General features: G+C 49.7%; 2 protein-coding genes across 2 annotated transcripts; one reads left to right on the top strand and one right to left on the bottom strand.

Moving 5' to 3' along the window:
* Positions 1-20,138: 20,138 nt before the first annotated feature.
* On the bottom strand, positions 20,139-61,229 carry UBE2QL1 (ubiquitin conjugating enzyme E2 Q family like 1). The gene is given in 3 exon segments (XM_055307680.1): positions 20,139-21,481; positions 60,307-60,747; positions 60,750-61,229. Coding segments are annotated over 3 exon segments (975 nt in total). The 5' UTR covers positions 61,152-61,229; the 3' UTR covers positions 20,139-21,349.
* Positions 61,230-111,374: 50,145 nt separating this feature from the next.
* Positions 111,375-118,379, top strand: MED10 (mediator complex subunit 10). Its single transcript, XM_055307670.1, has 4 exons — positions 111,375-111,556; positions 112,772-112,855; positions 115,517-115,619; positions 117,733-118,379. Exons 1-4 carry the CDS (start codon positions 111,435-111,437, stop codon positions 117,829-117,831), a joined length of 408 nt encoding a protein of 135 aa, XP_055163645.1. The 5' UTR covers positions 111,375-111,434; the 3' UTR covers positions 117,832-118,379.
* The last annotated feature ends 25,105 nt before the right edge of the window (positions 118,380-143,484 follow it).

The following is a 143,484-nucleotide window of genomic DNA, read 5'->3' on the forward strand; positions in this document are numbered from 1 at the left end:
CTCGGGAACCTGGGCTCTGGGGATGTCTTCAGATGGTAGCAGGACCCACTCAGCACGGTGTCTACGCTACTTGCCCGGAGAACTGAAACCCAGCCTGGCTAATCCAAGGACCAGAGACCAGAGGGTCTTGTGAACCCCTGTGGGGTGGGGGTGGAGGGCTGTTATTCATCGTCCGTGGCTGCAAAACAAATTACCTTCAAACTTGGTGGCTTCAAGCAACACCTGCTAGCTCCATGCCAGTCTCCGGGGGCCGGGAATTAGGGCCCTGCCTTGCTGGGTCCTCTGCTGCCATCAAGGTGTTGACAAGGCCCCAATCATGTTGGGCTTCCCAGAAGGATTGGCCCCCAACTGTCTCGGTGGTTGTTGGCAGGACCCCGTTCTCTGTGGGCTACTGGCAGGGGGTGGCCTCAGGGTCCTGCCCTGTGAGTCCCTCCAACATGGCACTTTGCTGCATCAGAGAGAGGTTGCCAGCAACACGAAGTCACGAGCCTTTGTAATCGAATCACAGAAGCTTACTGCCCTCAACGTTGCAGTGTTCTTGTGGCTTGAGGCCGTCCCTCCAGGGGCAGCATCCCTCCAGTGGCGGGGACGACAGGTGGCCGTGGCTGCCAGGAGGCGAGTATCCTCGAGGCATCCTTGAGGCTGCAGCCCTAGGCCTGGAGCAACGCCATTCAACAGAAATATGATGCAGGCTGCGTATGTTTAAAAAGTAAACACCCAGTTTTCTCTTTAACTACTGGAGTCCAAGAAAATGGCTCAGTGGACCCCTGCCCCCAAACGCACGCCCCACCAGCTACAGGAGTGGCCAGCTGACAGCGCTGCCTCTCCTGCGTCCTCCCCTGGCTGTCCCCCAGCCTGGTGCTTGCTCCCTCCCTGAGCAGAGATGCCAGGCTGGCGACAGAACATGGCAGGATTGCTCCAGCATGTTCTCTTCCTAAAACCTTCCATTGCGGTGATGCAATGTGGGGATTTTCATTCACCACTTAAAACCGCGTCTGAGTGGCAATTACAGAACAATGAAGACAGATCAAAACCTGTCAGTAGATGTACATTTTAGTGGGAAAAGAATCCCATTCAGTATTTTGAAATAATGATAAACAAGACTGGAACCAACATGCGCCCACACAGAGCGCCACCCACACCCCTGCACTACCACTGGGTTGAGGGAGAGCTTACGGTCGAGTCCCAAGCCGGGATGCTCCCAGTGAAAGCAGGGACGCTACGGGCGGGGTGAGGCCCTGCTTGGTGACCTCATGCCAGCAGCCTGACAGGGTCCCGAGGCTCGTTACCATCTCTGTCCTTGAAGTCTCAGGCCAAGGTTGTGGGGTGCTTGGGAAAGCCTCCCATGCCACCCATATATAGGTGGGTGTCTGGTCAGCGTGTTGCAGAGAAACAGAACCTGCAGGATATAGACACGGAGGAGTCAATGTTGGGGTCTTGAGTGAATCCCGCAGGGCAGCTAGCGGGAAAGTCAGGCAGGTTTTCTCTAGTCAGTCTTGAGGCCGAATTGCTTCTCCTTTGGAAAACCTCAGTGTTTGCTCTTGAGGCCTTAACTGATTGGATGAGGCCCACCCATGCCGTGGAGGGTCATCTGCTTTACTCAAAATCAACCGACGTAAATGGTTATCGCATCTAAAAAAGGGCCTTCAGAGCAACATCTAGCTTGGTGTTGGGCTGCACAGGTGAGCACCATGTCCCGGGCCAGCTGACACAAAGATAGCCGTCACACTGGAGGGCCTGCCTCTGTGGACCACAGCCCGGTAGGTGAGGCTTCTGATTTCATGTTCTCTGCTGCGAAGCCTTGGGCAAGTCTCTTAGCACAGCCACACATCACTTTCCCGTCCTCAAATGGATTAATAATCAGACCCTTCTCGGGGGGATGTGTAAGGGCTGGTGAGGTGAGGATGAACAGTACGTGTCTGTGGCCTCAGGCAGGGAGGGGTGCATAACCTCACGTGGTCAACAGCAGAGGCTGTCTGCAAGGATCTTCCCTCCCTGAATTTGGAGCAAGCTGAGGCCAAGGGTGCTCAGAGGAGTGAGTCTTGAAGACAGAGGGCCCAGGCACAGGGACTTGGGGTCCCTGGGGAGAGGGCTGGATGGCAGAGGGAAGAGCTGTGGACCCTCAGGGGGACCTGCCCCAACCAGGGCTGCTGGGTCCCTGTCCGGGGGCAGCACAGTCCAAGGCCCACAGGGACCAGTTTGGGGGGATGCTGAACAAGGCCTCCAGGGCCTTGGCTCTGTGAGGACCCCCATATTCTCACACCCTTGGCTGAGACTCCGGGTCCCACCCTCACCGCAGACTGGAGACCCAAGTCAGAATGAAATGGTGTTAAAGAAGTTTCTGGAAAGGAAGGGCTCGGTCTTCTGCACCCGGGTTCACGGCCTACAGTCTGCCTGCCTTCACTCAAATGTCACCATCACAGTGGTTTGCAGAATCCTGCAGACGGTCCTCCTGCCTGACCCTGCGGTCCTGTGGGGGCCGAGTGGGGCCTCTGCCCTTGGCAAGACTGTGTGGCCCCGTCTCCCTGGGGTGGCTTCCTGGGAGACCCTGTGTCATGGAGACGGGCCTCGGCCAAACCCCGATGGGAGGCGGCCGTGCTCCCCCTACCCCTGCCTCGGGCTCCCACGTGAGGGCCTGCACCTGCTTGGTGCCGCAGACAAGGCTGACGGGGACCGGGGTGCCAGCCTGGGAGGCGAGGTGGCGAGCCCTGAGAGGGCATGTGCCCTGGGCTGCACGCCTGCCTGCGCTCGGTGGGGAGCTGGCAACGCTCCAGCCCTGGCCCCGCGCGGCTCCTGTCTCCTCCAAGGACCAGGCTCCCTTGCACGAGCTCCACCTTCCCCTGCGCCGCAGCAGCTCCCGCTTCTTCCCCCGACCATGAAGCTGTTTTCACCCTGCTGCGGCGTGGAGGCCGAGGCCTGTCTTGTCACCGGTCCTGGAGGTGGGAAAGGACCTTCATTCCCCAGCCTCCTCACTCACAGACCTCTTTACCACCTCCTCCCTCCCTCCTGGTTTGCTAACCATTGAATGCTCCCCAAGATGGGGAGCTTACTACTCCCTGAGGGTGATTTCTCCCTGTGTAACCGCTCCCTGCCTCAGAAAATTCTGCGTCACGTCGCCGGGGGTTGTAACATGGCTCAGTTCAGACACACGAAAGGTCAACCCGTCTTTCAGGGGCCACTCCTCCGGTGTTGAGATGTTGAGGGTCTGCAGGGAGGAGGCCTCTGGACCACGGCCCAGAGCTCCCTGGGGACAAGACCAGCTGTGGAGCGAGGAGCCGGAGGCCACAGTGTCGACGCCAGCGAGCTGGGGACGCGCTGTTATTTCACCATCTAGACAGACACCTTGTGATTTTTGTCTCTGCCTGAGCACACAGCGTAGCAGGGAGCAGAGCTGGGACACACATGGCTGTCCCCGTGACAAGGGCGTGCAGCCCTGGGTAAGGCGTCTTCACGTGCTCTGGGCGGAGAAAGCAACCCAAGTGTCCACGGATGGATGAACGGATCAACAGTGCTCATCCATACAGGGGATTTTATTCAGCCTTACAAAGGAGAAATCTGGACTTCTGCTGCAACATGGATGAAGCTCGAGGGCATCCCGCCGAGTGAAGTAGGCCAGTCACAAAGGGACGGATCTCAGTGCTTCGGCTCACATGAAGTCCCCAGAGTGCACAGAATCAGACGCGGAAAGTAGATGGTGGCCGCCTGGGCCCGGGGAATGGGAGTGTGGGGCTGGTGTTCATGGGCTCAGACTTGGGGTGCAAGAAGAGGGAGCAGCTCGGGGGTGGTGGTGATGGTGGGATGGTGGTGATGGTGGGGATGGTGGGGATGGGGGGATGGAGGGATAGAGGGGACAGTGGGGATGGAGGGGATTATTGGGATGGAAGGGATGGATGGATGGAGGGGATGAGGGGATGGAGGGGAGACAGGGGATGCCCCCCCCCCTGCTAGAGGCGGATGAGGGCACACATCCCCTGGGGCTCATGGAGCCAGGCCACGAGCAACAGGGGGCAGCAGCGCAGTGCAGGGGCCATGGCTCAGTGGATGGTGAGGGGGCAGAGTGTCCGGCCCAGGACAGCCTGGGGGGGGCGCCATCCTGGGACGGGCTGGTCAGCTCCACTCAGGGCTTCGTCAGGGAGCCATGAGCTTCTGGGGTCCTGGAGGGCCGTGCTCTGCTGGGCCCCATCAACTCCCTTGGCGCCAGACACTCCCAGGGCCCACCCTGACCTCGCAGCCTCTGTGTGCAGACAGGACCGTGGGCTCACTGGCTCCCAGGGCGACTGTCGCTGGAGATGGGTCCTGCTGGGACGCAGTTAGGGCTGCAGTGACCCTGAGGCTAGGGGGTGCCTAGGAAGAGGAAGTCCTCCTAGGAAGAGGAAGCGACAGCCATGTGAAGACAGGCCCCATCCTGTGAAGGGGACAGGCCATGTGAAGACACGAGAAGACTGTCACCTGGGGCCCAGGAACCAAGCTGGACCTGGATCCCAGACGTCCAGTCTCCAGGCGATGAGAAAATTAAAGTTGTCTGCAGCTTATGTCTCCTGGTCCGTGATGATTGTTGTGGGGACCCGAGAAGTCTTCCTGTGACAGCCACCCCTGTCATCTTCCTGCTGGGACCAGCCCTGTCCTACGCTGGCCTGGAGCCAAGCATGTGCAGCCCCTAGAGCCTCAGACACCTGCTTGGTTCCATTCAGGCACATCAGGTTCTCAGCTCTGCGTCCCACTCAGGGCCCCACTGGGACCAGGCCGGTGTCGCTGCTGCCTGGGTCCCCCCGTGTGCCCCCCGGGCCCTCTCCCCGTGTCCTCCGTCAGCCTTGCCCAGGGACTGGCTCCTGTCACCACCATCCCCCCCCCCCCCCGGGTCTGCAGCACCTGAGTTAGAAGCTGGGCCTCCTGCCCTAGCCCCGGCCCCAGGCTGAGCCTCACGTTCTCCTGAGACTGGATGCAAAGCTGCGAGCTCTAGCTTGGACAGCACCCCTGTCCTCCTCCATGCCCCCTCGCGGCCGAGCTTGTGGCCCCCACCCCCGCCCACAGCCTGTGTCCTGCCTGTTGGTGATGGAGCCCTCGGGCCATGACCCCAGGCCAGCAGGTGCTGGGATTCCTCGCTGGGTGACCGGCACCAGGGGTCCCGGGCTCCGCGCTGCTGCCGACGGCCACCGTGCCCAGGTGTCCCCTGGTGGCTCTGTGCCCACTCCCTTCCCTGCATCACCTTTAGTGAGGGGAGGCCTCTAGGGGTCCCGGCTCTGTGGGATGTGTCTCCTCAAGGGCTTGCATCCTGTCCCCACGTATCCAGACAAATGGACACCCCCGGGGACAGGAATCACCAGGGCTTCTGGCTCAGGGCCTCCTAACTTCTCTGGATCTGGGCTTGAGCCTTCAGATCTCTGGATCTGAGATTTGCCTCATTGTCCTGTAAGCTCCACCATGTGTCGAAAAACCAGGCGCCACCCAGGCTCGTCAGGTGCGCTGGGGCGGGAGAGGTTCTGGAATCTTTCCCCGCCTGGACAGGGCGAGCAGGGAGGCATGGAGTCTAGACTAAAACAATTCACTTCGCGTGGCTCCAGCGAGGCAGACACGGTGGCTGCTCCTCCTGGATCCACGAGGACCCGTCTACACCACGGCGGCTGGCATTGGCCCCGCAGCCCAGAGCCTGTCGCCCTGTTGGATGCCAGGTCCTAATGCTGAGTTACAGGCAGCGCCTCGACCCGTGTGGCCGCCCCCAGGAGTTCCCACCAGTGCCAGCCCAGCTCCCCCCAGCCCGCTCTGCAGCCCCCGGCCCCCAGGCTCCAGGCCTTCCCTCTGCCCCGCGTGGATCTGGATCTCCCTCCCGACACCGCACCCCTGGCGCTGGACCTCCTGCATCCCCAGCCATGTCCCCATCGCTGGGCAGGCATCCTTGGGGAGAAACTCCATGAGGAGCCAGGGAGCACGGGGGACACTCCGGCATGACATCAAACAGGTAATGGCACTCCCGGGGGTCTCCTGCTCAGACGCCACTGATGACACCGTGACTCACTCTGCTGACTATGGGGTGTGGAGGCCCAGGGGAGGGGATGACACTCTGGGCATGGGGCATGGAGACCCAGGGAGGGGGACACGCTGGGCATGGGGTGTGGAGGCCCAGGGAGGGGGACCCACTGGGCATGGGGTGTGGAGACCCAGGGAGGGGGACTCGCTGGGCATGGGGTATGGAGACCCAGGGAGGGGGACCCTCTGGGCATAGGGTGTGGATCCCTGGGGAGGGGGACACGCTGGGCATGGGGTGTGGATCCCTGGGGAGGGGGACACGCTGGGCATGGAGTGTGGAGACCCAGGGAAGGGGACCCGCTGGGCATGGGGTGTGGATCCCTGGGGAGGGGGCCCGCTGGGCATGGGGTGTAGAGGCCCGGGGTCAGGCTGCCTGAGCTCAGGGACTGTGGGGCCAGCATGTTGTTCCTGAGCAAGAAGAAAGAGGCTCAAGCTTCTAACTCATCACATGGCTGAGGATTTGGGGTCTGCCTTCTGGCAGCTTCCAGGGCCAGGTCTCAGGGTCCCCTGCTTGAGGAGCACGGGGTGACCAGGAATCAAGGCTCATGCTCACTTTCCTTGCTCTGCCAGGCACTGGGCTCCCAGCTTCGCTCTCACCTGCTCCCAGGTCATTCCACCGCCTGCTGGAGGCACTTCTGTGGGCTGCGTGTGGTTTTTTTTATTTTTATTTTTATTTATTTATTTTTTGGCTGCGTGGTTTTTAAAGGCAGTTAGGGGTTTGCCCCTGGTGCCCCATCCCCACCAGGGAGCAGGACCGTAGAGGGCAGCCAGGGGGCTGAGGTGGGCAGAAGGGGCCGCCAGCCGATGGGTGCCCTCAAAGCCAGCACTGGGACCTCTCCCGGGGGGGCCACCCCCTCCCTACTGTGCTAGGAGCCAGGGTCTGGGCTGGGGCGGGCAGTGAGGTGGAGCAGAATGGGGGAGCGGGGGGACTGTCCCAGCGGGGCCCAAGCTCCACTGCTGTTAGACCCATGCTGCCTCCAAGCCTCCCCAGAGTCTCGCTTCTGCACATCATCTGGGATGTCCGGGGGCAACAGGTGAAATAAATTGCCAGATAACATAGGGGACACCCAATTGAATTTAGATTTCAGATTAAAAAAAGTTTTCGGGCTCACTATTCCCCATACTATATGTGGTGCATACTTGATTTATCCATTGTCACCTGAAGTTGAACTTTAACTGGTTTCCTGTGGGGCTCTTTTTTGCTGGATCTGGCCACCCTCCTGGAGTGGCAAGTCCGTCCCTGCGGGAAGGGACATGGCTCAATAATCCAGGAGCCCTTTCTTCTTCCTCACTCGCATAGGGCCGGGCCCCGCGTGGCCCCACCAGAACCCCTGGGAACTTCACTCTGCTAACAGACACATATCGAGCACCTGCTGTGTGTCGGCAGAGGGCCCAGGGCCCCTGCCGGGGTGGATGCTACAGCCTCCAGGTCAGGTGCGATAGTGGGCTGGGTGCCGGGGGCGCGGGGGCTGCAGGGCCCCGGGCGTGGGGAGGACGACGAGGGGTAGAAGGGCAGGACCAAGGCCTACAGGGAGGGTCCTCGGGGCTGGGGCAACCCACACACAGGTGCGGCCCCCATGGTGGCCTCCTCTGTCTGCCCTGCTCCCCCAGGTTTGGATCTGAGGGCTAATGGCTCAGGTGTTCCTTGACCCAGGTCCCAGAACTGTCCTTGGGCCCCCCTGCCCCCCACTTTCGTCCACCTTTTCCTGGGATCAGTCCCCCTGCACATCCTGTTTCCTGGGAGCCCGCCTGGATGATGGAAAGGATCACTGACACACCCGGCCCTGGGGGACGCTCCTCACCTGGGCCGGGCTTGCGACCAACCGTCTGGGCCTCCCCACCCGCCGCCATGCCACCCCGGGACGCTTGTGGGGACCTGCAGCCGAGCCAGCTGGCTCTGGCATACCCGGGGGTGTGGACTTCCTGAGGCTGCTGTCGCAGTGCCACGACCAGTGGCTTCAAACAACACACATCTGTTACCTCACAGCTCTGAGAATCAGAAATCCCCAAGTCAAGACGTTGGCAGGACCATGACTTCTAGAGGCTAAGGGAGAATGCCTGTCTTGCTTTTTCTGAGTTCTAGGGGTCGCCTGCCCCCCTTGGCCAGCATCACTTCTGCTTCTGTCATCACATGTCTGACTGTGATGCTCCTTACCCCCTCTTATAAAATCACACTTTGGTCACCCTGGACCCACCCAGATAATCCAGGACAATCTCTCCATCTGAGGGTCCTCAACTTGATCACACCTGAAAAGTTGCTTTTGCCATGGAAGGTCACAATGGAACAGGTCCTGAGGTTAGGATCCCTCTAGCATGCCTGCAGTCACATTCGCTGGGGCTCCCGCCATGGGCAGGGGTGCCGGCCCGTAGTATGGGTGTCCGCTGCCCTGGCACCGACCAGTCTGCAAGCCGCCTTCTCACACGCTTAGACTTCCACTTGTGGGGCAGCTGACGTATGTCTACCGGGGGTAAAAGGGCCTTGTGACCACTGACCCCAGGCTGGTCTGGGCATCCCCCACCCCCCACCCCATACCCCCTCGAGGCGTGCAGAGCTGCTGCATTCTTGCAGAGGCCGCTGGGGAGCGAGAGGAAGCACTGTCTTGCCACAGCCTTGCTTTATTCCTTTATTTACCCCTTACCAGCCCCCGGGGTAAATCAGGAGCCTCCCATCCTTGCTCCCCTTTATTTGCCTGGTTTGGGGACAGCACCCTAACTATACCGGCTTTCTTCCCTACCCGTCTGGCTCGAACAGACGCCCTCTGGGTGTCCTGACATGTTGTTTCTTGTCCCTGTCTCTTCTCTCATTGCTCTGGCACATTTCTTTTTTCTTTTCTTTTCTTTTCTTTTTTTTTTTTTTTTTTTTTGCTTTTAGTAAAAAATTAGAGGAAATATACAGCTTTCTCCCCCACTGAAATGGAACAAATGAAAAAGAAAAAAGGGCCCACACGGAAGCTCCCTTGGGCAGTGTGGACCTGCTCTGTGCGAATTCTATGGCTTGCAGGCCCACGCGGCCTCGCTCCCTGCCACGGCTCGTTCTGACGGCCCCGCTGGGTCCAGGCACCCCCTGCGGGACAGGAAGCCTTTGGTGGGGCATCTCCTACTTCTGTCTGATGTTTGGCATCATGGGGAAGGAGAGGAAGCTTTTGAAAGAAAGAAAATACAGTTCTCTGTACAAGAGAGGAAGGAATTACAGGGCGAACTCTAGACGGGTATTTCCGCATCGCTCCCGTTTCTGTGCCTGCTTGCTGTCGTGTTCGTGGTTGGGAAATGCCAGTCTTCTGCTCAGGCTTGGAAGGGAAAGGCAGGTGCCCTCCCACGCCCGTCTCACCAGCAGACCCCGCGGGGCCATGTGGCCCTGGCGCCAAGCGCACCCTCACCCCGGGGTCCCCGGTGGGCATGGTCGCTGGGACCCTGGGCTCCGGTGGAACCGTCAGAACCAGCTCCAAGCTCCCTCCTTATCTCGGTGAGAGGATCTGATCCGACCGCAGTGTGATTACTCCACATAGACTTGGTACTTCATTTAGCCTGGGTGAGGATCAGCTTTGGGGGGATGAGTAATTAGCATCGCCTAGAAACACCCACAGTCCCCACATGGCGTTGAGGAGCTGCCAGCCACAGAGGAAGGGGGATGCCCAGCCTCTCTCTCTCCCTTGTCCCTATTCCTGACCTCCAGCTGATTAGAACCTTCTCTCTTCCTACTGAACTCCTCCCCAGGCCTCCCAGCCTGGACTGTGCACACTGGGGCCCAGCCAACAGTGTGCAGTGCTGAATTCTGGCCACAGGTGACAAGGACGATGGCTATGAGGGCCACCAGTATGGGGGGCACTGCCCCTGTGGATTCATCCTGGGAGGAGTTGGGACTTCCTGGGGTGGAGAGAGAGGAGCAGGTAGTGAAGGTGACCAGGAGGGCAAGAGGGGAATGGGGGTGGGGGGTGGGCTTTCTCCCTTGGGGGTCCCGGGCGGTGGGGGGGCCTGCCGTGCGCTCCAGGGGCACCCAGGCAGGTGTACTTCTCCGAGGGCAGCCGTGTCTCCTAGCAGTTTTTGGTGATGAATTTGTAGGGCTGGGGGGTTTTCTTCCTGGAGGAGATTGACCTTTTTATAGCAAAATTAATCTCCTTTTCTCTTTCTTCTGATGTTGTAACTGAGATGTCATCAGTTGACAGCCAGATGGGTGGCAGGCAGTGGAGGTGTCGAGCCAGGACTGTGGGAAGGCGTCTGCAGGGCCACAGGGCGGGATGATTGCCCTCAGCTGGTGACCCAGTGAACACCTCCCTGTGGACACGTGGCAGATCAATGGCATCACTTGGAGCCATTTGATTTGGTAAAATCAAATCCAGCACAAGGAAGGTGCACTTGGGCATTTGGTGATCCACTCCCCCAAAGGAGTCACCGTGGGGTTTCCTAGTGAAATAAGCTCACCTGGAGTTGCTTCGGTGGATGTTTATTCAGATCGAGCTGACCCGGGTAGGCCTCTCCTCCTGCTTCCTCCCCAAAGTGTCCACTATAGAAGCTATGGCCCATGAGTCCCTCCTGTGGTAGGGACTTGGGTGACCTGATGTGCTGAATGTGGCAAGACATGGCCCAGCCTGCACCCCAGCTCCCACCAGCACCCAGATGCCATGAAAATGACTTGAGCTTGGGCTTCCACTGTGAAGGCATGATGCCTATGGGGATGCAAGCACGGTCAGCGGTACCTAGAGAGTGTGATCTGTAGATCACGGAGGAGGGAGGGCTTTGCCCCAGAGCCAAAGGCCTGCCAAGCTGGGATATGCATATGGGTGCAAATTTCCACGCTGAAAAAGACATCTGGGGTGGGTTGAATGGTGCCCCCTCAAAAAAGAAAGGTCTAAGGCCTAACCTCCCCATACCTGGGAATGTGACCTTATTTGGAAAAAGAGTCTTTTCAGTTGTTGTTATATGAAGGGTCCTGAGATGAGGAGATCATCTTGGATTATCAAGGTGGGCCCTATATCCAACAACAAGTGTTCTTCTAAGAAAAGCCAGGAGAAACCTCAACACAGACGAGGCAGGGATGGGAGGGACAAATCTATGAGCCAAGGAATGCCAGGAGCCACCGTCTTGCTGGACGAGGCAAGAGAAATCTGCCCCCAAAGCCCTCAGAGTGAGCATGGCCCTACCTGCACCATGATCTTGGACTTCAGGCCTCTAGAAACTGTGGTTTTAATCCACCTAGTACATGGTGATCTGTTCTGTTGTGGCGGTCCCAGGAAATAAATACAATGGCCAAGGATCCCAAAGAAACAAGCCACAACTAAACATCTGGGCAAGGTCCACCCTCCTCTACCAGAACCTTCTCTTCCCCATGGAATTCCACGTCTCCGGGTAGGGGCAGAGCAGGGCAAAAATATGAGGTTTGACTGGCATATTCTTTTTTATTGCTGTGTAAGTTTCAGCAGTTAAAGTAACACACATGTGCTATCTCACGATTCCCGTGGGCCGGGAGCCCAGGTCTGGCTCTGCAGGTCCCTGGCTCGGGGTCACACCAGTTGGCAATCCCACTCTTGGCAGAGTGTAGTCCCTTCCACCATTGGACTGGGACCCCTGGTTCTTGTTGGTGTCAGCTGGAGCCTCCCTCAACTCCCAGAGACCCTGGCGTCAACACCACATGGCCCCTTGTGACATGGCAGCTTACTTCTTCAAGGCCGACAGGAGAATATCTTGTTTCAGGGAAGGTCTAGACTCCTCCCGTCCTTCTTGCCATATAGCATGACGTAATCATAGGTGCAATCCCATTAGCATTACATGTTCTACTGGCTTGCCCCCACCATGGAAAGGGGACTGTACAACAGTGTGACTCATCCAGGGGTGGCCTCCAGGGGTGGCTGATGCAGCTGGGGCATCTTTGTTCCTGGCTCTGCAGTCCAGCAGCCTTCAATTTCTTCCAGCTTTATTCTTCCCACAGCTGGAGCCCACCATCACACCGTCATGACCCTTTCTCCTTCCTTAAGAAAATACCAATGCCCCTAAAATCTTGGTATTTAACTAGAGGGTATTGTGCTGAGTGAAATAAGTCAACTGGAGAAAGACAATTATCGTATGGTTTCACTCATATGAGGAATTTAAGGAACAGCACAGAGGATTGTAGGGGAAGGGAGGGAAAACTGAACGGGAAGAAATCAGAGAGGGAGACAAACCATGAGAAACTCTCAACTCTGGGAAACACACTGAGGGTCGCTGGAGGGGTGGTGGGTGGGGCACGGGGTCACTAGGTGACGGGCTTGAAGGAGGGCATGTGGTGGGAAGAGCACTGGGTGTTCCATGCAACTGATAAATCACTGACTTCTACCTCTGAAACCAATGATACACTATATGTTGGCTAATGGAATTTAAATTTAAAAAAATTAAAAAAGAAAGATCTTGGTACTTAAACGTTTTTGGAGATTTAAAGAGAGAAGCTCAAGAGGGATAGCTTTTGGTGAGGGAGCACCGAATCATCTGCCAATCCATGAAGGAGGGCCACAAGTCTCAAATCAGGCATAGTTCCTTTTGGAGGTTCAGAGGGCAAATCCATCCAATGTCTCGCTCCTAGATGTCTCCCTCTTCTCTGGCGTTTCTGTCCACCTTTGGTGTTCCTTGGCGTTGACTCATCCCTCCCATCTCTGCTTCCCTATTCATACCACCTTCCCTGTGTCTCTGTCTCAAGCTTCCCCGTGCCTTTCTCCCGTAAGGATACCTGTTATTGGATTTGGGGCCCAGCCTGAATCCAGAGGGGTCTCATCTTGGGATCCTTACCTTCAGTGCATCTGCAAAGACTTTTTTTTTTACCCAAATACAGTTGAGTCCACAGGCTCCGGGGCTTAGGACTTGGCCATATTGTTTTGGGGACCACTATTCAACCCACTCCTGTATGTGTATGCATTTTTTCCTTCATGCTCTAAGATAGTACCTAGTTCTTGGATGCACCACGTGTGTGTGTGTTTAGACATATTTTACATTTGTAAGGCAACACAACTAGAAGGCCCCCATATCTGATCCTATCTTTATAATGCATTAGATGAAGACCCTGGACTCTGAATGTAACTTCCTGCACCTTAAAACACCTTCAGAAAAGTGAGATCTCTGGGTTATAAAGAATCCGTTCACTATTAGAAGTTACTGGCATAGCCTCATTTTAAACCCTCTGTGTGCTAGGAAAGAAATGTTTGAACAGCTCTGAGCTGAGGGCTCAGCCGAGGGCAGACGGAACCAAAGTAAATGACAGAGTTATTTCCAGTGCTCTCTGAGGCCCTTTCCAGTTCATTTGTTAAATAAATCATTGGCATGAAGATCAGGAGTGGGAGTCTTTGCTTTTATTTCCAACACTTTCTAGCGTAAATTTAGCAAGGTCCAAGCCATCATTTACTAAAAACAACTTTTAACGCCCCCCCCCCCCATTTGAATGTGGTAGAAAGATCTGACACTGGATGCCATGGAATGCCATGGAGTCCAGAGCTCTGGGGACCACAGACAGAGGACATGAGCTTCCCAGCAGGTGACACAGGTACCCCCAGGGAGGCTCTAGTGGCAGGAATATGAAGGAGACAGCCTGCATGGGATTGTATCTTGTTTGGGAAGGTAATACGTTTTGTGGAAAAACAACATCGAGAAATGTTGAAACCAGAGTCAAGTGGAAAGAGAAACCTGGAAACAATGAGAATGAGATTTCATAAATCAGGTGGGCACACGCGCGTGTGGATTTGGTAGAGGTAAGAAGTACTGTCACGTGAAGAGTGATCCGTATCACTTACGAGGAATAAACTCTGGAATGTTGTAGCTAGAAATATTCCCTGAGGGTAGAGACTTAACAATTGTCTTAGGATTGACTTAAAGTAATATTTTAGTGACACAGGAAATCAATTGACCATGTTTAAGTAAAATCAGATTAGAAAAATCAATTCACACTTTTCATGCCTGTTTCCTGTCTCGAAGCTTGGCCAGCACTGCCTGCACAATCTACCTCGCAGCCTTGCCTACGGAGAGGATATGAGGAGAGAGTTCTAAAAGGTCTTTGAGAAATTATAAGCTTTGTAAATGTAGAAACAGAAAAAAAAAAAAGGAATGCTTCCTACGGGAAAGTTTATTCATATTGTTTAGAATTATTTGATTGGATTTAACCTTCAAAATGATTTATTAGAAAATCTTTCATGACCCTCCCAAAAATCTTTTTAAAAAATGCTCTGGGATAAATTTAAACAACAACAACAACAAAAAAAAAAAAAGTTGTATTTCCAAAACACACTGTATCCTGACCCTGTTGCCTCTGTGCTGGCCAATCCTGCATGGTTGTCCAGGACCCTACACTTGTAGGCTGAGCAGACTAAGCACCACCTGTTTGATAAATAAAACACTCCATTTTGGTAAATAGATTGTGTGTATCTCCACCTCAGTATCTCACCATTTCCTCATGTCTAAGGAAAAATAACTTGTCCTCATTAGCATGTTGCCTTTATTTTGGCAGGAATAGAATTCTTTAAGAGAGAGAGAGAGGGTGTGGCAAGTAAGAGTGGGGGTGGCGGGAGAGGGGGAGAAGGAGACTCCTCACTGAGCATGGAGCAAGGAGCCCAATGTGGGGCTCGATCCCAGGACTCTGAGATCATGACCTGAGCTGAAATCAAGAGTTGGATTCTTAACCAACTGAGCCACTCAGGTGCCCCCATTTTGTCCTTTTAGATCAGGCCCTACCTATTGACTCAGAAACCACACCTTAAATTCTTAGTGTCAAGGTCTGAGTGCAATCCTGTCGGGTCTCTAACTTCTGCCTTAAGAAAATTATGTCTCTGGACAGAGACTACCCAAGCCACTGCCATCAATCCGGGACCCAGCGGAGCTGAGTCTGCTCTGGGGAGAGTATGTGATGGGTCCCATACTCATTTCCATTGCCCAAGAGAAATTCAGAGCCAATGCCTTCCTGAGGGTGGATGTAACATGCCTTCGCTCCAAAGAGATGAAACCAACAACCTCAAGTGGATTCCTACGTGCAACTCAAGCTGTAGACTGGATCATTCCAGGTCAATCTCACTGTTATTTCTAAAGTGATGTATTGAGTATCTGTTTCAGGCCAGGCATGGGCTTCATGCTTCCCATATACTGTCTGCCTTGCCACAGCCACCCTCAAGAGCAGATATCCACTTCCAAGTTTAGGTAAGAAAGTGGCAGGTAAGAAAGATTAAGTGAGTGTCTGGGAGGCTAACTTCCTTATCCGAGTGCGACAAGAGGCAGAGGGTGGGTTCAAGGCTGTGATCCCAGAGCCCTCACCTACTCAATACTAAAACAGTTTCAGATTTTAAGAGAAAAATGTACTCTTGATTGGAAAATGATTTAAAATATTCACACAAAGACTGGGCAATTCCTCTGATAAACAGTTTAAAATAAAAACTAGAAACCAACTTCTAGTGTGAAAAATTAGCTGTAGTACCTTTTAAATAGATTGAATTTAGGGTGTGTGAAAACTGTCATGTTCTAGAATTACTACTCTATAACAGTTTTTCAGAGAAGTCTCTCTGTAATTCAGTATTAGTTTAGGCTAGAGTAGCGAGCTAAGCACACAATTTCAACCTTAATGGGACTCTTTGGCAAACATGTTCGACAATCTTTATAATGCAAATGGAAGCTGAAGGAGAAATCTAAATCACAGTGATGCCCAATGAGATGTGGTACAGTTACATTTCATTGATTTTTATAGAGAACACTAGTGACACACTTCAAAGTTCTGATTTAGCAAACCACAAACAAATTAAAGCACAAAAGATCAGAGGGCAGCACATAAGTGAAGCACCTTCCCCCCAACTGCAGTGGACTACACTGGATAATGCATATGGAGACCCAGAGAAATTCCAACAAATACTGAACATAGACCATGGAAGGACTCAACAAACATCCCATGGAAAGACATTTTAGTTTTAAAGTCTTGCTTTTCTGAATCGTTGTTTTTCCCATGAGGACAGTGCCTCTAGATTATTTGACTCATGCATTCACCCTCTTCTGAAAGTCAACATTTCTTTCCTATTTCCTCCCGCTTCTTTTGAGGACAACAGAATTGGGCGACTTTAGAAAAAGTATACTCCAGGGGATCCCTGGGTGCCTCAGCGGTTTAGCGCCTGCCTTTGGCCCAGGGTGCGATCCTGGAGTCCCGGGATCGAGTCCTGCGTCGGGCTCCCGGCATTCCCGGCATGGAGCCTGCTTCTCCCTCCTCCTGTGTCTGCCTCTCTCTCTCTCTAGGTCTATCATGAATAAATAAATAAATAAATCTAAAAAAGAAAAAGTATACTCCAAAGGCTCCGTCTGGAAGTCTGAGGCAGCGCAAGATGTGTAGATCAGCATCCTACTATGGTCATAATGGGGACAATGTACATGAATGAAGTCATGTTGGTGGAGCAGGTGAGCAGAAATAAAACCAAGCACACTCAGCTGCAGTGGCTCTATTGTTGCTCAGTTATTGACATCACCAGATCTAGTGATACAAAGTGATTGCATGTCTACAAAACAGACAGCCACTTAATTTCCTTCAGTAGAAGAAATGAGGAAGCATCCTCTTTTTTTTTCCTTTCTTTTTAATTCTGTAGGAGAAACAAGGTCAGTCTGCAGGGGGAAGCTGTGCAGGTATTTATCCCCTCAACACATACTGCCTTACTGACCCAAGAGGATGACCTTGGAACCTGACTCCCCCCAGTGCACTCTGTCATTTGTCCAGCCATGCTATGACCTTGAAATTAAACCTTGCCTCCCTTTGTACCTACACTCTATTCAAGTGCTCTGCCTTGATTATGTCTCTTTGCCCAGCATACTTTTTTTTTTTTTCTGGAACCAAAGAAACATTGCTTATAGCCTTCTTGGATGTGAACAGTGTTTGTCTAGCCTTTCCAGGCCATTGGCCACATCCTGTGGGTCAGATGGATCCTAGGGTTGAGTGAGACTCTGTACTATGTAAACTGGAGGTGGCAAAAATCAGAAAGAGAGGATAGAACATAACATAAAGCTAAGGAATGGAGCTGTATGTTACATTAATGTCTTTGGAGGGAAAGACTATGGTCGCATGGGCTGAGCTCCAAGCCATAGCTCCCCAGAGCACTTGGGAGAGCAAACTGCCTTCTCACCAACTTGCTTCTCTTGTGTAATGGATCACTCTGGGTGTTTCTCAACCAGCTGGGAAGGCCAGTGGCTCACAGGCAACCCAATGGTGAGCTCAAAAGTGAGTGCTTGAATGTGGGCTAAGTGAACTGCCTCAAGGTCCATGGGAAGCATCATGGAGGATTGGAAAGCACCAGCAAGATGGTGGTGGCCTTGGCCTCATCCCTCCGGTTGACTTTGGAAAAGCCACTCAATCCATCTGGGTTTGTTTCCTCCCCTGCAGAGTGTCTGAAGGTAGACTAAGTTGACCTCCAAGATTCAGTGGTCAACCCTCAGTGCAGTTGGGAAGGAAGTATTTTGCCCCTTTAGAAAGCATAGTCCATTGAAATTTTGCATGCTGTTAGAAGGGTTCAGATAAAACACAGACATCTAATTTAGAGAAGGGGCCAGCCCCACACGCCCTGTTAGGCTCTAAGTTTAGCCCGTGTCTTGCCTACTGAAAGATCTATAGAGAGGGCTCCTGCAGGTGAGAGAGGCAAGGAACTGCCTGGGTGTCCTCTCTAGGGGAACATCCTGTCCTCTACAAGGGCATCCCTGGCCCTCCCCCACTTCTATACCTGCCCCTCTTCCCTCTTGCTCAGCCATCGCTCGCCCCTGACTTCTCTGTGGAGTCCACCCTGGCTGCCAATCCGTGAACCTCTGGGCTCGTACAAGGTCTACAATTTTCACAGTGCAGTGAAGCATTTAGCGGTCTCTGGTCTCAACTCATTGTTGGTGTCTCCTGCACGTTATTCTTGTCTCCTAAGATCTCTAGGGAAGGAGCATGTCTAAAACTTGTCCCTTCCCTATGTCTGGGCACGTGGAGACATGGCCAATAAGTCTGGTAGGGGACTGGGGACAGGACACCAGTATGTGATCACAAGTCAGTTCTATTTGAATCATTGCAATTACTCAATCAGAGCCACTATTTAAAGGTGTTCTAATTAAAACCCGTTGTTTAACATGAAGCTCCTCATACTAGAAAAGCAACGCACAAAGTTCAAGTGACAATTTCTGGTTTTCCCAAGCATTTTCCCTCATGGCTTAGGTCAGGTCTCACAGTAATCCCATAGGAGGCTACAGTCCAAGAAACTGAGGCTTGAACAGGTGGAGTTACCTGCCAGAGTCACACAGACACACAGACATAGGGCCACCTGCCCTTCTATCTGGGTCTCTGTCATGAGGCTTTAGATTTCCCTCTCGAAAAATAAGGTTGAATTTTGATAGAGTGTGTGAACTTGGGAGCTAAAAAATTGGGGCCTTTTTTTTTCTGAGTAATGGATTTTAGGGACTGTTAGTCTTCTGGGGGCACTTGTGCATGTGCCTCTGTGTGTGTGTGTGTATGTGTGTGGTGCTGGGCCAAGCATCTTGCTGCTCTCATGGAACTTGAGCAGCCCGAAGCCTGCAGTGTGGGGGACACCCCAGACCGACTGGAGGGGACCCAGGAACCCCGCTGGGAAGGCAGGGGTTGGACTCTTTCCTTCCTCTGGCTCTGTGGCTCTGAGGACATGATGTCTGCACTCCTGGCCAGTCATCCCCCTGCTGTCCATCTAAAGAGGGACAGCTTTCTTGGCCCATGTGGGAAGATGACCCCAGCCAACCACTTGCTGGGTCTGGAGCAAGTCTCCCTCCCACCCTGGGCCCCAAGGTCAGCGGGGTCAGCAGACCTTGGCCACGGCCAGGCTCCCCACTGTTTGGCCAACGCTGTCTGCCTGCGATGCCTCCAGCCACTGAAAAGGGAGTTCTTCTGAGGAAGGGTCAAAGCAATAGTTGTGTGTTCAATTATTCTCCCCTGCTTTTCAAATGAGAAAGTCTTACCAATTTAAGTGAAAAATGGCATTTCTTTCACTAAAGAATATTTCTTCTACAACTTTCAGTTTTTAACAAACCTAATGGAAATCACAAGCAAAAGAAATCAAATTCAGGGTGTGCGGAGGGCTTGAGACTGGGCCACATGTCCCCCCACCCCCACTCCCATCACTGTTGGCAGTGACAGAGCCCACTCTCAGGTGGTCACGAAACTCCTGGCCACATGCAAATGTGGCAGACCCAGAACCAACTGTGGACGTGTCTTCGATCAGCTGGCAGCCAGCACGGAGCGGCAGGCTCCTGATACACACTCCCTGTGGTATTCACACGGTGTATACTTTATGTGTATCTACACAGTATTTACTCTGTTTATCCAAACACATCCGTATGCCTCTAGAAAGAAAGTTACTTTACGTTTTACATCAGAAGAGGGAAACATCCAGAAAGAAATAAGCTCCAGTGCTTCCCCCAGTAGGCTGCTTCTGTCCTGTATCTTTGACACTCACTCTTCCAATATCCCAGGACGACAAATGGCCCGAGGGCCCAAGACCATGCACTAAATGTCAGGTTTCAGGATGGAGAGTTCCACTTGGGAGGATCGGATGAAAGAATGGTTTCAGTTCTTTGTCATCGAATTTAGTGACTATAATTACTCAGCAGGAACGTGAGTGGGCAGCCATGCGTCCTCAACGCATTGCCGTCCTGGTGGACAGAGCTGCATGTGTATTAGGGGCACAGGAGAAAGTGGTTAAAAATAAAAGCAGCAAAAAAAGGGTCGATTTGGTGAATGGTCGGTCATGCTGGGAGCTGACTCCTGTCCTCTGAGGTTGGGTCACTGGGACCTCTGACAACCTGGGACAGGTGAACAGGTCCGTGACTTAGCCAAAACTGCCCTAAGGATTTTATGTAATCAGCAAAGATTTCTTTTCCTTTGCAATGGGAAAATATAGTTAGCAACACCCAAGTCTGGCCCAATCAACCCTTAATGCTTCCTGTTAGCTTCTAATTGCCTCCCTGATTGCTTCTGGGGACCCTGCTAATCCACTGGAGTTTTGCAAAGACCGTGGGTTCCTAAGACTCATGTTTTGTACCTCGTTGTACAATGTCATCGTGGCCTTCGGAATATTAAGTTCTAAAAACAGATTAGATGTATTCAATGGCAGGATAGCCCCCAATGACTGGATTCTTGAGGCCGTGTGTCAGGTATGCATGATTTTATTTAAAATGTGTCCAATAAGATTTTCCACCTGGGGTGAACATTTTACCTCTTCCCACGTATTATTATAAACAGTGTTTCCTCACTTCATGGAGTTTCTTAGAAAGTTCTAAGTAACTTAACAGAAGAGAAAAATGAAAGTGTGGGAGATGGAATAACGGGGAGTTTATATCACAGCGAGGGTGCTCACGCATCACGCAGCCCGGCCCCCCCGGGACACACAAGTGACAGGAGGGTGAGGGAATAGACCCGGTCATGCAAGTCCTCGTACCGTCACTTGGGATCCGTTGGCAGTTCTGGCATTCCCTGTCACTAGCACGTAGAATAGGATGAGTCAGCTGACTTCAGGGAATGGGAAATCGTCTCTTGCTCTGGGTGGTGGGTTGACCAGCTGGGAGAAGACAGGAACACGAATGCGGTGTCGTAGGAGCGTTTCAGAGTACCGAGGGGGCTGTCCCACTGCCGGCGCGTCGGGGAGCACGCCCGCGTCCGCGCGGCTGCATGTCCACGGCGGCCACAGCGGCCCTGCCTTTTGTCCCCGGGCACCGGATTATCTGGGGACAGCCGCACACCACAGCGTCAGCAGAGAGCGCACGTTTTCACCCAGTGGGCAGTTGTAGTTTTAAGTCACTAGAACCTGGCAATGTGAAATTTTTTTCAGGAGCCAGAGGCCAGGACACGAATGAAGTCTACATGTCGTCACACGGGGCCACGGAAGGACACGTCTCCGAGTTACGCTGACCTGCCAGGGAGAGAAACAGAGACACAGAGCACAGCGATGCAGGGCGTTCCTAGCGAATGTGAGCGGTGCCATGGGCGTGAAGTGGGTGGAGCAGTAGGCGCCGGTCTCCTGGCTGCTCTTTGGAGCTGCTGTCTGGGAAGAAGCCAAGGGCGGTGTGAGGGGGCGGGCGGAGGGCCGGGCGGGCTGGGGAACGTCACCAGCTCAACATGGGTTCTAAGGTGACTTCGAGATGGCCACTCATTTACCATCGAAACCTAATCCCGAACAGCGTTCGCTCCCTCGTTCTCCCTGTAAACACATCTGTTCATAAATAACTTAAACGTCTCCTTGGCATTCAGGATTCAGTTCCGGCTGGAGTAGAAAAGGGTGAGGATGCTCGGCGTTGAGGAGGAGATGTCGGGAACTCGTGTGTGTGGACAGGTGGCTGGAGCGTCTCCCGCACGTCGAGGACATCAGCCATCAGACACGGGCGGGGTGACCCAGCCGTACTTTTCATGCGTCTTCACCAAACTCTTAAAGGTAGCTTCGGCTTCCTTGCGGCTGAAGGACTTTTTGGATTTGCCGGCCTTTCTACAGATCCGCCCCTGCGGGAGAGGGAAAGGAACAGGAACACCAGGTTAGAACCCCCTGGACGGGCGCCAAGCAGAGCAGGGCGCCGAGCTGTTGGGACGGGAGGGGTGCGGCCCGGCTTCCACCGGCGCCTCATCCCTGGGCCCGGGAAGCACCTGCTCTGTGTCCTCGGCTCCCCACGGCTGTCCCAGGAGAGGTAGACGGGGTCCCTGGGTGGGGGGGCTCCTACGGCCATTCCTCCTCGCTCCCCGAGGATGCTTCCCTGTGACTTCCAGCCTCCCCCACAACCGAAGAGGCAGAGATTCATAGTTAGATGTGTCCGTGCAGCTATTCACACGCACATTTCAAAAGTCAAGCTCAGGACCAATGGGTGAATTTCTTGTCATTCACGTCACATGGGAGCCACTTCATGAGAAGATGGGGAGGGCATTTTTGAGGAGGAGGGAGTCTGTCTGGAGTCCCAAGAGGGAGCAAGGTGAGGGTTGGTGCTCCTTTACACAATCCGGGAGACAGATCGGGGCACCGGGACCAGGCGTTCCTGACCCAAAAGATGGGACATCTACATCTGCAGTGGACAAGAGCATCTAAACCATCTCAGAATGGATGCAGAAAGCTCTAGATCATGAGGGAGAAGGAACCTGCAGGCACTACTGACATGACTGTGTCTGAGGCTATGCTCTCCTTTCCAGAAAGCAGTGGGAATGAGGTTTATTTGGCATCTGAGGGAAAGAACACATGGAAGGCAAAGAGGAGCTCTGGCTGGGCAGGAGCCTCAGTCGGCAAGGGCCAGCACGGCTCTCACCACCCAGCCTCAGGGTCCTTCACGAGGCCTCCTGGTCACCAGGAACACCCTGAGCCTCTCCTGCACGCTCCCCGGTGCTCACTTCCTTGGGCCCCTCCTGGAAGACCTGCAAGTCTTTCTGAGCATCTCATGCACGCATGTTGCAGGTGGAGTGGAGGAGTTCATTGACATCTACCTGCCTGCAAGCTGCACACACCGTCTCTAACCATCTCCTCCACTAACAAGTCTCTGTGAACAGGCCCTCTGCCTTTCGACACCTAACAGTTCTGTTGCGGCACACCTGTGTCATCTGTGTCGCAAGGTGACCTGAACTGGAACCGGGCCTCACCACCAGCAGCCTGACTGGTGCTCCCCTGGACGGGCATCCAGGACAGTGGCCACTGCGCCTGTGTGACTACAGGCAGGCAAGGCCTACCCCATCTTAGCGGTGTCGGATAATCCACTGACGATTCTGGGGGGAAGGCCGTCGTACTGGCCTTGTCATTCAAGGGGAAAATGGTGCCCAATCGCCAGAAACTGGGAATGAAAGAGTGTTTCGTGTTCTTAAATTCAGAACATCTGGTTCAACATTTGGCCTTTTAACACTGGAGACTGAGACCAATGCCCAGGGAAGGAGCCAGAAATCCAGAGTTGCCGCTGGGCCTGCCCTCTCTGGACATCTTTCTGGCTGGGCTTATCTGCTGATGGGGGGCAGTGCCACCTCATCTAATCTGCTGCTCGCTTCACACCAAAAGTGGTGCTAAAGGAGCAAAGGAAGGATGAAAGAGAAGAAGGCAGGAGATTGCCACTCACTGACTCCCAGAAACCTCCCCAGGCCTCTCCAGCATGCGACTCCTAGTTTGAATTTTATAACTTCCTCCATTGCTTACGCGGCATAGTCACATTTGATATAAAGGGACCACGGGAAGCTAATACATTTATAATGATCATCCTGATGGCTTGAGATCAAAGTCTAAAGTTGCTTGATTAAACAAGCAAACACATCTTTGCAGGGATACCAGCATCAATTTCTACATCAAATAGGAACAAATATCAAGCTTTATTCTTTTGCCTAAAATGCAAATCCTAGCCATCTCTATCATTCCTGTCTCTAACCCCAAAAGTTTGTGGTATGGTTTGACAATTCTGAACTGAAAACAGACAGGCAAACACAACCTCACCATAATCTTGGAATATTCTGTTGTTTTTGGCGTGAACATACACTTTGCCTGTTCTTTCTGAAAGTCCCAACTATTACAAAACACAACGGACAAAACCCCAAATGAACAGACCACTCTTTGTTTCCCTTTCTTCCGAGGAAACATTATGAACATCAAGCCCCAGCACTCAGTCAATTCAGCAACCAGGAGACAGAGCCTATTGTAACCCCGCCAGGTCTCTGTGCCCTCGCTGCCCTCAACTGCCCACGAAGACCTTTCCCCTCATCTGGTGTCTCTGGAGTTTTAATTTATAGCTAACAGATCTCTCTTCACAGATTGCCTGTCCCCTTCTTGATAGGCTGTTTCAATATCACCCAGGGGAACACGGAGCTTGAAATGTACCACTTACGTTGCCTGGCCCAGCCAAGGTGGCTGAGCTGGTTTTGCTGAGATGCTCCTGAGGTGCCCACTACATCAAGAAGTGGGGATGCTCCATGTTCCCCAGGGCCCTTGATGTTCAAGGTCATTCTGCTGTGGGGCCGGCTCCCGGTCTTCCCTCCAGGTGCCGTCCGTCCCCTGGAACATGGACTGTGGGGAAACCTTTGGCTCAACTGCTCTGACCCGCTGTGTTGCCCTCTCTTAAGTGGGGACAGGATTCCCTGCCCAGCATCATTATGAGCATCAGATGAGATGCTGAACTTGGAAGCACTTTGAAAAACATAAATTGCATTACAATGACTGAAAAACGGTCCTTATTGTCGTGACATTCATATTTCTTCCTTGTCTGGTTCCATGTAACTAATAACCAGAGTCTCTCCTGGAGGGTTTCCTGGAATAAATCTTGTTTCTCCTAAAACACCTCTACTTGTATTTAATGTGAACAGATCTGGATGTGACAATTTACTCAACCCGCTGTGATAGCTTCGTGTAATCATTAGTTCAGATAAGTAAACACCCTCTCTCTCCTGAGGCCCAGACAGTACACGTACAGGTAAGAGCAACCGGAGGCTTTTCCCCTAACGCCCTTAAAAATTCTCACCGTAAGGCTGATGCACCGCGGGGCTAATGAGACTAGTTCTCTAGGGCTGTGTGTAACAAAACCATTAGTTAGTACTTCGGTTTGACTTTTGTGTGGAGGGGCCAATTACAATAATCCAACATGAAAAATTCTATACAGCTACACGTCTACACTTTTCTACACGACTCCAAACTCAGATCCACATGTCAGTCCCTTCAATGGCTTCCATGACCGCAATGTACATGGTGAATTTCATTCATTCATTCATTCATTCATTCATTCATTCATTCATTCATTATGTTGGGTACAGGGTCTAGAAAGACAAAGGGATAGTGGTCCTTGCCTGTAGGAGCTTTGAGCCATCATGGCATGGGCTGCAGGGACAGAAGGTGCACATCAGAGCTTCCCAGCCTCAGTCCCCAGCATCATGGGCCAGGTCCTTCTCTGTGGGGGGCATCCTGTGAACTTTAGGATATTATGCCGTGTTGTTGGTCTCCACCTACTAGATACAGCGCAACCTGCTCCACTAGAGTTATGACAACCAGATTGTCTCCAGACATTGTCAAATGTCTCCTCAGGGGTCAGATCACCCCCTTTGAGAATGGCGGCATATGGAATAAAGAGGGCATGGAGCAAAGAGGAGGTCCGTTCGTTTCCTATTTGTTTATCAAAGGATTGCGATAAGTCTTCCCAACTTAGGAACTGCTGGTTACTGGGACTGCAGGACTTTCTAAGGTGGAAATGATTCTGGTCCTCACACAGCTTGGAGGGGAGGATGGGCTCTACTGTGGGGTAGGGGAGGGTGGGGGGGAGGAGTAGCGCCGGTTGTCTGTGCATCAAGAAAGGCTTGTGTCCGATGACACTTGAGCTGAGCCTTGACATGTGGGTGGCAGGTGTTCACCAGGCTGTGGTGGCAAGCATAAGGGGTCCCAGAGCAGAAGTTGAAACAACTGGCTGTATTCAGAGAACAATGGAAAAGACACTGGTGAATTTGGGGCACAGGGCCTGTGTGTGTGTGTGTGTGTGTGTGTGTGTGCACATGTGTGCTAGGGTGAGAGTGCAGAACTCAACAGACTTGGCTTGCTCTCCAACACTTCCTGGCTGTGTGACCTTGGGTGAGTTACTTAACCTCTCTGAATCTTGCTATTTTATCTGTAAAATAAGCAAAGAAGAACGTGATATGCCCTGGGTTTTTATAAGGACTTAATGTATTAAAACATGTAAGATAAGATGCTTGGCATAGCGCCAGGCACGGGTGGACACAGTAAATGGGGCTTTTAGGTTTTGGAACTATCACAGACAATCTCATCTTTTGGCCACGTTAGCTTCATTCTGACCTCTTGAAAACACACACACACACACACACACACACACTTTCTGTTTTTTGTGTATATGACTTGGTTTATTCTGTCACAGAACGTCTTTGGGCAAATCCAGTAGTTCACATTTATGTGGCTCATTTCCCACCTTTTTCAATAATGTCTATTTTAACAGATTGAGATAAATACACTCATTCTATATTTCTCCCTTGATTAGATTTTTCTTCTTACTACTTTATTTTTCTTTGCAAACCTACTTCCGTGGCATTTCTGCATTTCATTCGTCCATGAATTATAGGCTTCTGCTCTTTTAAAAATAGTTTCCAGACTCTCATGTGAAGTTTTGGGGTTCTTTCCCTCATTTCCTGGGCTGAATTACAGAGTGGCTACTTGTTTTCAAAGTCTTTGAAAGTTTAATTGTTAGTTTACAAGCGCTCACCATCCCTAACCCCTCCAAAAGGAGTTTCTAATGTGTGCTGTTTGCTCAGCCTCCCTCCCTAACATGGCAGAGGAGACCCGGAACAGAGGAAGTGCCAGGGCCATGGGGAGGAGAAGGCGCGCTCGCCGGATCTCTGAAAGGAGGTCCACCTGGAAAGGCAGCCGTGATTTCGCCGAAGGCCTAACCTGCAAAGCAGATCAGCTTACAAAGTTCTAGAGCACAGATAAGACCCTACAACAGGTGAGGCAGCTTCAAAGAAATGTTTCCAAATCAAAACAGTTACACTGAGCTGCTGGCCAGCAAGGGAAGGACTTCAACAGGATCCCATCCAGTGAGGCAAAAAACAGAAGCTGGGAGCAGGAATGTGCTCATTTGATTCTGCAGCACTTAGCAGGGGTCTGAGAATGTGTGTGTGAGTATGCTTGTTGGCATGCATGTCCATGCATGTGCTCAAATGTGGATATGAGTGTGTGCGTGTGCATGCATGTGTGCACATGTGGATATCGGAGTGTGTGCATGCATGTGGGCACATGTAGATATCTGAGTGTGTGTGTGTATGAATGTGCTCACATTGGATATGACAGTGTGTGTGCATGTGCTCACATGTGGATGTGTGTGTATGCATGTGTGCACATGTGGATATGAGTGTGTGTGTATGTGCTCACATGTGAATATGAGTGTGTGTGCATGCGTGTGTGCACACGTGGTTATCTGTGTGTGCGTGCATGTATATAGGGTCCCTGTAGTGAAGTGGCCGCTGACAGAACCCAAAAGGACCCTGAGGGAAGCCCTCCTGGCTGAGTCAGGGAAGCCCCAGGCCACAATGGGCCCATTTGGGGGGTGGTCAGTGGATACTGGGAGACCCCTCGCCTGCCGGGGAGTCTGCCCAGCACCAGCCAAGGCAGGGAGGGGGAGCGCCAAGGAGCTAGGAGAGCAGAAGGGGAAGGGGCAAACTGATGAGGTGCTCCCAACATCTGGGGCTGGACCGTTTGTGGCTGTGGAGCCTGTCCTGTGCCCTGGGATGCTCGGCAGCGTCCCTGGCCTCAGCCCACCAGATGCCAATAGTTGCCCCGTGCCAGTGGTGACAACCACGTCTCCACAACCACGGCATCCTCTGACATTCCCCACTCTAGGTCAAGCAGGGAGCATGCTGGGTGAGTGCACATGGGTGCATCTACCTTGGCCTCGGGGCTAGACAGGCAGGGAAGACTTCCTGGAGTAGGTGTTCAGAGGGTGGACTCAAAGGACAAATTAGAAGGTGTGCGTTCAGGTATTCCTGGGAGGACAGAGAGAGAGAGGAGGCTGGGACAGGAGATACATTAGTTCCTGGGGCTCCTGTACCAGAATGCCAGACCAGGGGGCTGAGATCAACAGAAATCTATTTCTCACAGTTCTGGAAGCCAGAAGTCCGGGATCGAGGTGCCAGCAGGGCTGTTTCTGGGAGCTTTAGGGGAGAATTTTTGCCAGGCCTCCCCCAGATTCTGGTGGTCTGTTGGCCATTGTCAGCATCCCCTAGCTTGCAGACACATCACCCCGATCTCTGCCTTCATGTTCACATGGCCTTCTCCCAGCGGGTCTCTGTTTCCAAACTTCCCTCTTCTTACCAGGACACTGACCACTGCATTAGGGCCTATCCTAACCCAGGATGACCTCGTCTTAACTTTACATCTGCTAAGATCCTTCATCCAAAGGAGGACACATTCACAGGTGAGGGAAGGGGTGGCCAGGACTTCAATATATGCTTGGGGGACATAAGCCCTCCCACTGCAGAGGTAAGGGTGATAGATCCTCTACCATCATCCTGCAGCATCTGGACCTCTCCCGTGGGTGGCAAATCATCAAATCAGGTGTCCTTTTGGGATAGGTCCACTTGGGAGGTAGGTGGCTGGTCAAGTGTGAGACGGTGGCCAATTGGAGAAGAATCTGTCATGTGGCCAAGGAGGCCTGGGACACTCTGGGTTTCTGATCCAGGAGGAAATAGGTTTCCAGGATCAGATCCTGAGTCCCTTGGAGTTGGCTGGATTTGGGATGTGTATCAGAAATGCAGCACACAGAGCCGGAGGAGGCTGCTGGAGATGGTGCTTGGGGCTCTCACATCACGGGGTCCAATGACAGACGTGGGGAGTGTCCACTGGGGAGAGAGGAGGGAGGGGACATGGCCACGGCTCTTGAGTGACCTGCTTTCCCAGTGCCTAGCTCTGCACCTGAGTCCCAGGCACACTAACACCTGTTGCGGGGGTGAGCCTTTGGAGAGGGGTAACAAGGAACTGGCCCATGTATAGTGGCGAGGTGCCGAGATGCCAGGTGGTGAGCATGGCCTGGTGATGGCAGAGCCAGTGACATACTGTCTTAGCACTGCCCCAAGAGAGGGACTGGGGAGCAGGCGGGGACAGGCAAGGGCACGTCAGGAGTGCTCCAGCTGGCAGTGCACAGGTGCCCGGTGAGCCAGAAAAGCACCCACGGTGTGTGTGATGCTCCCATGATATATAATGAAATCGGAACTTTAAAAATTCTTCTTGGCTTTATACTTTAGCAATCTCTGCCATTAATACCAAACAAGTCTGGTTCTTTTTTTTTTTTAATTTTTATTTATGATAGTCACAGAGAGAGAGAGAGAGAGAGAGAGAGAGGCAGAGACACAGGCAGAGGGAGAAGCAGGCTCCATGCACCGGGAGCCCGACATGGGACTCGATCCCGGGTCTCCAGGATCGCGCCCTGGGCCAAAGGCAGGCGCCAAGCTGCTGCGCCACCCAGGGATCCCACAAGTCTGGTTCTTAAGTACAGTTTGGCTATAATAAACTCCCAAGAAAGTAACCTGTATTTCCCAAAGATTTATTCAGTGCCTACCACCCAACAGATCTCCAGCGGGTTGCTGGAGAAACCAGGTGAGACCTACTGAGGGAGACGCACAGGGCTGCACCCAGGAGCCTAGGGGTGGAGGCAGGGGTGAATGAATGAATGAGCACTTTTGGCCAGAGTCTAGCTCCCCGTCCTGGCAGGACCACTGACCTGCTTTCCTATGGCATTGGGTCTTACCAGGGTGGAGTTCCAGAATATTGCTCAGGATACAAAGCCACTTCACTCAGGAAGGACTGTTCACTTGCTGGAACATTCTAGAATTTTCCATTGAGAAATCTTACATAACCTATTCTCTAACTAGAGCCTCTACTATTTTCCCAATGACTGGTAATAAATGTACTCAGATGTTTTCTCTTAAATTTGTGAATATCTTAGAATGTCAAAGACAGCATCAATTTTATATAAACTTGGATAATATTCAGTAGGAATTACACTGGAGCTACCTTACTTAATATTATCATAAAACATCATTGAGCCACTGGCAGCACCAAAGGCATGGCTCATGGATATTTCTGATGCTTGCAAAACATAAACATCTCTTTCCTTTACACTTTAAAGACAGCTCTAGCAATTACTGAATCTCTTCTGAGACAGATGGTCTTTTCCTGGAAGAAGCAAGCAGAGAAAAAGAAACTTTGTGCTAAAAATTTAAATTATTTCAGATAATCATTTCAAAAAAAGTCTTGGTGGGGGATTCCATTAATACTTCTACTTCTGCTTAAGCAGCCGTTCCCCGTGGGTTTCATTAGCGGCACTAGAACACAGTAAGTGATAGTTAGACGTACTTATTAAAGGCAGTCATGGCAGCTGTGTGTCAGGCATTGTTCTCAGGACGGGGTTTGAACACACGCATTAAACCCTCCCTGAAAGCCCAGCATGTAGGCTTTGCTACAATCAACCCCGACTTTCAGATGAATAAGCAGACACAGAGAGGTCAAGTAATGTGCTCAGAGTCACACAGTACTCAGAGTAAGTGCAGTACTGAGCCCAAGGCCAGGCCGGCTCTCAAAAACAAGGAGAAAGGTTGCATGTGCAAGAGAAGGAGAACAAGATACTGACCACCGACTGCACACAATGCTGCCCAGCCCGGCCTTCTCCCACTGGACATGGGATGCACTGAGGTCACTGACCCCCTCCGTCGTCCCTCTGCACCCTCTTTATAACAGAGGGCTCCAGGCCCACCATCCCTTATTTACCACGCTTCATTTAAACCCCGAGCTGATGTGCATTGGATCTACCCAGTTCTCCCTTGGTCCCCTCCTCAACCCTGGTGGACCTTCCTCAGTGAGACAGACACCTGCTCACTCACGGTCCCTGTCCCTCCAGATGACGGGCAGTTGCCGCTTCTGCTAGACAGAGAATGCAAAGAGAGCTCATCAACAGGCCAAGCCAAGGACACCACATTCCATTTTCATGGCTAAAGGATTTGTTTAGCACAAAACTGCCACTCCTTCAGCGTCTTTGACTTACGAGGTAAATCCAGCTGCCTGCGTAATGGGTTCTAGAGAAGTCCTGCCAGCACAGCTCTGTCCCTGGTATCACAGGCAAACACACCGGGCGCTCCACACACTGGCCTATCTTCACTCACGTAAATCTTTCTCCCGTGGACCTGGGTCCATGGGCATGAACAGGTGATGTTAACTGTCTAGGTTTCAGCAGCCCCGGCCTTCTTATAAGATCGCTCTGTATCTGTTTCTTTTTTTTTTTTTTAAGATTTTATTTATTTATTCATGAGAGACAGGCAGAGACACAGACAGAGGGAGGCAGGCTCCACGCAGGGAGCCCGATGCGGGACTTGATCCCAGGACCCTGGGATCACGACCTGAGTTGAGGGCAGACTCTCAGCTGCTGAGCCACCAGGTGCCCCGCTCTGCATCTGGTCTGTGCTGAGTGAGTGATCGGCAGGAAATGTGGCATTTCCTTACCCAGCGTGACCTCCCAGATCGGAATCCTGGCCACCGTCATCCCCTACACACTGGACCTTCCTTAGGGCACCATATTTCTCCTCACCTTGGAACACATTTTGAAAAGGATGAGGATCAACATCTTCCCCACAGCGCCCACTGGTGTTTCCGTCCACCTGCTTGCTCTTGGTGGCTCAGTCCTCACTGCACCCTCCTTTCCGGGGACCGGGACTCCCCTCACCCTGACTCATGGCCACCCACCTGTTCCACACGCCCCGATGCCAGAAGCTGTCTTTGTTGCCACAGTGCCTTGATTTAAGAAGCCGGCCCAGGGGACCTGGAGCCTCAGATGAGGAGGGATGTACTTGGATTTGGGGGGTAGTTGGGTGGCACCGGCTGGGTCGTCCTCTCTCCCCAGGAGGGCCGTTGGGAATCAGCAGAGCTGACGGCTGCCAGCGAGGTGAGACGCCCACTCTGCACTCCTCGTGCCTTTTGTCCCACAGAAGGCAGGTCTGCTGGTAAGGATCCCTCACCTCTGCAGCTTCGCCCCATGGGAGTGGAGGGGACCCGCCTCCGGCCAGGGGTCTGCTTGATGTCAGGACCCTCCGTAAGCAGCTGCACCCTCCACCCAGTCCCGCCGTACAGCGCCGCGTGGAAGAGTACTCTCTCACACAGACAACAGCAACAACAAGGCCACTGAAAGGAGCTCCAAAGATGCGAGGGAGACCAAGAATGTCACTGGAAAATGTGACAGGAACCGTCCCTGGGCATTCACCTGTCAAAACAGGGGCGTCCGCTGTGTTCTGCTCTGTGGCCTGCTGGCAGGAGCTTCATGCATCTGACAAAATAATCCCAAACTGGGCTGTTCTGGAAAAATCACATCAGGAAGGAACACCAAGACTTTCACAGGCAACTAAGGTAACGTATGCTTTTACTCTCGAGACAGTTTCCAGTTTCAGGAGGCACACGTGTCTTTGCGATTTATGGTGGCCCTTTGTCTCTGAGCCACCTCTCCAAGTGGTATGACTTGTAACGACACAGAAAGCTCTTGCCACACAACACGGCTGGCACAGGGACTCCCAAACTGCAGGAAATTATGCAACATTAAATAAATAAAGCTAATGAGACTTTGAAATCATCAGGACTCTTGAGAATATTTTCCGGAAAAATTGAAATGTCAAAATGCTACGATTTGGGTTCCAATTCTCTAAACTCCCCGCGACGATGGGTGGAGGCAGGCACACCTGAGTCCCTGGATCTGGGGTCACTGGACTCCGGGCGAAGAGACGTTTCTACCTGTCTTTAGGTCAGGAGGGGGCCGCTTGCACCCTGTGAACGGCAGGTCATCATTGGTGGCAACTGGCATCCAGTGAAGACAGTTGTGGTTGGCTGTTAAAAATCCAAAGTAGGTTTTCCTACCGAGGACACAGCTCGCAAATGGGCGTCACCAACCCAATATGATAGAAGGTTGCCCCAAGTTATGAAAGGAACAGAAAAGGCACCCCCAAGGGCTAGCTTGTGCATTGCAGCCTGTCTGCTCTGTCGCACGCTCATGTATCCTGGCGTGACCTAGGGTTCTGTGCACGTGAGGAACGTTCCCCGCCCCCCGGAGTTTCTGTTTCGTGGGACCATCATGATGAGTCACTGTAGTGGAGCCCTGCACACGGCTCCCTAGCACAGCAATGCCTGCTCAGCTGCTCCGCCACCCAGACAACCACCCCATGGAGTCTAAATATGGGCTGTTTGCCCCTATAGCCCTGTTGGGCCTCCAAATGCCAGAGAACTCTTAATATCCACACATCTTATAGTAAGTAAGCTTGAACCTCCTTGCATTTGCCCTGAGAACACAATTTTTATTGTTTTGTGCACTGGCTGCTAATGAGGTGCTAATGAGGTGCCAGGGTGGTAGATATGGGAGGCATGGCACCCTCACCTCCTGGCCATAATTAGACTGCATGCTGCTGGAAAGAAGAGAAGGGTGAGGGAGACCAGCCCCCCTGAAGTCTCCAGACACTCACCCGACACCCAAGCCACAATTGAGGCACTTTGCCAGCCTGACTCCCAAGGACGGGGAAGGGTGCTGAGCCTTGTCAATCAGTGGGGGGTGATGAACTTCTCTCCTAACTCACGCTGTCCTGATGCACTGTCTTAAAAAATGAAGGGTATTTTCATAAATCACACTTTCTGGCAGGTCTGGAGGTGAAATACAGCATCCATGACAGAGGCAAATTCTGGAAAGCCCGTGCATTTCTGCACCGTAGACATGAATCCACCAGACATCAGCATTTTGCCCCCATGTCTGGGCTCTACTGCTCCTGGAATTGCAGTCCCTCCAATACCCCTGGTCTCCTCTGGCTCCCTGCAGGCTCTTACCCCTGCATTTCCCCTGACCTCTGCCTTCCTACCCCCAACCCTCTGCTGAGCGCTGGGGTCTCATTAAATTAAGAGCTCTGAGCATTTACAGTCCACTGGCAGTGTGCTCTGCATAACAGGGTAAAGGTGAAGGATTCAAACCATTTCAGAGCTACACACCATCATCCCACCTCCCCATATTTGCCGGTGATATGCAGGGGACAGTCCCAGCACACACATTTTCTGTTTGCAAGGAAACGCCGGGCAATGTTACGGCACAAAACAGCTAAGTGTTGAGAAGGCAGGGAGCGGGGATCTTTCTGGAAAATGCAGAGTTCTGTTGTCACAAAATAGTCTTAAGACTGCAATCAAGAACGGAAGTTGGTTCTAAATTCAAATGTCTGGCCTCTGGCTGAACAGTTTAGAAAACCAAGGGACTGATTTTGGCTGACCTAATAAAAATTAAAAGTGATTTTCTATAAGCAACTGGGATGGCTATTATTACTTTTAGGTCATTACTTTAGGGATGTTCTGATTCCCACTCTTTTATTTGTATAATGGTGTTGCCATAAGATCTTTTCTTTCTGATTAAGTAAAAATTATAAGAAGAATTCAATCAGTGATTTTTATATACATCACTGGGGATCTTTAAGCAGTGCATACTTTATAACACAATATGGGTAAACCTTGTGCCAGTCCCTGTGCTGACGGCTTTCCACATGCAGACTTGTTGTGTCCTCACCAGGGAGGAACTGCTGTGACTTCCCTTATCATGGGGAAACTGAGGCAGAGTTCAATTGCCGAGGTCACAGAGCAGGTAGGTGGTGAAACCAGGGCTTGAACTCACGCAGCTGGGCTCCAGTGTCCATGCTCCCAACCACTCTGCTATGCTCGAGACAGAAACAGGTGATGGGATTATAAATAGGGGGTGCCCGCTGTAGCGGCCCATACCCTAAATGTGCCTAACTCATGAGCAGGTTTGCATGATACTGGTGCAATTTTTAATTGAGCATTTCATAATCATATTCAAACACTAAACAGATTTTCAGGCAACATATCCAATTGTGCCAATCCCTTCTTGGAAAACCAAGGGTCACTTTATTTATTTATTTCAGACTCTCAAGTTCTTTCCCAGGCCCACCTCACCCCCAATCGGGATTGCATTTGTCTCATTTCCTCTTTTCCCCAAATTTCCTCCTCTGCATGAAGGCCCTGAGCTTTGGGGCCAGAGGATGAGGTTTTCTCTTCCTCCAGTCCCTTCCGTGATGACACTGACTCGCTGCACACGCGGGGACGAGTCTCTCTCTAATCCAAACGCAGGTGGATGCTGAGAACAGCAGCCACAGACTCCACAAGGATGCATGCAGCACATCCTTGCTGGGGGGCGAGCACAACAAAGCACGGGTGGCAGGGGTGTCCTGGAGGCAGAACCAGGCCCACTCAGGGGCTACTCGAGGGTTTACTTTGCTTTACAAGGCTGTTAGGGGAATCACTTCTTACAGCTGGATCACAGTCCTTGCAAAGCTTGAGACAGCTTTTACATCATTTTCAAATGACCTTTCTCCTTTGCATCTGGCCCCTGGTGAGGCAGGCTGAGCCACTGTTCCCTTCCCCCATACAGGAACAGAGACAGATGTTGGCCGCCGGGAATCTTGGCCACCCCACTAAGAAGGGCCGGGACACAATCCGATTCCTACATATTCCTCCCATGTTATCCAGTGCACTAAGCAGCAGATCTGACCAATCCCTATAGATTGGGAGAATTTTAGGAAAGGGACCAAAATGAACCTCTAACTCCTACACATCTGAACTCAGGGCATGAGGTTGAAGGGCAAACCACTTGTCACTTGTGTCATGATGAAGACCCGAGGCTCTGGCATCATGGCTCATCATCTTGGGAACCCGAGTCCTTACCTCCAGCCTCGTGTGACTACGTACCCAGCACCCAACAGTGTGTAAGTGTGCTTCCTGAAGAGCAAATGACGAATCTTGAAGAATTATCGACATTGACCTCAGGGCTACTTCACGTCCCAGCTAGAATGCCAAAGCAATGGTAGTACACTCGGGTTGCCACTTCCCAACACATGTCCCGTGTGGCATTCCACATGCGTTAGCTCATCTGCGCCTCACTCACGAAGCACACTTGTCGCAGTTTTGCAAATGATCGGGTGGAAAATAAAGAGGCAAGTGACTTCTCGGTGGTAGCAGAAAGGGTAAATGACAGTGTCCCACAACGACCTCAGCCTATTTCTGGAATTAGAGTTAGAACCCCACGAATGTAAAGTTTGGGGAAATGGTGTCCTCTACCAACTGATCGGACATTCATGGGACACACCAGCATCCCACTGGCTCTAAGAACTGTGGCTACGTCTGTGTAAGCCAGGACGTTCCAACCTCACCCCGTTCCCAGCACACCGCCCCCAGCCCGCACCGGTTGTTAACAGCCTAAGAACCAGTGCTTGGTGCTGGACAGGCACCCCACAGAAGCACAGACGGTGGCGGTGGGCAGTGCCCGTCAGACCCCACGTGTGCCGGCCCTGGCAGGCTAGAGACTTCAGCCAGCACTCAATCTCTACCATGGCTTTCCAGGAAGTGTCTTTTATAAGGAGAACATGTTCAGAAAACTGGAATTTCAAAGTGAAATCTCCCATGTTTACTGAAAACACCTCATGCAGCGTGTTGTCCTGTTTGCAGTCCAAACTTCAGCAGGGGGCCGGTCGCGGGGCGTGCTAACCAGAGGCCAGGAGAGTTAGGAGCAAACACAGCAGCTGACCCCACATATATTCTGTAGTGATGGTTTACGTGGTGGAGGCACAGGTTTTCAAACGAATCTTCTGGCTTTGTTATTTCATATCTCTGTTGGCTTGTGTGATGATCTGGATAGACATGAAGCTTCTTCCATCTTCATATTTGAACTGGCAAAAAGAATACTTTTGCTTTGGATTTGTCTGCTTCTCATGATATCAAGAGTTTTTCTGTGCCACCAGGATGTAGTATTCCGCTGACCTCATTACTTGTAGCTGGTAAAACCACCTACACAGAAAATCCTACAGGCTTAGCTATTTTTTTTAAACCACTTTATTGAGGTGTGGTTGACATATCAAGAGCTGCATGCATGCATTTAATGGGTACAACTGGGTGAGCTGAACACGTGGTGATTTTTGATGAACTTGACGTGGCACAGGTTAGGGCTTTGCAAACAGCCACATGCTTCCCAGCTCCCACCATCAGCTTGTGGCTCGGTGGCCAGCGCTGGGCAGTGGACTGGGAGCAGAGGTGATGTGCATCCTTCCTTCCGGGGTGGGGGGGCATCAGGAGCCCATGTGCTGACCCAGCCCCATCCCCTGTCCCTGTGAGCTCAGGGGCCACGTGTTCCCGATGGGGAGGCCAATAGGGTGCAAAGGGGCATCCAGCCACAGCAGACGAGGTGCAGGAAGTATGTGTTCATTGCATCATGCTGGATTTCGGGGGATGCTCTGCTGCAGACAGTAAATCACCACGAGCAAAACTCTTGACAAATGATTGAAAAACCTTACATGGAACAGTAATGTCTCACAAAAAAACAAAGACGAACAAAGAAGAGGTCTTGTCCTATCTGGATGTTAGAGTAGGAGGCCGGTCTTAAAGGCACGTGCACATAGTATTTGTGCAGGAGCAGTCCTATCTAGGGGATTTGTCACAGGATAAAAATGCCTATAAATAAATAAATAAATAAATAAATAAATAAATAAATAAATGTAGCAAAAGAGGGCCAGGTGGGTCAGTAGATGGGGAGGAAGTGGGGTCACCTCACAGAGGGAAAGGAAGGTGGATTTCTACCTGGACAGCACAGAAAGACAATGGGCTAAATTTAAATGCAAACACATGGTCACAAAGCCAATGGAAGAAAATAGTCCACGATGTGATGTAACAGTCTTCACACACAGCTTTGACCATGAAAAGAGGGAGAAACAACTTCAAAATTAGAGAGCTTTTTCTTTTTCCAGTAAAAGATGAAAGAGAGCAAGAGAGAGAAAATGCATATACTAGGAGAAAATATGTACAATGTCTAAAACCCACACAAGAAATTATGTCTGGAAGACAAAGAGAGTTCCTGTAAACTGGCAAGAAAAAACCAGAGAACCGAAAACCCAAAGAAAAGTAGGGGGAAAAATATGAACAGGCTATTTAGAGAAAAAAATCTGAACAGCTGTCAAGTCCAGAGGGTAATGTCCAAATTTACTGGTTATTAGAGAACTAGACTTTAAAACAGAGGTAAGATATTACCTGTTCAGGGCAAGATTCAGGATAGAGGGTTTTCGGGAGGCCCATGAACTGGTCAGGGAAGCGATTGTGGACGATTCTGGCAATACCTAGAGAAAGTCAGCATGCACAGGCTTGATGCTGGTGAGTCACGCCTGGACATAGCTCCGAGGAAAGTCTGCACTAAGTGTGTTCCTAAGGAGGCTAGTCTAAGGCGGTGAGCTGCAGTATTTATGTGACCACAAGAGCAGAGGACGGCTGGGGTCTCCCCAGACAGCAGAGGATTAAAAGTGGTCGATGATGCTGGGCACAGTGTGCATAGCAGCAAGCACAAGTGTGACAGCTACGAGGGAGGGTACGCGGATGGCTCATGAAACCACTGAAAACACAATGTGACATGCTTTACCAGGGCCCGAGCAGTTTAAATAACATTTATGAAAAGCCCAGGGGGAGCTGTGGTGAACCCAACTCTCTCCATCTGGGGCAAAAGGACAGTCACAGAACAAATGAGGTGTAAGGTCATGTATCTGTGTAAATATATTATATATATACAAAAATGTGATTATTTTCCTATCAGGGGTAACAGGTTAGAAAATGTGAAGTAGACAAGCTTGTGGACAGTACCAACAAATACCCCATGACCCCAGGGTGGGCAGCCCCTGGTGATGCCCTGACGAACACTCCTCCCTGGCGTGCATGTCCTCGAGTGATTCCTTCCCTCGAGTGTGCACGGGGCCTGTGACATACGTCTAACCAGCAGAGTATGGCAGGGGTGCTGGGACGTGTCTTCTGTTTGGGGTGCCTTCTCATCCTCTTGCGAGCTGCCACGTGAGCTGCCCCAGGGAGAGGCCTCCAGGAACAGGCGTCAAGGAACCCAACGCTGGTGGCACCATGAGTGACCCTGAAAGCGGAGCTCCCCGTCCAGGCCTTTGGATGGCAAGGCCTCTGCCGCAGTTCTGGCTGCCGCTTGAGGAGAGCCCAGAGCCAGATGCACCCAGCTGTGCCACGCTCGGATTCCCCAACCACAGAAATGGTGGGGCAGGAGGTGCTAGTTGTCTTAAGTCACTAAACTTGGGGATCAGTTGTTAACAGAGCAATAGTCAACTAACACAGAGTGCTCAGAATCAGTGTGACAAAAATGTCCTTAAAATAAGACCAATGACAATCACAAACAGGCAAAGGGGAAAAGCAAAAAATTCAAATGACAAAAAAAGACCATGTGGAAGATCTGCTATGAACTGAATTTCATCTCCCACCTGCCCCAAATCCATCCATTGAAGCCCTCAACTCTGGTGTGACTTGTGGTGATGGGGTCTCTGAGCAGGTGATGAAGGTTTCAGAGGCCACCAGGGTGGGCCCTAATCCAGTAGGACTGGTGTCCTCATAGGCGGAGGAAGAGGCACCAGAGCAGATGCGCGCACAGAGGAAAGGCCTCACGTGGACACGGCAAGATGCTGAACATCTGCACGCTGAGGACAGAGGCCTGGAAGACCTTCCAGAATCCCGTCGGCACCTTGACCTTGGACTTCCAGCCCCAGAACCGTGAGAAAGTAACTCTGTTGCTCAAGCCGACTGGGCTGGGCACTGGCTACGGCGGGCGGAGCAGAATAGCACGATGCTCTGTACCTCAAAAAATAAGACGTCAGGTAAGTTTAGGAAGACCTGCTTGCCAGCGAGATGAGGAAGTCCTGTCCCCTTCAGGGTTGGAGAGCTGTGGGGACGCCGCTGTGCCCTGCCGTCCCCAGGAGTGTCGCCTGGCATAGCCTTCACGAAGGGCAATGTGACAACGTGCATCTGATCAGTACGTGGAGTGTCTCTGCCCTTTGAGCCAGAAACCCCCTTCTGGGAGCTGCCTTCACCGTAACACAGCACAAGTGAGCAAAAGTGCAGGTTGCTCCTGAGGGAAGGACAGCTCAGAGGACAGGAATCCACCCATGTGCTGCTGGTGCTTGGTAGCTGTTTAAACAGTGGCCTTGATCTCGACCAGCTGATGAGAGTGACATCCACAATGCATGAGTGAGAAGAGGGGTGCAGACTTCAGACCCAGACAGAGAGCACGATACATGAGAATTGCTGCATGGGGGCAACTGTGTGTGTGCAGAAAACCAGTGCTTATCTCTGGCAGGTAGAATCATGGAGCTTTCGGTCTCTACTTTGTAAAATCCGGTACTGCATGCATTTTGTACAGTAAGCATGTCTATAATCAGAAAAAAACTCTGAAGCGCTCAAAAAGTGAGACAGAATAAACATACAGCATTACATTGCTGTGCATTATCACTAAATCTATGCTTTTTCTGGTCCCTTCATGAGATACAGAATCACTCATATTCACAGCAAGAATCCCAAATCATGGGACACCTGGGTGGCTCAGTGGTTGAGCGTCTGCCTTTCACTCAGGGTGTGGTCCCGGGGTCCTGGGATCAAGTCCCACATCAGGATCCCTGCATGGAGCCTGCTTCTCCCTCTGCCTGTGTCTTTGCCTTTCTCTGTGTGTCGCTCATGAATAAATGAGTAAAATCTTTAAAGAAAAAAAAAAGAATCCCAAATCATGATGATGATGATGATGATGATGATGATGATAAAGGCTATAATATCAAACTGGCTCATCACAGGCCCTAACTCGAGTGGACCATCTGGAGATGGAAAAGGCCTGTTTCCAGAACTGTCCTCTGGGAAGGCAGGTCTTCTGAGGGGCCTGTCCAGGTCATTACACCATCCCCCGTCTCCTAAGTACCTTTGTGTATCTGGACTCAACACTGGTGCACAGAAGCTGACCTGCAATTCAGCCCCGACCAGGGCAGCTCAGTCATCACCAGTACTCTTTTGACTTCTGACGGCCACTGACCAATGCAGGATCTCGCCTGAGTGTCTATCTATGATGCTGTTGTTTTCACTTTCATTGCAGAAGGGCATCTGATTCCAACTCAATAAATGCTGTTAAATTGAACTGCATTAGAGCAATCCATTTCCCTAAGAAATCATTATAATCAAGAAGGCAGATCAAAGTTGGCAGAAACAGAAAATCAGTTTCCTTTCCATTTAATTGCTTTGTTTGGTTAAATGCATGTAGTGGAAGAAAAAATCCTACAGGCCATTTTAATTATGATCTTGTGGAAGTCAGGGATATCCTCCTGATATTAAAATGTGAACATCTAAGTATATTCTGTTTGAATAAGAAAATTATATAAACACTTTAATATGCCTTTTTGTATTATAAAAAGCCTTAGATTATATATATTAAGGACCCAATCTTTTGACATTTTTGCTGGGCTCTGATATTTGTGAGGTTTATGGAAAAGCCCTTTGCTTATGGACCCTCTGGGATCAGTGGGCCTCCACGGTTGGGCATGGGAAAGATGCTGAGTACCCTGTGCCAGCTTTGAGTCTGGACACACAGAACTAAGGCACTCATGACTGAGCAGCTGCAGGGAAGGCTCAGACCATGGTGCTGCCCTCCCTCAATGCTGGTGATGGAGCCAGTCTGCTTGCTCCATAGAGTCCCAAGTTCTGGGAAGACAAGAGAGGAGGGAGTTTTTAAGGGTGGACTGTAGCTCCAGAAGAGGAGTCCAGAGAGGCTGGGGGAGAGGGCCATGTCTCCATGTGTCAATCCTATTAGCTCTGCAGGGAGTCCTCCTGTAGGGGGAGCCCTGCCTGTTCTGATGTCTGGCAGCAGGCTAGTGGAGAGATTTGGGCAGAGTTTGATGAATTTCTCTACTTAGAATAAAATAGGAAAGCACACAAAGTGCAAATTGCCTTCCCCTTAAACTCTATGATGGACACGGTATATCACCAAAACCAGCCAAGTGCTTGTTTCAAACAGTTTGATCAATAAAATTCAGAATTAAGAATGGTCTTTTGATGTAACCATAAATTGAATGGTAAAATTACCATGAAAATGGAACTGAGAGTTTTCAGAAAGCATCCTACATCTAAGTTTGATGAAGACCTCTAAAATGATAAAAGTAACTTTTGATTAAAAAAATGCATTCACCTTGGATGTTTCAGCATAAAAACCAATTGATTAACACACATTCTCTCTACTTTCTGCCTTCAGGTGTCTACTACTGTGGAATTCCAGGATCACAGACTCTCAGGAAGGTGTCTGAAATAACCATCAACCTTCTGGTCCTCCTGGATTATCTGCATCACCTGCATCATGCCGACCCCTCCACACTCTCTTATTCACCCCATGTTCTCTTTCTCTGCAGCCCCAGGCCAATGCATGTGCTGGGGTGTTCCCTCTCCCAGCCACCTGCTCCCAGGGCTGGGATGACCAAGCTTCCCTGAGGCAGACACAGACCCTGGGGCAAGTGGAATCCAGAAACCCTGAGCCAGAGAAAAGCCACAGGATGGGTGACTACTCCAACCAGGGTGGGTCTGTTGAGACAGTAAGGGCTGGAGAGAGAGGTGAGAAGGAGGGACACACGGGAGGAACAGCATGAGAGCAGGGAAATAGCAACAGAAATATTTCAATGGAAATAGCCAAACAGGGATTCCTGGGTGGCTCAGTGGGGGATTCCTGGGTGGCTCAGTGGTTTAGTTCCACCTTTGGCCCAGGGCGTGATCCTGGGGTCCTGGGATCAAGTCCCACATCCGGCTTTCTGCATGGGAGCCTGTGTCTGTCTATCTGCATTTCTCTCTCTCTCTCTCTGTGTCTCTCATGAATGAATAAATAAATAGATTAAAAAAAAAAAAAAGGAAATAGCCAAACAGTCAAGTGGGATCAAGCAAATGGAGCGAGCAGGAATGGGGAAACAGGAGAGTGCACAGCGGATGGATGGGGCCCCTGCTCCCCAGCTGGATAAATGTATGGAGGGAAGAAGCCCTGCAGGTGGGAAGGAAAAGGAAAGCATAGAAAAATAAAGACCATCAAGGGGTGCTGGGTGGCACAGTCGGTTAAACATCTGACTCCCGATCTCAGCTCAGGTCTTGGTCTCAGGGTCCTGAGTTCAAGCCCCATGCTGGGTTCCATGCTGGGCATGGAGCCTGCTTAAGTTAAAAAAAAATAAAAATAAAGGCCATCATGATTATCAGGAAAAAGTAGAAAAGAAAGAAATTCTGGGAAAGTCAAGGAAAAACAAAGCACTTTGGAAAAGTTGGAGCTCACGAGAAGGAATGTGCAGTTGTGGGAGGCCAGGGGAGCCTGGTTATCACAGGCGACACCCCGAGGCAGCGGGGCCCCAGTGCCAGGCCCCAGGCAACCAGGGCGGTGAGACGCCACGTTTGTGGCACAGTTGACAGTCACACGTGCTTCAAAAGAAAGGCTGTTTTGGGCTCACTTATGTTCCCAATATTTCTATGTTGATGTCCTAACCCCTAGGGCCTCAGGATCTAACTGTATTTGGACACAGAATCTTTCCAGAGGTGAATAACACAAAATGAAGCCATGTGGGTGGGCCGTAGTCCAATATGACAGGTGTCCTTGTAAGAGATCAGGACGCAGACCCGCAGGGAGGGACACCCAGGTGAGGACTCAGGGAGAAGGCGGTGTGTCAAGGAGAGAGACCTCAGGAGAAACCAAACCTGCCCACACCTCATTCTCCCATGTCAGCTTCCAGAACTATGAGAAAACCAATGTTTGTTGTTGAAGGCACCTGTCTGTGGTGCCTTGTGATCCCAGAAGCCTTCAATAATAATAACAGGCTAATACAGGCTCCAACCAGAAAAGTCACAGCTGAATGGAAGGAGGGAAGGGAGAGAGAGGGACAGAACGAATTCACACAGTGACACAGAAACCTCCGATCAGAACAAGGCCAGGAAGAAATGAAGGAAAAGATGTTTGAGGACAAGTTCTTTAAATCCCATCTGTCAGACAAAACGAACAGCCCCCGGAACAGGAGGGATGAGCCGGGCACAGGGAGCAGGGTCCCTCTCGCAGTCCAGATCCTGGCCTCTGTCAGGCATCTGCCTTGTGTGTTTTCTGGCAAGTAGGATGATGACATTTCAAGAGCATATGACTAAAAACAAAAACAATAAAACCAATTCTCGTTTCCTGAAACGCCATGACCAGTAAATCTGGTGTTGAGAGAAGAAAAGAAAACTCAAATCATGTGGGATGCACATGGCGCTGGAGGCGAAATTATTTTGGTACTTGGTGTCAACCAGCAAACGCCTTTTGATTGAGTGTCGTTTTGTTGCTAAAAATGTCCACTTTCCCGACACTGCAATTACAGTGCGCTCCACACCCGTAATCTTCCTTTGATGATTCATGATCCTGCGGTACCTGAAGGTCATCACCTCAGTCTTCCTACAATAGCTGTGGAGTGACTACCAGCTGCAGGGCTAAGCCATCTCCCTGGGCTCCATGTGTCTCCTGGGAGCTCCACCAAAACGCTCCTATGGGGATGTGCTCCCCTATGGAGAGGTGCTCTTATGGGGAGCTGCTCCTCCTGTGGGGAGATACTCCCCTGTGGGGATGTGATGCTCCATTTATGGGAGCAGCTGCCCCATGGGGAGCATCCAGTTGTGCAGGCAGGGAGACACAGCAGGGATAGCTGGAGGAAGCAGGCATCCAGCAAGCAGGGAGCAGACTGCTCTGGGGTTTGCACAGGGAAGGGAGCTACTCAGCCGGAGCTCAGACCATGAGGAGAGCAGTGGGGAGAGCCAGAGGCTGCATGGAGGATGTGGGTGGAGATGGGCCTGCATAGATCTGTGATTCCAAGAGGAGACCTGGCCTTGGGGTGCTAAAGGGGAAGCCAAATTCCTCCTGGGGCAGCTCACTGTGTCTTCCCAAGATGCCAAGTGACTCTGGTTCCATTGTGTGAAGAGGAGGTGCAGAGCTGAAGGGAAAGAGAGGATGGGGGAGCAGAGGGGAGGACAAGGGGGCAGCGGGGAGGACAGAGGAGCAGTGGGAAGGATGGAGAGTGGAAGGGATGACGAGGGAGCAGAGAGGAGGATGGAGGAGCAACGGGGAGGGCAGAGGAGCAGCGGGGAGGATGGGGTAGCAGGGAGAATGGGGAGTGATGGGGAGGACAGGGGAGCAGAGGAGAGGATGGGGGAATAGAGACAAGGACAAGGGAGCAGAGGGGAGGACGGGAGTGGAGGAGAGGATGGGGGAGCGGAAGGGAGGATAGAGCAGCAGAGGGGATGATGGGGGAGTAGAGTGGAGGACGAAGGAGCAGAGGGGAGGATAGGAAGCAAAGGGCCGGCTATACCAGGGCCTGAGCAGCAGAGGGTGACAGCTGGTAGTGAGCAGGGAGGTGATAAACACAAAGGCGGATTAGATAAGTGCTCTGCACAGGAGGAAAAAGTTGGGGAAAGGATGAGTCAAGATTCCATTTTCCCTGAAGCCTGAGGGGGGTGACTCTGGAAGGATGAGTGGGTGCCATGTCCAGGGGGAGCTGGGGCGGAGACTGTGCTGATTCCCACGTAGGATGTGAGCTGGCTCCCGTGCTCCAGCTGTGGCCTCCTCCCTCCGCACCCAGAGTTGGAACTGTGGGGTCCTGGGTCCTGGGGGCTGGGGAGGTGCTTGGAGAGGCACAGGGGACCCCACAGAGCCGGGAGTGCAGAGTCTCCAGGGGCTCCCAAGCTCCTCTCTTCCTTCAGGGCAGTGGAGGCCAAGGTGGAGAACAGCCAGCTGTGGGGCAGCAATGTGGTGAGTTCTATTTTGCTAATTTCCTGGTTTTCTGTTAGGAAATTAAAATCTTGCTCCTCTTGAGATATAATCTCAGATCGCCTGATACCTCACCTTGCTCTGAAATTCCAGGGTGAGTACGTGTTAAGAAGAGCCTAAGAAACTAAGGCGACATCACATGTAGTAAGTGCCTGACTCTGGCCTTGGTCCTCATGGGTCAGGCCGAGGACGACATTATTAATCCATCACAGGGGTGGCTTGTCCTCATGGCACCAGCAGAGGTGGCCCTTCAGAGCTGTCAATGGCACTCATGGCCCCTGGTGAAAATATCCAGAGTGGCAACAGCCGCACCCAAGTCCAAAAGCATCTACCTTGCAAAGGTCATTGAGGCATTTAAAATCCAAGTGTGGGGGGGAGAGGCGGAACCTGAGGCCTGAGGCCTGTGTGCATACTCAGTGTCGCTGTGCACCCCACCAAAGAGCCCTGGGCAGCGGCGGCCTGTCTGGATCCACGGCTGTCACGAGGGTGCCCCCCGGAGCATCGTGGAGGAGGGCTGGCAGGTGGAGGGCTGACCTCAGTTTTCCCCATGACCTCCACACAACTGCTCCGGTCCAGCTCTACCTGAACAGAGTGGCCAGCAGTGGCCAAGACCCCTCATGTATGGGATAGAAAACTCCACTACTTTTGATGAAGACCAGACAGACAAAGAACATGTGTGCTAGAAAGTTCTACTGTAACGGACTGGAAGCTGTTTCTCATTTCTTTGCCATTGATGGGTAACAACTCACCAGTCTGACCTTGGAATTTTGGGATTCTGTCTGGGTCAGGATTTTAAATCTCTTGCAGAATTTGCTTTAAATGGTAAAGAAATGCCAATGTTATCAGAGCTCAATAAATGTCACTGAAAGCTTTGTTTACTGGTGAGCACATTCACTATGTCTACTTCTCCCAACCCTGCTTAATTATGTGATTCTATAAATTACAAAAACAAAAAACAACCTTAGAATATTCTGGACAAAAACCTTTGGTTTAAACTCATAGCACAAATGCTAAGCTTAAGCCTGGGCTTTAGGAAGTCTTTGGATCAAGGCCCAGCTCCTGGTCCCTTGTGGCTGACAGGGGCCTGAGGCCTATGCAGGATGGGAGGGGGTGGGTAGTGGCCACACCACAAGCCAACAACCTCTTAAGTCGACACCAAAATGGAGATGTGGAAGGGTGTCCCACCCGAGGTCCCCCTCTCAGCAAACACCACACTCCTCTTCATCCGAGTGGCTCTTCCCTGTCTCCGCAGGCATTCCCAGACCTGCATTCTTTCCCCAGACTTTCTTTGAATTATCCCGTTAGAAGTTTAACATATGGCACATGTGTATGGTTTGCAAGAAATAGGTTTTGAAGGTTTTATTTATCCAATCTGAGTGATACCTTCTAGAATTTTCTGAAGTATTTTCTAAAATGCTACCTTCTCATAAATATCGTGACTTTGAAGAATCACAGAAAGTTGGGAAATCAGTGAGACTGGCAGGAGATGAAGGGCAAGAAGAGTGGGTACACACAGAGCAATATTCACTGGAGCTATGTAGACAAAAATCACATGACAAAGGACAGGACATGGTTTACTGCCAATAACTGGGTGATGTGGAGAGCCTTACTTCTGAAAGGAAAGATGGCTGCAGAGAGTCTTCCTTCTCGTCACTCAAACTATGCCTGACTCCTGAGACCAGTGAGCATCACTGCATTCTTCCTAGAACCAACACGCTACAGAATCATAGCCTTTCCTGGGTTTAGGGGCTGGAAATGTCAGAAGCATTTCCCTGTTGCAGAGAACCTCACATTTCCCTGAACCCTTTGGGGCAACTTCATTTCACAGCACAGAGTGGAAGTTTCCATTGAACCTTGGGGGGCAGCCCCACAGGAAATCTGGATGAGGCCCATTCTGTCCTGAGCGCACGCTACGCCCTGTCGCCAGCTGCTTCTGCCCGGCCCTTCACAGTGGACACCTTCTCTCAAATTGGGGGTCCCTCAATCTTTGACAACTTCCCACTTGATGATGCTACAAAAATGAGACCATATAGAGGGAAGAAGATGCGCCTTGGAATTCTAAGTCCTCAGTTCCTACTCGAGAAGCAGTGGTCTGGCTCCATCACGTTACCAGCGGGAGCTCTAGAAAACAGGCACTTGCCTCGTGCCTCCTGGCTGCCAGCCCATCGTCGTCGTCTTCATGCGGGAACCCCTCCCTGTCTGGGACCTCCAGAAAGCCATGCCCGTGGAGGTGCTCTGGAGATGGTAAAGCTAAATGCCAACAATGCCCTGGGATGGGGGTCTCTGTTGCTCCCGCCAGCCCACCCCCGACACTGACCCCACTGGCACCTGTTGGGGGAACCCTCACGCCTCTCCCCCTGCACTCATGCCTCTTAGAGATGTCTGCATCCTCCGTCCACCTGCTCCCATGTCCAGGATGGAATCCCTTTCCCGGCTGGGTGCTGACCAAGACCCGGTTCTGAGGTGGCACCACCTGTCCTTTTTCCCAGAGGACTTAAAGATTAAACAGTGTCATCTGCCCTCATGCAGCTTACAGCCCCGTCAAGGGCAGAACCACGAAGTGCTGAGAGACTCAGTGCTGGGTGGTTGGGGCCACGGTGCTTGGACAGAGGTCCTTTAATATTTTTCTTAGGGCGACTGACATGATCTCAACCAAAAGATTCCATGACAGGAGAGAAAAAGAAATACAAATGTGAAAAATCAGAGTGAGCAACGGTGGGTGGAACTGTTTCTGTTTGCCGGCTATGACGCTGAAGACAGTCCCCACTGCAAGTGGTGACTATGGCCACACCCACTGAAGCCCATCCACCAGTTTAGATGTTACAGACTCTGATTTCACGTACAAGAGAACACCCCTCCTTAGACCGATGTGCGCAGCAGGCTGTGAAACACAGGGCAGAGAATACGACTCTCATGACCTCAGAGGTTGGGTTTCAGATTTCAGTATGACTCAACTATGGAAAATCATCAGAGTGCAATGGAAACAGCATATAAATCCTGGAGGGTCAGCGAACTGTGTGCCATCTCCTCTCCTTGTGAGAATGTTGCTCCCACCCACCAGTCTTGGGGGCTGCAAGGATCTTGGAGACAGACACCCAGGTGCTCTCCTACCAAATGCAGGAAGACTTACCGTAGTTTCGGGGCCACACTCAGGGCCCTAATTGAGCAATGAGAATGTGAGGCAGGCTCAGGTGTTCACTGTCGATTAGCCTCCAACTGCCACAATGTCATATATCAGCCCCAGGATGCTTCTGAGAAAATGCAACAAGTCCTGCAGGTTGAACATTTCAACTAGATTTCCCTTGAATTCCACTAAAGGAAAGGCCTTTCCTGAAGATGTTTTAGAAAACCCAAAGGATGCCTGACCACAGTGAAATTCTCTTTGCACTGTACAGAGGCACTCCAGCTGACCTGTGGCGACTGCTGGCATCCACAGTGTTTTACAAAATGTTAAAGTTTTGTTTCTGAGCCAGGTCTTCATCTTGAAACAAAATGGTAACCGGGAAGTGTTCCCATCCTTCTCATATTCCATAACGAATATAGCATCTGAACAAGATTTGATGGTTAAGGAAAACATTGGGCGTGCACTGAAATATGATGAAATAAATATATTAAGTCACAACACTCTCATGTGTAACTTTGTAACTTAGCAGCAGCCTAGAAAATTGAGCTAATTTAAAGATACTGCTAACAAATAGGATTCTTAAGAGAGCAAAGTCACAAAGGTGAGCAACAGCTCTCAGCTCTGTGGTTGGATAATAAACGGTCCGGTTACGATCAGAAACCAGCATCCTGACGGAGCATGACGACCCCCGGATGGAAAGCCAACAGATGCCATAACAAGAGCCCACAGTGAGCAGCAGCAGCAGCAGGCCATCCTGAGATTTTTGTGACTATCTGTAAGATCACAGGCAAGTGGGAATAATTTGAGCCAACTGGATGTCAATAATGCCCCAGAATGCTAGCAGTTATGAAAGCAGATCCCTGCATGTAGTGGATTTGACTGTGAGTCCAATTTTGGGTCTTTGGTGATACTTCTCTTGTGCATTTATTTCACTACATATTCTACTTCTTTGAAAGAAGGAACAGCTACTGATCACCTCCTCTGTGTGTGGCGCTTGCATCATTTCCTTTGGGCATCACAATTTACCTGTGAAATGGAGCCTCACCTGAGGCTGAGTAGGTGGCTACCCTGCCCAGCAGCGAAGCAGGCTGGAGATGAGGTACAGTATGGGAGCCCTGCCCTTGCCTTGATGCCCATGGCTTTATCCCCACTCCACTCAACAGGGTGATGGTAGAATGGACGCATATGTTGGACCTCAATCCCAGTGTTCTGGCCATAAGCTGCATAAGCTTTTAGGGCTTTCCCAAGACAGCCATCAACACTGAAAGCCATGCACTATCTGGAGTTCTTAACCTGGGGCCATCCCCAGCGCTACAGGGGTGCATAAGCTTGGATGGAAAAAAATGACTTTATTTTCACCACCTCCTAATCGCAATCCAGCACGTCATTTAATTATGATTGAAGGTTACAAACCACAGCAGTGCTAGCAATGCCTCGCCTTTGTCACCAACAGAAAACCAGATTTTAAAAAAAGAAAATCACATTACTGTTAGTGTGGATATCTTGAAATGCCATTAGTGTGTGCAATTAGAGGAGTTGTCAGACCTGTCTCTAGATCTCAATATTAAATATGTTAATAAAGACATCATGCTCTTTAATTTCCTATTTCAGTGCATCACTTTAAAAAATGTGATAAATGTATTTAAATGTAATTGATTTCCTTTGAAATTTTATTTTGTGCATTAAAGAAAAATTATGCTGAGGAGGGGTCCACAGGCCTCCCCAGATGCCACGGGGCCATGCAGTGCTCCAGGTGGCCTTATCGGAGTCAGAGGTGGCAGGAAGGGATTTGGGGTCTCTGGCTCCTCTCTGAGTGATCTGAGAGAGTAACCAATAAGAGACTACTATCTGTTCCTAGCCATGGAAAGGGAGAGGCCAGGATCTCCCTTTCAATACAATCATTTAAAAAAAAATCACCCTAATTCCATCCAACAGAGTTCAAACTCACTTTTTATTAGGTTGGTTTTATTTATGAATTATAATAAGTTCCTTTAAGGTCTGTAGAAGTTCACTGGTTGATCCTATAGTTGGAGAGACTGTCTCCCACGAGCTAAGACTATGATGTTTCACAGCATCAATCGTACAGGCGATCAAAGAATAGACGAACAGATATGTAAGGGGTGGGGTCGCGGGGGCCATTCTGGGCGGCTCTTCCGTGCTAGTTTCAGGCTGACAGAGGGCACTTCCCCAGAACCCTAACCCAGTGGGTTCTGCTTCCCCCAGGCAGGACTGCAGGGGGCTCCCAGCCCAGGGGAGTGTAATCTGCCCGGGAGTGCACGGCTAGGGGAAGCTTCCCTGAGAAACGGCTCCCATGCACAAAGTGAGATTAATGAAATTATTATTTTCCTACTTTGATGACTTTTAAAAGTTACATTTTAAAAGGTTATATATTCAACTAGTTACAATTAATTTAAACTTGTAACAAATTCAATTCCAAGTTTCCTAGCAATACTTCTGCTTTTCCCTGGTTGGGAAGCAGAGTGAAGCAGGGTCTGTCATTATCCTGAAAGACCCCAATACAGGGCAGCCCGGGTGGCTCAGCGGTTTAGCGCCACCTTTGGTCCAGGGCATGATCCTGGAGATGGGGGGATCGATTGAGTCCCATGTCTGGCTCCCTGCATGGAGCCTGCTTCTCCCTCTGCCTGTGTCTCTGCCTCTCTCCCTCTCTGTATCTCTCATGAATTTGATAAATAAAGATTTTATAAATAAAACCTTAAAATCTTAAAAAAAGACCTCAATACAGATTAATCTTTGCAGCAATTAATATGTATTTTGTACAATCACATCCAATTCCTGACTGATGTCTCCTGGGAAGCTGAAAATTCACCCTAATTCATATGTGTCAGCAGGGCAAAAATAATTGTTTGAATAATTATGTGCACAACATGCCCAAATTTATAAAACAGGAATAGCTCTTCTTTATCATAACCAATGTATAATCAATTCTGTAACTCTGTATTCTGATTTTTGGAAATGTCTGATTTTCAAGATCAAAAAACAGAAAGCATCACTTTAATATTTTTCTGGAAATTCTTCCTTTGATTCCCAAGTGAGCTGAGTACGTTTCAGCTTGAAGTGTAATCTAATTCATTCTGAGATAGTATCTCCTTACCTTTCTCATCAAAGAACTTTTAATAATAATAATAAATCTCAGAACTGCTTGCCAAATATTGTGATGAGAATGAGTATTTATCTTACAGGAATTATTTTTACAGTGGTAATTTCTTCACTCTGAGTTGTTTCACCAATGTAGCAATTATATTCAAAAAGGCATTTCTTTCTCTAGTTTTTCAGAAATTTTAAAATGCCTTTCCCTTTTGTGTAGAGAAAAAATAAAGCAACAATAATTATCTTTCTCCTGTGGTTCTGAAAGATGTAAAACATTCTTCTACTTCACACAATATGTACAATGAGCTTATCTGGACCAACTTTGCTGCTAATTCCATAGATCCAATGGCTATGTTTTCCCTCCCTTCTCTTGGGGATCAATCCTGAGTGTTGTACCAAACCAAGCACAGTATCATTGCAGAGATGTCACTAAGGTGCATAGGGACCTATGAGAAACAACCAGACTGCAAGGGCTCCTTGGCTGGGGTGGCTTCCACTTGCCAACTCACCAGCTCACTGAAACCTGGTAGCTCTGGCACTGACTGACCTGCCTGATGACAACTCAGCTTTGCTTTTCACTAGCCATCTGCCTTGGGCACAGATTCAGCCTGTTTTCTCCTCCATGAAATGGGAATCACAACAGCACTCGACTCACAGGCTGTCGCAAGGATTTAATCAAATGGCCAACAGAAAGCATTTTGCACAGCAGCCCGTCCATGGTAAGTGCCGGATACATATTCACGGTCTTCTACTACAAACAGGGACACAGCGGAGGGAACAGCGTATCTGCTCTGACAAGCAAGTTGCATGACCAACAATTTATTTGGCACACACGATGTGTCGGGCGTCGTGCGTTGGGAGGGGCAATACAGACGTAATATGTAAATGTAGTCACAGGATCAGGACAGAAATGAGTGTCTTCCAGAAAATGTGAGGTGGTTCAGAAGAGGGCCTTTTGCAGAGGAGTTGGGACATCAGGGATGGCTGGGCCTCACCCAGTGAATGTTGGGGAGGGGGCCAGCCCATGAGCTAAGGACAGAAAGGACCAGCGAGGGCTGGGGTCGGGGTTTGTGGTGCAGGACAGAGCTCCATGGGGGCCACAGCAGGTGCAGGAGGGCCACCATGTGTGGATAGCACCTGAGGTTTGAGGGGTGTTCCATAAAGGTCATAATGAAGGATGTGAGAGAGCCGGGTCTGTGTCTTGGAGGAGCCAGGAAGGGGACAGAGAGACTGGATGGAGCACTGAGGAGTGCAAGCAGGAGATGACAAGCATCTAAGGAGGCAGGCGAGCAGGTGAAGAAAAGGCAGGTGGGGCAACACGAAGGGAAGAGTCCAAGTTTCTCCGGCTCCCTGACCATGCCCAGGCCCACTGGTGGGAAAGGGGCGCACCAGGTCACTCCTCTCCTCTCCCACAGCCCCGCCCTGCCCTCCTCTTCCAATCCGTTGCCACCTGTTCCTTCCCAAGTTGGCTTCCTCCCCCAGCTTTCTCAATCTGGGGCCCTGGGTCCTCCTACATCACTTACTCCCTCCTGGGCTCCCACCAAAGTGGCTGGCCAGGGAGCTGGCCAAGAGGAGGACCAGGGATGACACACAGAATGGTGAAGGGGCACCATGGGAACACCGAGGTCGATGCGGCTGCAGGGCCCACGGTCACTGTAGACCCTCAGCGCCGGGTGCGGGAGGAAGGGATGAGTCAGCCAACGGATGCAGTGTGATGAGAGGCAGAATTAGCAAACAAGTAACCCTTGTTTTAGTTTGCTGACTCCCTGGTAGGGAAGCGTGGACGTTACTGGAAACATTTTTGCCGTTACAACCACTCCTTTGTGTATTTGGGAAATGCCTGATCTTTTCCCACTTGTGGGCAACAAGACAACATCTAGAAGCACAGGCTAGCCCCAAATGCTGGGGTCCCATCCACCGGCAAGGAGATGGCTCCCTCTGCGAGTATCACACAGAAGGTTTGAAGACCCTGTGGACCCCAGGAGCCCCAGCTCTCCCAAGTCCCCACTGCACACGCAAGCCACTGCCGGTTGTCATGGCCTGAGATACTCAACGAATGGGCACTTGCCCAAACCCAAACAGCACACAAGGTCTGCCTGGCACGCCAAAGACAGGTGTGAATGGGTTTCTCGTTGTCCCCGCGGATACTTCTTGGTGGCAGGCACTTTATGCACGTCTTACGCACCACTGTGTGCCTAGTAAGTGTCCAGCATATAGTAGGCACTCACCACCTGCGCTATAGGAACTGGGAAATTCCTACTAGCTCTTTCTGCATAGTCCGAGCACCTGAGCCCTCACAGGTGGGTCTCGTGGGTCAATGAACTCCCTTGAGCACACTTCCTTTTCCAGGGCCCATACTCCCTCTCCATCCAAGGAGGAAGGACTTGGTTTTCTGATGGCCTCCTCTACAAAAGGAGGGCTTCCAGGGGGATCCGCCAGGGTTGACACAGGACAGCGAGTCCATTGAGGCAGGAGGAGGGGAGGTAAGAAGTCCATTATATCCACAGCCACCTGCAGCTCCTGTTGTGGCTGCTGGTAGTGAAGCATACGTGGAAAAGCCGAGCAACTCTTGGTCAAGGGTGGCTCTGTCAACCCTGGCCACACATCAGAATCACCCAGTAGTTTTTCCAAGCCTCTATACCAAGGGCCTGATCCTAGACCTATGAAGTCTGACTCTCTGAGAGTAGGGCCCTGGCACTAGAATAATGTAAACCCTCCAGGGTGTCTAACTTACCAGGGGTGCTGAGAACCACTGGCACAGAGGAAAGAAGTTACATGTGCCACCCTCCTTCCTTCTCACCTCCTCATTACTTTATCATCCCAGCAAAGGTCCCCCTTTCCCGAGATCTGAAATGTGGCTCCAAGAGCCACTATTAGTGGCTACTTTAAAACCAAACCAAACCGGGGATCCCTGGGTGGCTCAGCGGTTTAGCCCTTGCCTTTGGCCCAGGGCACGATGCTGGAGTCCCACGTCGGGCTCCCAGCATGAAGCCTGTTTCTCTCTCCTCCTGTGTTTCTGACTCTCTCTCTCTATGTCTATCACAAATAAATCCTTAAAAAACAAACAAACAAAAACAAAACAAAACAAAAAAAAAACAAGAGTGCCTGGGTTGCTCAGTGGCTGAACGTCCGTCTTTGGCTCAGGGTGTGATCCCGGGGTCCTAGGATGGAGCCCCACATAGGGATACCCCAGGGAGCCTGCTTCTCCCTCTGCCTATGTCTCTGCCTCTCTCTCTCATGAATAAATAAGTAAAATCTTTAAAAAGAAAAAAAGAAAAGTATTTAAAAAACCCCAAACCAACCATGAAAGCCATTTTGGCGGGTTCCTTAGCTGTCCCCAAAGTGGTTCACACACACCCCTTCCTAGGGAAGAAAAAGGGAAGAACTCTGGACTGTGGGCCTCAGGCTTTAAAACCAACTTTGAATTGTTCTAACTTACTGGCAGTTTCCACGAACAAATGAAAACCCTCAAAACTATGCTGTACCTTAACGTCTTACATCCCTTCATATTCATCAGAAAAAGAAACAAAAATGCATTCACAAATCCTGTCTCACAAATTCAGATTCTCGAAAGTCCTCAACTCAGGGTAAAGTAAGTCACTACTATTATTAACTGTACCATCAGCCATGGGCGGCGCGCACTCGCCAGGGAGCGAGCCGTGGGAGCCCGCCAACTTGGCATGGGACTATTTTTAGGATACCGAGTCCTGTCTGTGTCCTCCTGCCCGTCCTACTTGATATCAGAACAAGCTATTTTTTCTTCCAACAGTCAAGCACATGGCTACCTCAAGCTGCGGAGTCATCCTGGGTGGGCAATGATCTCTGTCACCTACACTCGGCACAGGACAAAATGACAGAGTGACTCATAAGAACTCCCTGCCAACCCATTCTCCTCGGTGAGCCCGTGGCTTTACTCACCCCTGGTTATCACTGTTTACAACATGCTGCATCCCCCAGCACTTCCCTCTACGAGGGCTACCAACTCTAACCCCAGTCGGCCCTCCTGGGCCCTCCTCAGTGTGGTCCTACCTTCACAGGAGTTGGCTCCACTTATGTTCCCTTGCAAACCAGCAGAAGCCTCTAGAGATGCCAGGTTGAATTACAAAATTCTTTGTTTGGGCTTGGTTCTGGGCTGCGCTGAGACCCTCCACAATTCCTGGGCTGGTGTCCTCATCCCCAGCACCTCGGAATGTGACTGTATTTGGAGAGAGGGTCTTTACCGAGGCAATCAAGTTAAACTGATGTTGTTAGGGTGGGTCCTAATCCAATAGGGCTGGTGTCCTTATGAAATTAGGACCTGGACACGCACAGAGGGACGGGCACATGAAGACACAGGAAGAAGACAGCCGTCTCTCTCAGCCACAGAAAGAGGGAGGCCTGGGAACAGATTCGCCCCCACAGCCTCACAGGAACCCGACCCTGCTGATGCCTGATTTCAGACGTCTGCCTTCCAGAACTGTGAGACGGTGCATTTCTGTTGTTCAAGCCATCCAGCAGCCCCAGCAGACTAATACAGGGTTTCAAAGCAGGTACCTGTTATAACAGCTTGAAAGTCACTACACTTTGGGATTCAAAGGGCTAGTCATCTTCATCACCTTTTCTGTTAAGACCTGGGGAAGTTCCAGTCATAAATAAAATGCTGTTCCTAGGCCTCATCCTTTGGCAGTTTTCTGAAGAAGACTGTATTTGTGTGTGTGTGCATGTGTGTGCATGCACCATCCTGAGGGACACTCATGATGCAGAGCGCTTTAAGCCCTAGGGTCGAGCTCAGAGACCCACCGCAGCATCAAACAGTGGATTTGCAGAGCCCATTACTTGTCCCCCACACCCTGACCACAACAAGTGTCAGCTTCCCTTATTCAAAGATCCCAGAAACTAACTCTGGAGGCAAACATAATTGTCCTGCAATCGCTTACCAGTTTGTAGTTCAAAAGCTAACATCTGAAGGTGTGTCAGTCCTGCTGTTCTCATTCTGCTGCTGACGCCTGACTGGGTGCCTGTTCTCTGTGGACACGAACGGTTATCATGTGGGTCACCAGGAGCAGACCACTGCCTGGAGACAGCCAATGGTTTGGGCGGCCCCTGAGGGGTTGGCTCTGCCATTCTGGACAGGCCTCACTACCGTGGCTCGAGTTCTGGAGCTTTGCCACTCGCTGCTAGAATGAGAACAAGAGGTATTGATTTCACCGGACTCTGTGGAGCTACAGTTCCCTCACCTGTACAGAGACCACGGAAACAGTAGCACCAAGTATGGCGAAGCAGCCTCGGTACTTACTTGGCTGGCCTGGGACTCAGCACAGAGCGAGGTGCAGTTAGCAGCAGCATGGTGTGCCCTGGCTGTGGGCTCCGAGGAAGCGGAGGAGGAGTAAGGAACAGTCTTTCAAGTGCCATCTGGTTCCCTGCCCCTGGCAACGTCTAGCTAATTGAAAAGGGAACTCTCAGGAGGTAAAGTGATGTGGAAACAGGACTCTGAGTTAGAGCCCCCTCAGATGACTTTTTGGAACCCTTGTGCTCAAACAGCTGCAACTAGAGGGTCTCTATCCAATCACTCAATGATCACAGGCTCCAAACCCAGTGTGTAAGACAGTGAGCTCCACGCATCTTCCTGGCAGGCCCCTCGAACACCAGTGCTGGTGAGCCTAGGCTTCCAGAGCCTGTCCTCAGAAATCTCTGCTAACAAGGTCTGTGTGTGGAGCTACCTACTAGGTGCAAGTACTGTGGTCCCACTACAACTGGCTTTACCTTCCAGACCAACATCTTATAGCTTCTGAACGTCAAAAATCCTACCCTAGATTATGGATCCTCTTCTTTTGGTTTGGTCAATGATAAAGGATATAAACAATTGTTTAAAGTTTTAACATTTTCACTGGTTCATTTTAAAAGTATGAGAATTTTTCATTCAATTGCAGAAAACCAAAAGAATGACCAAAAATGTCTCCACTGAGTCAAGAGAAGGATTAGTAACAGACAATAAACAGGCATGTCTCTCACTACCTCTACATAGAATACATCTTATGAGCAATGTATGTTAATTTAATTTTAAACAACCACAATCTATAAAGCAGCACAGAAGGGATTTGACAGCATGGCCAAACAGCCAGATAAAGTTCTCATGAAATGACCGCATTTATCAAATCAAGTGATGACCCCAAACTTTTTTTTTGTGCACAAAACCGTTAAACAAATCTTTTGTTAGCATTACCAGTAAAACCTTTAAAAGTATTTTACGATATCTCTGAAGGCATAGAAACAAAATCAACTTAGTATATGCTCAATTCAGAAAGTAAAGCTGAGCAGTTATGCAAGAGGAAAACAAGTCTTAACTTTGTCGCTTAAGAAAAACGAGTCCTAAAAAAAGAAATGCCAACAGATGGAGGAACCGAACTAGATTCTTTCTTTTAAACTAATTATTGGTTTGGTAGCAGTCCCGGTTCTCTTTGAATAGCTAATCAGGTACTTTGATTCCTTTCCCAAAGCCTATTACCTTTAACTATGGAAATAATTTGGTAACTACAATATGTGCACTGAGCAGTCTGAAGGCAGGGACTTCATCAAGGGAAAGGCACATAACGCTCAGGTCCCCAAAACACTATTAGAATCTTTCTGCGCACAGGATCTTGAAACATTATGATTTCATTTCTCTTATTCTTACGTTGCATTCTTTAGGGTGAATGTGTATCTCACGTCAGTGTCCTTTGGGTGTTGAAGTCAGCACAGAAAATGCAAAGAAATTGAACTGGTGTTTTCATAAGTTGCTGTGTTCTTGCCTTCGGTGCAGATATTTTATACATTAGAATTCAGAACAGATAATAATACAGTATGCCTGGTGGAGGGCCCTGAGTTCACTGAAGTGAGATTTTAAAAATAATAAATAGAAATGTTGATAATTACTTTCAACGCTGGAGTCTCTAACTTGCAAACTGTGTGTGAGGCTCTCAATTTCAATTATGAAGGAAAGGAATATATGCCAAAGGACCCGCTTATTTTAAGAGAAGCGCCCAGGTGTCCATGCAGCAATGATGCACAGCATGAGTTTAAACATGGAAACCACTTAAATTTACAAAGATGTATCTCTTTTTAAGAAACTTCCTCATTTCCCACTTGAAATCTTTATTTTCCTACATCTTTCAAGATGCAGGCTGTGGCCCAAGGGACCTCTAGGATCCCTTCCAAACCTAACATGTCATGATTCTGTGACTCTATGAGGCAAAAAGATGTTCCTCTGCCCCTGATCCCCAAAGTCATCTCACTGTGGAGAATGCACGAAGGTAAGCAACTGTTCCAGAGACTTCTGTTTACCAATGATTTAAGAAACAGATAACAAAGGCATTTTGCAGAATATTTTTCCACGTGATTTGTAGAAACCCTCTTGAAAAATAAACTAAAGTGACACCAACCCCCCACCCCCAGCCCCTACTCCTCTGGCTTCTATTAAATCTCAGGCACCTTACATCAGAGCCAGCACTGAATGGAAAGAATTCGGAATGAACCTCTCATAGCCATCCCTCTCCTAACTCAAGGAATAAGTGGAATCTAAATCCCAGAAACGATGGACTGGCAGGATCGTTACTTGGTAACAACAGACTTGGGTCCAGAATGAAATCCTTCCCCACTGGAGCTAGGAGGCTATCTGAGTGGAATCCCAGGGGCTCCACCTCTAGTGAACTTGGCAGAACAAGCATGATTTGACTGGTGTGAAAGATCCCGCAGTGAAAGGGCCAGAGGCAGGTGACAGGGAACTGATGGCTTCTGATATGTGGCTGCAGAATGATCAAATCGAGGTCATGCAGGGTCTTCTAAACAAAACAATGGTTCTCCGTACGACTATCCATATAAAACATGACTTTATTAACTGTTTACTATTGATTCAGGACAATATCAACCAACCTGAGCATGAGCAAGAGCACACAGTGTGGAAAGATAAAACCATCATGCCCCTGCCTGCAGCGAGGTGGGAACACATTTCAGAAGATCCATTCATTCTCTGCTCTAGGTTCTCTGGGTTTCTTTCGATAAAGCTGCCATCTAGTGTAATAGGCAAGAAGACTCAGGCGTTGAGCTTCCCCCCCCCCCCCTTTTCGGCACTTAGTTAAAAATCCTTAGCCCTGATAAAGGATTTAACTCCTGGAGGCACCAGGAAGCCCAGGGAAGAAACCGATGTGAGAGAGATCAGGACCAGAGGTGATGGTTCTGCAAGGGAGCAGGTGCCAGGCATTTCCTTGACAGAGTCTGGCCTTGTCACTTAAGGAACCACTCAAACTACACCTCTGCTTCTCCAGTGAAATTTCTCAAGAGCACGGTTTTCACCTCTGCCCTAAATGATGCTCAGAAGGAGCCTGCAAAGCAGAGCCGGGGAGCAGATTCACCAGCAGGCCGAGTGTCTGCAGAGCACCCCACCTGCACAGCCCCCACCTGAGATGTTGGGGAGAAGACCTTTGTGTGTGTGTGCGTGTGCATGGGCACAGGTGTGTGTGTGGGGGGGGCGTGTGTGTGTGATAAACTGGCTTGGGCATTCAGATCCTGGGGTACCTGTAAAGTTCCACTGTCGGGAGGCTATGGGGGACCGAGCTAGGGAGGAGCAGATGAGGGGGAAGAGGGGATGGGAGAGGCGAGGGGAGGGGGCTGGGGAGGAGGAAAGGGAGAGAGGGAGCGAGTGATGGAGAGAGAGGGGTGGACGGGCGTGGAGCTGGCCGCAAAGGGCAGAGGGTGGAGGGGCGGGGCGCGTGGGAGGACGGAGGGTTCCGCGCACACGGAGCAGGGGAGAAACGCGGCGGGCGGCGTGTGCGTGGGGGAGAAAGCACAAGGTCGACGGGCCCGGGAGCGCGAGCGCCGAGGCCGACGCGGCGGAGCCCGGAGCCCCCGGGGCCGCCCCCGCCCCCGCCCCGCCGGCCCGCCCGCCCGCCCGCCCGCGCGCGCCTTACCTGGCCCTTGACCAGGCTGGCGGCGAACTGGCGCATGACGGCCTCCACCGTGTAGGCGCTGGACCAGCCGCGCGGCGTGAGCAGCTCCATGCAGATGGCGCCGCCGTCCAGCACGTAGCCGTTCTCCAGGCGCGGGCTGAGCACCCGCATGAAGGGCGGCGAGAAGGGGAAGTTGTCGGGGAAGGTGAGGTTGAGCAGGATGAACTCGGTGTTGGTCTCCTTCATGTCCTGCCACAGCACCGAGTCCTTGTCCACCTGGTGCAGCTTCACGTTCCAGTCGAAGAGGCTCTCGTCCACCAGCTCCACCGAGATGAAGCGGTCGCTGAGGCGCGCGATGTCCTGCAGCTCCTTCATGAGCCGCCGGCTGCGCACCTGCGTGCAGTGCTGCTGGCGCGCCGCGGGCACCAGGCCGCCGCCCCCCGCCGCCGCCGCCGCCGCCGCCGCCGCCGCCGCCGCCGCCGCCGGCCCGGCCCCGCCCTGGCGCCCGCCGCCCGCTCCCGGGAGCCCCCGGCGCCCGCCGCCCCCGCCGCGCCCGCCGCGCCCGCGGCCGGCTGCGGGGGCCTGTCGCGTGGGGCCAGCTCCGCCGCGCGCTTGCCCTTGCCCTTGCCGGGCCCGGGGCTGGCGTCGCCCGCGCCCCCGGGGGGGTGGGGGTGCTGCTGCTGCGGCGGCGGCGGCGGCGGCGGCGGCGGCTGCTGCTTGTGGCCGCCGCTCTTGGCGCCGCCCTTGCCGCGCAGCGACGCGCTCTGCTGGCCGCCGCCGCCGCGGTGGTTGTGGTGGTGCTTGGGGTCCTCGGTGTCCCGGTTGTGCAGGCGGATGAGCCCGATTTTGCGGAGCAGCGTGGCCATCTTAGGTGGGCGCCGGCGGGGGGCTCCCCTCGGCTCCTGCCCCCGGGGCCCGCGGGCCGGGGCGCGGGGGGCGCGGGGCGCGGGCGCGGGCGCGGGCGCGGGGCGGCGGGCGAGCGCTCAGCGGGGCGCGGCGCGGGCCACCCCCGGCGCCGGCGGCCGTGGCGCAGCCCCGTGGGCAGCACGCGCGCTGGCCGGCCGCGGTGTCGCCGCTGTCATGGGACGCGGCCGGCTCCCGCTCGGGCTCCGGCCGCCTGGCGCGGGGCGGCGGGCCGTCTCCCGGGCCCCCGGGCGCAGCCCCCGCAGCCGGCTGTCCGCGGTCCTTTGTGCGCGGCCGTGGCCGGGCTGGCCCCGAGTCCGAGCGCCGCGCCGGGGCGCGCAGAGCCGCCCGCAGCGCCCCGAGGCAGCGAGGTGGCCGCGGGCTCGCGCCGTGCGCGCCCGCCGGGCCGTGCCGCGCTGGCGGCTACCGCGGGGCCCCAGCCGCTGCCGCTCGCGTCGCCGCCGCTGCGGCTGCTGACATTGCAGAGGCGGCTGCTCCGTCTGAGCCGAGCGCGGCGCGGAGGGGGCGGCCCTGCCGGCCGGGGGGGGGGGGCGCGGGGCGGAGCCGCGGGCTTGCCTGCGCCGTGCCGCCCCCGCCGCCCGGCTCCCGCGGCGACACGCCACGGCCGCTGGGGGGAGACAGCGGCGCGCGGCGGGCTGGCCGGGCGCGGGGCGCGGGTGCGGATGCGGGTGCGGGGCGCGGGGTGCGGGTGCGGGCCGAGCCGCCCGCAGCAGCCGGGGAGGGGGAGGGGGGGGAGGGGGAGGGGCGGCGCGCTGGTGGGCGTAGCAGAGGCTCAGGGTCCTTGGGCCCGAGACCCGGGCTCGCCGCGGCCGCCGGCCCGAGCCTCCGACCTCGCTTGACCTCGCTGGAACAACCTGGAGGCGAAGGGGCGAAGGCAAAGGGTCGAAAGCAACCTGCTTATCGATTCTCTCGGGCCGGATGGAGCCCAGGGTCCGGCGCAGCGGTCCTGGGCCGGCGGAGGCCCGGGACTAGGGGCCCGGCAGCGGGGACGCGTTCATCAAGACTGATGGCGCGGTCGGGGCCTGGGGAGGATGCGGGGAGCGTGCCCGCCGCAGCCCCTCCAGCACAGCTCCCGCGAGTCCCGACTCCAAGGGGTGATCGTTACGCGCGGTCGCGCCCCCCGGCCGGCCACGCCACAGGGGCCCAGCGTTCGGCAAAGGGGAGGAGGGGACCGCCGAGCGCTGCCTTTCGGGAGAGGTTCCCAAAACTGCCAGGGAAACGCATCCAGCGCCGGCGGGTGCCCGAGGCGCACGGCGGGCCCCTCTGCGCCCCCCTCCCCGCCCGGAGTCCCCGTCCCCGCGGGGACCTCGGGACCCCCACGGAAGGGGAGGGGATCCTCCTTCAACCCGGACGCTTCTCATCCTCCCCCCCCCCCTTTCTGCCTTAACCCACTGAAACTTCTCTTGGTCTGCTGAAATTTCAAGCCAGGAGCTCGTTGGGTGCTCCAGAAGCCGGACCGACCCGAGTACCGGCGGAGCTCGGAGGCCTGCGGAGGCGCGCGGCCGCGCTCGTTCCCGGGCGTGCGGCCAAACTGCACGGTGCTGGGAGGCGTGCGAGCTCCTTGAAATATGGGAGAAGCCACCCCGTAAACTTCAAAGGCTGAGCACTGTAAACTTCACCGCTCTTCCCGACTTGGCTCTCAACCTGAGGAGCCTCTGAGTTCATCACAGAGCGTGTTCATTCTGGTGCCATCACGGTGTTTTGTATTTTTTTTTAAAGCGTCTTTCTTATTTTCACTTTTTCCAAATTATAAATATTTTCACGGAGAAAAATAACGCATCAGGTCACTGTGGAGACTAGCAGAGACCGAACGGGTACGAGGTTCGGTTTTCTGGGGTTGTCTACAGCGAAAAGGAGGTGTTAGCATAACCCTCACCACCTGGGGGGCGGGGCGGGGTGGGGTGTGAGCTGAGAGGCCTGCACGCAGGGATCCCCAGAGAGAGCCGCCTGTGTACAAAGGTGCAGAAGCAGGAGGCTGTGTTCAGGTGGGCGGGGCTGAGAGCAGTGCAGTGGCCCATTCAAGACCAACGATGGTGATCAGATCTCAGCTGCAACGGACTGAAGGTCTGTTTGTCTGGGTCTCATGGGCTTTTCTGGTGACCTTGTTTTGTCCAGCTCTGTTTTGTAAGGATAGGTTGAGAAGGAAGATGATGTCTGTCTGTCAAGAACTGTGAGTTCATTTAATCTGCAAGAAGAGGGGTATGCAATGGAAGGTGACATTGAGGGATATGGGCAGGCATTACAAGTGTTCTCATTTTATGGCCTCAGAAGCCCTCTTGGGTTTTGTCTGACCCAGCATTAACTGGTGAAGAAAACTAGTTTCAAAGAGCAACTGGCCGGGCGCAGCCTTGTGCCCCACCTACACCCTGGTCCCATGCCTCCCAGCCTGGTGGTCTGGGTTGACCAGCGGTTCCTGACAGCACAGCACACAGCCAGGACTCTGGGTGGGGTATCAGCCCCAGCCCCTGGGGGGATGAGAAAGCCTCCACCAGGACAGGCCTGAGTGTCCTCGCCACAGTCAGCTGACCTTGGGTGAAGGAGGCCTCAGAAACATTTGTGGCAGTGATGGTGACCATGTCTACCTGAAGCAGGAAAGTCATCCAGTGTGATTTGAGAATAGTGTAGCCGAAATCCCAGAAATCCAGTGTAAAACTTTTATGTTTGAATGGTATTATTACTAGGGTGGTCACATAATTTATTGTCTGAATGCAGATACTTTTTGAGAGGGAAATGCTGGGACGAGAGGCCACAGCAGTACCGACCAACACACAGGATGGGTAGTCATCTTACTTAGGATCTACCTATCGCACTTATAGCATCTCTGATCAACCCTCCAAAGGGCTAAAACCAAATGTTAGCAAAAAAATGGAAACAACCTAGATTTATAACAAGAAGAGAAGCAGTAAGTAAATTATACCTAATCTACTTGAGGGTGTATTATGCAGCAATAACATTACAGTTATGAGGATTATATAGCAAAATGAAAATATTTATGATCTACATAATAATTTTAAGTGAGAAAGCAGAGTGCAAAATTATATCTACACTGTGGCTATAACAACATAAAACTATGCACAGGACAAAAGAAGAGATGGTGAAAAATTTACTAGTAACAATTATGATGTTAGTATAGGCAGTACAGCTCCAGTCCATGGATCCAGACATTTATTTCATCAGGGGAGGAAGGAAGATCTGTATGGTTTTATGGTTTTTTTAAAAAAATATTTTATTTACTTATTCATGAGAGACACACATACACACACAGAAAGAGAGCAAAAGAGAGAGAGAGAGAGAGAGAGAAGCAGAGACACAGGCAGAGGGAGAAGCAGGCTCCATTCAGGGAGCCTGATGTGGGACTCGATCCTGGGTCTCCAGGATCAGGCCCTGGGCTGAAGGCAGCGCTAAACTGCTGAGCCACCTGGTCTGCCCCTGGTTTTATGGTTTGTAAATCTCCGTCATTCTTTTATCCCAGAAGATTCTGGAAAGTCCTACGTCTCCAGAGAAATGAGTGGATACCTACTGAGCCCAGCAATATGTAGGGGTTACCTTTTGTTGAGAAAGTTATTCCTTTTTTAAAATTTGATTTTCAAATATTCTGAAAAAGAATATATTGCAGCTATAATGAAAAAGTGTTAGCAAATTCAAAAATTAGCTTATTGAAGATTAAGTTTACATCAAGACAGTTGAATTGAGAGCATTTAGTTAAATAAAATGGTCTCAAAGGCAGTATGGGTCTCTGGCTTCTCTGTTATCAAATAGTGTTGGGGCGGGGAGGGGACACTTAGGGACTGTCTGCAGAAAGAGCCTTGCCAATCTGCCATGAAAGGAAGGAAGGGAGGAAGGGAGGCTGGTTGTCACAATCACTGATCCTCTGGGAACTGTTCTGTACCTGCCAATGACTCTCCCATGAGCATTTGAATCAATGGTCCTAGGGGTCAGCTGTCTCCAGTTGCAGTTTTTATAAAGAGATGCCGAAGTGGGATTTGCCCCTTTATTCTTTGCCCCAAAAGACTCATCCCAGTTTTTCTATTTCTTCATGAGTTCCAATCTTGTAGTCACCAAGGCGTCAACCAGACCACCTCAAAATACCTGTCCCCATTGCATACACAATGTTCATGCTCTCAAGCGAAGGTGTTAAGATTACTTACTAGCAAAACGCAGTAACATTTCCTGCCAGAAGAATTCACTCCAAGGCAGCATAGTGTGGATCTCTGAGGTCGCCAGGTCACACACAATGTGTGCCGTTCATTAATTGGTCATCAAAGCTAGCACTTAGATGGCACTTAATTTTCATTAAGCGAAATTTCGTTAAGTGATTTTCCTTAAGTTGGTACCTACTAAGTAGGTGTTACATTTATCTCCACTTTATAAATGAGTAAACTGAGGCACAGAGAAATTAAGATCTCAGCCAATCCCAAGTAACAGCAGAACTTTGGGTTAGAAGACAGTAGGGGCCCAATAAGGCTTCATTCTGGGGAGTGGGGAGGAGTAGAGAGCCACTTCAGAGGCGGTAGCCACTCCTGGGAGGCTTTGGAGCTCAGGGCTGGTGGTTCCATCTATAGGCTCCTACGCCGGTTAGAACTATCTCTTGGGGTAGTTCAGGTGTATAATGTGGGTGCATTCAGGCCGTGTAGCCTCCAAAACAAATTCCTGATCATCCTGGAGATTCTTTGAGTGACATCTATATGTTCCTTTTTGATTGATGAACTCTATTGTTTGTAAGCAAGTATTCTGACTTCTACAACTTGTATCCTAGTGTGACTGTCCCCACTTGGAATGGTTGAGTGTTCTGCACGATTCACTGTTCCTCACTCCATAACTCTTGGGGCCTTTGCGCTGCTCTTAGTTATCAAAGCTTTTCTTCAGTGACCAACCCAGCTTGCTCTTTCCCATCCAAACCTAACTCAGGATGGCAAGTGGGGTTTCATGTCCTCACCCACTTGGATCATTCAGTAGAAGCTGCCAGTGGTGCTGTGATGAGGACTAGCATGGGCTTGGAGAACATGATCATCAATTATGGTTGTCTGTCTTAAGTGCTGGGCAGGCAGTGTTCGAAGCACCAGGCTGTCTGACTTAACTTCAAAGATTCTGGAAGAAAACACCTTGGTGAAACTAATTCATATGAAATTTGAAAATATATAATGTATAGTTCCCTAGGAGTATTTATGTTTTAAGAGTATATCTTGTTTTAGGTAGAGCACTGGTTAAGTTGCTTTAACAAAAAATAATCCAGAGGCTCACATAAGGAGTTACTTTCTCCTGTATGTAATGGGACGGGGCAGTTACCCCATGGCTTCCTTGGTGGCTTCTGTTGATGTCTTTTCCTGGTTCTGAAAATGTTTGTCCTTAAATGCCCTGGAGGTTAGATACACCACCTTGACTCGTACCCCACTCCACACCTGGCTCCGAGGGATCCTGAGAAATGCAGTCTTGCCCTGGACAGTAGGTGCCAGCTGCCACTCTCTAGAAGGAAACGGGGAGTTCTGGACTCTGGGAGTCCCTTAAAAGTCCTTACCCTGTGAACCTTCCTGGTAGAGTTTTAATAGCTCAATTTAGGAGAGTGGAATGTAGAATGAAGGGCTTTGGGTCATGCGTGCACGCAATCTTTGCTCACATTTCCTCTGACCTGCACCTGAGCAGTTCCCCACTCTGCCCTTCAGTTTGGGACACAGGTTTCTGCCATTTCGAATAACATCATCTTGCAATTCCTTTGGAGTATAAGATCTCTCCTCTTGGATCCAACACGGCATGTGTTCCCTCAGGGTGAGCCAGCTCCGGTTTGGTGGCTATGAAAAGTGGTGGGTGAGTGTTGAGGACAACAGGCCCTCCTTCACAAGGCAGCTTCCTTGGGCAAGATTATTATGGGTCTTCAGGGAGGCTGGTATTCTCAAACAGGCCAGGAGAAACTATTTCTCAAGCAAGGGACTCTTAAGGCGTTTTAGGGTCATAGGATCTCGAAGCTTTCTGGGTCAACCCAATGGACTCATTTTGGTTGTCAGGGTGCTACTTTTCCCAACTGATGCCCTAACTCCTGCACCAGAGGGTTGGCAAGGCTATGAATTCAAGGTACTATTTAATTCTGCAACTCTAGGAATCAAATTTGGGGACTGATTTTCGGCTGTGCCAGTCCTACAGCTGCTATAAGGATCGTGATAGCCTCTTAGGACCTTCATGGAGTGTCCTGCCGGCTCTGACTCATCTTGAGCTCAGAGTCCCCGATCCAGATCCCAAGGCTTGCTGTTTCTCTCCTGTAAGTTGTTGCCGGCAGTCAGGTGCAGCCCTCCTGCGCTTCCCAGCTGGTGTCTGCATTCCTGCCCCATTGGCCAGGTGCACAGCTACCTTCTCTCTTCTCCATGCGTCCTTCATCTCAGACCACAGAGGCTGTGATCACAGAGCTGTGCTGCTGCCGCTTTACGTACTAACCACAGCGTCAAGCCCATCATCACTGGGCTCAAGGTCAAAGGCATTAGGTAGTTTGCCCGGGCTTGGAACCTGCTCCCGGTCCTCAGCTCTGTATTAATTGGGGTCTGATGAGGAACACAGAGACACACTGTGTTTCAGTGCAAGAGATTCAATCCAGGTAACTGGTGACAAGGGTCACTGAACGTGGAAATGTTTGAGAAACAAAAGAAGAAACAGGGGTGCCAAGGAAGCCACAAGAAGGAGGGGTGTGTGTTACCTTATGGTGTTAGCAGCTCACCTCCAGCAGCTGGAGCACAAGGGGTCACAGGCCAAGCTGCTGTGGGTGCTGGGAGGGCTGCAGGTGCATCACACCAGGGCCCTCTGAATCCACAGCTGCTTGGCCTCTGCTGTCGCTGGAGCATCTGTGGGAGCCAGCACCGCAGCACGACACCTTGGTTACTTCGGGACCTCGGAGAGTCAGGCGGTTCCGTCCACAGCAGTCAGTGTGCAGCCTACCTGGAGGCCCCGGGAGAACCATCACCGTGGCAATCTCTGCAGGGCTCCTCTTGGGCTAGGCTTAGCTTTTTGGGCAGAGAAGGAAGGGTCTGAGACAGCTTTTGTAATTATGGAATATAGACTTTCCCTGACAGTTGAAGGAATGCTTGAATGATGAAATGAGTCATGCATTCTTTTCTGAAGAAGAAACCACTTGGTCTTAAAGAGATTTCCAGAGATAATCATCTCATCTTTCCTGTCCTTTTCATCTTCGCTTGAGGCAAAGGCAGCTACTTTCTGGTTGTGTGGAAGTGTGAAATGACAGCTGATATTGTGTGTCAAGGTGGCATCTCTATTCAAAGTTACCTTAAATATTCGGTCTAAATATAGGTCGGAATATAGTATTCTGAGGAAGGAAAGTCAGTTCTGCTTCCTGGCACAGCTGAGGGGTGGTGAGTGAAATATTATAATTAACTGAAACTGAGAACATGTATTATATTTATCTTATGCATTTTCAAAGCATTAGAATGTAATGGGATCTTTTGAACCTCTTTGCTGTTTATCTTACCAGCAGTGTAAGACAGTGAATGTCTTCTTGCCTCATGTCAGCTTTGAAAAATATAATTAAAAATAAACCTTGCATATTTCCTGCTCAGAAATAGCATCTTATTTTAAAAATTATTTTAAATAGAGGATTGATTTACATACAGTGAAGGGCACAGATCTTAACTGCTCATCTCAGTGGGTTTTGAAAAAAACATAGGCACCTGTGTAACTTATACCTCACAAAGATATGGACTGATTCTGTCATTCCAGAAAGTTTCTTTCTGCTCTAGTCCACCCTGCCCCTCCACTCCACCGGAGACACCCTCTGTTATGACTCTTCTCATTTGGGTTGCTCCCCAGTTCTGAATATGGTGCATATAGCTTCTATGCACACTCATGTGCAAGTCTTCTTGGACATATATTTTCACTTCCCTCGGGTCTATGACAAGGCGTGGAATGGCTGTGTCAAAGGCTAGGCATATGTTTAACTTTACAAGAATCTTCTAAATGCTTTTCCAAGTTGACTGTACCAGTTAACACTCCCACCAGCATCACTGCCAGAAAACAAGAAAGAGGCTCATCTGTGGACATGAAATTTGGAGGAGCCCTTGAAAGACAATAGCAGATTGGAGCAGATTGTCAGAGAAAGGAGCCCAGAAGCTCTTCCACAAAGCTTGGAGTGGTTTCAGAGGGAGTGGAGATAAAGAACAGGAAGTGGTTCCAGATAGTCACCAAGGTGATCCTGGCTGTGTCTGGCAAGATGTCCCCAAACTTAGGAGAAAGCATGGGTGTAGCTAGAGACCCGGGATGAGGGGGAAGATACTCACCTGATTGATCAGTACCTGTTCACTCCTTCTGGAAGGATACCCCTCACCCTCAATCATGGGAGACAAGAAATTCAGAATCAGGCTCACTCAGGATTTGGGCAGGAATTCCTGAGCGATCACATATTCACAGTGAATAAAACTCCACCAAACATTTGAGAAAAAGCGTTTCTCTAAACAAAGAACTAACATCTGAAACAATGCTAAAAGAGCAAGACCAGAGATTTTAATATATGCAATGAATATCTCCAAGAGCAATGTGAGATAAAATTTAGTCTGCTGTCTTTCTGTGGACAGCCTTTCTGAATGCACTCTTACCAAATGATTGAATGCATGTGCAGATGAATTAATCCAGGAATGAGAAGGGTTGTATCTATACAGGGTGACAAGAGCCCCTGGCAGACCAATCCGCTGCCTGGGCAGCCCTGGCATGGAAGTCTTTCAAACACTTAGAAAGGGCTTGAGGTGGAGAGCCACACGCTAAATTCTAGTTTAATAGAGAGTACGCGTTAACGAGGGGAAAAAAGATGGGAGAAGCCAGTGCCCAACATCATGACGATTTTGATGGAATGCAGAGGCCGTAATGAAGACGTAAGGCTGTCACTGTCCCATCCTGATTCTAGAATCCCACGGGATCCCAAAGTGCAAGAGTGTTTAACTGGATGAAAGCAAGATATTTGGGGAATGATGCTGGTGGTTCGAGACTTCAGTTTATTTCGGGAGCAAATGATATTTTTGGAATTCTGCTGCTGACTCTGAGTTGCCTCTCTACTGCTAAACCCATGTTTGGGTTTCATTTTGTCCTTTATCTTGTTAAAAATGTAAGTTTTAATTATAAACATTTCTGCAAGAAATGTACGTGTCTGGGACAGATGGATATGTGGGTGGGCGTAACATACACAGGCACCATGACAGAAAAATCTATAGTAATTCATTAGAAGCAAGTGGACCCTTAAAAAAAATTGTCCAAAATGTCTCATTATCGTGTTTGCAAGGATGGTGTATCTTAGTGCACAATGATATTGCGATGACCCTTCTCTCTTTGCCTCAGACTTGCACCTCTTGTTGAAACCAGCTCCTGAGTCAACAAATGAGACTAGGTGGACCTGTTTGTTGTTCTGCGAGCGAGCAAGCCAGGATAATGTGGCTTTCCCATGAGCTTGGGCGCCGCATCCAGCAGGACTCCCTGGCACCTTATGTCATGCTTGCCGGTCTGAGTGGCCTCCTCCACTTCCAGTGCCTTTGGTTTAGGCCTCGATGGCTCAGGGGCAGCGCTGACCCTTCCCGCCCTGAGCGTGGGTGGCTGGTGAGTGGACACCCAGGCTGGATTGGCATTTAACTCTGAAAGCGTTACAGGCTTGCAAGATAGCTCTCACCCTGTCTCTGCGCCAGGCCCGGCGCTCTTTGCTTATTATTGTCGTGTCCTCATTTGGTCTAGTCTGGTCTCATCTTTCATCTTTCAGAAAATGCTAAATTGACTTCATCTTTTCTAATAAGCTTTGACCTACAGCGTTAAAATTCTGCCCTACATCGTCCTCCACTAATGAAAGGTAACCCCCTCTCTCCACCACCAAATATTTGTCTCTGTGGAACATTTTATAGGCAGGAAAGCATTATTCTGGGCTGAGACTGGAGCGCTCAATATGAAGCCATCTTTAAAGAAAGGGAATGATCCTCTAAATCCTTGGGAGTAACCAGGACTCAGCTATTCCAAAAATGCCTGGAACGCCACGTCTACCTGCCCCTGGGATGTGGCCAGACCTGGAGGCCACTTCCGTCCCAACCTGCCTGGCATGTTGCCAGCAGAACAGCCAAAACCTTTGCTGCTCTGCCCTTTGCGTGCATGGGAGGGGGGCTTGTACCACCGCCTCCTGAAGCCATTGCTCTGCAGCCTCATCTTTTCTGAGAATCTATTCTATTTTGCTAGCACTGCTTTTTCATCTAGGCAGCAATATGTTTCTTGAAAAGAAATTTTATTCAGAGTTAGCCTCTGCAGAATAAAAAATTAGGCAATTTGAAAAGATAGATATTACTTCCTCAAAACAGATAACTTAAACAGATAAGCCATGAGTTGTACACACACACAGACACACACACACATGCACACACATATATTTTAAAAAGCAATTACCATCTGCCTGATAGAGAAGAATAACTCTGTGGGAATTGAGGTTTATTGTGTAGCTTTATAATTAGGAGGCCTCTGCACAGAATAATATGTGTATCAGAATTCATGAAGAAGGCCTTCTGATATTTTCCTTTTGTTTTCAAACTCATTATACAAACAACATTTTGGGGTTTGGATAGAAGAATTTAGACTGTTGTCCTGAAGGGCAGAGCACTTTTGCCAACCTATTTATATTTTTTGAGAGTTGGAGGAAACCCCAAGCGGGGGTGTGGAACGTTTTCAATTGGTTATCAGCCATTTCACTCACATGAAATGCATGTGTTGGACTACCTGCCTGGTCCGATTGCTGGGGCCAGTTCTGGGCTGAGAAGCAGGTGGGATCCAGCCCTCCTGTCCACCTTGGGGCCCTGGCACCCTCCCTCCTGCAAGATTCCTCCAGGCACTCACCTTGGCCTGTCTCCCCACTGCCCCTGCTCCCCACGCCCCTGTCTGTTCTCTGAGCTGGAAAATAATCTCTGCTTCACCCTGAGGGTCTCACCCCTCCCTGGGATGACCTTAGCTCACTTTCCTCTGTGGCCCCCCAGAGTGCCAGTTACTTGGATTATTCAGCCACATGTACAAGAGCGTGGGTCAGGGGTGAGGGGGATGCTGTGTCCCCCCATCCCATACCCCAGGACATCCATGCACAGATCTCCCCTCTTATGGGCTGATTTGTATCCTCCCCACGTTGCAAATTCACATGGTGCAGTCCTAACCCCCAGGACTTCAGAATGTAACTGTATTTGGAGCTGGGGCCTTTATAGAGGGAATTAAGGTAAAATGAGGTCATTCGGGTGGGTCCTGATTCAGCACAACTGGTGTTCTTAGGAAAAGAGGAGATTAGGACACAGACCGCACCCACACAAAGGAAGAGCGTGGGAAGACTTGGGGAGAAGCTGGCCATCTTCAAGCCAGAGAGAGAAGGCTCAGAAGAAACCAACCCTGGTGCCACACTGATCTTGGATTTCGATCCTCCAGAACTGTGAGAAGACAGTACTTCATAATGGGAGTGCCAGTGAACCAGCACAGCCTGCCGAAGGAGTCCATGAGTCCACCCGGACGAACCTACGAGCCTACGTTTGTGCAGGGCACGGGGAGACAGCTTTGATGGATTCCTTGTCGACTCTAGATGGCCGCAGATCCTATCTCAACCCCCTCTCCAACTAGTTTGGGAAGCACTGTGCTGTCAAGGCTCACTTTTAAGCCTGCCAGAGTACAGAATGTGGTTGCCCTTGAAACACTATTGTGTGCAGTGAATGAGTGCCCAGTGGCCTTTGAAACTTTTAGCATATGGAATGATGTCCTGGCCATTCATTCTGCACTTGATCTCACCATCCCTCAGACTGACAGAGACACACACTTAACCTCTACCCCCAGAGGGCTCACTTGGGTTTTGTTTTGCTGGTAACCACTGGGAGCTTCCCTTTGCTTTTCCCAGAATGTGGTGCTGGAGCTCTGGTTGGAACCCAGGGAAGCCGAGTCCTACAGCTCTGCCTTCATCCCTCTACTGGAAAGCACATTGCTTTAATAGGTGGTTTTGCTTATTCTTTTCCTGAAATGGGTTGTGAACTGCCTGTGAGCAGGGACCTCACCTTCTCTTCTGTAACCCTCAACACCCAGCAGAGTACCTGGTACCCTAGATCCTCACTAAGGACGTAGGGATTGTGCTGATGGGGGCCTTGTCCTTAGTGGAGGGTGTGGGGGGCAAAGGAGACCTTCCCACTCCTCCTCTCCCCTTCCCTTCTCTTCTTCCCCCTGCCCTCTGCTCCCTCCCCTCCCTTCCTTTCCCTTTCCCAACGTAGGCAATTCACCCAGTGACAAAAATGACTTTTTCTCCCCTGTCCCTTCATACTGTTATTGAAGGGTGGAATGGACAGGCCCCCCAGGGCTCTGTAAAGGAAGGAAGTGGGGAGAAGGAGCATGGACAGAGACATGGCCCAACTGAGCTGAGCCTGGCACTTGTCAGGCGGGTAGAGAGGCTGGCGTCTATGGGGGTCCTTGCTCCCCCTCTCCCAGCTGAATGAGCCCTGAAGACACATGTAATCCAGCCCCGGATTTCAGAGACAGGTTCCTTAAGTGGCCAGGGCTCCTGGAAGGGCTTCAAGGACAGGAACGAACAGCAGCCTCTGGCTAGCTGTCCCCGAGCCTAGGGCCACATCAGGTTTGGCTGGGATCTGCAGTCTCCCACACATCTCCGCCGACCCTCCAGCCTGGGAACCTCTCCAAGCGAATGCAGAAGCACACGAGCAGCCAACTCTGGCATGGAACCAAAGTGGGTTATTTTTAAAAGTAATACACAAAAGCCGTGCCTGCGACATAGAACTAGTCCGCGTGCAAAATGAAAAGTGTGATCCATCTCCTGATGATATGCCAACGTCACAGAGTCTGAGGTCATGAGGACAGGTGAAAACTCTTTCTTTAAAGGTCACGGATTTGCTGAGTCTTATCAAATAGTAAAATTTAAAAATATTCAGATTTGGGACTAGTATTAATATATCCAGATTTGAAAATTGTGTTAAGATAGAAATACATGAGCGGAGAAATCTGGAAACTGTGCCTGAATATATTACCCCGTCTGTAAGGAGATTTCCCTGAATTGGTGGTTGAGATGTGTTTATATAATCTTAAATGTAACTACCCAAAGTTCTGTCACTTCCTGAGTTGGCTTCATTCATGATCATTTTAATCCAGTCTCCCCCTTCCTCCACCTCCCTCCCTCTCCCTCCCCCTCCCTTTCCTCCCTCCCTCCTTCCTTCTTTCCTTCCTTCCTTCCTCCTTTCCTTTCTTCCTTCCCTCCTTCCTTCCTCTCTTTCTTTCTTTTAGCTAAGAACATCTAAACTTACAAATTATCAAGCCTAGAAAAACCTGTGGCCCACTCAGTTGAATTTTGTCTTTGACTAGAGCACCCAGAATTTCAGTTTAATTTGACAAGTAACTGTTAATTGACCCTTGATTGAGAGACACAGGATTAGGCCTAGTCTCAAGGTAGTTTCTAGAAACATGTGATTGTCCTTTCTAATGTCAACTTTAGAAACATGCCTCAAACAGCCTACTTTCCCATAAGAATGCCATTAATAATGTTATCAATACACTTGTATAACATCTTGTGAAACTATATTTATTCTTAGCTTCGCCTAACTTTTGTGAGTATTGAATTCTGGATATCTACTCATGACCTTGTGAGACTCTTCATCCATCTTTTAGCCTTAAACTTGCATCTTTCATGCTTTGCCAAGGCTTTTGGATTTGATAAATGGAGGCATTTTGTTGAGCAGTCTAATTGGGTTGATTCTACAGGCACCATCATAATTTGGGCACATTGTTTAACTTCTGTAAAACCTAACTTTCCTCATCAATAAAAACTGGGTAACAGCCTACCTCCCAATGATTGTGGCGAACATTCAATACAATAGATTCTCCCCAATTCCTGGCACATAGTAGGCACTCTGTCAATATTTGTGGCCACTCCCTTAGTGATCTAAAAGACATTGATGACGCTCATCTCTAGCCTTATTTTCATTTCAGGTGTCTAAAGCTTCATTAATTCAACCCAGGGCTTTTCAACTTTGCTATTATTAACTTTCTGGGCCAAATAATTCTTTGTTGTGGGGCTGTCGTGTGCATTCTGGGGCTCTGCGTAGCATTCCTGGCCTCCACCCACCAGCTGCCAATAGACCGCTTGCCCCAGTTGTGAAAACTAAAAATGTCTCTGGATGTTGCCAGATGTTCCCTGGGGGCAAACGCACCCCTGGCTTTTACTGCTGTTTTAACAGAAGAGGACTGATTTTCTAGTTAGGGATCTTCAGGCTTATAGTGAGTCCAGAGAAGTCTCCAGATGTCAGGCCTGCAACCCCTCACTTTGTCTGTGATCACCTGTCTCTGCCTAAGAAGGATGGACACTCAGCATGGAAGAGACCCTGCCCAGAACTACTTTGCTGCTGAGTGGTATTGTTAGTGAGTTGGATGAAGGCACGTGGTTTTGAGTCTGTGGCTACCCCTAAGGAAGCTAATGGGTGCTGGAGATTTACCAAATCCTCAGTTCCTTTGACCATTCTATCATAAATTTGGTGAGTATTGAATTCTACATATTTACTCATGACTATGTGAGGCCATCCTTTTTTAGTCTTAAAAGAAGTCTTTTCAGGGAAATGTTGGAAGAATTTTATGAACTGTAATTGGATCAAGTGTGATAACTCTTTATAGTTCTTCTATATTAAAATGTCATTTGATTTAAGATATAGGACTATATATCAATAAATCCTTCCACCCACCTATCCCTCCCTCCCTCCATCCATCCATGCATCCATCCATCCATCCATCTGTCAAAGAACTTCCAGAGCAAGCTATCTAAAAAGGCAAAAGGCTAATTGTGTCTTAGGTTCAGAAAGACTTTATGGTCTCTAATACAATGTGCTTTTAAAGATTTTATATTTATATAATTATAACTATAATTACATTGTATATAAAATTGTGATCATTCTATAATAATTAAGTAGAATAAAATTATTGTGTTTAGTGAAGTTAAAATATGCAATATATATCATACAATAGTATTTATATATCACATACATTCTGCATACATTGACATAAATGACGTAATTAGAATAAGACCCTCTAGGCATGCACTTCCCAGTAGAATGGCATTAGGCATAGTACAGGCACATGTTAGGAAGAAGAAAAACATAATTCCTGTTCTCAAGGATATTTTAATCCAGTGGAGCACAGTATATGAATTAACACAGCATATTTTTAACAAAAAAAGAAGCCTAATGTAAGAACATTATTAAATATATTTTCTTGTGAAGTAAAAAGGAGGATGAGTAATAAAAAGGCTGTTATTTTCTTTATGAAAGCTTATTTCCCTCTGTTCTTCCAGTCAGTGATTTTATCATACTGTTTACCCACTTAGAAAACACTGTCATTTCTGTGATTGGAGGTTTCTCTAGACGTTATTGTATGAAGAATCTGGGACTCCTACACTGGTTGGTTTCACCTACTTCATTACTTACACATTTTCAAAGTTATTCCTTAATCTCTCACTTGTCTGAAGGACTTTTCCCTGATGTGTGAAGGTTTGGGTCCAGTGGGTTGGGTTTGATCAGATGCTGGGGTTTTTACTGAACAGAGACACCAGCTACCTCTACACAGGGTTTCTTGGAGCCCCCTGCACTTACCCATTCTGCTTGCTACCCGGGTACACAAAGCCGTGGCTTGTGTCTGCCACCCTCCATGGTGAATCTAATTCCCAAGTCAAATTACTCTTGATTTATTTGAGTCAAACAGGTTTTCTGTTAGTTTTGCAAGTGTGAAAAATATATTGTTCACTTTTCATACAACGTTTCCCCTTTCTCATTAGATGATGAATTCCAGGGAATCAAAATGGAACAGAAAGTAACCACCTTACAAACTGAGAATTAGCGTTTAAAACTCTTCCTCTCCACCTCAGGACGGCACATAAAGGTTTCATTCACTCACTCACTCATCCATTCATTCATTCAGGGGGCATTTGTTAAATGGGATAGACTGTGCTAGAATTTATAATTAAAAGGAAGGTAAGAAAGAATAGGATGTAATCCTAGGATGTCTGAGGTTTATATTCTCGTTCAGCTCTTCTCAACCTGGCTACACAGAGACTCACCTGGAGGGCGGTGCAGGGTTTTCTTGGGAAAATCAGATGTCCACTTCCAGAGGGAAAATTAAACAGAACCTCTTGGGTAATGCTCAGCCATGGGCAGCTGAAAATCTCCCCAGGTGTAATGTGTAGCAAGGCTGGGCTTGGTAAGCGGCTGCTAGGGTCCTAACTCAGGTGGAGCACTCCGGCCTGGTCAAGGGGGCCCAGGCCCTGCCTGGGGAGCTCAGAGAGCCACTTTCCCCGGCAGCAGGCCTCAACTCATCATCCTCATAAGCGGCAGCCTTTCCACGCAGCATGCCTGCACATCCTCCAGTTCGGTGGCCCATCCACGCTGGTGCTGTGGATGGTGCCCGAGACGGCCCATGAGGCAGATGAGGGGCTGGGGCAGGGTGTGGCCTGGTGTAGACAGTGCTGTCCTCCAGGGCTATATGCTGGCTCTGGCACTCCAAGGGTACCTCGCTGGGCACGGGTCAGGTTCTGAGAGAGGACTGACCTGGGTCACTTGGCACAACAATCCTGGGACATGTGGGTGTGGCAGAGTCACCAGGGTCACTCCTGGGCTAGACTCTGGGCTTTGGTGGTGAGTCAACCACAGTCATCCTGGAGGGAGTCAGTCACAGGGTCTCCTGTAGGACTCGTTTACCTGGCTGGGACAGACAGCAAGCTGACCACCACTGCCCCCTGATGCTGGACTCGCCACAGGAGCTCCACTGGGAGCCAGGGCAGCGTGATGGGTGGGTGCCTGTCACCCTTGAGAAGTCTGGTTAGAAGCAAAGCTAATCACAACTTCTTCCTCCCTCTTTTGTTTTCAAACCTCTAGGTTGAAAAGCTTGGGCCATTAATGCCATTATTAAAGCAGATTGACAGGTATGTACCTGCTTCCTAAAACTAACTATTTTTGGCTCCCGGGAGGGTCCAGAGTATTCCTAAGCGGGTGGGGAGGCAGAGCAGCATTGCATCGGGTCTTGTGTCTTCCCTTACACCGTTTGGCCCTCCAAGGGAATCCTCAAGGGCTCAGGGCCCACGCATGTTGCCTCTCCCCCGGGAGGGCTTTTTTAACAGCAGAGGCCGAGCCAGAGAGATGAGCAGTCGTTCCGAGAGCCTGCTGACAGGGACAGGAGACAGCCGGCTGGTGGTAATTGGAGCGCCCCTGGCCCTGCCAGCCTGGCACCCTGCACTCGTCCCTGAGCCGGCCAGGTGACCCTGTGCCCTGTGCCGCCCTGTGCCCTGGCCTGGTCTCTCTCGGCCACCCCTCCACCCTGCGCTCCAGCTTCTCATGGCAAGTCCCCACTCATGGGCAAAGCAGGCAGGCAGGGAGCGGCTGGCACATAGTCATCTGTCCTGCCTGTAAAACTGAGGAGTCCATCCATTTTCAAAAGAGTTTTATTTTGTTTGTTTGTTGTTGTTTTTGGCCCCAGATGAATCCAGTTTCTTACCATCAGCAAGATTTCGCTGGAACGAGTTTTATTTAAATGGCCTGGGGTTCCCACTGCACCCCCACTGAATCATAGCTCAGAAGATGATTGGCCAAGAGGAGGTGGCTCAGTCTCCTGGGCTGCCAGGACAAAGTGCCACAAACTGGGTGGCTTAAAACAACAGGACTTATTCTCTCGTGGTTCTGGAGGACAGACATATGGCATCAAGGTGTTGGCAGGGCTGGAATCCCTCTGAAGCTAGATCCTTCCTCCCTCCCCCTGGCTCTGAGGCTCCTGGCAGTCCTGGCCTCACTAAGTTGGCTAAGTTCGTAGCTGCTCTGCTCTGAGCTCCTCTGTCATCACCCATGAGTCTGTCTTCACATGGCGTTCCCTCTTCTTATAAGGATGCTACTCTTCAGACTAGCACCCACCCTCGTGGCTTCCTCTTAGCTCCATCATGTCTCTAAAGAGCCCATTCGCAAATATTCAAAATATTTGCAGGTACCTGGGGGCAGGACTTCATTATTTCTTTTTTTGGGGGGGGGCACAATTCAACCCATAATAGAGGTGAGAGAAAATAAACTAGAATGCCTGGGTGGAAGGCATCAGGCACTGAAGGGGATGGTGCTGATGGTGAATGCAATCTTGGGGGACTGCAAGCAGACTCTTGATTCTATTAATTCACTGATGATCGCAAGCCTGTCTGCCATTGCTGTTCCATGAAATCCAATCCAATTGCCGTGAGAGTGCTTTTCCATCTGTCAATATGGTATTAAGTCTTGGACATCATTTAAATCGACAGGATGTGTATGTCTTGATTTGTGGGGCAAAGCACATAGTCTGTCTTCCATGAGAAGTTTTGGCCAGGCTGGGAGGTGGAAGTGGGTAAAGGTGAGCAAGCTGAGAAATGAGGAGAGAGAGCAATGACTTCATCTGGAGTTTTGATTCAGGCACATGCTTCTGAGTCAGGGTCCTGGCAGGTACATGGGTCCCTTGGGTCCCCATTCATCTGAGGTTCACATGATGAGGCTCATCGTCCTGGAAGTTGTTTTCATCGAGATGGTGGAGTGAATTTGTCTGCGGGAGTTGTACAGGGTCGTTACTTGCCTCAAAGATATGAAATCCTGTATTGAGAAAATAGAAACCAAATAATCAGATATAGGATCTCCAATACCATAATAACAAGGCTCAGAAAGATCACTACGAAGTCAAAGGGCTCTGCTTGTGCCCTAAACTGAAAATGTAAAATCATACACTGAGGTAAGTTTCCCAGTGATGCATTTGTGACATGCCAGGGCTTCCTGGTTTTCTCTAGGGTGGCGGTAGGGCTCTTAGAAGAGCTAAGGCAACGCTAGACTACTGTGATTATAAGGATAAAGAGAGGTTGGGCTGGGGAAGTAGCCTCTGGAGCCGGTCAGACCCCCAGGGCCTCACTATGTGAGCAAATCATATCAATGTCTCATCCACAGGAGTTAATTCCTATGCCTGGTTGTGGAGACATTACATCTGAGGCTGTACCTGCAGAATTTTGCTCTACCCTCATGATCCAAACACCTCCCAGAGGCCTCATCCCCTCATGTCATCACACTGGAGTATTAGGCTTCAAGCTGTGAGTTTGGGGGGTGAACAAGAACATTCAGTCCACAGCACGAGGTCATTGGAAGGAACTCTAATCCAATATGACCAGTGTCCTCATAAAAGAGGGAACTCTGGGTACAAGGACCAGCAGGGAGGGAGAGGATGACCATCTATGGGCTTGGGGAGGAGCCTGGACCAGAGCAGACTCCTCCCCAGCACTTCCAGAGGGAGCATGGCCCAGCCTACGCCTTGACCTTAGACTTCTGGCCTCCAGACCCGAGGGTAGCCTTGTTCTGCTGCATCAGCCCCCCTCTTGTTGGTATTTGGCTCCAGCAGCCCAGGGAAACTCATATGCAGCAGCTAGGTAGGGAAACACAAAAGCAGGGAGCGGTGCACAGAGTTGGCACACGCTACCCAGGTCCGGGCTGTTTCCTCGGTTGGAGCCGCCCGGTGCCCTCACCAGCCAAGGATCACCTCCCCGACCACCATGGTACTTGAGCACCATGGAGGGCAATGGGCATTCAACGCAAAGAGGCAGCTTTTTAGCAGCTGCCTTGCTGTTTCTTTCTCTATTTCTATTAGTTAGATCTATAAAAAGACTAGAACATCTTGAAGATGAGGAAAGCGTTTGGGTGCAGCAGAACCCCCACTGAAACATCCCCCCCACCCCACCCAAAGAAGAGTTCTGAGTGTGTCTCTGACATCACAGCCTCTAACAGTGTATAATTATATGAGATATTATTAAATTGTAAAAAGTGAAGCAGGAAAAGCATGTGCTTGGGAAACTTGGTCTCCTGTGGCTGTAATCACCAGCCTCTCCGCTGGTTAACATTGTATTTACAGAGAGAATGTCCTGTGGGGCTCTCTCTTGCCCCCGTTTTGATGTGAGACCCGTCTGAAAACACGGCAAGGTGACCAAGTCAGTGTCAAAAAGAACACTCATCTTATTTGGTAGCTGATGTTTCATTTGCACTATGATGCAATGAGATTGTTTGATTTCAATAAACCCCACTGGAAAGTTAATGATTCCCTCCTTCCTTCCTCTTTTCTTCCATGACTTTCTTCTGGTCTCTATAATATAATTATTCACATGCTCCAGCTAATGATTGGTTTAGTTGAAGGAATCTGGGGTTTCAAAACATGGTAATGACTTAGAACTTGAATCCGTGGAATTAAAGCAGGGTTGTCAGCCTGGACTTCGGGGCAGGATCACTCTGTGTGTTCGTGGGGTGCGGGGCTGTCCTGTGCATTTAGTGGCATCCTTGTCCCCATTGACCAGAAGCCAGCAGCAACACGCCCTCAGCTGTGACCGCCAAAAGTGTCTCCAGGTCTTACCAAATGCCTTGTGCCTGGTCGGGGACAACAGAGCCCCGGGTTGAGAACCCCTGAGTTTTAGGGGGGGTGTAAAGGGTTACACAAGATCAGAAGAGTTGAGATCCCATGTGAGTGAAGTCTCAGCTGCTGACACTTTCGGAAGTCAATCACCCTGCTTATTTTTCCAGATTTCCTTGGTAAAATCAAACACATATAGTGATTGATAAAGCAGAGGCCAATGCTGAATTAGTCTGCTCAGGCTGCCGGAACAGTTTCATGGATGGGCCAGCATGAACAACAGGGATTTCTGTTCTCACAGTGCTAGAGGCTGGAAGTCTGGGGTCAAAGTAGGATTCTGCAGACCTCCTTCCTCAGCTCACTGATGGCCTCTGTCCTGCTGTGTCCGCACCGCATTGTCCCTTGTGTGCCAAGAGCAAGCTCTGGTGTCCCTTCCTCTTCCTATAAGGACACCAGTCCTATTGGGTTAAGACCCACCCCTATACCCCACTTAGCCTTAATTACCTCCTTAAATGCCCCATCTCCAAATATAGTCACTTTGGGGATGAGGGTAACAACATAGGAGTTTGGGGAGACACAGTTCAGTCCAAAATAAGTGCTAAAATTATAATTCTGTCCATAAATTTCCAAGATACAATCAATCACAGAGAATCAGGAGAAAGAGCCCCACCCCTTTTAAATAAGGTCTGCTCTTTCTACCGCCTCCTCATCATGGTAGCATTTATTCGTATCTTGTGGGGGCTTTCTGACCCCCTTCAACCGTGGCGTGTTCCCTGCCTTGTGTTTGATCATCCTGGGCAGAAGCAGCCCAAAATGCAGCAAACCAAAAACCTTTTCAAAGAAGGCTGCTAAGGTGGGAGATCTTTGGAGTCAGAGGAATAAGCACTGCTCTTTCAGTGACTAGATCAGCCACTGGGCCAAGCCCTGGGGATGCAAGAGGGAACCACCTTGCTGGCCGGGTCCTCACTGGACAGAGAGGAATCAGATCACCCAGGAATCAAGAGCTGCAGACTCTTGAGTGACAGGGACAAAAGTTCTATGGAACCAGAAGGCCCTCAACCAAGAGTTTTGTTTACTTTGGGGGAGGTCACAGAGAGCTTCCTGGAGGAAGGGACAGGTGAGCAGAGGTGCTTTTAAGTAAGGATTTGCACACTAGTTTTAGGAATGGAAGGGGAGGCCTTGGTTTCCTCTGGGTGATTCACATTTGCCAGGGCACTTTAATTACAGTGAAACAGGCTACGTTCAAATGTGATTTGGGATTATTTATTTTAAAGATTTAACAAAATTGCCCTGATTGTGAATGCCCCTGAATACAAAGAGGCAACATTAAGAGGGAAAAGGCGATCTTTCTCCTCTTCTTTGTAGAAGTGTGGATGCCACCAACGAAGGAACTTTGGAGAGAGGCCGGGCCAGGGGGCTGACGTTGGGAAGGCATTTTTCCTGGGGCGTCCTTGGTTTGTGGTGACCCAAGATCCCAGGACAGGTGCGAGAACCCCAGGCTCACTGTAAGTATTACTCAAGAGGGGTGGTTGGTGAACAGCAAAGATCCAAGCCATCCCCAACTACCAGGAGGAATGAACTCGCCTTTAACCCTGGAATGAGTTCCCACCTGACAATTGTGGTCACCAGTTCCAGTACATGAGGGGTCCCCACCACCAAGCAATCTGAGGCACCAGCTGGGTGTCCTGCAACTGGATTGTGACACTATTTACCTGCAGACACCAATCCCCAAGTGCAGGTTGTCACCTGTGCTTCTGATGAACCCACTACGGATGGGGAGAGTTCCCCCCATGACTGCTTCCTCGGGTTCCCCTGCTGGAGAGGCTCACAGAATGCAGAGGAACATTTCACTCACTAGGTTACTGGCTTATTACAAAAAAAGCAAACTCTGGAACAACCAGGTCTGCTGGAGAGACGCAGAGGACCAGGTGCAGGGCGGGGAGAGGGTGTGGAGCTTCCCTGTCCTTTCTAGGTGCGCCCCGGCCCCAAATCTCCATGTGTCCACAATCCAGAAGCCCTCTGAACCCTGCCCTTTTGGGTTTTTATGGAGGCTTCATTACACAGGCACAGATGATTAAATTGTTGGTCATTGGTGATTGGACTCAGTCTTCATTCCTGCTCCACTCCCCAGAGGGAGGAATGGGACCAAACACCAAGCCCTCCTTAGGTGTTTTCCAAAAGCTGTGTCATTAACATAACAAAAGACACCTTAACTGCTCCCAGCATTTCAGGAAATTCCAAGGGTTTTCTGAGCTTTCTGCCGGGAAGAGAGAAAGACCAAATATTTACTTCCTGTTATAAATTATAATATCACACCACCCCAATCCCATCTGTGAGATCATTCAAGGCCTGGTTGGGAGAGAAGCTCTACCCACTTGAGAATAGAGTGTGGCTTCTTATCCTTAGATTCTTCACCCGTGTTGCACGTAAGAATTACCAAGAAATAATAATAATAAAATTAAAAAGCAATTTAGCGAGAATCTCGGAGACCTCACTAAATGATTTAACGTGCAGCCTGAACAGCGAATCCTGCTCCAGACTGACCTTCGGAGACAAACAGGAATTTTAGGGCCAGGAGGATGACGGAGCAGCTTTCTCCCAGTTCACAAGTGTAAGAGGACTGAGGCTTGGAGCTTCTGGGTTGTTCCTTCCCATTGGAATCACCTGGAGGAGTTTTGAAAATCTGTGTCCACACCATACATAGCCCATATCAATGGAACTATAAACTCTGATGATTAAAATGAATTTTTGTTTTATTGCGTTTGGTTTTGTTTTGTTTTAATGTACAGCTCATTTGAGGACCAAGGAGGAGTTCTGGCACTTGATCATGCATCAGCGTGACCCAGAAGGCCTTTTACCTCAGAGGTCACTGTTCTCTCTCCTGCTCAGAGTTCCTGCTGTGTGGTCTGGGGGAAGGGTGACAACACGCATTTCTAGTGCCCCTCAGTCTACCCTGATACTGCAGATGCCCTTAGAGAGCTAAGTCCTGGGTCATGCTCCACCTCCTGGTCACTTGAGCCCTGCCATGAGCTGGTTCTGACTGGCCCACACAAAGGAGCCAGAACCATCCAAGTGGGCAGGTGTCCAGGTACCCCAAACTGGGCACATGTATAGGCGATGGCCTCCTGCCACTTGACGAATGAGTCAAGGTCTTTCTGTGACTGTAGAGGAAGCAGTCACTGGTTAATGCCTCCTTGGTGGTTTCCATGTATCTTATCTGACCTTGGTTATGGGCTGTGACTGATGAGTGTCCAGAGACAACAGGACGTCAAACAGATGACTACCTTCCAGCCATAAGAATTGGCACTGCCAGGGCGAGAGAAGGTCAAGACTTTCTTTTTTCAAATTTATTTTATTTACTTCTTAGATAGTACATGTGTGCGTGCACAGGGGGAGGGGCAGATGGTGGGGTAGGGGAGGTGGGTGAAGATCCCAAGCAGACACCCTGCTGAGCTGTGATTCCCAACTTTGGGCTCATCTCAGGACCCTGAGATCATGATCTGAGCCAAAGGCAAGAGTCAGAGGCTCAATTGGCTGAGCCTCCCAGGGGCCCCAAAAGTCAAGCCTTTTGAAGCCAGAATGATTTACTCTGGATGCTTATCTTTGATGACACCTTCCCCACAACCCTTTTAGTCACATCCCCCCCCCCCGCCCCCAAATTAAGCAAGAGTTAAGTTGCTCAGGATAAGTAGAGATAATTTACTCAGCTGGTTAGTTGTTTGACATTTAAAAAGCTATTTATAAAAATGATTATTTCTCAAGAAAATAAAAATACTGAGAAACTCAAAATTGGCAGTTCTAGCAGAGGGAGGAGATATTATGCAGAAGGCATTTTGGGGTTTCCTTGGAACATATTTTGGGTTTATTCAGCCTTCTTTTCCATCATCGGCATTCACCTCTTGCTCCGGCAAGATTCCCCAATCTTAAAACTTTTCTCACCTTGTCAATTAAAGAGAAGAAAAAGCTTATTTGTGCATTGTTATGTCCACATCCACATGAGCATTGGCTGCATCCAGGGGAAGCTGGCTCCCTTTGCCTCTCCCCTGGCCCTGGGCAGTGGAGGAGGCATAGCTGGCAGGAGTGCTCTGCATGTGGGTGTTGCGTGGCATTACACCGGAAATGACGTGGCACTGCACAAATGGGAGAAGTTATTTTAGCTCTCACTTCAAGTAGGAGGTGACTCTTCTCCTTCAAAGAATTGAAATCTCCTTCCTCCCTCCCTCCATCCTGCCCCATGCCTGGCTGCAATCTGTCAAGGACACCAACAGTGAAAATGTTCATCTTTCAAGAAGACTGCAGACGCAGAAAGCTCAGGGAGGGAGAGAGGCTTGTAACACTCTGTGGCTCCTTACTGGGGTTCTTGGTGAAAGCTGAGAGCCTCTGTGGGCAATAGGCATGGGGTTGCTAGGCAGGAGCACCCTCCCAACCAGTCCAGTTTGGATGTGGCCAGAGTAACATGGGTCTCACCCATTTCCAGACCCAACTAGACTCTGTCCACCTTGATTTGGGGCTGTTGTCAGTTTTTCAAGACTTCTTATCAGAATCCACACTATATCCTCATTTGGCTGGAAGCAGTGAGTGTACCCATCAATATACTCCCAATGACACACGACCAACATCCTCAACAGGTACTTTGATTGGGTTTATAAGGCCCCAAGTTAAGGAGTCCCTTTGGGTTTTGTTAAACATGGATACCTTACCTGGGTTGCTCCTATTTAACTATTGCACCCAAGTTGGTTTGCTGACACTGCCTAGTAACACTGTCTGTGCTACACATTATGCCACAGGTCCATGTGCACCTGGACAGCAGGTATAATAAATAGGCCAACCCCTACACTCATGGGACCCTGCCTCTTCCTTGTGCTAGATTCTCCCCTTCTTTTGCCAGGAATTCCACTGTTCTATATGCTAATGAGGATATTGCAAGATTCCAACCGGAAACTTTTTCTTTCATACATGTTTTATTTTGGAATAACTTTGGATTTGCAGAAAAGTTGCAAATGTAGCACAGAGAGTTCCTACCCAGGGCCATGCCAGGCCAGCACGTGCCACACCCTGAGAATAAGCGCCTCCCTGAATTTGCATCCAGGTGTCTCTCTCACCAGTGCCTGGTCCCAGCCCTGTCCCCATGTCCCCCTTTCCCGGTCTGCCTGATGTTCCTGTCTTGCATGATCACGGTGCCTCTGCCAGGACTAAGAGATTAGTGCGGCCCCATTACTACTGACCAGACATCAGACTTTGTTCGGACCTCTCTAGTCTCCCCACTCTTGATCCTTCTTGGTCCAGGATCCTGTCCAGGGCCACACATGGCACTTATTTCTCCTGTCTCCTCAGGCTCCTCTGGTCTGTGATGGCTTCTCAGCCTTCCTTTGTGGTTTTGGACAGTTTCGAAGAGTGTTGGTCTATTGTGTAGAATGCCCCTCAACTGGGTTTCTCCAAGGCTTTTCTCATGTTGACGCTGGGGCTTAGGGACTTTTGGGCAAGAATATCAGGAAGGTGAGGTTCCCGGTGGAGGGCATCATATTGGGACATCATATTGGTCATGATATTGCTGGGCATGATAATCATGACCATTTGGTGCGGGTGGAGTGTGCCAGGTTTCTCCAAAGTAACTTTACCCTCTCTTTCCTATATTCTATCCTTTGGAAGTGTGTCATGGGGTTGAGCCCACACCCCAGGGGAGCAAAGGTGGTGTTCAGCTCACTGGCTGGAGGGGGAAGTATTTTTGCATGTCATTTAGAATTCTTCCTAGCCACGACTTTTCCAACAGGTGGGTCCAAATGTTCCCTGAACGTACCCCTTTGCAATGGACAGATGACAAAACATCAGTGACACAAGCAGCTCTCCAATAATGTTAATGACCATGATGGGTGTTGGCATTAGTGCCCAAGGAACCAATGCTTTGGAGATGGCATGCCACTCGTGCTGGTGCAGTCTCTGGCATCAAGGATATGTGGTCAAGGATAGAGGGGGCTGTGTGAGTCCAAGTGGATGGCCTGTTGACCTCCCCCCTTTTTTGAGAACTGCACTGACCACCTGTGGATAGGGTATTCGAGCCTGGGACCTACCCGAGGCGGGGGAATTGTGAACCTTCTCAACAACACACAGACAGCCATAATTAATGGAGACATCGCCACATAGCTTCCTCCATGAAGCTGGAACTGGCAACCTTCTCTTTCAAAGCTATAATTAAAGAAACGGCTAAGAAACATGATCTTTCCAATCTGCATATTCAAACTTACCTGTCACAACATATTGTTAAACTCCTCTTAGGTCTTGGTTGTCACTTTCCAATGCCTGCTTGCACAGATCATTTATCATGTCTTAACTCTTGAGTGCTCTTACGAACAGAGCCTTGCATATGAAAGGGCTGTCCAGGGCCTGGGTGTGTGGGAGTGACAGTTCACACTCACTTTGACATCTTTATCAACTGTTTCAGTTATGCATGTTGGGAAAAATCTCATGGAAACCCAACCTTATCAGGTACATTTTTTCTACTAGGATTTTGCATGGCATTAACCACAGTGCTATCAAAACCAGGGCAGGTCTGGAAGTTATTAATTGAACTCTGCCCAGGGAGCCTTTGTTATCCTGATTTAAGATCACCTGATGCAGCACTTTTTACCTTCACAGGGTCCACGTGGCCATGTGTGTTCCCATGCTCTCTTGAGGGGGAAAGGAAAGCAAGGCTGGTATTTAATCGGGAGGGTCAGCCCAGCACCGACCTGCCATTGCTCTTGTTCTTTGTGGCAAGATGGTGATGCCTCAAGGTCAGGAGGCAGGATTTGTGCCTCAATGGTACTTGGGGACTGGCAACATTGGGACATTCTTTTTTTTTTTTTTAAGATTTTATTTATTTATTTGAGAGTGAGAGGGAGAGAGAGAGAGAGAGAACATGAATAGGAGGGGCAGAGGGAGAGGGAGAGAGAGACTCTTAAGCAGATTCCATGCCGAGTGTGGAGCCTGACATGGGGCTTGATCCCAGGACCCCGAGATCATGACCTGAGCCGAAACCAAGAGTCAGATGCTCAAATGGCTGCACCACCCAGGTGCCCCAACATTTGCACATTCTGTTGTCATATCATAACTTTATTTATTTGTTTGTTTATTTTTTAAGATTTTATTTATTCATTCATGAGAGACAGAGAGAGAGGCAGAGACACAGGCAGAGGGAGAAGCAGGTCCCACGCAGGGAGCCCAATGGGGGACTCGATCCTAGGTCTCCAGGGCCACACCCTGGGCCAACGGCGGCACTACAGCACTGAGCCACCCGGGCTGCCCCATATCATGACTTTAAAGAAACCTACGCAGTGGCTCCATTTACCCCTGCTTGATCAATACTGCCAGACTGAGCTATTTGTTTTTCAGATCAGCTTGCTCTGGAATTGGAATATTGAGAGGAGCCCCTTTGAGACACAGTCCTGTGAAATCCTCCAAGGGTCCACCCTGATGGTGAGAAGAAACACACCTCTCTGTAAGATCTACCGAACGTCTGAAGTGACAGAGTCCAGAGTCAGAGGGGTTGACTTGTTTCATCTCTGGGACCTCATTACTCTCTTTTCCCTGTTTTATCAGGGAGCCTATGTGTTCCCCCACTTTCCTCCCACTGCCATGACTGCTTCATCCGGGCACAGGGAACAGAGAGCTGCAGCTGTATGGGCTCCAAGGTCTGTGCCCTCGATTGTATTCATTCCGCCACCTGAAAACACATGTCTTTCTTCCACATGACCACTGGCTCATTCCTAAGAGTTTTCTGGTTTGACAATAATAGTCTTTTCTTTCTAGACCCATGTCCTTCTTTATTTTTTTATTATTATTTTTTAAAGATTTTATTTATTTATTCATGAGACACACACACACACACACACACACACACACAGAGGCAGAGACACAGGTAGAGGGAGAAGCAGGCTCCATGCAGGGAGCCCGACATGGGACTCGATCCCGGGTCTCCAGGATCACACCCTGGGCTGCAGGCGGCGCTAAACTGCTGCACCACTGGGGCTGCCCCCCACGTCCTTCTTTAAAACAGAATCCTGTGAACATAGGTTGAAATTAAGAAATTAAGACCGGGGAAGGTGATAAGATGCAGAGAAAGCTTGGAGGCCGTCCCTCTGGCGTCCTTGCTGCTGCCTGCCTTTGCTGTTTGTCATATGGAACCAGGTCACTGCCCAAAGAGCAGCTGGCTTTGGTTTAACCTGTGTTTTTCCAAGGAAGCTCTGGCTTGGAACAAACATTCCTGCGGTGGCTGGAATCATGAGGGGGGCAGGAGGCTGGGACCAGACTGCCTCTTTGGGAGTGTCCTTGCCGAGGAGTGAGGTGACCACAGCTCTGTGACCTCCCCCGGGAAGCAGGGCATGAGCTGTGTCCGAGTATCTGTGCGTGTCAGCTGTCACGGTCAACTGTGTGGATGACTGAGGAATCACGTTTATCACAAAATTTATGACACAATTCTCGGGGCTTGTGCCACAAACATAAATCACGTGTCAGTTTCAAATGCTGATAAGAATGTCCACAGGTCATGCATGAGGTTTTTTTTTTTAATTGAACTTACTTATTTAACCAATATAATCCACCTGTATTACATAACTGAACATGCATATTTGCACTTACAGTGTTTATAATTCAAAGTCAACATCATAACTCAAGATAAAATATGACCCTGGGCTAGAGAAACACTGGTTGATGATATGAATGCTTTTAAAAGATTTCTAAGGCACTTCTCACTGAGGCATGTTGGAATTTCAACTTTGGTGTGACGTTGGTAAAGAACTCTGTAGGCTTCTGTTTAAATGCTTGCTCTTGACCAACATTCCAGAATATTTTTTTTTAAATTCATGACATAGAAGCATGGAATGTTAGGGCTGTAACAATCTCTTGGGGGGGGGGGCACGCCTCGTTTCACAAGTGCATGACCCAAAACCCAAAGGAGGGCAGAAGCAGAAGCCCCCAAGAATGAGGGTGCAGAATGCCTGGCAGTGGGGTCACCATTTGTACAGGAAGATGTGGGCCTCTGCTGGCCTCATATATAACATCTGGACAGCTTGGACCCCCACCTCCACCCCCAAACTCTGTTATTCTCAAAGATCCTTTTCTCATACCTAGAAATTTCTCTCTCATAGTTGGTCAACATCCAGTTACTTCCTAAGAATGCTGGGTGGAGAAAAATCTGTCAGAAGATCCATCATCACAAGCAGCTTTGATTATTATATTTAGCTAATGTGGTCCTGCTCTGAAACCACCTGTATCAAAATGGGGCAATGGCAAGGTGTCCGGATGGTGGAAATAGGACCTTCTATGTGTGCACCAGATGGTCTGGTGAACAAATATTTATTTTTGAGATACTGTATCCTGATGAACAGTTTTTAAAAATCAACAAAGTATTAAAGCCATTTGGGGAGCAAAGGACCTCTGTAAATCTGTATCATATAGTTTCATGACAACACTCCAAAGGAAAGGTTATCTCCCCAAATTAAATTAAATTAAATTAAATTAAATTAAATCCTGGAAATGTCATCTTTTTTCCCTTCTGTATTTCACTGAAAGCCAAATAGAAGCAAATTAGTAATAGAAGTATTTTTTTAAAGCATACATAAAGCTTTGGAATCAAGTACATTTCTGAGAAAAGGATATGAAAATAATTCCTCAAAGCAGCACATTTGAGGAAATACCCATCTTTAAGATTTTAAGAAGGACTCGAAGGAGCTTATCATTATCAGAATAATATCAAAAATCATTAATTGCAATCATCTTCCACCAGTTGGTGGTGTGGCCAATTGGTGGTGTGACCACTTTGAAAACTCTCTTGGGCTTTAGTTTCTTTGTTTCTAAGATTAGAGCTTAAATCAATGACTCCTAAGTCACTTCCATGTCTAAGACTGCACTCTAGCAAGGAAAGCTGTCTGTTTTATATATAATCTGAGGAACATTGATATAAAGAAGCAAAGGAAAGCTGTGAGGAGCAGAGGATGCATTTGAGGACAGACTATATCCCCAAGTTGATGTGATTTGATTTGTTTCATTTGAGTTCAAATCTTTTCATGCTAGGAGCACTGTGCTTTTGTCTCTATCAGGGGATGCCAGTGAGGTCTCAGTTCCATTGTGAGCTAGGAAAGCCACACCAGCTTACAGGCAGGGCTTGAGCTCCTCCAGTCTTGTTGACTTCACAGAAATATCTGATTCAATTTCCTTGCTCCTTATCACAAGGGATTTTGACATGGTTGCAGGATGCACTGTACTTCTCTAAGGATCAGATGCTTTGCTCGCTCCTCTATCTCCCGGGAAGACTCTCCCATCCCCAAAAGATTTTATTTCCTAGTTAGCAACAATGAAAACAGCACACAAACAGTCTCCGTAGCTTCACCAACTTCCTTCCTTCAAAGTACAATTATTTTCAGAAGACAGCGAAATGTCCGAAGAGAAGCACAGTTAGTTATGGGAACTGGTTTCCCAAGCAGTGTACTCTGCCTTCTTGCCTTGTGGGGCCATCCTCAGCTAAGCAGAGTGAGCGAGCTCCCCTCACATGCCCTGAGTTTACAGGAAGCTTTGTACTTAATTGGGAATGGGTGAGTAGGGACCAGGTGATGTGCAAATCCCTGCCGGTGGCTAGAAAGACCAAGCCATAGGAACAGGAAAAGAAAGAGAAACCAAAGAAATATATCAAAGCAAATGGAGCTAATACAGAGAACAAAAGAACACTTTTTTTGTGTGTGTAAAAAGAAAACCCCCTACTATTTTGTATTCTCAGAGATTCGATATATACTGCTTCTGCTAAGCAAGAAAAAGGTTTAACAAGAAGAGGGGGCAATCAGAGAATAAGAAAAAGCTTTTAAAATACAAAAAGAAATTGTTGAAATTCTTCAAAAATCAGAGAAGGGTACAGGGATAAAGTAGAGACCATCTCCTCAAGAGAATAAGAAAAAAGAGACAGGATATATAAGAGAATAACCAAAAGACCTGAAGGAAGAACGTATGAAGTTCAATATGTGACTAGTAGGAGTCGAGAAAAGAAAATAGAGTGAAGTGATTATATAAAAAAGAGAGATTGAGAATTTTCCAGGATTAAAAGACAAATGTGTTCAGTCCATTGATTTCAGCACCACAAGTGGGAAGACCTATGCCCAGATGCATTCTTGAGGAATGTCAGAAAACCGGGGCTGCAGAAAGGCGCTTCCTAGGAATAGGAACGGGTTTGAAATAAAATCTCTTCTGATCCACAATGGATGCTAAAACACTCCCAGTTCTGACGGAAGATGACTTTGAACTGAAATTTCTTTACCCAGCCAAACTATCAAAGTGTAAAGTATGAAGGCAGGATGGAGAATGTTTCAGTTGTGTAAGGATTCCAAAATCTTCTGTAGCGGTGTTCTTTCATTGATAGCTCTATCAGGTCAGTTCGCAGTCAAGCAAGGAAGGAAGACAGCAGGTCAAGGAGGCAGGGGATCCTTCCCCATGGGACGGAAGCCCTGGTGGTGCAGCAGGAGAGCAGTTAGAGTCAGAGTCAAGGAGTGAGAGGCTGGAGAGTGCCTGGAGGGTATGCCTGGGGTAAGGAGGACTTGACCACAGAGCATGACTATTGGAGAGTTTGAGGAAAAAAAGAAGAGTACGGAGAAGGCAAATCCTTGAAAGGCATTTGAAACTCCAGAGAGAGTGAAGAACAGTAGAATAAAAGAAAGTAAATCAAAGCAAACTATCTGGCTTCACATAAACATGATTTCCTGGTCTGGGGCAGATAGTCACTGCTGCTGCTTCGTGACATTTGGAACCAACCCTGCAGAGGAAGCCCGAATGTCTCCTGGGCTAGTGGGCAAGTGGCTCCTGCAGTAGAGAGTCAGGGTGTGTGGTTTACACCCTGAGGGAGTAAGAAGAGGTATGCATTCCTCAGAGTTACAAGGGAAACTATAGGAAAGCTAAAAATAGTGATGAACCTGGTTGGGAGCAGTGGTGGAGTACTTAAGTCTAACCCTCTGATCGCAGTGCATGAAATTGGTACATAATATGGAAATGGACAATTGAAGTAACACCGGCAGGAGTACATTTCCTAGAGATTCGGTGGTAACCCCAGAAGGGGGAATGCCAGAGAAGGTTTTTGGGAAGCAGGGGGCAGGGGCTGCTGCTCTGTGTAAGTCTTCCTGCACTATTCAAGTATTTCATACACATAGTGCATTATTGGGTAACAATTATAAAAACATATTCAGTAAATCAAAAAACAACAAGGAGACCTTGATGAGGTTGCCCCGGGCTAGGTAGATGAGCAGATGTGAGATCCTCTGCTTCATACTAGAGATACCCTTGGGATCTGAGTTTTGGTCCAAATTTCACACCCTTTCTGTGTCCAGCCACTCTCTCCCCTTGCCTGGGAAGTTCCCACCCTTTCTGGCCCATGTCCCAGGGATGCAGGCTGCTTCATTTTGCAGAAGACCGTTAGTCCCCCAGGTCCAGGACTTGGACCTTCCTATCTCACCACGGGCCCTCCTGGGACATGGGCCTCATAGGCTTCTATTTTTAGCGTCCGACTGGGCTTATCACCCTTGCTTCTGAGTGAGGTGGAACCTACCCTACAGTGAAAGATTATTCCTTATGCAAGTGTTTTGTGGCTTTCTCATACTGAACATTCCCATTCACACACACACACACACACACACACACACACACACTCCCATCTACATACACACACGCTCTCTTACACTCCTTCACACAGATTCACAAATACCCGTATGCATACTTACATTCACATATACATACATTCACGCCTATTCGCACATCATATCTACATACACACACTCACACACATTCATATCCTTAACACACTTTCACATGCACCCCCATACGCGTGCATATCTGAGGCATCCCCAGGATCCCCCAGGGCATGACCTGAGGGGACTTTCCACAGTTGTGTCTCACTCCTGTCTGAGGAAGCTGACACTGGGGCTCACCCGGGCACCTGCACGCAGTGATTCATCAGCTGTGAGTCCTACACCCCCAGGGTTCACAAAGAGGGTCTGGAAAATCTGTGTGCGGAGAAACCACTGTCTCCACACAGAGGGATCCCATAAAGAAAGAAAGAAGTTAGGAAAGTGAATAAAAGAATGAGGCCAAAAAGCCGCAGCAAGTAATAATAAAAGGAAAAACAGGTTTCTAAAATTAATTACAGTAACATATGTAAAAATGCCTGCCACAGAGTGGGCTCCTTAATACTGTTAACTTAAAAAAAAAGTCCCTGTCCCCAATTTAGAATCTATAAATAGTGCTAAGCTTTGAGATGTGTTAATTCACCCTCTCAAAGAATGGGAATTCATATGTCGTTCAAAAAATATGGACTTTTAAAAGCCAGCAATGATTACAGAAGCCAAAATAAAATATATACCTTAGAATAGATTATTGATCAGAGTGGTTTATGAGTTAAGTACAGAAGTCCTTGGAGAATTTAGTGGCCAGACATCTCTTCCTTCAATTTACTGTCATGATTATGCAAAAATAATGTTATTTATACTTTTAATCAGAGCCAAAGCTGGATAATTTCTGCAATGATAATGCTCATGAAATATATTCTATTCAGATCAACAGACTAGAGATTAACATGTAAAGAGTAAAGGCTAAGAAATCACAGCTCCTGGGTGATGATGTTCTTGCTGTGAATTCATATACATAATTCAACAGAGCAGACGCCACAAATAGACCCATAACACTATTTTTATGGTGGTTTTTTAAAAAGCAATTTTATACAGCTAACAAATTATTAGATCTTTATCTAAGATTCCGAAAAGGTATGGTACTGAAATGAGCCAATGTCCTACTCTTACCTACCAGGGTAGCTACTGTGGAGAGTTTACAAGGCCTTGGGAATGTTGTCCTAGCAGGGAAGGTCCTGTCCCCTGTGGGGAGGTGTCCTGTCCCCTGGGGAGAGAGGGTCCTGTCCCCTGTAGGGAGGGGTCCTGTCCCCTGTGGGGAGGTGTCCTGTCCCTGTGGGGAGGTATCCTGTCCCTGTGGGGAGGGAGTGCTATGATCCAGCCTTAGTGCCTGGGGCACGTTTCAGGTCCCACTGGTGAGAGGCAGGTAGCAGAGGACATTAGGACGGGCTGTCTCCTTGAAGGCCTACCTACTTCTGATCGCTTTGTCTGCCATATGGCAGTTATTCACATGATAAGAATGGGCTTAAATGATAGGAATAAAAGTTGTGCGATATGAACCAAATGAGTAAGTATTCGAACCTGAGCAAGTCCTGCACTCAGCCATGGCCTGGCCATTCTTGCTGATGGGCAAGTTGACGCAAAACCCCACCTCTTGTGGTTCCTTAACATCTGATAGGTGGTGCAATATCACAAGCCCAAACACTCAAAGCTCCTACAGAAGTGATCCAGCTTGGGTGTGTCAGTTTTGAAGTCCTGCCATGGACCCCACCTCCTCCTGGAATTCCAGGAGTGTCGATAAGAGCAGGGATGTTCAGGTCACAGTAGCAGGGAATGAACTCAGGACAGATTCTGGGACATCCTAAATGGCTTTGATATAAATGTGTGAGTCTTCTTCCCTCATGCACTCACCCGACACCTGCCTTGCTGGACAGAACTGACTGACCTTGGGGGGAGGGAACCAGGCCTGTGTCAGCACCCAGTTTTTCTGCTTTTATAAAGTAACCATTGTGATGGTTAATTTTGTGCGTCACCTCATCTGGCCATAGTACCCAGATATTTGATTAAACATTCTAGGTGCTTCTGTGAAAAGTATTTTTAGATGAGACTAACATTTAATTTAGTAGACTTTGAGTACAGCCATTCAAGTCCATAGTGTGGGTGGGCCTGATCTAATCAGTTGAAGTTCTTAAGAGAAAAAGACCATTTTCAGAAGAAAAGGGAATTCTGTGAGCAAATGGCCTTTAGACTTGAACTACAGCACTAACTCTTCCCTGGTCTCCAGCCTATTGGTCAACCTGCAGAGTTTGGACTTGCTAGCTTCTGCAACCTTGTGAGCCAGTTCCTTAGGATAAACTATCTGTGTATCTGCTCATCATCATCTCTCACACTATCCATTGTCCTATCGGTTCTATTTCTCTGGAGAACCTTGACTGATACCATCATTGCAATGGTATAAACATAGGATATTATGTTGGGTCCGGTGCAGCACATGGGGGTTAAATTCGTTTGTATTTTTTAAGAGAAATGTATAAATGACACACAGGTCATTCATACATACTGAAACAGACTAACTGTCCCTCTATTGGATTGGATTCTGCTGCTAAATGAGATGACTGCACGCTTAGGAATTCAGGCACGTTGGGATTTGGAATTATGTAAGGAGAATGTGGAGCTGGGTTCCTGGTTCACAGGTGATCCTCAAGATATCTTTGCCACGTGGCCTCATGCCACTTTTCAGAGGAGAAAACTGAGGGTTAGTCAGAGAGGCTGAACTCCTTGCCTTGGGTCCTAATTAGAAGGCGACAGAGGGAGGGTCCCGGGCTGTTGCCTCCCCTTGCGTGCTGCTGCGATAGATCCGCAGCAAGGATGTCCTCGCACAGTGTGGCTATTACCCCGCACAAAGACCTCTCAATCCTGCTGATGAGAAGAATCCATAGCTAAGAGGTAAGGAGTATTGCGTGTGCCAGCAGACATTGGGATCCACATATCTTGCGTTCCACTGCCGCGACTTTGGGGAGGGCAAGACTCTATCATGTGCTCTCCAACCTGAGACACTTGTCAGGACCAACACGCAGCTGAGTGAGACTCAGGGACAACCAGGGTGAGTCGGGCTCTCCTGGACCAATGGGAAGGTATGCTTCTTCCAACTTAGGGGGTATTAACCGCATGTAAGGCCGTGGTGTGGATGGTACCCCGGGTAGATTTTGTAATAACGGCCGGATTATTGTCACTAACCCTTAGTTCATCCCTATAAAGAATGACGCATCCCCCTTGCTGCCGCATTTCCACCCAGAACAGCTCCTGGGAGGAGTGTGCACTCCCCTCACTGGGTGTGGCTGGGCCGTGGACCATGCTCTGGTCACTAGGATGTGAATGGCCAGACATTTGCCATGGCTGAGCAGAGGCTCTGCACATGATCCTGTGGTTTGGCTCAGGCCCTGCAGCTCCTGTCTTCCACCAGAGGAACAGCGTGTCTCAGGACGCGCTACCTTATTAGCTTGAGTTCTGGAAGGAGAAGCCTGAGTTGTGCCAAGCTGAGCCCGAAAGAACTGAATGTTGCCATGGCTGCCCTGTGGCCACCTCATGTCTCACTAGCAGGGAGTAACTGTTTCTGGTGCAAGCCGCTGAGATATTGAGGCCGCTTAGTGACACAGCAGAAGCTGACAAATACAAATCATTTTGTTGAAAGTCTTGTGTTTTCCATGATACACTCTGTCAATGATCTCCCACGAGCAATGAGGGGCTGACTGATGTCATGACCCTACTCTCACACCCTTGGATTCTACCCTCTAGGTGTCACACGGATGCCAGCGGGGGCAGGTACGAAGGAAGGTATGGTCTTAGCGGGGTCCTCTGCTGGAGACTGCCCTCCCCCCCCCACCCAGCAGGGCTCAGCTGTGATTGTCCTTCAGCTGGTGAGCAGGGAATGGGACCAAAGGCTGGGAGTGTGGTGCACAGAACCTACGGCACACATGGGACAGGGCCCCTGCAGGGCTGCAGGAGGAGCCTCTGGGCAGAAGCCCCCCAGCCAGCTCCTAAGCCCAGAAGCCCTGCTCTGTCTTGCTCTGGAAGGCTTGGCCCCTGCAGAGACAAGGATGGCGGGGGAAGCTGCCCACAGCTCTAATGCTCTACCTCGGCTCAGGGCTGCCCAGCAGCGTGGGTGCCATTGGCACCCGCCTTTCTCCCTCCTGGACTCAATTTCCAATTGATATCTCATGTGAGTGCTTTCCATGGGTAGGACAGTGTCTCCGGCAGGAAGTATGGGAATTATGACTCCAGCTTTCCAGCCTCTGTGCAAGAGGGCGGCAGACTGTCTGCACAGAGGTCCACCTCGTTTCTCTTTCTCTGGGGATCGCTTCCTCTTCCACTCTCATTCTTTCTTCGATGCTGTAATTACATATGGTGGGGCACTCCAGCCAGCGTGCAAAACTAAGCTACTCCCTCCTTCTCTGCACTTCCACACACAAAGCATCTTGGATTAGCAAGGCTCTAGCTGGGTTTCTCAAGAGGGCACTTTTAGTCTCCTGGGGGGGGTACAACCCTTCATCACGTGGTACAGTCTCATGGTTATTAGCATGCCCAGTCCCCCCACCCACTGTGTGCTCACAGTGTTCCCCTGATAGTGGAATCCTGCTCCCCCACAAAGATATCCCAGTTCTTGGAAGTGTATGTTAGGTTGTCCGGCAAGGGGAATTAAGATAGCAGGTGGGATTAAGGTTGCTAATCCGTGGACCTCACAACAGGGGGGAGTAGCTCTGACTCCCTAGGGGGGCTCGGTGTCATCACTGGGTCCTCAGATGTGAGAGCGGGAGGCAGGAGGCTCAGAGGCGGGGACAGAGACGTGAGGACAGAAGCAGGGGTGATGTGGCTGCTGGCTCTGAAGCCAGGGGACGAGCCAGAAGCTCAGGAATGAGGGCAGCCTCTGCAAGTTGGAAAGGGCAAGGCTTCAAGTTCTGCCCTGGAGTTTCCAGAAGGAATGCAGCCCCGCTGACACCTTGGTTTTCGCCCCATAAAATTCATGTCAGAATGCTGACCTCCAGAATTTAAGAAAAAAAAAGTCTGTGTTGTTTTGAGCCACTGTATTTGCAGCAACAGGAGGCGACAATGGTTCCCCAGGTGCAGTGATGGCTCCACGCCCCATCACATTTCCCCACAGTCCCCAGGTGACTACCAACCCTGGCAAGGAGCCATTTTATTCAGTGTGGAGAAGGTAAAGAAGCAGAATTTTTCGAATTGCCTGCCTTCCTCTCTTTCTGAGCTTGCATACGTCACTTCTTCCCCCGGGGAGAGGAATTTCTCCTCCCGACCAGGTGCCTCTGCTTCACCAAAGACAAGGCTCTGCATCCTTTAAAGAGTTATTCTGGGAATAATGAATATGAAGACCCTGACAGCTGGCATAGTGCTTGGTTGTAACTGCTCCTTCTGGCTCTCTACACTTCCATTCCAAGATTCGAGAGACATGACCAGCAGCATAAACTCAAGCAACAAATATGTATTGAGTGCCAACTATTTGGTAGGCCCGTAAATGCTGACACAGGCAGGCTGCCTGCCTCCAAGCCTCACCTGGAGAAGACCGTTGGAGCGGTGTGCACCCCCATATCCTAGCTCGCTACCTGGTTAGCTTGCCTGCACTGACGCTGGATCTCAGGTATCCTTCCTGAGGGTCTTACTCGGCCTCAGTGTATTTTGGGGATTTTTAAGGAGTATCCTATGTGCACTGACAAATCCAGGACACTACCTGACCTTTCTGCTCTGAGTAGGGACAGTGTCACTTACAAATCTTCCCTACTAGAATGTAAGCTACCAGGGGGCAGGAACTTTGGTAGACATTTTCCCCTTGCCCTAGGGTGAGAGGTGAGAATGTGGTAAAAAACGAATAAGAGATTCCATATCTCTCTGCCTATGATGGTTAATTTTATGTGTTAACCTGATGGCGAAGGGATGCCCGAATAGCTGGTAAGATGTTATGACTTAGTGTGTCTGTGAGGGTGTCTTCAGAAGAGACTAGTATGTGAATTGGTAGCCTGAGGAAAGATCACCTTCATCAATGTAGTTGGGTATTACCCAAGCTGTTGAGGGTCTAAATAGGCCAAAAATGTAGAACAAGGGCAAATTTGCTCTCTGCTTGAGCTGAGACATCCATTTTCTGCCCTGTGACATCAACTTCTCTGATTCTTGAGCCTTCAGGCTCAAACCAGGACTCACATTTGTGGCTCTTCTGATTCTCAGTCTTTTAGACGAGGCCTGAATCACCCCACCAGCCAGGCCTCCAGCTTGCAGATGAAATGACATGGGAGCGCTCAGCCTCTGTAATTGCATGAGCCAATTCCCTATAATAAATCTCTATATCTATACATTTCCCGTTAGTTCTGTTTCTCTGGAGAGCCCTGACAGATGCACTGCCTCGCCCTGGGGCTCACTGCCTTGTAGTCACGCAGGTTGGGTCTCTGGTCATCAGAACTGCACAGCTCCCTCTCCTCTGGCCATACCCACAGGTAAAATTCCAACTCCATCTTCATTCCAGCAAGGACTTGAACAAAGCTTTCCTGCCAGGGTCCTGCTTAGAGCAAGGTATTGGTGGGAGTTAGGGTACATGTTGGATTTGTCAAGGCTCTGAGATTTCAGCCACATGTCACCACTTATCCTCAACCCCTTAGAAGCATACAATTAATGAACAGGAATTGATAAGAGGGATCTTGAAAGTGTCTCTGCCAATGGCCCATTCTGATGAGTCATCCTGGCCAGTCTTTGTGCTGGGCTGAGGCTACCGAGAAACACTTTTCATTAGTGTTGGAAGGACTGTTGTCCCTGGGGCTGATCTAGGTGGAAGGGGCAGAGTACCTGTGTTTGGGTGTGATATTAGAGTGCCATCAGGATCTGATGTCCAAGGGAAGCCTCAGAAGCAGCGTTTCAACAGCCAAAGTGTTGGGTTTTCAGGTCAACTAGTATTGGAGGAGTCATTCATTCATTCATTCATTCAGTAAACATTTGTTGAACATCTTCACAGAGCTCATTGCTACAGAACCAGAAGAAAAATGACTCTTTGTCCTGGAGACACTCACAAGGGAGATATCTCAATGGCTGTCTATGCTATAAATGATTCTATGATAATTGTTACAGATCTTGAGTGCTTAACAGGGGCCACTGTGTTAAGCACTGTAGTTCCATCATCTCATTTATAACTCCTGGGAACCCTAGAATCTGACAACCCACATTCTATAAATGAGACAACACGTACAAGAGGGGAAGTGATTTGCCCAATATCACATGAGCGGTCAATGGTGGAACCATTGCCTTAGTACAAAGTTAAGATGCTGTAATGAAGGGATGCCAAATTTCATACAACAGCTGAGGATTATCCAGTGGATATGGTATTTCAGGTGTTTTACATTTATTACTTTATTTGATTCGTACAACAATCTGAGGTGTCACACATACTTTTTTTTAAATAAATTTATTTTTTATTGGTGTTCAATTTACCAACATACAGAATAACACCCAGTGCTCATCCCGTCAAGTGCCCCCCTCAGTGCCCGTCACCCATTCACCCCCACCCCCCACACTCCTCCCCTTCCACCACCCCTAGTTCGTTTCCCAGAGTTAGGAGTCTCTCATGTTCTGTCTCCCTTTCTGATATTTCCCACTCCCTTTTTCTCCTTTCCCCCTTATTCCCTTTCACTATTTTTTATATTCCCCAAATGAATTAGAACATACACTGTTTGTCCTTCTCCAATTGACTTACTTCACTCAGCATAATACCCTCCAGTTCCATCCACGTTGAAGCAAATGGTGGGTATTTGTCGTTTCTAATGGCTGAGGAATATTCCATTGTATACATAAACCACATCTTCTTTATCCATTCATCTTTCGATGGACACCGAGGCTCCTTCCACAGTTTGGCTACTGTGGACATGGCTGCTAGAAACATCGGGGTGCAGGTGTCCCAGCGTTTCATTGCATCTGAATCTTTGGGGTAAATCCCTAACAGTGCAATTGCTGGGTCGTAGGGCAGGTCTATTTTTAACTCTTTGAGGACCCTCCACACAGTTTTCCAGAGTGGCTGCACCAGGTCACATTCCCACCAACAGTGTAAGAGGGTTCCCTTTTCTCCGCATCCTCTCCAACATTTGTAGTTTCCTGCCTTGTTAATTTTCCCCATTCTCACTGGTGTGAGGTGGTATCTCATTGTGGTTTTTTTTTTCCATTGTGGTTTTGATTTGTATTTCCCTGATGGCAAGTGATGCAGAGCATTTTCTCATGTGTCACACATACTCTTAATCTACCTGGTGTGGTGACAAGAAACCTGAGGCACAGCAAGTTAGATGACTTGCCCAAGGTCATACAGTGATTGTGTGGCAGAGCTGGAATTTGAATTCCAAAAGTGAACCTCCAAATCGCTGCTATAAATATTATGCTATACTACCCTGTCCTAAAAATATTGACTTTCTCCTCTCTCTTACTTAAAAGTTCCAAGGCAAGTAGTCAATTTTGGTGGAGCAACTCTGCTCTACTGGGCATTCCAAGGCTCCGATTTCTAAGTCATTCCTCATCCATTCTCAAGAGCCCCAATGTCGGATACCAGAACCACTGGTGACATGAGGCTATTTTCAGTTCAATTCACTAAAATGGATTAAAATACAGTAAATTCAGTTCCTCAGTTGCACTAGTGAGTGTATTTCAAGCGTCCAGTGTTCACTATCATGGACAGCACAGATCTAGAACTCACTTCCTTCTCTCCTTCTTTCTCTTGGTTTCAGACCTTTGTTTGGATGTTTCTTCCAGCCTTTTCTGGTTAACTTCTCATTTTCTTTCACAGATATTTCCCCTAAAAAAATTTATTGCATGTTTAATCCTTTCTTGGGATCTGCTTCTTAGAAGATCTGGGTGAGCACAACTATCACCACTTGTTAGAAGGTTAAGGAGGTTAACAATGGTTCTGGTGTCCCGGGCATTAATTTACCATGCCTGCTCAAAGTTGTATAGACCCAGATCCTGTCCCTTCTTAGCTCCATCTTCCATATCAGAGAATTTTAATATGTTTTTACTTAGTTTCCTGACAAAAGCTGCTTCTTATTTGCTTATTTCAGATACTCTTTGCTGGACAGCATCCCAGTTATCTCTTTCTCCATCAGAACCAGAAGCAGATGTTCTAGGTCCACATGCACTGTGATTTCCTGCAAGGTAAGACTTTGTTTTCTGGGTCATCACAATTAGAAGAGCATGCTTGAGCACAACTCATTTCTCTTTGGAGTGTTTAAGACAAACTTAGATGTCAGCAGAATGATATTAATTTTTACATGGGACTATGAGACATCAGGCTTTAAAGAGTGTGCTGAAAGAGCCAACAGGGTGAAAAAAGGTATGGAGTCTAAAAAGTTTATGTTCCTCTGTTTGCATGACTTGCTAAAGAGGCTCATCCTATCCATCTCTATTTCTATAATGCTATCCTTCCCTCTCTTGAATTTGTGACAAATTTTTCATTAAAACTTGATAGTGAAAGTTAACTGCATGCTTGCATTTCCTGATTGGCTCTCATGACAATCCATAGGCTATTTGAGTATAATCTTATCTTGCTGCTTTTTAAATCTTGGTCACAGGCACATTACATAGAATTCTAGGTAGAACCACAAATGTTGCACATCAAAACAAATAGAAGAGCTTTCTTATGGTTTCTCAACAGTTTTTAGTGTGAAAACAGGGTAAAATTTCTATGTTTTATTGCACAAGGCATGCGAACCTAATAGAATGAATGCAGCATCTAATTTATTTGAACATTTATGTCTCAATACAGCACTTGGGGCAAGAACAATATCAGCATCCTTTACCAACTGGAATTATTCTGCCTCCCAATCCTGTATTTAGGGAAAAATTTTTGGCTTATATTTGACCACGTATGGTGCAAATTATAGTGGCCTCCTCTTAGGGTTATGAAGAATAAATAAAATGATTTATTTAAAATGCTCAATAGAATGCTAGCTATTGCCTTCAGTATGATCATGACCCCACCATCGTCGCCATCATCATCATCATCATCACATCACCATCATCATGACCATCATGACATGAGCACCATCATCATGACCATTGTTATTACTATCATCACCATCATCATCATCATAATCACCATGACCATCAACATTACTATCAACACCAACATCATCACCATCATCATCACGACATCTTGATCATTACTATCATCATTACCATTATGACCATCATCATGACTATCATCACAACCATCTTTAGTACCATCATGACCATCATCATCATCACCATCTTCACCATCATCGTCATCATCACTATCAAACGGAGTTGCAAATCTTCCCTTCTGCCAGAATTGCTAATGTGCTGAAATCCACAAAGTGAAAAGTACAAAACAGCTGTTTTGCCCTCCTGGAAGAATAGCTACTTTTTTTTTTTTTTAACTTAAGCTGAGTCTGGTTTTCAGAATAAATTAGAATGAATGGCAAAAAAATGTTCCAAATGGCATCAGTAAGGGTCATGAGTGCTGATAGTGCAGTAATGTGATTGAAAAAAAAAAAAAGGAAAGAAAGAAAGAAAAGGAAAAAAAGAAAAAAACAGCCTCCAGTTCCAAGGTCACGAAGTATTAGAAGTCAGGAAATTTCCCAGGAGCTGATCAAGTCCACTTCAGAGGGAAAACCAGCTGCAAAATCTATAGTCAGCAGAGCTCTGTGGGGTTCTAAGGCAGTGTCCTAACACGTACACCCTCTGACGTGCAGGGATTTTCCAGCCTAATTCCATTTACATCGGGAGCCTGGGGTGCTTCCATTTAAAAATATTTCTTACAACAAACCAACAGTACTTAGAATGCTAAGTAAAGGAAAAGCAGCCACTGGTTAGCTGTTTAAGGAGGAAAGGGAGGATTTCGATGTAGGTTCCAGTGGGTTGGAATTGCTTTTGGTTTCAGCAGAGAATAGTAGTCTATGGAGCAATAATTTTGAACAACAGGGAGATAAGTGATCTAGAAATACTTTTTAACTTTCCTGTACTCAGTGGACTTCAATGGCTCCATTTGGAATGGTTTTATTTTATTTTTTAAATTTTTTTGGAATGGTTTTAAAAGTCTGACTTTACAACTTTCCATTTCTGCTCTCTCTCTAGCTGATGCAAATAAGAGGAGAGAGGAAGGAGAAAGTCTGGTAGACAGCAGCTGGTAGACTCATCACAGATCTCAAAAATGTGGGGACTAAGGGCATAGTTGTAGTCATCAGGACCTGGCCCTGAGACTTAACCACCCAGTGGTCACAATACAGAAGGCAAAGGTAGGTGTTCCTGAACAGAAGAGGAAGGTGTTAGGGGTTGTATTGTATCTCCACCCTCCCCAAAGATATCTAATACTCAGTACTTTAGAATCTGATTTTATTTGGAAATAGAGTCCTTTCAGTTGCAATCAAGTTAAAATAAAGTCATTAGGGTGAGCCCTAACCTGGCACGACTAGTGTCCTTATAAAAGGGGGAAACTTGAGCACGGACACGTGGGAAAACGTGGTGTAAACCTAAAGGCAGAGATCAGGATGATGCTTCTGTGAGCCAAGGAACGGCAAAGATGGGCAGAAACCACCAGGAGCCAGGAGAGAGACATGGAGTAGATTCTCCCACAGCTGCAGGAGCCAACAGCTTGATTGTGGACTTCCAGCCACCAGAACTGGGAGACAATATCTTGTTATTGTTTAAGCCCCCAGTGGATGATATTTTGCTCCAGCAGTACTAGGGAACCAATATGAAGGGTAGCATGATCACGAACCCAGGGCACTCGTGTTCATGCAGGAGAAAAGCAGCAGTGCAGAACAGGTCACCCCTCTCAGGATAAAGCTGGTCTTAGAAATTGGCCCAATATAACTGGGGTTATATATGCAAATGCAGGAGGCAGCAGAGATATCCCCAGCAGACAGGATGGGGGCATGGTGGATGCAGCCAGGGGTGAAAACCTCAGAAACACCTGTTTCTCTTCATTATTTGGAAAGCCAGTTGCTGCAAGGGTCTACCCAACAGGAGAGGACAGCTTCCTGCAGGGATCACACCCACACCAGGAAAGTAGGCATTTGGTTTCCTTATGTAGCGTCCTTTGTCTTCTTTTCCACTGGTTTTCAAATGATCAAAACTCACTTACCAGCTAGTTCGCCTACGTTTGGGACTCTGGGGGCTGCATACGTCTAGAATGCTGAAGTACAGCAGGGATGCTGAGGCATAAAACACCCAGGAATTTTGAGGACAAGTCAGGGGGCACATAGAAGTTCAATGTCAGAAGAGCCTGCCAAGGAGATGAGCATGGTCCCTTTGGAAGGACGACATGCAAATTCGTGAATCTTTCCATGTTGGGGAAAAAAAAAAAACAACAAAAAGGAAGGCTGACTATAGGGGAGGCCAGGAGTAACAGCAAGCACCAAGTCCGAGGTGGCTTTGTGCTGGCCCGGTGCTTAGTAGTTGGGGTGACTGTTCTGGTTTGTCTACGACTCTGACGAAAATGTTTCTGACTTTTCCTCATTTCATCCATAGGTGCTTGGTGGCTGTCTTTTATTAGGTTTGGAAAATTTTGTCTCCATTCTCAGTTTTTCCAGAGTTGTTTTTTTTTTCTTTTTAAAATTAAAAATATATATATTTTATTTGTTTGAGAGGAGAGAGAGAGAGAGGGCACACACTGGGGGAGTAGGGCAGAGCAAGAGGGAGAAGCAGGCTCCCCAATGAACAGGGAGCCCGATCTGGGGCTCAATCCCAGGACCCTGAGATTATGACCTGAGCTAAGGGCAGATGCTTAACTGACTGAGCCACCCAGGTGCCTCTGTTTTTGTTTTTAAAATCATGAATCTGATTGAATTTTATCAAATGTTTAATTTTTAAATCTACTCGAGATGGTTTTCTCCTCCAATCTTTAATGGACTTAGTTATGTAATAGATTTTACGATAGTTAACCTTTCATGCAGTCCCAGGAAAGGCCCAACAGATCAATATTTTTTTCAGTGTGATGTGTGATGGGTTGTATTTTCCAAGAAAGGCTTCAACAGGATCTCCTATTTCACTACTCTTCCAACAGTAGGATTTCTTACCTCTTTCACTGGTGATTGGTTTCACGTTCCCTCCTTGGGAATCTAGATGTGCCCTGGCTATGGTGGAAGAGACACAGGGGGACTTCTGAGGCTAGGACACACCAGCTTCTCCTGAGGTCTGTGCTCCTGGAATGTACCACCATGAACTGAGGAAGCCCCAAGGCCCACAGAGAGAGGCGGGGGTGAGCAGTGGTCTCCAGCCTACACAGCCCAGCAGAACTCCCAGCTCCTACCAACGTGGTGGCCATGTGTGTGAGCCTCTTGAAAGCAGATCCCTCAGTCCCAGGTAAGTCAGCACCACTGGTGCAACATGGCACAGAGGCTAGCCATGAATGCCATACACAGCCCACACTGCAGATGTGAGAGCCAAATAGAGGATTTTAAGCCACTGAGTTTTAGGGAGGTTCATTATGCAGCAGTAAGTGATGTCTGATAGAATGTAACTGATTTGATGATATTTTATTAGAATTTTTGCATCCACTTTTGAAAGAAAGATTGGCCTATATCTTCTTTCCTTCTTCCTTCCTTCCGTCCTTCCTTCCCCCCTTCCATCCTTCCCTCTTTAATTTCTTTCCACTGCCCTTGTGTGCTTTTCATACCAAAGTTATACAACCCTTTAAAAATGATCTAGGATGCATTTCTTTTTTTTTTCTAGTCTTTGAAAGCATCCAGGTAAGTTGGAAATTATTTTCTTTCAATGTTTGATTAAAAAGAGATGAACTAGTGTAAAAACCTGTCAGAGTTTAAAAAAAAAAACCTATCAGAGTTTGATACCTTTCATTTCTTTAAAAGAGGTTTTTTATCTACCAGCCAGTTTGTTGAAAGGCTAGGATCTGTTCTGATTTCCTATTATTTCTTAAGTTAATATTTGTAAGTTTCCTAGAAAATTGTCCACATCTTCTAAGCTTTCAAAATAGGGACATATAGGTTTCATTGTAACTGAAGTATGTCTCCTCCTTCATGTATAATATTGTTGATTTTTTCTCTCTCTGCCTCCCTGATGGGACTTGCCAGAAATATGCCTGTTTGATTTTGATTCATCTTTTCACCCGTCAGCTTTTCTTTACTGCTGATCTTTGAGCTTCTGGTAAAAGTAGAAAGAGAACTAACAAAATAGTTTTCATTTCCATCATTCTCTGTCTTTATCACTCCTTTCTATATAATTTCTGGGCTTGTGATTTCTCTTTTGCTCTTTTTCTTTCTTTTTGTTTACTTTTTCAATTGAACCCTGAGCTTATTATTATTTCTGAGCAATTTTCCCTCAAAGTATAGCTTTAGAAGCAAAGCAGAAGTTTGACAAGAAAGGCTTGTCATTCAGTTCTGAATATTTTACATTTTCCCTTTTAACTAGGATGACCATGTCATGCATCAACCAGATGCAGATGCCATTGATGGTGAGCGGAAATGTGCCATTAGAAATTACACCAGGATGACAGCCAGCCAGTGGGTCTTGCAAATTCAGTTGTATGTACACCCATAGATTATTTCACAGAGTGTGTTTTGGTTTTCAAGTGTGTATGTGTGTAAAGAGCAAATAATTTCATTGATTTCTACTATAATTACATTGAGGTCAGAAAATCTGGTCTATATGATAAAACTTGGAATTTGTTGAAACTTCCTTTGTGGTCTAGTGAATGGTCACATTTTTATAAATATACACATGTACTTGGAATCCATCTGTTTTCAGGATTTATTAGCTCTCACAGATCATATTTATTAGTCATATTATTCAAATCCTTTATATATATATAATCTGATATATTATATTATATTTTATATATATAGGCCCACTTACTTTATCATTTCCTGATACAAGTATTCCAAATCTCCTGTTCTGATTATGGATTTTGAATGTTTCCTCATTGTTTACCAGTAGTTGCTTAGAGGTTAATATTTGTATGTCATTTTGGTGGGTTCTTCCCTTTATCACTAAAAAGATCTTTCTATAGCTTATTCATTTTTTATTTTATATGCTTTAACAACTTTTTTTGGTTGCCTGGCATACCTTATTGGAACCTACCCCTTTTCTTCAACCATTCTGTATGTTTGTTTTAGGTGTGCCTTTGAAAATCCCATAGCTAGACTAAAAGAACAACTACAACATCAGCAACATACAATGCTTTCAATATGACAATTTTTTTAAAAAAGTAAGTAGTTAAATCTGTTTACATTTATTGTGATCACCAACATATCTGTCCTTAATTCTTTCATCTTATTTTGTGCTTGTTTATTTTCCATGTTTTTTCTTTGCCTCCTGAATTGTTTCTTTCCTTCTATTGGATTGGTTATATTTTCCTTATTTCCTTCTACTCGACTAGTTCAGACATTATACATTCTTTTAAAGATATAACCTTAAATTTTTAAAATAAATACTGAACAAAGTCTACTTTCCATCAATATCTATCTCTTTCTTTTGAAACGAAGGACTGTTAACTTCCTATCCTGATCTCTCCTCAGTCATCTTTTCCTTCTTTGGCAAATATTTTATTTCTGCTTTGTTTTACAATTCCCCTGAAGTCAGTTGTTGTTAAATAGGGAGGGAGATACTTTACCTAACATTTCTGTGTATTCAGAGCAGAACAGAGGTGTCACATATCAGCTTAGTACACCACATCAATTGGAGTCCCTGATTTTGATAAGTCTGACAAATCAATTACCTTCATGGGGTTCCCATTTTTGGTCACATCTGGGAGAGATTATCTAGTAAAAGAGCTCTCTTATTTTGCCTAAGACTCCAGGAGTTGAATAGCAAGGAGGATGCTTATTAAGATATTCAGTAAAGGGAGAAATCACTGTGGCCTGTGGTCCCAGGAGTCCAGAGAGGTTACTGTAGGAGCAAACATTGTTTAGTCCTAGAAAAATGGGCAGAAGTTTTTTAAGAGCAAGAGTGATGTGACCAAGATGGAATTTTAGTAAGATCAACCAACGGCATTTACTACAGTTTCCAAGCAGTAGGAGGGGTTATTCTTTACAGAGAGGAAGCCCCCCTAGGGTGCTGTTCTGTTAGAGCTGGCAGGAATGGGGGAAGGCCTGACCTCGTAGATGGCAAGAGGCAGGAAGGAAGAGCTGAGTAGGAGGTGGTTAGAAGGAAGAATTAGAGGAGGTGGATGCCAGTTACACATGAGAGGACGGAAGGGGGGCCAGTGCTGACGTTAAGGACTCCAAATGGGGGACAAGGAAAGTCCCTGCATGCACACTGCAAGATTTCCATCTAGGCAGGGTTTGTGAATATGGGGCATTGCATGGTGCTTGGAGGTGGCTGAGACCTTTGGTGACACTGGCAGCCATTAGTGCCAGAGGGCCTCAATCCTGACAGGAGGCTTTAGCCACTGGGAGCTGTCCTGGTTGCTAAGGTACTCATGTGGGTAAGGAAGATAGATCACTAGTGGGAAAGTCATGGGTCTGAAGCCCACCTTGAGCTGCCTCTCAGGCTCAGGACCAAGGCTGGGTGGTTCTAAGAGGGCCTGGGCCTGGCCGAGGGGGCTGCTGGACCCTGCGCATCAAGAAATTCAGGAGTCCATGGGCTCCAAGATCTTAAAGATGTCTTATGTCAGGGGGTAGGATTTCAGGTGTCTCTTCATTATATTTTTAAAATCATTTACAGCGAGTACTTGTAATTTGTGTACTCAGGAAAAATAAGTCATTTTCCTCGCGGGGATAAGCTACCTTTTCCAAGCCCTGCCTGCTGTGCTTCCTTCTGAGCCAGGCTAAGGTCAAGTACACGTCTGCACTCATTCCAGTTTCATGGACGAGAACGAGGGCTCGGAGACCAGGGAACTTGCCCAGGCCTAGCGGACGCGGAACGAAGCCTCGCAGGTTCCCACCGCTGGCTCTCGGTGGCCCTTGGAGCTCGCAGGGCAGTCTGAGGACAGACACCTGGCAGAACCCACTCACCTGGGCGGCTCCGGGCTGCTGGGCGGGGCCCCGCCCGCATGCCCCGCCCCCCGCAGCGCGCCAGGGCCAGGACCACGCCCCCAAGGGTCGGCCCCGCCCCGCGTCTGGGCCCCGCCCCGGCCCCGCCCCGCCCGCCCCAGGCCCCGCCTCCCGCCGCCAGAGGAAACGGAAGTGGGGGCAGGCCCCGGCGGAAGCAGGAAGCGGCGGAGCGGGACCAGGCGCGGGTGGTGTTTGCTGTGGGGCCATGGCGGAGAAGTTCGACCACCTGGAGGAGCACCTGGAGAAGTTCGTGGAGAACATCCGGCAGCTCGGCATCATCGTCAGTGACTTCCAGCCTAGCAGCCAGGCCGGGCTCAACCAGAAGCTGTGAGTGGCGGCCGAGTCCGCCGGCGTCTGACGGGAGCCGGGGATCCTGGGAGCCGGGTGGGGGGTGGGGAGCCGGGGATCCTGGGAGCCGGGCCGGGGAGCCGGGTAGGGGGTGGGGAGCCGGGGATCCTGGGAGCCGGGCCGGGGAGCCGGGTAGGGGGTGGGGAGCCGGGGATCCTGGGAGCCGGGCGGGGAGCCGGGTAGGGGGTGGGGAGCCGGGGATCCTGGGAGCCGGGCGGGGGGCCGGGTAGGGGGTGGGGAGCCGGGGATCCTGGGAGCCGGGCCGGGGAGCCGGGTGGGGGTGGGGAGCCGGGGTCTGACCTGAGAGCCGCCCTTCTCGTGCCGCCCTCCTCTGGACTTGGGCCCGCCCCCCTCCCGCTTCGTTTTGCTGGAACTTTATCTCGAGGGCCCGTTTGGACACGTCGTCAGGGCCACACAGTCATCAAAGTCATCAAAGCCTGCCCTGGCTTGCCGTGACTCCTTCCCAGTTTTCTCCCTGGCCCTTCTGGGGAGTCCAGGCCCTGTCCCCAGAGGGGAGGCAGACTTCAGGGGGTGCTCCAAACTGCACCCAGGAAGGAGAAGGTTGTGAACCACCTGCTGCGGAGGTCTGGATGTGGTGGAATTGGAAGGGGGAGGGTGGCGAGAAACGGTGCAGACCGCTTAGGAACTTCTTTGGCAACAGTCCTGTGCTGGTGCTTGGTGCTGGGCCCTGGGGTGGACAAGACACACACACACACACACACAGAAGGAATGCTGCAGAAGGGCTCCTAGCTTTCTAGGGACTACAGACATCAAACATAAGTGCAGCCCAGCCTTACAAACCCAGGGCTGGGGGACTAGCCTGGTGATCTGTTAAGCTCCAGAGGGGAGCAGAAATTAAACCAGGTGGGGGATGGCTTTCTCCTCCGGGATCGGAGGGTGGGTTCTTCCTCGGGAGTCTGCTGTGCACAAAACCAGCTGCATGTTTTCTTTGAGAGAAGATTGATGTTTTTCATCAATTCTCAGAAGGGGTGGTTTTTATCACCCAATACTGGCAGTCTCTACTTTAGAAGAGAATTGGATATCTAAGGGTATTCTCTAGTTCCAAAGCCTTCCTGGAATTCTGTAGCCTTCTTGTGTAAGGAACTCTGGCCTGGAGCTCACCCCGGCCAGCTGGGTGGTGTTCCTGCTGTCATCTGAATTAAGTACATGTTCTATTTTTGCCTTTTCCCTCAGGAATTTTATCGTTACTGGCTTACAAGATATTGATAAGTGCAGGCAGCAGCTTCATGACATTACTGTGCCTTTAGAAGTTTTTGAGTAAGTATTCTTAATTTGAGTATAACTCTTGTTTTATTGTGTTATAATGACGCCTTCAACCACTGGTATTTAAGAGCCTGTTTGTGGCAAGCACAGCCTAGGTGCTGGGGATAAGCCAGGAAAGAAAATAGACAAAAACACCTGCTCTCAGGGAGCTTATGTTTTAATAGGATTAAACATTCAAAAGAAATAGAATGAATAGAGAGTTATTAAATGTGCAGAAAACATCATAGGCTCCCAAAGTCCTGCTTAGACAAAATGGGCAGGCATATCACTTTTTTTTTTCCTTGAGAGGCAGAAAGTCTTAGGTGGGCTTTATTATAAATTAAAAAATTCTAGGTAGAAACAGCCTGAGAAGTAATTTAGTGTGGTGTCTTCCAAACTACACTGGGAATGCTCATTTTAGGAGATGGTAAGGATTGCTCTTTTGTTGGGGGGAAAAGGTTCTTTGGCCAAGGAAATTTGGGAAGGCCATTCACTGTCTGCTGGGGGGAGAGTGGTGTGTGCCTCTCACAGTCGTGGCCCAGAGAATGCTTCCAGGAAATGGACTTTTCTGGTTTGTTTGGTTCAGGTTTTGTCACACTTGTTTCCCAGGTGAAAGAACTGCTAAGTAACACAGTGGGCTGTTTGGCTACTATACTAAGTGTATAAAATTCTGGACTTGTCCTTCCTCGGCCAGCACTGTTGTCTCATTGCCAAGCAGTCTCTCTCTCTCTCTCTCTCTCTCTCTCTCTCTCTCTCTCTCGGTGGAGTGGGCTTGGAATGGCAAGAGCAAGAGCATGCTAGTCCTTTTTGCTTTAGAATTGCAATGTAAGTCACCAGATTTCCTGGAACAGTGAAGGGGAAGGTCATCATCTTACCTCCCAGAGGGTCAGAGATTTGACTCCTAGTTACAGCACACCTTAGCATCTGCCTGCCCCCAGGACACATAGGCTGCATTCTTTCTAGTCTCGGCTCTGTCCTCATGTGCTGGTGGTGATGTTGCGTGTCCTCAACGTGTTCTGTTGGCCCACCGAGCTCTCCGGGGTCAGGTGGGAATGAAGGTCTCCTGCATATGGACAACTCTAGACCCTGGACGGTGGCTGCCTGCCTGAGGAGTGTGTGCAGGTGGAGGCTCTTAGCCTTCCTTGGGTATTCTGAGTAGTGCTGCTCTGGCCTTGAACGTATGGGATGGATGTCAAGACATGCCAGGTGCCTCTGAAGGGCAAGTGAGAGAAAGAGGGTTGAGGAAAGATTGCGGGACAGCAGGCAGTGCGGCCTGGGCCACCAGAACCACAGCTGTAGGCACAGCCAGTGGGAAGAAGGGGTTAGATTCATCGGGGAGATTAGGACTAGGCTGGCCTTGGAGCCCTGGTAAGCCGCAGATGCAAACTGTCCATGGATGTGCACAACGCAGGAGCCATTTCCAGGTCCTTAGTGGCCTTGGCAGCACACACTTTGGGACACACTGACGATAGCAGAGATAAAACTGTAGTCCTTGTCCTGTCCAGGACTTGGGGTTGATGTACTGGCAGAGTGGCACTCAGCCCTTGGGCCCTAGAAAAAGCCCAGCCCCGATGTTGCTGTTGAGACGGTTATTTGTTTAGGGCACTTGAGCCTGTTGGGTGTTTTCTTCAGAAATGGATATATTTTGTTTAGCATTAATCATAATTTTGCTGCTTTCATTCCGTCATTTCAAACACATTGCAATAAAATGGAATTTCTGGAACATGTGGTTTATTGATTTTTTTTGTTGTTATTTGTTATAATTATAGACCAATTTTTACACCATTAACAGTAACTTAACAGTATTTTTGATGTAAAGTGATGATTTTTTTTTTCTACTGGAGCATAAACTGGACTTTGGTAGTGGTGATTTCTTTTTCTTGGTGATGAATAATTGAATTTAGCCAAAGGATAGGAAAGTCTGTAAGGTACAGAAGCAGGCAGGTGGCCCACTGGTGATAAATGTGGATATTCATCTAGGCAGTATGCATGATGAAGTCTGTGGGGTAATGAAGACATTTTGGAGACAAATATCAAACATTTCTAAAACAGTTTTATAGTTTAGGAATTCTTGGAAAGAATCTCTGTGTTAAATTCATGTGACTTGGCTGTAGTTAGGCAAGTAGTATGCCAGGGTCCTGCCCTCCAACAGTGGTAGACCAGAGTGTAAACAGTCTTAGGGGAGGGGGAGGGGCTGTCCTGCTTGCAGCTAGCTCCCTGCTCCCTCCAGCAGGCCCCAGGCTCCTCTACAAGGGGTTCCCCCAGGGACCCAGGGGGTACACCTGGAGCAGAGGCTGTGTCTTGCCCGCCTCCCTGGACACATTAGGTCTCTCCCGTCAAGAGCTGCCTGACCTTACAGGTTATTGTGAGGATCAAGGCCATGAAACCTTTTGAAAAGCACAGATGCTAACGTAAAGTGGTAGGGCTACGAAGCTTGCTTGATTTATACATGGTTATGACTTGATTTTGTGAGTTACTTTATTAAAAGTAATATGAGATCACATGATCTATACTTGCATAAATGAAAGAATCCTGATTCACGTGGTGCCTGGATGCCATTTTATCTAAACAAGGCCGTGTGCAGTTATACAGACCTAACTCTTTTCCTCCAATCAGAAAACTGTGAGAATAGGTATCAACCATGAGTCTGTTAATTGAGATGTTTCATGTTTCCAGATACATAGATCAAGGACGAAACCCCCAGCTCTACACCAAAGAGTGCCTGGAGAGGGCTCTGGCCAAGAACGAGCAAGTGAAAGGCAAGATCGACACCATGAAGGTAGGGCTCTTGGAAGCAAAAGATAAATACTTACAAAGCACGTTTGGCTAACAGACCTCGTCGTCTTCTCCGTACTTGGTAAAATGTAAACTAGTTCACACAGTTACGCGGCTGAGGTTTCTTTGTGAGCAGGCGGTAAGCGAAGTGCCTCTCCGGCAGACGCAGGGCAGCGGCGTGGTCGCCTTTCTGTGAGGGGGTCCCGGGTAGCTGCTGTGGCTAGCTGTTCACGTTTGTAAGGCTTCAGTGTCTCATGTTTGCACTTCAGTGCTTTTTGCTTTCTTTGCTAGGCCATTTCCTGGAGTTACGGTTCTGGGATTTAGAGGGTTCCCTGTGTGTGTCCAGTGCTTGTCTCCTGCACCTGACTCCAGACTCTAACTCCAGACTCCTTTGGACCCTGTTCTGCGTCCTGCAGTTCTCCAGAGAGTTTGCTCTGTGTGTTTCTTTGCTTTGATGAGAGCTAGAAAACACTATGCATCTCGAACATGAAATATGTAGGGGTAGGAGTCTTGGGGTTTTTTCTTTTCTTTTCTTTCTTTTTTTTTTTAACTTGAATTGACTGAGCTGTGGTTCTAATTGGGGGGCGGGGGGTGATGGTTTTTCCTTTGGTGCCCGGTGCCATCGCTGTAGTGGTCCCACATGCAGTGGCCTGGTACTGTGCGCCCTCCCACCTTTCCGCCTGCACTGTTATCCACATGGACCCCCAGGGCTCGAGTCTGTCGCCAGGAATCCCCCAGACCCCTCACCTTGTGGGTCCTTCTCATGTGGTCTCCTCCACGTAGAACGCTAGCATGTCTCTGGACACTGACTGTCCTTTGGGCTCAGCCTGTGTCACCCCCTTGGAGAGGCCTCGTAGACCAGCCTTTCCTAAAGCATCTCCGTTGAGAGCACCTGATGAGGATGCTCCTTCTTCTTCCCTCTGTTCTGTCTCTGAGGCAGCTCCGGCTCCAGGACTTCGGGACACAAGTGTGCTCATCCTGCTGATGCCCCGGGCTCAGAGGACGCACTGGCCGAGTGAGGGGAATGAGCAGAGAGGCTGTGTCCATGACGCGTCTGTCACCTGCTGCCCTGGGGTTGCAGGGCTTCTGTCCCCTCCCAAGTAATCTGTCCTGAGGTTCAGGTGCTGTGAGGGTCGCTGGGGTGCCCACAGCTGCTTTTCTGTTTTGTCACTTGGGGACCAGTTGCTGTTGAGCTTGGCATCACCCTGGGGAGATACCACCTTAATTGATAGGGGGCCCTGATTGTACTGTTGTGTGAGTGAGTAGAAATCCCTCTGACACACAGGCTGCAGGCCCGGTGCAGGGGCTCCTGCTGGCAGTGACCACGGGGACCATCGCCTTCAGTGGGCGTCTGTGTGGTGCTCAGTGGCGGTCTGTGTCACCTGTCACCTGGGGTCTGCACAGGTCTTGTGGCACAGTTCTGTGGTCCATTGGACCACATATTTAAGCTTCTGAAAGATGCAGCTTACTGGTGGTTGTGTCTAGGCTCAGTGTCTCTGGGGGATGTCTTCTTATGTGCTGTGTCTTTGCTCACACCCGTAGTGCTGCTTTTCAGTATGACTTCTGTGAAGACTTTTTGAGGCGCTGGCAGATACTTAGCTGCTCTTGTAAGATCGGGTTCAAACAAATGTTATGCTGATAAGTAGGATCAAGAAGCTGCAGCATTTGGAGTAGACAGGTTTCCAGGTGCTCGGAAAGCTTTGATCAGGCTGTTTGCACACAGTGAGTTTGATGTGGTTTGAGTTAATAATTGCTTCATTAAATATTATTTGAAGATGCCTGTTACGTGTGTTGTCTGCAAAAATCATTTCCACCTGTGTGGCTGGCACTTAGGAGAGAGGCTTTCTCTGTCTGAAGTATTTATTTTGTGTTGGACCGAGCACTCCTTCAGATAGTTTATAACATACCTGTGACATGGTTCCAAGCTCACAAGCAGGTGCTGGCAGCCCGTCTCCCAAGTGTCGCCTCCATGGGAGCTGAGTAGGCTGCGTGGGAACCGCCGCTTGCAGGGAGGGAAGCACACTTTATGCTGAGTTTGAGGCTCTGGGGGTGGGGAGTTTTTTCACTTCGGTGATGGGTCACAAAGATCTTTTGATGTTGTATGTTTTTCTTTTTAGAAATTTAAAAGCCTGTTGATTCAAGAACTTTCTAAAGTATTTCCTGAAGACATGGCTAAGTATCGAAGCATCCGAGGGGAGGACCACGCCCCTTCCTAACTTCATCGTCCTGCTGTCCGAAGACCCTCCTGGTCTCACGTGTGAGTTGCTGTGACCTTCAGGCAGGCTGTGTCTGACAGCAGCACCGATGTCCTCCGGCCTCCCTGTCCCTGTCCTTGGCCTTGGGGGATGGCGGGGCGGGGCCTGGAGGGCTTGCAGAGCTGTGCCCTGGCTGCCCCTCTGTCCCTGACATGCATCTGTTCGGTCTTCAAGTTCTTAATTGGCCGGGGAGCGCGCGTCTTTGAGTGCGATGCATCTGATTCTCCTTGGCAGTAGTCTTGGGAATGTTAAGTATGATAGGTAAACTAAATTTTTAAAAATTCTACCTAATGGTTTTATTTTTATGTGCTGTTCTTTTTATTTTATTATGGTGTCAAAGAAAGCTTAAGAAAAAAAGAAAGAAAAATTTAAAAAAAATTGGCTTAATCTGAGAAGTATTTTAGGTTAATGTTTTGTGTTTTCAAGTATGGTGCATAAAGAATGTGTTCAATGTAACTACACGGATTTCAATTAGAAGCATATAATAAAACCTTTACGTATTTATAGGATTTATTCCATGTAATTATTTTTATAACGTTTTATAGTATACTACAGTGTATCTTGCGAACAGTTAATTATTACTTCCTCAAAGTGTGAATAATATTCATAAAATTTGTTCTGTGAGTATTCAGGCAGGAAGAGCTAAAGCCAAAGGCTGTTCCCCTGTAGTTGTTCTCGGGTCTTGTAGAGGGTGGTGCCCACGTGAACAAGGTGGTGCATGGGCGCTAGGGAAGCACCCGCCGGGGCTGCGCGTCCCACCACAGGGACTGCACACCATGGGGACAGCTGCCTGCACCTGGCCCAGCGGCCCTGGGAGCCTGTGTTCCCGGTGCCCTCGTGGTGGCGTGGGCTGTGATCCAGGCATGCGCTGGGTCCCAGGCGTAGGGGAGCTGTTGTCAGGGATAACCTGCAGACCACCGCAGACCACCAGCAGCAGGGTGACCTGGACCCAGTTATTAGAAAGTAGGTCTTGGTGCACCTGGCTGGCTCAGGTGGTTAAGCGTCTGACACTTGATTTTGGCTCAGGTCGTGATCTCGGGGTTGTGAGATCGAGCCCTGTGTTGGGCTCTGCACTGTGCATAGTAGAATCTGCTTGAGATTCTCTCTCCTTCTGTGCTTCCCTGCCTTCCTCTCTCTCTCTCTCTCTCTCTTCTCTCTCTCTCTCTCTCGTTCCCTTGTTCACTCTCTTATAAAAAAGAAATTGGGTCCTGTGGCGTCAGAGGCGTTAGGCTGGGCCCAGGAACCTGCAAGGTCAGTGTGCATCCCTGGCCTGGTCTAGATCTAACGATCTTTGCTTCCCAAGGCAGCCTCACTTGCCCAGGGTCAGGGGCCAAGCTCCTCAGGAAGTTGCTACCACATTGTTAGCAGTTTGATTCTGCAGAACTACCCTGGGAAAGTCCCACCCTGGGGGCCAGTCTTGGTGAGCGGTGCTCCGAGTCCCATAGGTCCTGGAGCCTCCAACTACCCTGACTGGCAGCCATTGCACAAGGACTGGGGGACCCGGCTTACCAAGCGCTTCCCATACCCCGGTCCCCATGGGTCACTCAGCTGACCCTCTTCATGGCGCCCTGAGCTGTGGATTTCAGAGTCGGGAGCTGGGGTGCAGGGAGGCTGAATGGCAGAGCTGTGAGTTGGGTGTTGGCTGACTGTCCATGCCGCTGCTAAGACACCGCTTCACAGTGAATTAGTAGCCAGTTGCCCTAGACCCTCAGTCCGGGTCCCAGAACGTGATGCCATGACTCCCAGGTCTTGGTGGTCTCCCAGCCTCCTGGCACGGTGTGTTTCTGCTCCTCTGCACTGCTGCCTGGTGGGTCCAGAGGCTCTGAGGCTTGCAAGATATAGCCGGCAGTAGGGTGCTGTTCTGCATAGCTGGGCCTAGGAATCATCCATGGCCTTGGGCCGTTTCATATGTGTGTCTGACCCTTAGGATGAACAGGTCGCTGTGAGTTGGGATGCTTGTCCGGGAGCCGGGGGTAGTAAGTACACAGCCCCGGGGGTGGGCAGGTCACCGTGGATGGTTCACCAGTCTCCTTGGGAGCAGCTTTCCTGTTGGGGTGTATGGGTGGACGATGTCGGAACCCTTCACTCTCTTACGTGTATGTGACACCACAGGCACCTGAGTGGATCCCCACGAGGTATAGGTATTGCAGCTTGGGATGCTGTGACATGGAGCATCAGAGGGCCTGCAGGCAGCCGTGCTGCAAACTCGATGGAGGTGTGACCTTGATCTGACTCCCATGTCTCTTGGACTTCTCCACTTGGAGGTCCAGGACCCCACGTCAGACTCAGGATGCGCCCACCCCAGCTCACTCTCCCCTCGCTTGGCCTTGGCTGCTCTCAAGGGCCTCAGGTCAGTTAAAACGATAATCCGTGGATGACTCCCGGTACAGTACCTACCATACTGTGATTGCCTTTTTTCTGTGTCTTGCTTACCCATGGACCACCGCCGCCGCCCGCCCCCCCCACGCTCCCACCGAATGCTAGTTCCTTCTTCGATTTTAAGCTCTTCTCCCCACCCATTTCCCAGACGGATCAACCCACCAACCCGGAAGCCCAGTAGTTTGTGGTGATGCGTACTTGTATCTACCACCACGAGGCTGGACCAGGGCTTTAAATCACCGTTCTGGGCAGTGGGTGCTGCCTCTCTAGTTAAGAAAACCAAACCAAACTGAAGCCCACCTTTATGCAGAAGTAGAGTGTCCATCTTTTTGGATGCTCAGGTGCATCGCAGACACGTGGCGGGTTGGGCTCCAGACCACTGCAGGGAAGCAAGTACTGCAAGAAAGCCAGTCAAGTAAGTTCCTTGCCTTCCTGGTGTATAAAAGTTATGTTTACACCATACTGCAGCTTATTAAGTGTGCAGTAGCATTCCACCTAAAAAAATGACATTCAGATCATGAAAAGATCCCTTATTGCTCAAAAATGCTGACCATCATTTGAGCTTCCAGCAACTCACACTCACCGATCCTAGATTGCTGTAACAAACAGAATAATAAATAAGTTTGAAGTACTGTGAAGATGACCAAAACGGGACGCAGAGACAAAGTGAACAAATGCTTTTGGGGAAATGGTGCGGAGAGACTTGCTGGACATGGGGTTGCCACGAACACCCCCTTTGCAAGAAGCAGGATAAAGTGAAGCACAGCAAAAGGAGGTAAGTCTGTGAAACAGACGCATCCCAAGACCTAATTTCTGTGTTAATGTCTGAGGATTTTCATCTGTTTCTCCGTGGAGACCCAAGGGGGGCTGAGGGATCTCCAGGGACAGTTCAAGGCCGTGAGGAGGGGTCCTGGGAGTGGGAAGGGCTGCCTAAGTGCACACACCTGCTCCAGAACACCTGCTGCTCCCGGGTGCTCTCTCTGGCTGCCCTGACTGACTGGTGTAAACCAGTGGAAATTCAGCTTATGGTTCCAGAGACCAGAAGGTGCCGGCAGGGCCACGCGCTCTCGAGAGGGTCCTTTCTGAGTCGTCCGGTTTCTGCTGGCTAACTCCAACTATTCCCTGAGGCTGCAAACCCCTGTCCCCAGGCTCTGTCACGTGTCTCTCCACTGTGTCTCTCACAATGATGTTTGTTGCCAGACTTAGGGACCCCTCCCTGCACCTCTACCCCTTGACCATCCAGGATGTTCTCATCTTGTGAATGTTGATTGCATCCACAGACTGTTTGGAAAGAAGATGACATTCACAGGGTCTGCATGGACACACCTTTCTGGGAGCTCCCAGTCCCCCACACTGTGTCCAGGCTTTGCTGCTGGGGGCTGCTGTATCTGTACCCCCAGATCTGTGCAAAGCCTGGCTGCTGCTGCCCACCTGACTGTCTGAGCCCCTCTTCCCAGGGGACGCTGGCCATGAGTTGGGAGTTTAAGACCGAGGGCTGGTAAAGTCTGTGAAATGTGTCCAGGTAGAGACAGAACACTTGTCCTCTTCCTTCTCCCATTAAGATCCTTTTCTACTTTGGAAAAAAAAAAGACACGGTGCTGAAAAGAAAAAAAAGGCAGGTCCTTGAGAACTGGCAGTGCCCTGGGCGGCTGGACCCCAGCTGCGGCCTTGAGGAGCGTGGGGAGGGAGGCTCGTGGAGGACCCTCTGGGCCCCCAAGGCAGTGCTGCAGAGGCTCATGTTGGAGTTTCATGAGAGCAAGGGTGGCAAGAAGTGACCAAAGCTGCGCTTCCTCATTTGCATGCTGAGCTTCCCTACCTTTGTCCGGAGCTGTGAGGACACAGTTTCTGGTGGCTTGTGACACATAAGCTCTCTCTGATCCTTTCTTCATAGGAATATGGTCTCCAAAAGCAAACATTTAAAGTGGGTTTTTTTCTTTTTTCTTGTGCTAAGTGTACTGCAAACACAAATGGGACACACATGTCCATTTAATTGTAGCACACGTTAGTAATATGGGCAGAGGACACTTCTTCGAGGGCCCTGTGTAGCACCTAGTCCTTGCTTCCTCACCACTTGGCCCGCACGCCGGCCTTCTGTGCGTGCACACGCAGATTGCATCCTGTCTCTACGGAGCTGGGAGGGAGAGCCACCTGTGCTGGGAACCATGTGGGTCCCAAGCAGACAAAACGGAACAGCTCCGTCCTGAAGCCGATTTTTAATCTGGGCACCCTGGAGCAGACAAGGCTCTATCACAGAATCAACATAGTCTCAGCCTCCAAACCACAGAGCAAGAATCTGTGGCAGGCAGAGGAGGAAGGCAGCCAGCCCTTTCCTCCCCATCTTCCCACGGGGTGGGTTTGTTTTCACCATGTGTCCTCGAGAACCGAATTTGGACTTAAAAAATGATTCCTCCAAAAGAAATGAGATCCTTATGGTTTGGGGTCCTGGAGCTGAACCGTTTGGAGGCATTCTTTGGACCCCCTGCCCCATCCCATTGGGAGCCTCCTGGTGGGGGCCTTGGTCTGCAGGTGACCCAGCCCATCCCACAGTGGGCCTCCCCATAGTGCCAGGCTTTTGAGGCAGAGGGCTTGGTGCCCAAACACACTGTGGAGGGGCTCTGGCTGCCCCCAACTTTGGGAGCCCTACTGCAAGTGGTCGCTGACTCCACGGAGGAAACGTGCCGCGGTTTCACCCCAAGCCTGCAGGGCGGTGATGGTAGCCAGTGTTGATCACTGGCTCTGCTGCCTCCTCTCATCCTCAGATCAAGTTCCTGAGGCTTCTTGTTCCCACTCGGAGGGATAGTGAACCCAGGACTGAAGGCAGTCACCCGGGAAGTCTCAGGCTGGGTTTGGCCCTGGGTGGGGGTCTGTGCCGAGAGGACCCAGGGAAGGGGACCAGAGCCCTGTAAGGGACGGGGTGGGCAGGGGGTAGACATGGCCACAGCGAGACTTGGAAATGTTCCCACGCTCACACGGAGGAGTGCAGGGCCAGGGCGGGGGGGACATTGGTGGTGGTCTGTGCAGGGCGTTTGCAGGGGCTCTGATTGCCTGGCACATCCAGAGTCCCCCAGGCCTGCAGGTGTATGGTGTGGGGGGAATGCCCTAGGACAATGGTTCAGAAGGGGCCGGAACAGGGTTGCAGGTATCAGCAGTAGTCAGCAGGCCCTGTCTGGAAGGCCGCATCTGTCCTGGCTGTGGAAGAGGCCAGGCAGACAGTGGGGACCTCAAGGAACCCCCCCCCGTGGTTGCTCCAGGCCCAGATCTGTAACTTGAGGTGGGGGCCTCTAAGTATTAGAGGGAGATAGCGTAATAATGAGATTCCTGTCAATACAACAGACTGATGTAGATGTGTGTGCCTGGCACGTGTTTCTACTCTGCAGGACGTGTTGTGAGTGCTGTGTACACACACGTATGCGTACACACACAATGCATGTGCACTGAGCTGTGACCCCCTCCTAATTCACAGGGCCTCACCACCGCTGTGACTGAGGGGGTATCTACAATGAGTGAGGTCACAGTGTGTGGTCCTAGGCGAGTAGGATCGATGGCACCGGAGGAGGAAGAGGATGCCGGAGGGCCAGGTCTCTGCACATGCACTCCCTGAGGAAAGGCCACATGGGGGCACTGCGGGGGGGGGGGCGGGGGGGCGGGGCGGGGGCTGTTTACACCTGGACCAGGGCTCTCACCCGTCTTGACCTGGCCAGCACTCTGATCGCCCACTTCTAGCCTCCAGAACGCTGAGGAGTGGACACCAGTTGTTGAAGCCGCTGGCTCTGGTGCTGTGTTAACGGTGGCCACGCTGGGACACACCTGTTTACTCTGCATGCTTGGGACGTGCTAGCTGGTCAGTCGGTCAGCCAGTAATGGTCCGTCAATAAAGAGTCACGTACTTTTATTATTTCTTTGTTAATTTTATGCAGTGAGATTGCTAGGCTCGGTTCCCAGAGCAACCATCTGATTATTTTGCCCGTTATGCCCAGCTATCAGGGTGCTTAGCACTGGCCTGAGGAGGAGGGGGAGGGAGAGGAAGAAGGGGAGGCAGGGGAGGGAGGAGGAGGAGGACGGGGGCAGGAGGGAAGGAGGGGTAAGACAGGAAGGAGGGGGGAGGGAGGAAGAGCAGGAGGGGGAGGAGGGGGGTCCACAGCACCTCCTCGAGGGCACCAGCGGGCACCAGCGCGCTAAAAGGAGCCAAGCTCAGGTCCTTGTTATGTTCTTGGCCCTTTTGCAGCCTAGACAGGTGATCCCAGAAGGACGGGGACAGACTGCTGCTGCCCGAGGTGGGGCCCAGGCTGATGGGGTCAGAAGAGCCGTCTTGTTGGTTGTTTTTAGGGGGGAGCCATGAGGATAATGAGGGTGGGTGCCAGTCTCACTATGCAGCTGAGCACACACACAGGCTGAGCAGACAGGGGATGTGCTGATGGAATATTTATTCCTGGCTTTATTTATAGTATCGTCTGGTGCAGAATCGGAAATCAGCTAAGCGGCAGCTCGGTGGGCCCGTCCCATATGTGCCCTGGGCTGCAGGCTTGTGAACACGGCCCTTTGTGCTTTCTCCCCTGTCCTGCCCTGTGTTCTGCTCTGGATTTGATCAGCTGTCCTCTGGTTCCTGCCATCAGATCCTCCAGTTCTGTGACCCTGTGACATTCTGCAGGGCCTTTGAATGCATGGTCGATGGAGGGACACGTGTGCGAAACAAGAGGGATTGTGAGAGCCCCTCTCTGGAGAGCTTTTCTGCTCCTTCATTCCAGTTCCACCTGGGCCAGGATTTCTCACGAGGATCCAGAAGCGTTTACTTTTCCCACCATCTTTGGTTTTTCAAAGGTTTTTATGGGGAGCAATAATAACATCTATGATCCTTTAAAATTCAAAGACAATTTTATGAAACTTATCTCATTTGATAAATATACATTGAAAATGATTATGCACCTCTGTGCATGTCTATTTCATTACATTCATTTTATTATAGTTTTATTAGATTACAAACATTATTATTAGCCTTTATCAAGTGTTTCATGTGGGTCGGCAGCAAAATAGGGACGGTTCAACTAACAATAAGTGAAAAAAAGATAGGAGGTTCGATTTTCTCCAGTGACAGCAATTCAAAGTTGTCTGCCCAGAACAGCTGTGGCTGCTCCCAAGCATCAACCAGGCTCCACGCGGATTGGCTTTTCTCTCTGCGGCTTGTGCCAAGCGGTTTTACCTTCACGTCACAACATGGCTGCTGTCCCTGCAGATATAACGCCTGCATTCCAGGCAGGCAGAGCGTAGAAGAGGACGGGCAAAGTGTGATGGGCAGCAAGCTTCTGTGGATGCTTTGCCATTTTGTTCTGGACGGACTGTCTCCCTCAGGGTCTTCTACCCACATCTCCCTGGCCAGGGTGGTGTCTCGTGGCCACCCCTAATTCCAGGGGAGGCGAGATGAGCTAGATCTTAGCTTTTAGAGCCCGTGGCGCAGAGGCAGGCAGAGGGGCAGGGACTGGGAGTGGAGCCGTCAGGCGCCCCACAGGGCCAGTCGGGCACATTCAGGACAGAGACTTGGATTTCCCGTCCCCCGCGCGGACATGGGTTCTTCCCCACGGAAACTTACTTGTAGGAGTAACTTGAAGTCAAACTTTGAATCTTGTGTAAGTAAATTGAGATCCCAGATGCAGGGCCGCGAGTTTGTCAAGTTAGTTTACATGGCCAGTACGTGGGTTCTTTTGATCGGGAGCTGAAGGTCTGAGGCTGCTGGCCTCACCCCACGTGGACGGCCCACGGTCAGGACGCAGGGCCCGCCCCGGGCTCATCCTGTGGGGCTGGGACAGGAGAGGGACTGGCAGGCCTCAGGGCAGCGGTGGGGCCTGTGGCCCGTCTCTCTGGGTGTCTCCCAGGTCCTTGCCGCACCTCTGCTCCAGGCCTCGCCGTTCCCAACTGTGTGGTCCCAGGTCTATAGCTCCAGCTGCTGCTGCAGCCCAGGTGCACCTGTTGGGGGTGGGGGGGATGCAGGGCAGGTGCCCGCTCTGGGCCCCCACGGCCACCAGAGGACTCCTGGGTGGGAGCCATGAGAGCCTCCCAGGCTCGGTGGTTCTAAGTGCTTCCTGCAGGGGTGTGGAGGTGGGAGCCCTGGGTCTGGGGAGCCAGGGGACGGCCCCTGGAGCCGCTGCTCCCCTCCCTCCTTTCCTCCTACTCCCCTTGCTTTCCCTTCTGCAGGCTGGGCACTTCCAGGGCCTGCCCTCCCCCCACCTCCCCTCCTCCCCACTCGCTCCTCCTCTCCTCCTCTTCCCCTCCCTCCCACCCTTCCCTCCCAGGACTAGGCCCTGAGCTCCAGCCAGACCCTCAGCTGCCCTGACCTGAGTGTGAGGTGCGCTCAGGAGAAAGGGGATGCGCCCACTTTCCTGCACCCTCCGTGTGCTGCCCCAGGCCACACCGTGGGCCCCTGGTGTTAACTGGGCCACTATATTAGGGGACGAGGCTCATATTTTAAGGCAGCCTCTGGGCGGCCTGTTCGTGCTGTGGCATTTATTAATTCACAAGCGTGCACAGAGTGGAGCGTCTGCGTCCCAAAGGGATGGTCACACGGTTGTCCACGGATTTAATCAAAAGAAGCAGCTGGGGCCCCGGGTGAGGTCGAGTTATGAAATTAAGGCACAGAGCAAAAGAGAAGAGGAGCCTTTGGTGTCACCTGCTGTCTGACCCCTGGAAGTTCGGATGTGAGTGCACCCTGCACGCCCGTCCTTAGACGTATATGATGCCCTGCCATGAGACCAGTGGTGTCACAGGAGCAAGTGGAGGCTGTTGTCATTACTATTACTAATCTCCCTGTTCTCCCTGTCTGCAGTGTGTGCCCAGGTTCCCGCTCGGCTCGGAGCCCCGAGGCCTTCCCACATACATGAGGCGGCTTAAACAGTATCGATTTGGACCGGTTTTACTTATTGCATCCCTTGTTAAGCTTCAATAGTCTTGTTTGTACAAACATTATCTTATACGGCGAGCAAACACAGCACACTTAGTGCTGTTATTTCATGTGCTCGCTTTCCAGGCTGGAAAATGCATTTCAGCCCCCCGGCCCCTCCTTGTTAAAGACATACACCTTCTTCTAGCACACCAGAAATTCCCTACGCATATATTGAAGTTTGTGCTTGTAAAAACACAAACAGGATCCCATTCTACACACCATTCAGCATTTCCTTTTTTCTTAGTTACGGCATCTCTGGAGATCCCCCCCTTAGCAGCAGGGGTAGGGATCCCCCAGGTTAGCCAGCAGTGCCCCATCCACAGAATGTGCCGTCCAGGGCCCACTCTCCATCTGGTGGCCGCTCTCCGTTTGGGTCCTCCTTTCTTTGCTCTAGCGACGATGCCACAGGATGCACCTTGGTTCAGTATCAGCAGCTCTGAGGTTGTCCTTGAGGTTAATTTCTTGAAGGGGATTTACATGTATATACACTTGGATAATTATTGCCAGATTACTGTCCAAAGAGGGGCCCTGAGTCGCTCTCCCAGAATCGTGCTTGGAAGCCTCCAAGCCTGGCTGACCTCCACTGCTGAGCACCGGCTCTCCAGCCCCTCTGTTGAAGCAGGTGAACCACTTCCCCTGCAGGTTTCTGGGTGTCCTTCTGATACTCAGGTATGTGTGCTGAGACCATATGCATGCTTACTCTCTTAATTCTCCCAAATAGTCGTGAAAATTTCCTCAAACTTGGGCTTGCTCTTTGGGTCCTGAGAGCACTGGAAGCACCTGGGGGAGGTGCAGCCCTCGGGCCACGGCTGCAGCCAGACACAGGAGCCCTGGTTCCTGCCACCACCCTCCTGCCTGCAACCCCCTGTGCAAGAGTCGTGCCAGGAAGGGGGATGGGGAGGCCCACCAAGCTGGCTCCAGACCCTGTGGTTGGAGTAAGGTGAAGGATGGCTCTGCGTGTACCTGGCTGGCTCATGCCAAGGTCAGGTGGAGGTGACTGTCATTTTCTCCATTTCTGCTTTCAAATAGTTTCAATGTTGGTGAAAGGTCAGAGATGAAGTTTGCATCCCCATTCAAGACCATGACCCAGTGCTTCACAAAATAATACCTAGTGTGGCCAAATGTGTGAACCTTGACCTCCCCATCCAGTCTGTGTCCTTATCTTCCTGGACGTGATGGTGAGCCACTAAACTGGGTCCACAGCCACTGAGTGCTGCTCCTGCTGTTGGAAGGTAAACCTGTGTGCCTGTGCTGCTTTGGGATCGAAGGAGCAGTGTCGATTTAAGCTACCAATGTATAAAAATGGCCAAATTGCACAGCTCTCTTACCATTTCTCTGTCCTTACCCATGACCACCGCCCACAGCATCCAGCCTTCATCTAGCCAGCTGCCCTCGGAAGACCCATGGCCAGGAGCCCTGCTGGGTGTGACGTGAAGGAGGCCCCGTGGGTGCAGAGTGCTGCTCTGCTCCAAGACTTGCTGCTCTTGGACCGCCCTGAGTGGGGGACACTGCCATAGCCCCTCGCCGGTGGCAGCAGGTCCAGGAAGGCTGAATCTCTGGCCGGGACCCCAGGGTTGTCCTCTGTAGCGGCTGCTGTGGCTTTCGGTACCTAGTACGTGCTGGTCAGGCTGTGGTTGTGAAGCCGGAGCCATGGGGTAGCCTAGAAACACGTCTGTGCCCACAGCCTTGCTGAAACAGAGTGGCCTACTGGGACCAAGGAGCCAGGAGAACCCCCTGATTCTTTTAGTGGGAACAAGGCAGCACTGATCTGTAGCACCCACCTGGAAAGGGAAGACTGTCCTATGATGACACCTCTGATTGGACAGCCGCCTGACCCCGAAGATATCCTCTGAGGTGGGCAGGCCCACTCCACATGGCTCTGACCCCAGGCTGGGGGGCCAAGCGGATAGAGAGCACCGGACCCCTCCTTCAGGCTGAAGAGGCTGACATCCAGGTGGACTTTGCAAGAAGAGCTCTGGGGTGGATGCAGAAAGGCTGTCTCTCAAAATTGTGTAAAGAGGTATTTTTCAACTCCATCCAGAGGTGAGCGATTCTGGCAGCAAGAAAGGAAGGTAAGGGAGTGCGATGCGTGGGGAGGGAGGGAGGGGAGGAGGCTGCCTCCAGCCCCAGGCGAGGGCCTCATCAGAGGCAGGACCCTGCACTTTCATTCCCAGGCTTCTGTGGGGCCAGAAACAGATGTGCTTCCACCCGGACCGGGCACGAGCAAGCATCTCAGCTCCTTGTCTTTCCCGCTGGCTGTAGTCATGACCAGATCTGAGATACTTTGACGTTCCCTTCTTAGCCACTTCAACCTCATTTGTCTTATCCAAAGCTTCCATCAGTCCCTTAAAGGTTTGTTTGGTTTCTATTGTGGAGCAAAGGTTAGATTTTTCTTCCTTCTTGGGTTCCAGTATTAGTGACCCCAGTGTGGATCGCTCCTCCACCTTTATCCCCACCCCAGCACCGGCTCATTGTCCCCTGGCTTCTGTCTTCCCAGCTGAGGTTAATACGTCAGAGATGGTCACCACCCCCGGATCCTGCAAACCACGATTCCTTCTAAACTCTGTGACTCTGATGGACCGGGAATCCGTTCTCAAAGCTTTACAGATGTAAAGTCCAAGAGTTGCTGGTACCTAGAGCTGGACGAGACCTGGGCCTTCAGGGCACAGCGGGAATGCTTGCTGAGATCCTTCTGCAGAGTAGCACTGATGGCCATGTGGCCTTTCTGTGAATCAAGGGGAAGAACTCGGGTCTTCCTCACCACCCCTTCCTTCTGCCTCTGGACACTGGGTTGTCAGAAACTTCTCTTAGAGTGAACAAAGTGTGTTTGTGTGTAGCTGTCCTCTGTTGGTTTTATTTTTGCTCTCTGAGGAACAAGTTAGCCACATGTCTATAGACCGTCCTATTATGATATATTTTGGGGTCTTCTCATTAAGTTTTCATCTGAATGAACCTCTGTCTATCATGTATCTATCATCCATCTTTCTATCATCTATCTATCTATCTATCTATCTATCTATCTATCTATCTATCTCCATCTCCATCTCCATGTCTGGCAGATATACCCTAAGATGACCCACAGTGAGTCACCCTTTTGTATAATCCCTTCCCCCTTGGGTGCAGGTGGAACCTTTGAGTCCTAATGAGTGGAATATAACCAAGGAGAAGGCATGTCCTTCCCAAGACCACGTTGTGTTATCCAAGACTCCATTGTAGCAGACTGGGGTGAAAGACATTCTCCCTTCCACTGGCCTTGAAGATGCAAACAGCCATGTTGTGACCCACCTATACAGCTGAGGTGGCCTCCAGGGACAGCCTGGAGGAAGTCAGGCCCTCAATCATAGTGCTCAAGAAGATGGACTCTGGAGTCAGAGCTCTTAGCCCGTGTGGCATAAACGCAACACGAGGTAGGAGACCTGAGTGATGGCTGCTGTTCACGTCACTCATCAGAGCGTCAGACACTGGGCTGTACAAGCTGTAGCAGCAGACCTTCCCTGAGCTCACAAGGCAGACAAGGAGCTATGAATTTCTTCCCTTCCTGGGTGGGACGGGGGCCCCTCTGCACGCAAGGACTCTGTGCATCACAGCAGCTGTGTCTTGAGGAAGAAGAGGACTGGAGAAGGCTCTGAAAAACCTCCTGCCCTGACTCTGCTCTGCTCTCTGGTGCAGGAGCCAGGCCCCTACACACAGCATTGCTCCAGACCCCTTGCGGGTAGAGCGAGCTGTTGCTGCTATGCTGGTTGAATGTCCCAAGTCCCAGAACCAGGGAATGCTATCTTCAATGGCAAACGAGACTGCAGAGGAGATTAAGTTAAGCATCTTGAGATGGGGCGACAATCTGGATGATCCAAATGGGCTCAAAATAACAAGTCCATGTGGGGGAAATCAGGCAGGAGATCAGAGGGGGAGGCTGGGAAGTGACAATGAAAATGAGAGGTTCGGGTGCTAGGAGGGAGGGGGCCGAGAACCCGGGAAAACAGGGTGGGGAGGGCAGCCTAGAAGCAGAAAAGGGGAGCAAAGGCATTCTTCCTTGGTGCCTCCCAAGGACCCCCCGCCACTCCTTGACTTTAGCCCAGGGAGACTATTTGCAAAATTCTGGCGTCCAGCGGTATAAGAAAATAGATCTGTGTTGTTTTCAGTGTGTGGGGTTTCCTTACTGCAGCCCCAGGAAAGGAATACAGCTGCCCTTTCTGCAAGAGGATTACCCCTCTTGCCTGTGACTGGGGGGGACGATGCCCTTCTGGGGTGGGGGGAGCTCTCTCATCCATGTTGGGCTGGGCCATGTGACTTGCCTCAGCCCAGGACATGTGGGCAGCGGGGACGTGGGGCACTTCCAGGGCTCAGCAAAGCCCCTCCAATGGTCCTTGGCCAGCTCTTGCTGCCCTCGTCAGCCATGAGGACAGCCACCTGTTGTTGAGCCCGGACCCAGAAATGACTGGCGAGGTGGAGCTGAGTGAGGAACGGCCCGTCCTTGTTAGCCATGGAGATAGTGTGTTGCTGCACACAGTGTGGCTCCTGGCCGGGGTTGGCCCAGGGCGGCGTGGGCAGGAGGGCTGCACCGGCCAGGGAGCCTCTCTCCTGCTCCTGTGCCTGGACCCTCTCTCCTCCCTGCGCTCCAGGAGGTATCTCTGGCAGCCGCTGAGTATCAGCTGGGTTCCAGCTTTCACATGCAGCCTCTCCTGAGGACCCAGCTCCTACAGTCGGCTGGGCCTCTGGCTCTGCTCCCTCTTTCTGGTACCCCTCCAGCCCCGGGGGAGCGTCCTCCTGCCTTTGCCAACCCACCTCTTCTATTCGAACATCTTTGTACAATGTTTTCCAAATTAAATGCTGTCTCTTGAACTGTCTGGTCTGGTGCTTGTTTTTCTGGCTAGATAGAGCTGGAATATCTGGTGAGCGAATTAAAAAGAAAGGAGAAAGACTGGTAGCGATTAGCAAAGGAAACAGAATCCAACACGCAGACGTGTTTGGGTGGTGGTAGGAAATATAAGGGATGCACGGACTCTCCAAGCAACGAACTGCGATTGACAAATGCTTCATTCTTGCAAACGGTGCTAAAATCCCTACTCTCTTCCTTGCACAAACACATTCACCCCCACACAAACATGTACATGCATAAATCTAAGGAGCTTCTTTGGGAACTGTTACGAGGAAGCTTTAATCTAGAGATTCTGGATTGAGGCACGGACCAAGCGCAGAAACTGCATGTTTGCAAAAATTGGCTGCAATTATTCCTCCCCGTCTGCAACGTGACTTCGACACTCTTCTGTCAAGCGGTTGCAGTCTGTTTCTATTCCTTGAATCTGGGCTGATCGCATGACTTGCTATGACCGACAGACGGTGGCAGAGGTGATGCTGAGCAGTGCCCAGCGTCGGCTTCCCATTGGCTTCCTGGGGCTTGTGTGCTTCTGCGGTCTTCGAGAACCCTGCCAGCCGCCACTGTGGAGAGCTCAGAGCTAGTGTGCTAGAGGGTCAGGGGCCTCGTGGAGCAGACCGAGATACAGCCCAGGCCATCCTGGACTGGCCGGCCCCCAGCTCGCCCGGCAGCTGAGCTCAGATCCAGGAGTGAGCCCTGCCGAGACCAGGAGGACGGCCCCACTGATCCAAGCCACGTGTCCCTGAGGAAGACTTCCGGAGCTGGCCTGGGGTCCCCATGAGCACAAACACTGTTCTCTACTCTGAGAGGAAATGACACATAGTTGTAGATAGCCGGAACCTAGTTCTGTAGACCTTTCCAGTTCTGTTGGTGAGAGGCTCCCGGGCCCACAGATGGACATGGCTTTCAGCGCTCAGAGCCCTCGAAGCTGGGCAGGTGTGGGCCACGCGCTGCTGCTCACACAGTGTCTTCAGACCTTTTCATCAAAGCGTCTCTCCACATCAGAGGAGGACTCTGGCCTGGATCCATAGTCAGCAGGCAGGGATAATAGTCCTGCCTTGGCAGATTTTTTAAAAAAGACATTGCTTGTCTCATTTAAGGAATTTGAATACTCTCTATAGCTTAATAGGCTTGCCCTTGCTATAAATAAAAGCAGTCCAAATCTGTTCTCAGTGAGCAGAACTGTTGGCATAGAAAGTGCTCCTTGTTGATCCCATGGTTTTTGTGTCTGGTGCCCTCGCTGCCCCTGGTGGAAGAGCATGGGGCAGGGTGGGCGGGCGTGGGTAGCACGCTGGAAGAATTGGCTGCTGGGATTTTACACCCGCTTACCACTTGGTGCTTGTACCCAGGTCTCCATTTTTAGCATTGCCTGATGGCAAAGTAGGCAAAGCACCTGGAACAGTAGGAGCAAAACAGGAGGAGGAGCAAAGCAGGCAAAGCACCATTCTTCGGTGCTTCATATGCATTAATTTATTCCCCTCTGCTGAGAAGAAGATCAGAGGTTTGGCTGAGAATGAAGTAAACCGCGTCCATTATGAAAAGGTGACCTCACCTCTAAGCGGTTGCCCTGAAAGGCTCTTGATGAAGTGCAGGTTGGCCATCGGCTGTTCTTCTCTCCCGAGTAAAGCCCTTTGGCAGCAATGCTGGCCACGTCTTCATCCTGCTTGTGCTCTGGGGTCCGCTGTGCCACCCAGGTGCTCTAGGGTGACCCTTCTATTTCATATCAGGACACGGTCATTTCAGATTGAGAACCCATGTGGATAATCTGGGAAAGTTCCCCACCTCTCAACTTAATCACATCTTGGCAGATAAGGTAATATCTACTCTCCTGTGGCTTAAGATGTTGGGAACTAGGATGTGGACATATCTTTGGGGGCCACCTTACAGCCCCTGGAAAGAGATACAGGAAAATGGACAAGTTCTCCGCACACAGTTCTGAGTGGTGTCAAAGCAAACATGCTCAAGGAACCATGGAAACAGACGTGCCCTGTGCCTCCTGGGAGCCACTGAGCCCACTACAGGGACCCGCTTGCCCCCTCCCACCCCCCTGAGCAGTCTCACTTCGAATCACACACCCAGTGGAGTCACACGTGTGCTCTTCTATATGGCCTTCTCTCCGTCACTGTCACGCATGTGAGAGAGTAACCCCTTTTGCTGTGCTTCTGTGTTTTCACCACCATTGCATAAGCACACCCCATTATTAATCCATCCTGCCCTGGAGTGCCATTGGCTTGTTTCTAGTTGTTGGTGGCTACAAATGCTCTGCTGTGACCATTTGTGGGGTCATGTCTCTTGTCACACACATGTGCTCGTTGCTGTGGGTAAATACCTAGGGGTGTGGAGCTGGGCTGGAGGAGGCAGGTCTTCGGTGTCAGTATCTGCTGTTCTCAAGGGGATGAGTGTGCCCTTCCCAGGAGAGACCCAGGGTCCTGTCACTCACTCTGGCACGTGAGCAGCTGGTGTGTGCAGAGCATGTCATATTGAGATCTCGGGGACACTGCCCATCCTTTCATCTGTTTATTGGCCACATGGTATCCTTCTCTGTATAGTGCCTGTTGGAGTCTTTGTCCATTTCTTTGAATTAATTTGTTCAGTTTTTTATTGACTCCTGTAGGAGTTATTTTTTTACTCTGGATACAAGACTTTTGTTGGGTATGTGTCTTGTGAATTTTCTTTGCCTCCAATGGGTTGACCCTTTCTTCCTTCAGTGACTTCTTTCTATGACCAAAAGTTTTTAGTTCTAATGTGGTACAATTTATCAGATTTTTCCCCCCTTTATTATTAGTGCTTTTCTGTTTTCTTCTCTCCTATTTTATTCTTTAAGCTTTATTATTTTGTCTTTCACATTTGGATTTACAATATGTCTGGAGTGAATGGTGTGAGGTAGGGATCTACCCTTTGTGGTTTCCCCCTTTCTCTATCTTCTTGTCTTTTCAGTTTTGGTGACTCTCCTTTTCCTGTGTTTCTAGGGTGGGTCCTGTGTAGGTACTAGTGAGAGGACTGAGACAACGGGAGAGGAGATATCTCTTGTGCCTTTGTTTCTCCCTCAACCCTCCCTGTGCCCCAGTACCCAACCCCCTCCAGCCCAACCCTGTTTGGCTATAGTGGGCAGCATACCTGACTCCTACCTGTCCCTTACTTCTCTCCTTGGGACCCCTCTTGCTCCTCATCCCCCAAAGCCCCTCTCCTACTTAATTCATCTACCACACTCCTCCCTGCCACCTCAGCAGCTCTTCCCAGAGTGTACCTCATGGTTGATGAGTGTACCTTGCCACTATCTCCTGTCCCTGCTTAGCTCAGTCTCCCAGACCCACTTCAGATGCTGGTTGACACTCCTGCTGATTCTGGTGGACTAGCTGCTCCTCCTCTATGCTCCTTCATTAGGATGCACTGTGCATGGCAACATAGTGCTTTGCTTATACAAAGGTCTGTGAGCCTTTTCAGGGCAAGGGCTAGGCCTTTCCTCTTGGGATCACTACATTCGTTGAATTGCATGCACTCAATTACCCTCAATACAGCTCAAGTCAAGTTTTCAGAAAAATATGGATGTTTTGTAATTCAGACCTTAAGTTTAAATTAGATCCACGAGTGATGATAAAACTCTTTGGAAACATGATTGTCAGCTGTTTTATTGACATTTGCTCCAATAAGTTTCTGTGTACTATGTTCTGTGCTGAGACAAACTTTGAGTGCCCACTCCCACACCCCTTCCAAAGGCATTGTTTCCACTGTGAGTAATGGGCCTGACTAGCACCCCAACCCCCCCACCCCTGGTACAACAGTGTACTTCAACATGAAGAGGTTGCCAGGTGTTTGTGGGCTGGCTAAAGAGGCCCCTGGCCACCCACAGTACCACTTTCTTGGTTTTGGAGGAAACCATGGGACTCAAGCTAGGGAAGGTGCTGAGGGGGCACTGAGCTCCTCCTGACCTCTGGTCCAGAGCACAATGGGAGTCCTGACTCATTTCTCATTTGACACCCACACAGGCTTGTCCCATACCATGTGTCATGATTGGTGATGCTATCCCTGTACCAAGGGCAGTAGTTTTGGTCTTGAAGAGAAGAAATGGGGGCAGTGCTACCCAGAGACACCCCACAACACCCTGTGCAGCTAAAGACCCCCTGGGACTCAATGGTGTAGACTGGAAAGTCTTCCCAGTGTGATTGACGGCCCGTTTATGAGGATCTGTGCGCGAATGTGTTTACCGAGCTGCGTTTCCCTGCTGTGAGAGCTCTCTGGTATTTACTGCCTGATGCCCTTACGTAGTTCTTATAAAATGAGGCACAGAGAGAACAAGAGCAACATCGACCACCAAGGCAGGTCTACTTTGCCTCTTTATCAGAAGGTTTCAGATTCCGGGTCTCTCCCAACTCTTCTTCCCTGCCCTCAACCAGTGGCTGATGTTATTTCAGTGTTCCAGCCATAAGAAGAAAATTCTTTAATTTAGAGATGAATTTCCAGGCCCCAAGATTATTGCTTTTACAGTACAATTATTGCTTTTGGGGGTGGCAGGTAATATTGTCAGAATTATTCTGGGACCAAAAATTTCAATGAAATGAATGGTCTTATTGGATAGTTCACTGATTGTGTACTCTTCCATTTTTATTAGCTGCCCCGTTTGACAAGGCTTATGATTTTGAAGCTGCATATAGAGGCAATATCCCATACATAATTGCATAATATATGAGAAAAGAAATTATGCATTTTCCTGGTACCTTTAACTAATCAGAAAATTATGTGCAGATTCCAGGTAAGTGATGCCAGACTGGCTCATTTCATTGGACACTTGGTTTTTCTGTTGTTTTAACGTGTAAATTTACTACGTCCTGTCTCTCATAACCTGTTGTACATTAATGGCCAGTTGATAACAGGATACCCCAATATGAATGCAAGGCAAATAAAGGTGAGATCTAGTCAGAGGGTCTGTTTCGCCACTCATGTGCCTCTCTTTTGGAAAGTCTAATGGCACCAGGGCACATTTTCAATAGTGACAACTGTCATGTCTCAGAGCTAATATGCACTGTTCCTTGGATTGCCAGCGGGGACAGCCAAGCCTGCCCCCTCCTTCCAGGGAGTGAGGAGTGATATCCAGGGTGGGACACTCGAAGGGCACCAAGGTGAGGCTGAGCTTCCAGTTTGGCACCCTTTTGGCTACGTCTACAGCCTCCTAATCTGTGGATGACAGACAGTACCAGGTGGTTCCTCGCAGGAACAAGCACTTCTGAAGATAAATGTGAAGCAGTGCGTGTGTTCTTGATTCAAGGCCCTGGCTGCCCCCTCATTCCCCCCCACCCACCCCGTACTGACCACCCACCCACTTGCTCTTGCCTCAGCTTTGGCTAAGTCACCTTAGAAGCCAGAGCAGGTTTCATGTTCTGGATGGTAATCATGGAAATGGCTTCCCCACCTCTCGGGTGGCCACTCTGAGGCCTCTGCTCCTTAGGTGGAGGGGATCTAGGAACTGGGGATAAAAAGGTCAGGGGGTGTCAGCGAGGATGGCAGCACTGAAGGTCATCCCCAAGGGGAGATGAGGCTGCTGTGAAATTATAACATTAGTCAGCAGGAAGATGGGATTCAGAGCAGTTTAAAGCCGAAATCCCCACAGAGACTTCACACAGAAGGCCTCCTTTTATAGATCAGAAGGCTGGCCGGCTGCGATGAAACAGTTTGGGGAGGCACAGAGCTGGGCCCAGAATCCAGGCCTCTGGATTTCCCACCACGCCGTCGGCTTCTCTGTCCTGGGACAGAAAGATGGGTTCCTCAGTCAGGGTCTCATGGCCACCACCCTCACCCCCAGGCTCTTGTTGCTTGGGTTCAGTGTGGGGGATAGTGGGGAGTTTGGATGATCCTAAGGAAGTAGCAACAGCAGCAGGTGGAGTATCCGCTGTCATCTGAGGCCTCCTGCCCTGGGCAGGCGGAGGGGCCCCGTGCACCTGCTTGCAGCCTGAAGCCATATGAAGCTGGGGCTCCTGCTCTGGGTGCCTCTCGGGGACCACAGCCCCCGTGTCCTGCTGGCCGGCCTGGCCACCAGCCACAGCCCTCTTCTGCCTTTGCGTCCTGCGGCCTGCCAAGCACTGAGCCTGTTATGGGTTGAATTTGTCCCCCAGGAGTCATGTTGAAGTCCTGGACCCTGGTGAGTGTGGCCTTATTTGGATATAAGGTCTTTGCAGATGTCATCAAGTTAAGATGAGGTGATAGTAGACCAGGGTGATGCTCAACCCACAAGCGGTGTCCCTGTAAGAAGAGGACACATGGGGATGGACAAGCACGAAGGGAAGTGGATGTGGAGTCACACAGGGAGACCGCCACTCCATGGCAGAGGCAGAGAATGCCCAGGAACGCCAGCAGCCATGAGAGAGGCATGGAACAGATGCTCCCCTGGGGCCTCAGAGAGACCAAGGCCATTGCCATCGTTGTCACCACCTGGATGTCAGACTCTGGCCCCCAGAACTAGAAAGAATACACTTCTGCTGCCAAGTTGGTGGTGGTTTGCTACAGCAGCCCCAGGGACTCGTAGGACACCCTTGGAGTTCGCTGCTAGGTTCCCTGCACTCAACCCATTGTGCCCACCATGCGGCCAGGCCACAGCCACCTCCTGACTGGCCCCAGTACCTCTCCCAGCCCCATTTCCCACCCCCTCCCAGACCCATCCTCTTCGCTTCTGCCAGAGCCACTGGCCAAAGCTCACCTGGGATCCTGTTCCCTCTGCTCAACGGTCCTTGGATTTCCCAGCACCATGATGCAGTCAACAAGGTGCGGTATGGTCCCCTGTCCTCTGTGACCCTCATATGTCACCCCAGTCCCCCTGTGTCCCTGTGTCAGATGTCCCACACCATCCAGTCTGTAAATCCACTCTGTTTCCATGTCAGAGAGCTGTGCTCTCCTTGCTATTTGCACATATCTGCCCAAGCTTAGATGCCCCAATGGGCTGCCTTCTTGCCCTGTGTCATGTTCCTGCCTCCACTCTGACTGCAGAAGAAATGGTGTCCTGTCCTCACCCACCTGCCCTCCACAGAGGTGTCTGAGCCCCAGTCAGAGGTGGCTGGCTCCCCAGGCCCATGGCTCTCAGTAAGAATTTGTGCTGGAGGGATCCCTGGGTGGCACAGCGGTTTAGCGCCTGCCTTTGGCCCAGGGCGCGATCCTGGAGACCCAGGATGGAATCCCACGTCGGGCTCCCGGTGCATGGAGCCTGCTTGCTTCTCCCTCTCCCTGTGTCTCTGCCTCTCTCTCTCTGTGACTATCATAAATAAAAATTAAAAAAAAAATTTGTGCTGGAGGTCTGGTTAGCCATGCTGTGCAACCACAAGCCAGAACTGGGGAGAAGGTTCAGTCTGCATGAGCTTTGCCCATATTGGAATGCTGTATTTTTGATGAATTTCATAAAAATAAATCAGTGACCTTTAGGTTTAAGCTTTTTTTTTTTTTTTTGAATAATGCTGTTTATAACTTAAGGGAAAAATAAATTGGTGCTACACATTTGTGCTGATGTGAGAAGCTTTTACAAAAAAAATGCTAAAGGCAATCCCCCCAGCATCCCATCACTCTCTAAAAAGCCCATTGAAATGGTATTGAAACTCATGTGGAGAAGCTTAGTAATGCAAAGAAATCAACTTAATTGTAGTAGTCAAATCTCCATTAGAATCAGAGCAGTTATGCTGAAAACTACTGGAAATATACCTTAGTAGTAATATAGATCCTACATTATCTTATTTATAGTGAAGCAGTTCATAGTTTGGGGAGAAAAACTCCTCAGCATGTGTTTTGAGATGATTTCTCTAGCTCGTGAGGGGACAGGTGCTAGATTTAGGAAACTGAGCAGACTATAGTTTCTGGATGTTAGGGGGTATTATTCTCAGTCTAATTTCCACATTTTCTGGAGCTTATTTTTTTCGGAGTCTGAACACAGTTAGCATTGAAAGCCGGGGGCATGTCCTCTGATGGTGTTGGAGAAGCGCAGGAATTGGTTCATTTGTCTACTCATTCATTCATTTGGTGAACAATAATAACAAACACAGTGGTGATGAGCCACCAGTTTTAAGCAAGGACCTGGCTCCGCCTCTGTGGAATGACTCAGCATGATTAGAAGGTTAAGAGATGCATTCGGGACAAACTGTTTTTGCCACTGTGCACGGGTCCTGACATCACTCCAAACTGGGGTGGGAAAACCAAATGTGGGTGTCCAGTGGGGACGGAGCCTCTTGCTGGGCCCTGACAGGTGTGGTGAGCTGAGTGACTCTGGACTGTGGCCATGCACAAGCCCTGCTCTCCAAGAGTTCAGTGGGAACACAGAGGCAGGACACGGAGTGGTGGAGCAAAGGAACATTGGAAGAGTTTTATGCAGCATTTTGTGGTATGACATCAGAGGTGCCACGTAATTTATTGAAACTAAATTCTACAATGTGAAGATAAAGACTATAGAGAGAAACACTTCCATTTCACAGATGGGAAAGTGAGGTAATTGTTAGTTTTAGACTCAGTTTAATTAGAAGGTTTATTATGGAGCATCTCTCCATCTACCTATCCATCCAGTCACCTCCCCACCTACCCATCCATCCATCCATCCATCCATTCACCTTCCCGTCCATCCATCCATCCATCCACTCTCCATCCATCCATCCATCCATCCACCCACCACCCATCTACTCTCCTTCTTATTTATCCATCAATCATCTATTTTCATACTTACTGGAAAATTAGCCAAAACATTTAAAAGGTTTGCATGTATCTCCTGTGGTTTCTGAAGTAAAAACAAACAAAACACCTCAGGGGAACAGCATATCACCTGACAGAACTAGCAGCTTCTGTTCAGAAAGCCAAAACAGTTCAGGTTCCTTGGTGGCAGTTTGTTTCTCCACATATAGGCTAGCTCTTTTTATTCATTATCTCTGGGGCTTCACATATCCTTTGGAAGTATCATTTTGGCTATAATTGATAAAATTTCACATATATGCTGTTCTGAGTTGCTCACAGATCTACAGAGACATGGTCTCTCCTGTGGATTTGCAAATTGAGTAAGTGGTCAAAACCAAAAGTACTAAAAATATTCAAAAATGAAAAAAAAAATTAAAGATGCCTGTAAACCTAGACTTATGGCTCCCTTGTCCTCATGGATGGATATCCTGTGTCTTGGGCCATTTCAGAGCATGGGATTGGGAATCCTTCCAGGTATAGGCCACCTTAACTCTGTCCTGGTTTCAGTGTATCACAAGGGTGATTGATAGATGATGGCAGACATATGGTCTCTGTGTGGAACCTGGGGTTCCCATTTGTTTGCCATATCAGCCATCCCTAGAATCAGTCTCTGCAATGTGACAAAGCCTCTCTCCTGGCTCTCCAGGCCTTAGCATCCACTCTCTTCTTTCTCAGTTCCCTCCCTGGAGCATCCATTTCCTGTAAGTGTCTGCCATTCAACTCCTGCAACCACATCTGGTTGCTCGCTGCCATTGGCCTCTGGGTTTCCTACCACAGGGCGATGCGAGACCCCACACTCAGCAAAGCCCAGGGCATTCCTGTTCCTCTGCTAGAATCAGTTGTAAGGGACTATAAGGCCATCTGTGTGCCTCACCTCCCTCTTTGGTAGCATGCCAGGCTGGGTTTCTTCATTCTTGCCATGTCTTTCTTGTTTGTGACCTGATGATGTTCCCAGTCTCTAGTGCCAGGTCAGGGCTCTCTGATTCTAACCCTGGTACAGTGTGGCTGTTTGTCTCTCCTGACTCCTCTCTCTTTAATGGACAACGAAGAAGATGTTGAGTCATCACACCATACTCCTCCTATTCCTACTCAGACTGTCACCTTTCAGCCTCTAGGATCTAAGCATGATAACCAATAAACATATAGTGCTGATGATGCTTCTGGCATTTTTGAAAATGATTTGCAGATTTCAACTCATATAATCCTCAAAATAAGTGCTATGGACTGAATATTTGCTGCCTCCCCAAAGTCATATGTTGAGACCCTATCCCCACTATGATCGATTTTGGAAGTGAGGACTTGGGGAGGAAAGAAGAATCATATTGGGTAATGAGGATGGGTCCCCCATGATGGGATTAGACTCCCTGTAAGGAGCCAAAAGGACCCGAGCTTTCTTTCTCCAAAGTGAGGATATGGCCAGAGCTGCTGCCTGCAAGCCGGGAGATGGGCCTTTACCAGACACCAGATCCACTGGCTTCTTTTTTTTTTTTTAATTTTTTTAAAATTTATTTATGATAGTCACAGAGAGAGAGAGAGAGAGAGAGGCAGAGACACAGGCAGAGGGAGAAGCAGGCTCCATGCACCGGGAGCCTGACATGGGATTCGATCCCGGGTCTCCAGGATTGCGCCCTGGGCCAAAGGCAGGCGCCAAACCTCTGCACCACCCAGGGATCCCCCACTGGCTTCTTGACCTTGGACCCAGGCTTCGAAACTGTGGGAGATAACAGCTTGTTGTTTAAGCCACCTGGTCTACAATAGTTTTGTGCTACCACACCAAAATGACTGAGACGGTACTCTAGCAAGAAACATCATTATTATACCCATTTTACAAATAGGAAACTGAGGTCCAGAGACGCTAAGTGACTTGCCCAAATTACCCAGCTAGTCAGTGGTAGAGCCCAGTCAAATCTAGGTTCAGACAACCACACATCCGATGCCTTTCAATTGCTCCCTTCTTTCTCACTGCAGAAGAGCACCCAGATGCTGCCCCAGCCCAGCTGGCACTTTCTATCTTCACATATATGCCCCTTTGGTTCTCATGCTCTCTCCTCCAGGCAGCACTACACCGTGTCACCAGCCCCTCTCAGCCATCCTGTCTCATTTCGTCTGGTGAGCTACCTTCTCCTAAGACACGCTATGGAACAGGCTATGAGCTTAGGAAGGCAGGACACTTGTATATGATCGTTTATAATTTGTGTTCACAATTCCTCATTGTACCAATCATGCTGCTTTATAGATGATAATGGTTCAATATGTGTGGATTATCCAGGGAAAAGCTTGCTTAATGCTGACTCTGCCAAAGGAGGGTGAAGTCATAGATACATAAGCAAAATGAAGTGGAAAATGAAGGCAATTATGTAGATAATTCAAAAAGAGAGGGGGAAAAAAAAAGCACTTTTTGGGTGTAGGGGGGGATACTTAATTATGTGGATTTATCAGATGGGAGTTAAAAAAATGTGTAATTACCCAGACAATGGGCTGAGTGTTCCACTTCACTTTGAGTGGGTCAGAGAGAGCCTGAGTCGGGCGCTTTGTGTGCCAGACTCGGCTTGGAGGCAAACTCATTGTCAGATTCTGGGAAACCCAAGTGGCTTTTCTGAGCTCTGGTTTTTCTGTGACAGAGCCGGGCCCAGTAACTGGCACAGCTGGTCTGAATTATATCATCACCCTCCTGGTAAATGTCTCGTCTTAGTCCCTAATCCTTTGCACTCAACACTTGGGCATTCAGTTTATACCCTGC

This window comes from Nyctereutes procyonoides, unplaced genomic scaffold (genome assembly GCF_905146905.1).
Source record: "Nyctereutes procyonoides isolate TBG_1078 unplaced genomic scaffold, NYPRO_anot_genome, whole genome shotgun sequence".
Taxonomy (NCBI): domain Eukaryota; kingdom Metazoa; phylum Chordata; class Mammalia; order Carnivora; family Canidae; genus Nyctereutes; species Nyctereutes procyonoides.

What these genes read in the sequence shown, in the direction of transcription:
- MED10 (XM_055307670.1), top strand. Translation starts at nt 111,435, where the DNA reads ATGGCGGAGAAGTTCGACCACCTGGAGGAGCACCTGGAGAAGTTCGTG. An exon ending in GTGCCTTTAGAAGTTTTTGA is followed by an intron (nt 112,856 to 115,516) that starts GTAAGTATTCTT and finishes TCATGTTTCCAG; the next exon opens with ATACATAGATCAAGGACGAA. An exon ending in GCAAGATCGACACCATGAAG is followed by an intron (nt 115,620 to 117,732) that starts GTAGGGCTCTTG and finishes TTTTCTTTTTAG; the next exon opens with AAATTTAAAAGCCTGTTGAT.